The 144179-nt window shown below is 42.7% G+C and overlaps 1 protein-coding gene across 1 annotated transcript; it reads right to left on the reverse strand.

Moving 5' to 3' along the window:
* Window positions 1-18880: 18880 nt before the first annotated feature.
* On the reverse strand, window positions 18881-114894 carry LOC142217985 (protein shisa-9-like). The gene is made up of 4 exons (XM_075286352.1): window positions 113967-114894; window positions 51008-51129; window positions 47970-48119; window positions 18881-19671 (listed from the first exon to the last, which is right to left on the reverse strand). Exons 1-4 carry the CDS (start codon window positions 114473-114475, stop codon window positions 19316-19318), a joined length of 1137 nt encoding a protein of 378 aa, XP_075142453.1. The 5' UTR covers window positions 114476-114894; the 3' UTR covers window positions 18881-19315.
* Between the last annotated feature and the right edge of the window lie 29285 nt (window positions 114895-144179).

Here is a 144179-nt window from a genome sequence, read left to right on the forward strand (position 1 = left end):
TAAGACCCGAAATGCGTTGTGTATGAACCTAATAAATCTGCTTGAATTTTAACTTGAACAGGTGAAGTGCAGTCCTATGTTTTCGGTTCTTGGCTTTTATCTGTACACCACTGGTGATTGGGACTGCAGCTGGACATCCATGCAGGGAGGAACCCCCTAGTACACTGTTCCAAAACTATGTTGATAGTTGTGATCCTTCATAACTTAACAAGGTGAGAGCAATCAACACACTGAGATTGCCCTCTATTGCACTAATCTACTACACTATATACAGCGCGGTGCTGTCCTTTTTTCTTTTTTTGTTTTTTGTCTCTACATTTTTGTTAAATCTGCCACTTTTTTTTTTTTTTTTTTTAACGATCTAGTCTAAATATTGGACAGGATTAATAAATCTGACCCTTTGTGTTGGCTGCCATATTTGTATGTATGGCTTCCACAATGACAATTTAGGAGATCAACAATTTCATAGATTTCTCTAGCAAAGTGACTGTGTGTGGCAGGAGAGAAGGAATGAGAGGTGGGGAAGTTAATTCTGAACTAGCAAGTCAAACAAGTTTTCTAAGAAGGCTGATGGATATGTCAGTATAGAGGTAAGACCTCTTTCACATCTGTGTTGGTAATCCGTTCAGGGGAGTTGGCATGGGGACTTTTTTTTTTTAACTAAAGATCAGCATGCGATTTTTAAGTGTAGTAATGAGTAGCACATTCCTACATATTCCTAGTGTATCCAGAAAAGAAAATCTTAGAAAAGGTAAAACAAGAGGTTGGAACATAAAACAACAATAATAAGTCTGAGGACAAAACAATATGTAGCGGAGTTAACAACTGGGGTTTCTTGGAAGGTAAGTTCTGTGCTGCCTTAAATCCAAAATGCAGCATTACTTCTGTGATGAAAAAGAATATGTGGAGTAGTAGGAATAATGAAGGCTAGCGGGATAAAGAAAAATAAAATACAGAAAAAAATAAGGGGTAAGGTCTCTGCATGCAGAGGAACTAGACTTGTCTTAGCCAGGGATCCTATATTCTCAATAGCTGAAGTGATGTAGCGTTGTGAAGAGATACTTCTCTCCTGTAAAGAGGCGCTAAAGGGCAAAACCAGAAGTTCATCCGAGAAGCCGAGCTCTGCTAATTCTCAACTATCCTGCTTTGTCAGTGCCTGGCCCAACTTGAGGCTTCCAATGTGGCCGCAGCTGATTCTTACTCTGCTAAGGTGATGCCAGACACGACTCTGGTATTCTCCCCTGCCTGTACTGACTTATTTTCTGATCACCTAGTCTCAAGTCTGATCCTGGAAGACCCTGTCTGGCTTGGGAATTGGGCATATGTTCCTTCACTGTGTGACAGTATAAAGGTGGCTGCAATCGCACATATGTAGACCTCATGAAGGATTGAAAGAGTTTTTCCACAAGGGGTTTCTTCGATACCAGAATCTGTGGGATGAAGAAATTGCTGTATCAATATCTTGAGGAGGTGTATCTCTTACTAGAATAGATGTGCTCCTGTTTCTGGTTGCTTTCTTGCACCGTCTTTAACTTGGTTGTCACTCCAATTAGTGAATCTGTTACTTGACAAGAAACCCATCTTTCCAGGCTCTTGTCTTCCTGAGCTTTTAAGGACTGGAATTTAGACCTTCCTGAAATGAGTTCTCCCCTCCTGCTCTCTCAAAAAGTTGAACCAAAGTCCTGTCTTTAAGGTTACTCTCTCTCTCTCCAATGGCTGCTACTTGATTGTGATCTTTGGAATCCTGTGTGCCTTACTTTCACCCCAACTAGGGAACTCTCTGTCTTGAGATCTGACACCCATATAATGCACATACTTAGAGTTTATCCTCTTGCTGCCTCTGGCAGCCCCCTTATGTCACAATCTCTGACTTTTTTCCTTTTTCGCCATTGTCTTCCTGAGTTTCGTCTTTCACTTACTTCAAGCTCTTGTTTGTTTTTTCTTTTCCTCAGTGTTGTGATCTGTACCAAAACTTTTAAATCTTGTAGTGTCCATTGATCTGCTAATAATCACCTACTATTTAAGATTTACTATTCACCCTTTAACTCCCATGAGGGGATCTCTTTTTCAATGCAGGGAGTCCACCAGGACACTTCCTCCAGAGGGTGGTCTTAGTTTGGTAGCAGCTGAGCAGGCAGAAAGAATTGTGGTATGGAACACCACAGAAACAGGATAAAAACGCATAATATAAACTAAAGTGAAAGCCAAAACCAGCTAAAAAGGTAAAATCGCACAAGTAAGGCCTGGTAAGAAAAGCAGAACTCCAATGAAAACAAGTAGCATGCGTGGTACCACTCAGAATGGAGCGGTAATTGCACATGCCCGAGATTTCAACAGCTGGAGCGAGAATGGAGAAGACAGGGCGGTACAGGATGTCTGGAGGAGGAGGGCATATGGAAAACAAGCTGTGGAAGGGCGTTTTCAGAGGTATGACGCAAGGGATGCTCGGAAGCCCTGGGTAACGCCTAAGGTGCTCCTTTGGGCAGATTTACATATACAACTTTTTCGTTTTTAAAAGAAACCGTGGGGTTGCAGTAGTAGAGGCAGCACCTGAATAGCCTTTTTAAAGGCTATTCAGGCAAATGTTTAGCTTAAAATGCATTTTAGGAATGATAGAATCCTTTTAAATATATATAAGGAAAAGAACTTGCTGTGCTCACTAGGCTACTCTCATAAAAACTCAGAGAGAAGAGTTTTTATGAGAGTAGCCTAGTGAGCACAGCAAGTTCTTTTCCTTATATATATTTAAAAGGATTCTATCATTCCTAAAATGCATTTTAAGCTAAACATTTGCCTGAATAGCCTTTAAAAAGGCTATTCAGGTGCTGCCTCTACTACTGCAACCCCACGGTTTCTTTTAAAAATGAAAAAGTTGTATATGTAAATCTGCCCAAAGGAGCACCTTAGGCGTTACCCAGGGCTTCCGAGCATCCCTTGCGTCATACCTCTGAAAACGCCCTTCCACAGCTTGTTTTCCGTATGCCCTCCTCCAGACATCCTGTACCGCCCTGTCTTCTCCATCCTCGCTCCAGCTATTGAAATCTCGGGCATGCGCAGTACCGCTACATTCTGAGTGGTACCACGCATGTCCAAGCACCATTTTAGTGTAGTTCTCTGTAGAACTGAGCATACTGAGCAGTCATCAACAATGAGGGCAACGCAGTACAGTCAGGCAGGCTGAGTTGGTAACAGGAGCGGTGGAACAGTACATAATCGGGAAGCAGAGGTCTAAACGCAAGCTGGGGTTCATAAACCGCAGGCACAGTACACAAACCAGCAGGCAAAGGCAGGGTCAGAGGTCAAGGCAAGAGCGTTAGAATACAGGCAGACAGGAGGAACGCTTACTACCAGGACACTAGGTACAACTGAATAGCCAGTGGTGAGCCAGAGCCATCCTTAAGTAGGCTACAGCCTGCTGATAGTCTGAAAACCGGAAGTCCCCCTTCCGACTCAGGAGGAGACCGGCAACCCCCGCACAATGCGGAGGTTCCAGCCTGCCTTCGGAGACCTGGAAGTAGTGGATTCGGGAGCGCAGGAAGGAGAGGGCTGGCAGCCTACGCCCAGCGCTGTGGAGCCTCTGGCCCTGCTCTTTATTTTCTTGTGTTGGTGACACTGTGTACATAGTGTGTGTGTGTATTCTATTATTTTATATTATTTATGTTCTCCTGTTCAGTTTCTTCCACTGTGTTCCTTCCACAGCCCTGGCCAATCACAAGCCACTGGGTTGAGGATAGAGACTAAGTATCTAGAGGACTGTGAGTTGAGTGTCTGCTACCAGGCTAGTGAGATGTGTGGAGAGTTCTCTGCTGCCCCTGAGGGAGGAAGTAATCGACAGCACTACTGCAGCCTCATACAGCCCTAGGACAGGGAAGAAACTGCTGTCAGCCCCTTAGGGTGCATGCACACTACGTAACGCCGGGCGTGTATGAGAGCCGTACACGCCGGCGTTACAGCAGGGCTGCCGAACACTTCCCATTCACTTCAATGGGAGCGCTCGTAAACGCCGCTGTTACGAGCGCTCTCATTGAAGTGAATGGGAAGTGTTCGGCAGTCTGCCGTAATGCCGGCGTGTACGGCTCTCATACACGCCCGGCGTTACATAGTGTGCATGCACCCTAAGGGTGCATTCACACTGAGTAAACGCTAGCTTATTCTGAACCTAAAACACGTTCAGAATAAGCGGCGTCTAAAGCAGCTCCATTCATCTCTATGGGAGCCGGCATACGAGCGCTCCCCATAGAAATGAATGGGATGCTGCTTTCACTCCGAGCAGTCCCATTGAAGTGAATGGGGAGTGCCGGCGTATACGGCAAGCTCTGCTCATGCCGGAGCGTACACGCCGGCACTCCCCATTCACTTCAATGGGACTGCTCGGAGTGAAAGCAGCATCCCATTCATTTCTATGGGGAGCGCTCGTATCCCCGCTCCCATAGAGATGAATGGAGCTGCTTTAGACGCCGCTTATTCTGAACGTGTTTTACTTTCAGAATAAGCTAGCGTTTACTCAGTGTGAATTCACCCTTAGAAGCAAAAGTGTGCAAGTAGTTTAGAAGTTGTGGATCACAGACCCCATCAGCCAAGACCCATTTAAATCCAGGTAGCTGGGTCCCATAGCCCTAGTGGGAGAGGCAAATACTTTATAGGATATTTTGAAGTGTAGAAAAGGCACCATTTATCACCATCTTATGCTAGGCATCTCTCATTCCAAGTCTGTGAATAGCCATTTTAGTGGAAACTACAACTCCCATTGGGAAGCTGCATGATTTCTATGCTTATAAATTAGAAGATAATCCATACAAGCTTCTACATCCTCTTGTTGTAGTTGTTGCAGTGTTATCAATAAAGTGATAACCAATATCCCTGCAATTACTACAACAAGAAAGTGGAGGAAGTGCAGATACATAAATTTTTTTTGCATTTTTTTTTATAATTTTTTTTTCTATTGATGTGGAAGCTTGCATTGATTATCTTCTATTGAAAAACCTTTGTTCTTCTGCACGGACAAGGGAATGTATACCAGTACAGTAACACCTCAAGTAAATGTGTACAGAACCTACTAGTTATTGTGTCTTTTACACAACACCATAAAATACTATTCCACCCACAAGAACCAACCAAATTTGCTTTCTGAATATATTTAAGGTTCACACAAGGGAGCGCCTATTAGTCACTTCTTCTTTTCTCTTTTATTATTCTCATAGTAAAGTTTCATTTTGGCTCAACTGCACCACTGCCTCCGGAGTCATTCCTGAGCTTACCATCAGGGTCGTTCTGAACATCACCACACAGCTCAGGGCAAGAGAGGACCTCTCTCCAACTGGAAGTGCCCTAGGGGAACAACTTCCCCCACCATCAGTAGGCTAAACTATATATAATCTCCTAGGTAACTCCTTCTAAGCTTTCTGCATAACTATAATTTTTTTAGGACCTTCCACCTACCTCTAAGGGTATGTTCACCCAGTGGAAAATGTATTCCGCGTGTGAACATACCGCGCGGCTAGCCACGACGGAATACTGATGCAGTGCACTGGAATCCTGTTGCGGCATTTTGCTCCAGATTAGGCCTGAATGAATGGGCCTAATTGAGAGGGAGTCTCGCGCTGCGACTAAGTGAGCCGCCGAATCTGCGGCAAGATAGGGCATGTCATTTCTTTTTTCTGATAATAGTGGGGAAAAAAACAAAGCGGCTCCCATTAAAGTTAACAGGAGCCATTTTTGGCAGTGGATTTTGAAGCAGATTTCGTGTCAAAATCCGTTGCCAAAAAACTTACTGTGAACATACCCTAACTTTGTCATTAGTGCCAATGTGCACCATAACTGCTGGTTTTTCGCAAAATCTGCGATTATACCAAAACGGCGCCCCTGGAAGACAACAAAACTGTTCAGTATTTTCAGACTTTGTGACAGATTACCCTATCTGTACCCCTAATAATTGAATCCCTCACTCCTAACATCTGTCAGGCTTTTTCTATGCTCCTATTGCCCTGGATGCTAAAGGAAGCATCCTGCTGTAGTTGTGCAACCCCTGAGCTGACATCCACTTCATCTGTCAAATTGGCAAACTTATTGGGGTGTTCCAGGTCTCTTCCAATTGCACTTAAAGGGGACCTTTCATCAGATTGGGCACAGGCAGTTCAATATACTGCTGGAAAGCTGACAATGCGCTGAATTCAGCACACTATCGGCTTTCCCGATCTGTGCCCTGGGTAAAGCGCTTTCGGTCCCGGTACCGTAGCACTTTACAGTCAGGTCGTTTCTGACAGTCTGTCAGGTACGTCCTTCTCCACAGCAGCGCCTATCGCGCTGTGCTGTGTGAGCAGAGAGGAACGCCCCCTCTCTCTGCTCACAGTTCTTATCCATAGACAGTTATTATCAGGAGAGGAGGAGGCGTCCTTCCCTGCTCACACGGTGCAGCGCGATAGTCGCTGCTGGGAAGAAGGACGTTCCTGACAGACTGTCAGAAACGCCCTTCTAACTGTAAAGCGCTACGGTACCGGGTTTCCAGCAGTATATGGAACTGCCTATGCCCAATCTGATGAAAGGTCCTCTTTAAAGCTACTGAGTTCTTTTTTTTTTTTTTTCCCCCCCTATCAGTATGTCTTTGGATTGTTGGAGGAAACCCACGCAAACATGGGGATAACATACAAACTCCTTGCAGATGTTGGCAGGATTTGAACCCAGGACTCCAGCGCTAACCACTGAGCCACTGTGCTGCCTCCACTTTATTTTTAGTCACACTTCTTAGCCACTGAATTCTGACTGTATGCTCTCACATTCACTGATCTGCTTATTTTATGTTTAATCAAATTTTATTAAGGATTTTTCAAATACAAGGTAAGGGGGAAACAGGAATAAAAATAAATAAATTAAAAAACAAAAACAGCTGAGACTCGCAGGCCTCACAGTAACAGGAGCCAATCGGGAGACCCCGATCAGTCATGCGTATCATAATACAAAAATATCTGCATCAGGCAAGGCAAATGTAAAGTAAGAACTCAGGAACAACCGAGAACAACAATGGACAGACGGGACACAGGGGAAAAGACATCCATGGGGGGACGTAATGATGAGACAAGACAGACACAAAGACAGGCGCCATGAGAGAGAGAAGAGGAAGGGAGGAGAAAGACCAGATGGGTGAAATCATGAGAAAGAGAAGGAAAATGCGGAGGAGTCCTGAAACATAACCCAGGGCCGCCAGAAACTGTCAAACCTGGAGGAAGCTGGAGAGTCCTCCGCAACCAGAGCCTCCATTCTCCTAATAAGGAGAAGCTCCTGCAGAAATTCAAGCATAGAAGGCAGGGCAGTACTACGCCAATGCGTAGGAATGACAGCCCTGGCGGCCGTAAGAAAATGTCGCAAGAGGTCCTTCTTGATCTCAGAAATCTTGCCAGGGAGGACTAAAAGAAGGGCCACCTGAGGCGACGGAGCGCCAGGACTGTCACATACCTTAGAATACAGAGAGAAAACCACATCCCAAAAGGGTCGGAGGTCATCACACTCCCACCATATATGGATCATGGTGCCCCTCTCGGTGCCACAGCGCCAACATCTATCAGAAATGGTCGGGAAGATCCTGTGAAGGAGTGACCTGCTTATTTTAAATGGGCTTACGCCAAATATGCTGCTCCTGCACTGTTTGTTTGTGCTTTGGCTGCGAGACTAAACATATTTCACTCCTTTAACCCTTTCCCACTGTTGCCATTTTTTTTATTTTTGTTTTTGACTGCCCGCCTTCCAAATCCCATAACTTTTTTTATTTTTTTTTTATTCACATAGTCATATAAGAGCTAAATGTTTGCGTTACAAATTATTATTCATATTGATACCATTTATTGTTGTGTACAATGTACTGGGAAGCAGGAAAAAAAAATTAGAATGGGGTAATTGGAGAAAAAGTGCATTTTTGCAACTTTTTTACGGGATTCGCGTTTACGACTTTCACTGTGCAGCTAAAATGACATGTCACATGCATTCTATGTTTTGGTATAATTCTGGGGATACCAAATTTATATAGTTATATTTACATTTTAACACCTTAACAAAATCCAATTTTTTTTATTTTTTTTTATATATTTCTGTGTACTGGGATGCATAGGGTGTCTTTTTTTGTGGGGCTATGTGTACTTTTTAGTTATACCATTTTGAGGAATGTCTGTTGCTTTGATAATTTTTTGTGAAAAGATGGCAGATCAGCACTTTTTTTTTTTCAAGTTATGGCATTCACCGTATAAGAAAAAATATCTTTATAAGTTTGTAGACCAGGCATTTTGGACACAGAGATGCATAACTTGTTTCACAGTGATTATTTATTTCTTTATGTTTTCTTAGTTATATATGTGTTTATATATATTTTTTTTAATTATTATACCCTCTTGGGGTCTTAAACCCCAGGGGGTCAGATCACTAATGCAAAGCCTTATAAAGTGGTAATATTACATCCTTAGAATCAGCTGATTGAAATTGCATGCTGTTATTTAATCTAGAATCCACAAATACACCCGGGTCTTTCTCCACCAAGGACTCTCCCAGCTTTTCTCCCCGTAGGACAAATGTTGCATGCAGATTATTTTTTCCCACATACATAACATAACATAACATAACATTACATTTATCCCCTTTGAACCTCTTCTGCCAAGTGTCATTTGGCAGTCCCTTGGCATTTTACCAGTCACTAGACAATCCCTAAAAATTAAGAATAGGGGTACAGCAATTGCTGTGTTAAGTTTTTTTTAAATAAGAACTTTCATCACTTCCATCAATTCAAGTTCTTATAATATGTTAACCCCTTCCCGACATGCGCCGTAATAGTACGGCGCGTGTCGGGTCTGTAACGATGGCGACCGCCCGGGAGCCGGGCGGCTGTCATAGCCGCCGGGTGTCTACTGCTTTAAGCAGTAGACAACCGGCTCTAATGCCTCCGATCGGTCCCCGGACCGATCGGAGGCATTAACCCCTCCGGCGCTGCTGTCAAAGGCGCCGGAGGCGCCATTTTCCCGGCGGCGCATGGGCGCTGCCATTTTGGCAGGGATCGCCGGCTCCTGGAGCATGCTCCAGGGCCGACGTCATGTTGCCATGACAGCCGGGAGCCTTGTTAAAGGCTCCCAGCCGGTCTGCAAATTCTCTCTTTTGCAGGCTGGTGTATGCAGCCTGCAAAAGAGATGATGATTTTTTGCAATGCATTGCAATGCATTAGCATTGTAATGCATTGCATTAGTGATCAGACCCCTGGGGTTCAACACCCCTAGGGGGTCTAATAAATGCAAAAAAAAAAAAAAGTAAAAAAAATATAAAAAAATATAAAAAGTATTAAAAGTTCAAATCACCCCCCTTTCCCTAGAACAAATATAAAAGTAGTTAAAAACTGTGAAACATATACATGTTAGGTATCCCCACGTCCGAAATCGCCCGCTCTACAAATCTATAAAAATATTTTTCCTGTTCGGTAAACGCCGTAGCAGGAAAAATAGTCAAAAGTGCCAAACCGCCGTTTTTTCACTGTTTTGATTCTGATAAAAATTTGAATAAAAAGTGATCAAAGCAATAACATTTCCCGAAAATGGTAGAACTAAAAAGTACACCCGGCCCCGCAAAAAAAGACGCCCTATGCATCCCCGTACACCTATGTATAAAAAAGTTACGGCCGTCGGAATATGGCGACTTTTAGAAAAGAAATTGAATTTTTTTTTAGGGGTCAAAATGTAAATAAAACCATATAAATTTGGTATCCCTGGAACCGTACCGAAACACAGAATATAGGGGACATGTCATTTTGGCTGCACAGTGAACGCCGTAAAACCAAAGCCTGTAAGAAAGTCGCAGAAATGCATTTTTTCTTCAAATCCACCCCATTCTGAATTTTTTTCCTGCTTCCCAGTACATTATATAGAATAATTAATGGTGGCATCATGAAGAAAAATTTGTCCCGCAAAAATTAAGACCTCATATGGCTCTGGGAGCGGAGAAATAAAAAAGTTATGGGGTTTAGAAGGAGGGGAGTCAAAAACGAAAAACGAAAATCAAAAAATGCCATCGGCGGGAAGGGGTTAATAGTTGCCTCTCCACTGATTTCAGCACAGTTGGAACTTTTTCTCTAGCCTCCACCATTCTCCAGGAACAAGTGCAGTTAGTTTTGATATCTGATGTGCTATTTAAGTTTTTTTTTTGTCAGGTGGGCGGCCAGTGTCAAAGCTCAGAATCACACCCATTATCTGCTCCTACCTGACACCACCCTCCTGACGGAACAGAAACTAATAGAATATCAGGATCCAAGACAAACTGCATTGATTACTAAGCAATGGTGGGGGCTAGAGAGAATATTCCAACTGTGCCAGAATCAGTGGAGTAACACTCACAAACTGATTTAAAGAACTGGGTGGATGTGGTGAAAGGTTCTCTTTAAATCCTCGTACATGTAAGGGCTCGTTTACATCTGTGCCCGGTCTCCGTTCATGCAGGTTTCCGTTTCCTGCACAAAACTGAGCAGGAGACAGAAACCTGCGGGACTCTTTCAAAATAATTTGAATGGGTTTGAAAGATGTCCGGCCGTGAGCTCCGGTGAGCGTTTTATGCTCTCCGCCGCAAAACCATTTTTTTTTAAATCGGACACAGAGTCGGACATGCAGTACTCTGTGTCCGGTTTTAAAAAAACAGTTTCGCAGCGGAGAGCATAAAACGCTCACCAGCGCACACGGCCGGACCCGGTCTGACAGCTTTCCGTCTTCTGCATGCAGAAGACGGAAAGCTCAGAACGGACTCCAGGTGCTAGTGTAAACCTAGCGTAATGCATCTGGACCCAGAGCTGTGCTTTGTTTATTTTGTTTAACTTTGCTTGGACCATATCTATGTTTATTACATTTAGTTTATTGGTTGATGATTTAGTATCTCTTCTAATCATTACAATTATCTAGGGGGCTTTCCTGGTCTGAGCTTGATTTTTTTTATTTATAAATTGAAAGAAGTTGTAGTGGTTAGTTTTGCTTTTTCTTAGGGTAAGTTCACACAGGGTTTTTTGGATCGGAAACTGAGGCGGAGGCTGCCTCAGGTTCCTATCCAAAAACCGGGTAGCCACGACTGTAAGCTGGTACACTGCACCGGCATGCAGCCGTGCACTCTGCTCTGGATTAGGCCCAATGAATGGGCCTAGTCCGGAGGAGGGAGTGTCTTCAGGCCTGAAGAATGAGCATCTCGCTTCTTTTTTCCGGGAGCCAGGAGAAACGGCTCCAGATAAAAAGACCTGAGCAGCTCCCATTGATTTCAATGGGAGCTGTCTTTTTGGCCAGGGTTGGGAGGCAAATACGGCCTCAAAACCCTGACCTAAAAACTGTATGTGAACTTACCCTTAGCCACCTGACTTTCATTATGTATTTTAGCTGATTTTATTTTCCTTTTACAGAATTTGCAATTCTCAAAGCCACCAGCAGTTCCTTCAGATTTATATTTTTCAAATTCCAATATTTTTAATGGTTACTTCAAATCCTTACTTGATAAAAAAAAAAAAAAACCCGGACGTCATGCATATTCAACACAATACCCCATGCCACTGCTAAACCTAGAAGACATGAAACATGGAGTATCTCAATTAAAATTTCTCCTCATTGAATAAGTTCTACCACCCAGATTAAGAGGTTAAAGGAGTTGTCCACTTTCAGCCCAATATTGAGAAACAAATGTTATTGTTTGTAGAATAAAAGGGTATACAATTTTCCAATATACTTTCTGTATCAATTCCTCACAGTTTTCTAGATCTCTGCTTGTTGTCATTCATTCTGTTACTTCTAGTGGATAAAAGTCTGACCATGGTCATGTGATTTAGGGTCCATGGTCATGTGATGAGGACACAGGTGCACAGCTGATTACCAGGCAGATGTCTGATTACTGTGCTGTGACTATAACGAGCGGCACCTGTGTGCTCATCACATGACCATAGACTGTAAATCACATGACCATGGTCAGAATTTCATCCACTAGAGGTGAGCAGAATGAATGACAGCAAGCAGAGATCTAGAAAACCGTGAGGAATTGATACAGAAAGTATATTGGAAAATTTTACAATTTTTTATTATACAAACCATAACATTTGTGTCTCAATATTGGTCTGAAATTGGACAACCCCTTTAAGAGAGTGAAAGAAAGAGAATATTTCTGGATCTTATGTAGCAGACTCCAAGGGGATTAATCTGTTAAAATGATATCTTGATTGTATGTATGACAAGATAACCTGCTTATTCTGATTATTTTTTATGTATTTTTCGCTCGCTACTAATTCTTGACTCTTCCCTCTATACAGCATTTGCTTTTATTCTTTTCCCCACATCCGGTGGCATAGCTGCTCTACGTCCCGGATGCCCAGATCTATTTAATCTGACCACGCTTTTCTCATGGTTACGGTTTTACTCTTATGATATATGCACTTACCTCACTGTTCTTTCTGTAAGTCCAGCCATTGCTTGGGTATGATCCTGTATGTTAGATCCCATTTTTTTCCCCAGATTTACAATATGTAATTGTCTTTGTTTTATTATGCTTTCTTATTATATTTTACCAGAGTTTCCATAGAGCATTTCAATGCACTACTTTTTTCGGGGTCAGTACCCCATTATTCTCATTGCAGATATTATATTATAAATCTATAATTGTTGATATGTAGTTCAACACAATGCATATATTGCCAAGTTGCTATTAATCCTGAGCTTCCCAGTTCACTCTACAATATTTTTTGGATCCTACGCATTCTCAATATAAGTCGGATAAGTTGACACTAGAAATGGGCAAACCTGTGAAGATTTGTTTCAGTTCTGCTTAGGGTTTGGTCCAAAGATTTGTTTTGGGTCGAATTAGTCCAATACGAAAAAGAGCTTAAATTTAAAACATAGTGTATAACCCTGTCAGGGTGCCTAGGACCCTATCTATCCAATGTCAAAGTGAAGTGACATATAAGTCTATGGAAAACGAATGATAAGCAGTGTATACAAACTCCTAGTTAACTATACTCTGAGCTGCCACACATTTTAACATTTCCAACGCTCCAAACATAGACCTATTATGGATATATTGCAAAAAGCAATGGTTTTAGATAAAATTACCCCGTAAGTGTTACAGGCGTTTGCATTTTGGAGAAGTATTTGTGACTGTGTGCCTGGTTGAAAAGTGGTGAAGACGGGACTTTTCAAAAAAACAAAATGCCTCCAAAGTTGTACCTTTATGGAAGCAGAAAGCTGCACCAACAATGTGTTGCTGTTGGAAGACACAATGGTAGTGTTGTATGTTGTTATCATACCAATAGTGTAGTAGTGGCAGGTGGCATTGGCAAATACAGTTTTTGAAGAAAAATTTGTGAAACCTTTCAGCGTGTCTGCCACTTGAAAAGTGATAGAGAAATGACTGACCCCTCCATTCTGAAGTTACGGCTCATAAAGCTTCAGTTATATGACTTTGATTAAAATATGGCTTGACCAAAAAAAACCTGTTACATCTTTTGTCTCTTTATCTCCTCCTAGATTGTAAGCTCTCTCGAGCAGGACTCTCACTCCTATTGTTTGATATGTTTATTTTCATGTCACAATGTCATGTCTACTATTGTCGGCTCATGTACTCCCTGGTTTGTAACGTGATTCAGAATATGTTGGTGCCATGTAAATAAAAAATTTTATTAGAAAAACATATACCAAAAATTATGTCTTTATGGGAGCAGATGCAGTAGAGACAACTACAAGTTTACAAGAAACATGTGCCTAGCCTGCCAGCTGAAAAAGATGAAAATGAAATGAAAAAGATTCTGTGACTGTGAGAGTAGCCCTTGGTATCTAGAAAATAAATTGGATTATTGTGCTGGTTATCCCTGTATGGGAGCAGACACCACATCATCATCCTCTTCTTGACAGAGTGATGATGTGGTGTCTGCTCCCCATCTCCAGAGGGGCCCTTGGGATTCAGAGCATCAGGCTTTTTGCCTGATGGCTTGAATCCCAGGAGCTCCACAGGTATACAGCACGCCGATACAGTTTAATCCTATGACAGAGCAGAGAGCTGAAAAGACCCTGCACTGCCATAGAAGACCTACATAAACGTACAGGACATCGCGGTGCAGGTGGCATGATGACGTCACTGCTTTGCGCCACCTGCGCCTGTACAGAGAGAGTCTTTGTCTGCTCCGGTCATTGCGGGAGAGCGGTAAAATGAGTAAAGATTTACTGTTTTCAATAAGGGATCTGATAAAGGGGCAAATTATTCTTTATAGTGAGGGAACTATTAATTATAAGGGGGGCTACTGTAAGAGTGAAGTATTATTTATAAGGTGTAACTGTTATGCAGTATATTATTATTATTATTATATCCATATTTTCTGGAAAAAGGTGATGATTAGAGATGAGCGTACAGTGAAATATTCGAGGGCTCGTCTGTGAGGACCACAGTGTAAAATCGGACCACAGTGGAGACTCCTCACAGACGAGCCTCCGGCAGAACCAGCGTTGATTGGCCGAATGCTGTACACTGGCCAATCAACGCTGGCCAATTCATTCCTATGAGAAAAAGTAAGCTCGCTCGTAACAGCAAGCTGCCAGCTCTCCTGACTAACAAGGACGAGACTGCTGCAGAACCAGCGTTGATTTGCCGAATGCTATACACTGTATAGCATTCGGCTAATCAACGCTGGCTCTGAATCGAATATTTACTGCGCATAGCTAGTAGTATTCGATCGAGTATGAATATTTCGAAGTACCGTAGTATTCAATCGAGTACCTACTCGATCGAATACTACTCGCTCATCTCTAGTGATCATCCTTCCAAATGGAAGGAAATCATTGTGCCCAATGACTCTGCCTGCTGTACATAAAAGGAGGTTTTCCTCTACCTTTCATTTCCCTTCCAGAATTCTATTCTGACTATAGTAGTCAGCCTGAGGCTGGAGTCTGGATATTACCCAAATATCATAACCTTTTTTTTTACATCTGTAGAAGAGGAACCTGTGTGAGCTGAGCACAATACCTGTGTGAAGAATGAGGCTGACTGCTCTGTGCTGCCGTTGAACTACTTCTCTCACTCCAGTAGAAGGTTGCTGACTGCTCTGTTGTTAGAGACACCCCTGGGCTTAGGGGTCCAGGGGCTACCAATCCTCTTGCTCTTCCCCACTATTCCTCTGCTCAGCAAGCATTGTGCTTAAAGGGGTTGTCCAGGATAAACTGAGAATTAACCCGTAAACTAAACCCCATTCCCCCACCTAACTTCTAATTTACTTCAATTAAAAATAATCCATAATTACCCATATTCCTGATGTGGTCACGTGACCACCCCAAGGACACTTTCTGATAATCCAGTGACATTTCGTTTCACTGCTTCCGAAAAGGAACGTCACCATTACTCTTCCCTCTTCCCCTACTCCCCTTCATCCCCATCAATACTTACTAAGCTTTCCTGTGTCCGGAAGCTGCTCCTCCCCTCTTCCTCTCTGCTAGTAGTGGATGGAACAGGTTAGCTAGAGAGACGGGGGAGGGTGGAAGGGGGTGGAAGGGTCTAAAATGGGCAGGATTGCTAGGCTAGGGAGATGGGGGAAGGTGGGAGGAGCTAGTAATGAGCAGGATCGCTAGGCTAGTGAGACAGAGAGAGAGGGAGTGTAACGGAGTTAGAGGGGACCTGAGTGAGAGGAAATTAGTGTAGAAGCTACACAGGAATCTGCACAGCCAGAAGTTACACCTGTAAACAAATGCAGAGGATGCCAGCAGATGCCTGAAACATCCAGATATTACTCCAAACACTGCTAAAGGTACATGGGTGTACTTCTTAAGCCATTACTAACACAAACAGACCTTTAAAAAAAAACATTCTGCCCGGAAAACCCCTTTAAATTCTCTGACATGCATTGCACTATACAGAAAAGGACCTATCAGAACAACTTCTACAGAAGTATCATATGGATAAAAGGATCCGCGCTTACCAACCGTAGTTCTTGTTGCATTCGTTTATTAAAGCCTCACACACAGTGTGTGAGGCTTTAATAAACGAATGCAACAAGAACTACGGTTGGTAAGCGCAGATCCTTTTATCCATTTGATACTTCTGTAGAAGTTGGATGGATAGGTGCTTTTCTGTATAGTACCATGCATACGTGCTTTCACGGTTAAGATCTGCCAGCTACTAGCCATTTTGTCTATGAAGCGATATTTGAGTGCTGTGATCATTTCACAGCGCTTAAAGGTGATTATATGTTGAATAATACTTTGTGGAATCACTTTAAAAGGGTAATGCACAAGGTGCCATGCGGTGCTCTCTCTTGTGTTTCCTGACATGCATTGGTCACAGTTCAGAAGGAGTGAGGATAAAATTAGTTGTCTTTATTGTGTTAATGGAGTGATGCTTAAAGGGGTATTCCCATAACTCTTGTTCTGCAGCCTGAAGGCTCTGTGCTCTCTTCACTTCTTGGATTTCTTGGCACATTGGTGGGCGGGGTTTCACTTGCTCTGCTATCTGCTATGCATTACCACAGTATGAAGCTGATGTGGAAACTGATGTAGCAGAGCTGGATTTGAGTTAGCTTGCATTACATACAGAGGTAACGGACTACTTATTTCAGTCCTTATCAGCCAAATTCAATTAAACCGGCTGATACGACGTGGAAAAGCTGAAGATAGACAGCACAGTAATCCCGGAGCTCTCACCTCCCCCCTCCCCTATCTGAGGAGTTCAGTTTGCTTGTCAGCCCCTCCCTCCCCCCCTGAGAGCAGGCAGCTAGTCAATTGGGAAATGAGCAGATAAGCCCAGTGGCCATAGAAACAAGGTGTCAACAATGAAGTGAATAAATTAAGATAGCTGATTACCTTTTGGAGATGTGATGCAGCCTCTTTCTGAAAACCATCTCTTAGCTGCAGTGTGACCAAGAGATAGTTTCCAGAAAGAGGCTGTATCACATGTCCAAGAGGTAATCAGCCAATCAGAGTAATCAGCCAATCACAGTGTAGCTAAGAGATAGTTTCCTAAAAGAGGCTGCATCATGTGTCCAAGAGGTAATCAGCCAATCACAGATGGGGAGATGTTCCTGCTGCTCAGTTACTCTGGCAACCAAATACACTATCATGAAGCGCTGTGTCCCTTTGCTAGGAGACAGTTTCTTAGAACTGAGGCTATCCCGCCACCATGCTCCATGGACCGGCAAAGAACCCCCAACAGTCCGGTCTTGATCCTCGGACCGGTGGTTGAGGACCCCTGGTTTAAGGAGTTATTTCTACAGTCATCCCCATTGGCACATTCCATCTCCCTGTTGTACTGCCTACTACTTAGTGACTTATGTACCTCAGAGCCGAAGTTTACAGAGTCCTGGATATGGGACCTAGGGGTGCAAGGCATACCTGTTCTCCCATAAATTACCCATAACCTGCTCAACTCAGGAGAAGAGTTACATACTCCTGACTAGATGGTATAGGTATCCTTCCCAGCTACATGCGATTTTCCCCTCAGTGCCAGACACTTGTTGGAGATATGAAAAAGAAATGGTCGCTATGTTGCATATCTGGTGGGAATGTTGGGGAGTGCTTTGGGGAGTTCTCTGGTGATCTATCTATTAATACATGTGCCCAAAACAGCTGTTCTGGGCATATGTATTCATAGGTAGATCACCAGAGAAGTAACAGAGGTCTCTAAAGTAGCACTGCTTTCTATTCTCCTGGGTCCTACTGCCTGCCAGCACAGTCGGTCATCCCATGCCACTGGCATAACCAACACTGTTCCGCACTAGCGGAATGCTACTGAGAGTTCCAGTTATATTCTCTTCTCCTTCCCTTCTCCCATACTATCTCTTTTTCTCCCCTTTTATTTTCTGTTCTCTTTCTGTCTCCATTTGCTTCGCTTCTTTTTCCCTCTCTTGCAGTCTCTCAAACACCTGTATCCCTTCCTACTTCTCCATTACCAGTCAAAACTGCTAGGTCTCCAAGTTGCTTAGTATAGAGGATTGGCCTCCTCTTGGGTCTGCTGATGGGGCCCGACCTCCCCCTGCCTCTGACATTATACTATTATATGGGTTGCCACATATATGGACATCGGACTGATGCCTTCTGGGTTTTCTTTAACCTTTGAGTCCTGAGAGGCTCCTTTACCCTCTGCGTTTTGCTACTGTTTATACTTTCATTTGGGAGAGAACTCATTTTAAAGCTTTTTCCTATGGTAGCTGTATCTCTTCAATGCATATAAGGCACCTCATCGCACAAGCCAGTACTCTATTCTATACTGATGAGGAACAAAACTACAATGGGTTCCTCTTCCTTCCTTCATTTTACAGGGCTTGGGCAAGGCCTCTTATACCCAGTGGAGTGGAATGATAAAAGGTTATCAAGGATGTTAATATGTGTAACATATTTTTAGGATAGGTCAACAATATCAGATCAGAGGGGCCCAACACTTGGAAACTCCACCAAAGAGCTTCTGCACTGAATACCAAGCACAGTACTGTACATTACATAGGGGCTGTGCTTGGCATTAGGGCTAACCTGCAGACAGACAGTTATAAATTAACATGGTGCCACAGGACTGTAAAGCTGAAGAAGCACTCACCCAAGAGCTGAGCTATGGGGGTCCTAGGTGTTAGACCACATCTGACCTGATATTGAAAGTTCAGTTGGGGTCCAACACCTAGGATAGGTCATCAATATTCAACTTCTGAAAACCACTTTAACGCTACCTCATACAGAGACATTTTAGACAAATTCCCATAAACACATTTCAAAATCTAGATTGATACTAATAAAGAGATTAAGTTTTTTTTTTTAGAAACATTATTTTATAAAATACATTGAAGATATTGAGCCATGGTGGTAGGCCACAGTAGGTTGGGTTGTGCTATGTAACAATCATTATTTGTAATGTTTATTTTATAAGGACCCTGGGTAACAAAGTTTAATCTAACAGGATCAAACACGCTTAAAATTACATTGTTTCCAGCAACCAATCTACTCACGCCAGCAATAGATATAAAAATTATATATATCTAACTACACATATGGCAAAAAAAGTATTGTCATTACACAGGTTAGCAGTTGGAAGGGTGAACAATCTTTTTACAACCTGCTTGTAGTTTTTGTATAGATAAGTCTGTGTTCTTAAGTTATTTTTTTTTAATTTCCTTTCTTCCCAAACAACAGTTCATGGGCTTGAATAAATATGCCCAGCATTGACATTTCACATTGTTTGTCTTTTTCGCTGCCTCACTTTATATTATAATCTTTTTAGTGTTCTCACAAAAATGAAATGGAGAAACATTGAGATATCATAGTGCTTGTTATTCACATATTTCTGGTCTTAGTAAAGACATGTAGATACATAGCAGTTTTCAGACAGTCACCTCTGTCTTGCTGTTGCTGTGCCGTTGAGGGATATTGGAAAAGTGACTCTGATGGCTAAACAATTCAGGAAGCTTTTCAATACTGAATTGCCTTTTGTTGGCATAAACTTGTCTTCGCATGTCATAATGATTTGGGTCCCATCCTTGAAATGTTGCCCCTGCTAAAGGGTGAGTGTTGGTCTTGGAGACCTTAATCTTGTGATTTGACTTGGATGGTATCTGAGGACAGTTGTCTGCTAATGGAGCACTATCCTGAGTAATCAACACAGCAGGCTGATAGCATGGTGTACCTTCAGCAACATCCACAACTGGAAATCTCTTGTAAAAATCATCTGATGGATTTTCTGTGAAGAAAAAAAATTAATACAGTTTAATGTGTTTATGATATACATACATAATAACAATATGCAGTAATAACAGTGTTTGTAAGGCTCAAAACAAACATATGTCCAACCAGTTCAGTCTATTGTCCTGCAATGTTAATCCAGACAAAAGTAACAACCCCATGAGGTAGAGACAAGTTTGCAAAATGTTCTTCACAACTCCAAATCTGGCAATCAGAATAAAAATCTGGATCAATGACCCAACAACAAAAATCTAATTATGACTTGTAATTTTGTAACACTCAAGTAAGACATCTAGGCCCTTCCTGAATTATTTTATTGTATTCTCCTTATCAACTTCCTCTGTTCAGTTTTACACTAAAGAACTATGTCAGTGTAAAATCTTTTTTTTTTCTAAATGCAGAAGGTCAGAGCCGATTCAAGCACTTTTGCTGCCTGAGGCGAAAATTGAAGTTGTGCTCCTCCTAGTACTTGGGATACTCAAGCTCCAAGACCTTTTATTCTCTAATACATTGTTCCAAAACCATGTGTTGTGACTCCATGGAAGTTTGTGTGTAGACTGCCAGGGGGTCGCAAACCATCGGTGGTAGATTGTGCACTGCTTTGCTACACTCCCGATATGGGCCCCACTGGGTGCGGGATGTCACAAGAGGCCTAACGAAGATACAGGGTGACTTCAGGATGCTGCCGAAAGATGCCCAAAAGAGATGTGGAAAGATAAGTATAAATGTTTGTTATTTTTCTTCACCCATTTATGCAAGCTAACTCATTGGAAAACATCACAAATTTTTCATTGAAACAAATTTTGTGAGGTTTGCCCATTTTTACTAATGAAGCTGCCAAAGCTTCTGGCCACTGAAGTATTGCAAACTAAGGGGACTGGGGAGCATTTTATACAGAATATGGCCACTGTTTCACATTATACTGTGTAAGGCCACTGTTACGCATTACTCTGTGGGGTTTCTATGGAGCATTATACAGTGAGGGGATTTTCGGAGCATTTTATACTGTGTAAACCCACCATAGACCGTTATACTGTGTGGAGGCATTGTGGAGCATTATATGGCATGTAGGCACTGTGGAGCATTATACTCTGTGGAGGTACCATGGAGCATTATGCTGTGTGGAAGCACTGTGAAGCAGTATATGGTGTGAAGACACTGTGGAGAATTATATGCTGTGGAGGTACTGTCAAACATTATACTGTTTAAAGGCACTGTTGAGAATTATACTGAGAGTCTCAAAAATAGTAGAGAAGTTTAGGAAGGAGGGTCATCTTGACCACCGCAATCCGTCCCAGGATGGAAATATGGAGGGGACGCCATTTATCCAGAAGTGAGCATAACTCACTTAATAGACATGGGCAATTAGCCGCATATAGAGTGGAGTAAGTGGAGGAGAGCTGAACCCCCAAGTACCTGAGAGAAGAGTCTTTGCATTGAAAAGTATAATTAGCTTCGAGCAGCTGTGAATTCTTAACAGCTACTCTTAATGGTACAGTGGAGGCCTTCCTAAAAATTACAGTTAAAAAAAAAAGAAAGATAACCATATGTACAGTAGCTGCTGCTGCCAGTAGAAGTGGAAACAAGTCTGCCACTACCACCAGTGCCTCCAACCCCACCCTGAGAGGTAGGCTTTTTGGATGTTAGTACTGATTCCAGCCATTTGTCAGGCCTATCTCCACTGCCACTACCCTCTTCATCTGATGTCATCTTGTCACGCTGACCTGGTTGCCGGGTCCTATCTGAAAGAGAATGATCATCAGTAATGTCATAATCCTCATCATATTCCCCACTTTTTCTAACACATCATCATGTCTATACACGATCCCAGAATTTTCACCTCCAGATATTCCCTGAGCTCCCCTACCAGAACAACTACCAGTTGTAGTAGTACCATACCCTCTGCCATTACTACTTCCAACTCTGCCAACAGTCATCATGTCTTCCTCCTCTGCTTGGACACAATACTGACTTTTCTCATCCAGCACTTCAGAAAGAGGAAAACTACTCGGACTAGGAGAAATGTATTGCTCAGCAAGTTTTAAATCACTCCTAAGAATTTGTGTCAGTGAAGAATGTTAGGCTGCGTTCACACGGAGTAACGCGCCGCTCATTCTGCCACGTAAACACGTGTAAGAGTGAGCACAGTAAAAAAGAATCCCATTGACTTCAATGGGTTCGGTCTTACGTGCGCTACCCATTGAACTCAATGGGAGGCTTTTTTACCTATTGCTTTCAATGTGATACGCGCGTCAATGAGATTCTGTTTTACTGTGCTCACTCTGACACGTGTTTACGTGTCAGAATGAGCGGCACGTTACTCCGTGTGAACACAGCCTTAAGGAGACATGGATGACAGTCCAGAAAGGTCCTGCGGTAAGCTGTGTTATGTAGGAGAAGGAGGAGAAACACACAAAAGCATGACTTAAGATTACATTACTCTCGGATACATATTACTCCCATGACTCACATGAACCAGCTAAATAATCAAAAACTTCACAACATTATCGGAAAGTACAACAATCCTGTAGCTACTGGTGGTGCCACAAGAACCAGAAGCAATGATGCTCTTGCCACCCATATTCTTATTTTTAGTAGTACTTGCATATGTGTTTCTTCCTCCCAGTCCATTTGACTGTCACTTGCCTTGTTTTTCCACTCATTTATTTAATGCACACAGACAGTGCTTAATTATTAACCAAAATACCCAATTAAAATAAGATATCCTTTTTTTTTTACATTACCAAAGAATTCACTTGTAGTACCATTACTACTACTGTACTACTGTGTGTGATGTATAGCTAGAATTACAGTATACATGTGCACTTGTATCTACAGCGAAACACTTAAAATTATTTTCTTTAGATTAAAGGGATTCTACCACTAAAAATCTTTTTTTTCTAGTGTCAGGATCTGGGGTTGCTAGGTGGGATGGAATAGACACACAAGTCCAGATTCTTTAGTCCAAAAACAAAGGTAGAGTTTATTTTCACTCAAAAATGTAGTGCAGCAACAAAAGGAAACAATACAAAAAATAAATACCTGCCCGGCTAGGCTCTAACTAAACATAGAATAACAGAAATCCAAAAGCCAGTAGAATCATTCAGGACACAGCTCCAAAAATATGACCTCTCTGTCAGCTCTCCAGCCAAGCTCTGCCCAAAGTGTTGTGGCTGGGGCAACTTCTTAAGCCTCCTTGACGAGGAAACTCGCTGCAGCTGAGTCGCTCCCGGAACATCGCCAAAGTGTGGACTGGAGGGAGGTGGAATGACAGGTCCCACTACCAACCTACCTGTCATTCCTAAAAATCTAGCCCAATATACATTTAATATATATATATATATATATATATATATATATATATATATATATATATATATATATATATATTATCTATTCAAAGCAAAAATAAACAAGAACAAACATCAAAAAAGTATACATCCCCACATCCAAAAGCACCCGGTCTACAAACACGGTCTATAACAATATTTTTCCCATACTGTGAACGCCGTAGTGGGAAAAAAAAAATCTAAAGAGCCAAGCTGCTGTTTCACCTCCCATACAAATTTGAATAAAAACGCAATAAAAAAATCTGACATTCCCCAAATTTGTATAACTAAAAAGTACATCTGGCCCTACAAAAAAAATACCTGTTTTGCATCCCTGTACACGAAATATAATATTTTTTTTTTACTGGTGTCAGAATATGGTAACTCCAATAAATTAGTTTTTTAAGTTTTATTTTTATAAAGAGGTTGAAACATAAAAAAAACTATTCTCTGTCGTCATACCAGCAGCACAATATGGGGTTATTTCTGCCCCTGTGTGCTGGTAGGACAGGCAGAATTTTTAATTAGCATTTAATTATACATGCTTGACTAGGCCCTATAAGAGGGCACAGAGACCTCCCACCCGCGTGTTTTTTTCTGTCCATGTTGTTGTGGCCGGGTTAGCTACTGGGCGGGCGCACACCTGGGTAGTGCTTAGCCCCACCACTTCCGGCTGAGCCATGTTGTTGTGGCCGGCCTTGTTTTTCTGGGCGGATGATTCAGACAGGGGTGCGCTCTGGGAAGCGCTTAGCCCCGCCCCTATTGGCCATGTTGTTTTGGCTGGGTTAGCTACTGGGTGGGTGCGCTCCGGGGTAGCGCTTAGCCCCACCCCTTTCGGACATGTTTTTGTGGCCGGGTTGGCTACTGGGCGGGTGCGCTCCGGGGTAGCGCTTAGCCTCGCTCCTTCCGGCCGCACCATGTTTGGATGGCCTGCCGGTCTTTTCTCTGAGCAGGTCAAGAGGAGACATTTATCTTGCACAGATTGCGAGATACCTCTTCCTGATGGTAAGATGTCTATTCATTTCTCTGCAGAGTGAAAGTATATGAAAGCAAGGAAACAAAGAAATCATGTTTTTTTTCTTTATGTCTCAGACTACCAGTGGTCCCGCTGCCACGGCTGCAGAGGTCCTCCTCCTGAGGAATTGTCCTCCCGAGATGTTATGCTCTGGGTGAAGGACTTTGTGGTGAGTCACCTGAGGTTTTTTATTCATTCCTCAAAAAAAAAACAAACAAGAAAACGGATAATGGTATCCTTCCTTTCTTTCCTAGGAGGATTCCCTAAAGGGCTTTAACCCCTTCCCGACATGCGCCGTAATAGTACGGCGCATGTCGGGTCTGTAACTATGGCAACCGCCCGGGAGCCGGGCGGCCGCCATAGCCGCCGGGTGTCTACTGCCTCCCCGGACCGATCGGAGGCATTAACCCCTTAACGCCATTTTCCCGGCGGCGCATGGGCGCCGCCATTTTGCCCGGGATCGCCGGCTCCTGGAGCATGCTTCAGGGCTGACGTCCCGTTGCCATGACAGCCGGGAGCCTTGTACAGGCTCCCAGGCTTGTCTGCAAATCCTCTCTTTTGCAGGCTGGTCTATGCAGCCTGCAAAAGAAAGGATGATTTTTTGCAATGCATTGCAATGCATTAGCATTGTAATGCATTGCATTAGTGATCAGACCCCCTGAGGTTCAACACCCCTAGGGGGTCTAATAAATGCAAAAAAAAAAATAAAAAAAAAAAGTAAAAAAAAATATAAAAAAATATAAGTATTAAAAGTTCAAATCACCCCCCTTTCCCTAGAACACATATAAAAGTAGTTAAAAACTGTGAAACATATACATGTTAGGTATCCCCGCGTCCGAAATCGCCCGCTCTACAAATCTATAAAAATATTTTTCCTGTTTGGTAAACGCCGTATCGGGAAAAATAGTCGAAAGTGCCAAACCGCCTTTTTTTCACTGTTTTGATTCTGATAAAAATTTGAATAAAAAGTGATCAAAGCAATAACATTTCCCGAAAATGGTAGAACTAAAAAGTACACCCGGCCCCGCAAAAAAAGACGCCCTATGCATCCCCGTAAACTTACGTATAAAAAAGTTACGGCCATCGGAATATGGCGACTTTTAGAAAAAATTTTTTTTAACACAGTTTTGGAATTTTTTTTAGGGGTCAAAATGTAAATAAAACCATATAAATTTGGTATCCCTGGAACCGTACCGAAACACAGAATACAGGGGACATGTCATTTTGGCTGCACAGTGAACGCCGTAAAACCAAAGCCCGTAAGAAAGTCGCAGAAATGCATTTTTTCTTCAAATCCACCCCATTCTGAATTTTTTTCCTGCTTCCCAGTACACTCTACAGAATAATTAATGGTAGCATCATGAAGAAAAATTTGTCCCGCAAAAATTAAGACCTCATATGGCTCTATGCGCACTGCGGTTTGGGCCTGGAAGACTGTTTGGGCGTGGATTGGATGAATTGATGGAGGGTCTTGCAGATACCCAAGGGAAGTCCTTACCCCAGGCTTCCAGAAGTAGGTGTAAGTCTTCTGGAAGTGGGTGTGGTTCCACTCGCTTGAGGACCCAATCCCAGAGGTGCACAAGAACCCGTCAGCGAGGCCAAGGTCGTGGACACTCCAGAGAGTACCCTAAAAAGAAGTCTAACTTTTGACGGGAGCCCACTCCCTGTGGCCGATGGTCCTGTGGGAAGTCGTCTCTCCCAGTTCCTGCCTGTGTGGTGCACTCACATTCAAGACCAGTGGGTGTTGCAAGATGTAGAGCAAGGGTATGCAATCGAGTTTGCCATCTTCCTCCCGATCACTTCATTTCTTCTCGCCCCTTTCCTACGGTCCGTCAGTCCGTCTTAGAAACATCTATCCTCGAGTACATCAAGAAAGGAGCCTTGGAAAAGGTCCCTCCTTCGGAGGAAGGAGTAGGGGTCTATTCTCCAGTTTTCCTGGTGCCAAAAGCTTCAGGAGGCTGGAGGATGATCATAGATCTAAGGTACTTGAACCACTTCATAAGGAAAAAGTGCTTCAGGATGGAGTCTATCAACTCGGTAACCTCCTTTTTCCAGCGAGGCGAGGTCATGGCTACTCTAGACCTCAAAGATGCTTCCTTGCAAATACCCATCATCCGTCCACACAGGAAGTATCTTCGGATTGCCATCCAGATTTACGGTCAGAGGGAGCATTATCAATTTGCCGCCCTACCTTTCAGCATATCTTCCGCTCCTCACACCTTCACATAGGTGGTGGCTCCCATCACTGCCGCCCTCAGACTCCAAGGTCTGTTCATCGTTCCCTATCTAGATGACTGGCTCTTAAAATCTCAGTCTCCTCAAGTCCTCCTGCAGCATTTGCAGTTAGCCATCTCCTTCCTCCAGAGGTTAGGCTGGCTAATCAATTGGCAGAAGTCCAAGGTAATTCCCTCCACCCAGTGGAATTTTCTAGGGTTCCTGTTGGACTCAGAGACCCTGCAGATCTCTCTATCCGCCCCCCCAGAGGCTGAGGATAGAGGCGGCCGCCCAATTTCTTTACAGAACCCGGCGCATGTCCATCAGAACCGCCATGAGAGTTCTAGGCCTAATGTCATCTTCTGCCAGGGCGGTCCCCTGGGCTTTTTTGGCATTCCCGTCCTCTACAGATGGAAGTATTGGCGACCTGGAACAGGTCTATGGAAGGATTCCACAAAAAGATCTGCCTTTCTCCCAGTACCTGTCTTTCCCTCAGGTTGGTAGATACACCTGAAAGACGGAAGATCCTTGGTCCAACCAGTTTGGACACTGTTGACAACAGATGCATCCCAGACTGGATGGGGAGCTCACATAGACGAGAGGACTGTGTGAGGTCATCGGAGCAGCCCGGAAGCAGAATCTTCCAACCAGAGGGAACTCAAGGCGGTATACCTGGCATTGCTTCACTTCGCTCCCTACTTGAGGAGCAAAGCTGTCAGAGTCCGTACGGCCAACATGACATCAGTGTTATACCTGAACAAGCAGGGAGGAACCAGGTCCAGACCTCTCCTGAAGATCACAAATCTGATCTTTTCCTGGGCAGAGAAGAACCTGTCCCAGTTATCCGCAGTGCACATCAAGGGCTCCCTGAACATAGTAGCGGATCAGTTGAGTCGGGGTATTACCGTATCAGGAGAATGGTCCCTCAATCCAGAGGTGTTCCAGCAGATTGTCCAGAGATGGGGTCTCCCAGAGGTCGAACTCATGGCAACCCGACTCAATGCCAAGGTGAAAAATTCTGTTCGCTGTATCAGGAGGACAATCCCTTGGCAGTGGATGTCCTGTCCATATCTTGGAGGTTCAGGCTGGTATACATATTCCCTCCAATTCCCATCATACCCAAGGTATTGTTGAAAATAATACAGGACCAAGTCCAAAAGGACTTGGTTCGCTCAGCTCATAGGCATGAGTCATGGCGAGTACTGGAGGCTTCCCCCTCTCCCAGACCTGGTCACTCAAGGAGGCCTGAGATGCCAGGATCTGGTGAGATTCAAACTGACAGCCTGGAGGTTGACCGGTCCCTATTCCTAAATAGTGGATTGTCAGAGACCGTTCTGAACACTCTTGCCTGTGCCAGGACAGAGTCCACAAACAAGAACTACCAAAGGATCTGGACGATCTTCAAAACGTGGTGTAGTGGACGGCATTTATCTTTTTCTAACCCTCCGGTGGAGGTCATCTTGGAGTTTTTGCAGAACGGCTTAGACAAAGGGCTATCTCCTTCCACTCTGAAGGTGCATGTGGCCGCTTTGTCCGCCTATCTGAGGAGGCATCTATCTCAACACCCTTTGGTATCTGCATTCCTAAAAGGAGCCATGAGAATCAAACCCTCGGTGCCAGCTCCTGTTCAACAATGGGATCTTGGAACTGTCCTTTCAGCCCTCTGCGACTCTCCATTCAAGCAGTTAAGAGATGTTGATTTTAAATTTCTGGCTTACAAAACAACCTTTCTACTGGCAATTACCTCGGCCAAACGGGTTGGTGAGCTCTAGGCCCTGTCATCAGAGGAACCTTACACCTCTTTCTTTGAGGACAGGGTACAATTGCGGTTTTTGCCAGAATTTAGACCCAAGGTGCCTTCTGTCTCAAACTTAAGTCAACTAATTTCATTGCCGTCTTTTTTCCTTCTTCCTTCCTCTCCTGAGGAGGAGAGACTCCATGTGCTGGATCTGGTCTGATGTCTGTGGATCTATTTGGAGCGCACAGAGTCATTTAGAAGGTCAGAGAACCTTCTGGTGAACTTTGCTGGGAGGTTCAGAGTCTTGAAAGCCTGTAAACCCTCTATCTCCCGGTGGGTTAAGGAGGCCATAAAAATGGCATTCTCCTCTTAAAGTCTTCCTTCTCCAGCATGCCTTAGGGCACACTCTACGAGGGCGGTGCTCTTGGAACATATCTGTGCGGCAACCTCCTGGTCCTCCTATTCCACATTTGTGAAGCACTATAGACTGAACTCACGTGCTTCGGACGCTACTGCCTTCGGGTGGTCAGTCTTGGGCTCTGTAAGTCGAGGAAACCCTCCCTAAGGGGATTACTTGTCATCTCTCCATATTGTGCTGCTGGTATGACGACAGGGAATCGTGGATTGTAGATAAACTGTTTTCCCTTATGTATAAGAAAAAATGTCTTTGTACCGTGTTAGCCAGTGGATATGAAATAAAAGAAATTTTTTGAGAGAACTTCTCTCAAAAAATTTCTTTGTTTTCCCTTAGTCATAACAGCAGCACAAGGCTTCCCTCCCTAATTTTGATTATTACTGTACTTTTGTATTAACAAGTGGGGGGGGAGGTCTCTGTGCCCTCTTATATGTCCTAGTCAAGCATGTATAATTAATTGCTAATTAAAAATTCTGCCTGTCCTACCAGCACACAGGGGCAGATATACCCCTATATTGTGCTGCTGTTATGACTAAAGGAAAACAGATTATCTACATAATCCACTATTTAAATGTGGTATCCCCAGAATTGTGCCAACCTATAGAATGCAGGTGATCATTTTGGCATCATAGTGAACACCATAAAAAATAAAACCTATGAAAAATTTGCACAAATGCTATTTTTCTCCAATTCTACAGCATTCAGAATTTTTTCCAGATTCTAGGTACATGTCACAAAATATTAAGTTGTACCACTACAAAGTATAATTCATCTTACAAACATTAAGTGCCTATATGGCTCTGTGATCTGAAAAATAAAAAAAAGTTATGGAATTTGAAAAAAACAAACAAAAAATAAATAAATCGAAAAATACCTGCATCAGGAAGGGTGAATAACATTGCGTGAACAACAATAAGAAACTGCTTGTCTATAAATTAAATACATTTTTCAGATTTGCAAAGGCAAAATCAGCAGCTCTATGCTGTTAAAACTGCATTATGTATTTAAGGGAAAAATGTTAACTCTTGCCCAGTAAAGTCCTTAAGGGTACATTTCCGCACGAAAAAAAGCCTCCCCATTCTGCGCCATTTTGCTCTCTGTGAATGCACCCTAACAAAACATTTTTGTTCACTAATAGGATAGTCTTCAGTAAAAAAAAAAGTATGTTTAAAAAATGTGTATAGAGATATAGAAACTTCTGTATTGCATGTACTGTCAGACAATATAGATTAAAACATTAGCTGTTTGTGTCAGCCCAACAGCACAGATTCCAGGCAGCAGTCACTCACTGAACCTGTGATATCTAGGTCTATCATAAGTCCGGTCATAACTATTGCTGGACTTTTGGAATTTTCTGTATTGTGCTGTTTGTAACCTAGGTATGATGTAGTGAGACAGAACACAGATCCATACCTCCCAACCGTCCCGATTTCCGCGGGACAGTCACGATTTGGGTGACATGTCCCGCGGTCCCGGTTGGAGGGAGGTATGTCCCGATTTCAACTCAGATCTGCGTCCAGAGGATGCAGATCTGAGTTGAACACATATGCGGCTGAAGCAAGGAGCTGACACAGGTCAGCTCCTCGCTTCGCCGCTGTGCGCCTCTCTCTGACACATGCGGCTGAAGGAAGGAGCTGACACAGGTCAGCTCCTCGCTTCGCCGCTGCGTGTCTCTCTCGCTGACACATATGCGGCTGAAGTGAGGTTTTGCATAAATACCTTTATCTTCCATTTGAAAAGTAAATACACAAGATTAAAGCAAGTTACTGTCATGTTTTTAACAGGAAAGTGAATGGTGAAAGATTCAGCAGGGTCTGGTCCAACTTTACCCATCATTCTATTGTTTTCCTTTGATGTAATAGAATATTGGAGTAAAGAAAGCTAGTGTGAACATAGCCTAATCTGCACACAGAGTTATTACTGTGTTATCTGTGGTGCTACATAGGACTATAGGTAACATCTATATTATCTGTACTCATAGTTATCAGTTTGAGCAATATGTGGTGTCACAAAGGACTGCTAACACGTGCATTTCCATGACAAATAAAGGAACAAATATGTATTATATTAGATGCAGGTTTAATGCATTTACCATATTCCAAAGATGTAGTCATTTATTTCCTTCAGTTTTGCCACTTTATAAGCTGAATTCATTACCAAATTTCCTATACCGCATTGGTGCAATTATCTCCTGTGGTTTTGACACTTCCTAAGCCACATTCATGAATGAATTTACCATAACCTAGCAATGCAATTATTTATTTCCTGCAGTTAAATCACTGTTAAACTGCATTCATTTCCGAATTTACCATACCCATGCATTTAATTATTGCCTATGGTATTGCCACTTCTTGACCTTCATTACCGAGTTTATAATACCATATTGTTGCAGTCAATTATCTCCTGTGATATTGCCACCTCTAATTTGCATTCATTACTAAATGTATCATACCCCAGTAGCGCAGTTCATTATTTCTTGTGGTGTTGCACTTCTAAACCACATTTACCGTATATGGGAAAAAAATAAAATCAGTAAAGTCTATGGAAAAACATAGGGCAAAGAACAAGGACGGGGTATAGGAGGAGGAGGAAACACCTGTGCAACTGCAAGTAACAATAAGAATGTGGGTGGCAACAGCAACACTACCTTTGGTCTTGGCAGTGCCTCCAGTGGCCGCAGGATTGTAATTCCTGATCCTGAGAATGAAGAAGAAATTTTAGATTACTTGACTCGCTCATCTCAGTCACAGCAGGATATTACATCTGACAGTGACAGCATGACTTTGAGCCAGGTTTCAATGTGTTCCTCCTCCTCCTCTGCCATTGTAACACATAATTTCCCTAGGGGCTTTTCTGCTACATCAACCCTATTTTCACCTTTACAGACACTGATCCTTAGTGGGTAATCTTCCTTGCCCTGAAGAGACAAAACTTGAATGAGTTGGATGAGAACAGTCAACATTTTGAAGTGGAAATTATGACTGTTGTAGGAGAGGGAGGTAATGGTAAAGGGAGGGGTACTGATACCCATTTTGGTAGGGGCGCTCTGGGGAAGAGGGTGATGGCAGCAGAAATAATAACTAGCTGAGTTGACTCACAGCCACAACTTGCATCAGCTTATAGGATTATGACAGCGTTTTTTTAAAACACATTTTTGTATTTCCTGCCTGTACACTTTTTCTATCTATGGATTATTTTAACAAATGGATTAAAAGCTAAATTTTAGAATTAACAGTCAAGAGTTGCGGATCTTCTCTCTTTGAACATGGATATATTTCGATACAGCTTCTTTCAGTCTGGAAGCATGGACTGTGCACCTTGAACTGCTATCGTCTGAATGATGAGCTATTTATCAATATACTTATTTTTGGTGAAAAAATTTTGATATACCTCTAGCCCAGATGTAGAGAAGCTACATAACTTACAGTATCAGCTGGAGACCAGCCTGAAGCTCCCTCTAAAACGACCCTGTACATTTCTAAATTATTCTTATCTGGGTTTAATTGAGTAATACTAATCTAAATAACAGGTAGAGGCAATCTACTGAATGTAGTATAGCTAGTAGCATAGTTCTCAGACAAACTAGCAGTGTGTCTACATTAATGTCAGCATCACACTGTACTGATCCTAACAAGGGCTATAAAGGAGAACTCCACCCAAGTACCGCCCATACAAAGGCCATCAGCCAATCAACAAGACGTCACGAGGTGAGCTATGATGATGCCCATTCACTAATGCTCAGAGGTGACTACTCTGGACAAATCAGGAATAGCAATAGGAGGCTTGTCTATTTCATAGGTAAGTAAGGAAGCTACAGCAGAAGTGTCCTAGTTGCTGTTGCCATGTTATTGTTGTCAGCGATCTGAGCAAAGGTAACAGGAAGCAAGCGATCATAAGTATAATTAAGAAAGATGAGGGCCTGGCTTACTGACAGTATATAAGGGCAGGCACAGAACCTCATACTATAACTCATGTGTATAAAACACTGCATGAATGATAGTAAATCCACTTCAAATAAAGATGTATAAACTATATATTAAAATAGTGTGTGTATATATATATATATATATATATATATATATATATATATGTGTGTGTGTGTGTGTGTGCTACATAAACATGCCCACATATTTCTAGAATAAATAAATAAATAAATAACATATGATCTACCCCCTCTTGAAGCCTGGTGAGACATGCAGTTTTGTCATTTTATTTTGTCACTTCTGACCCCAATAAAATTTTGGTTTGAACCTATGTTTTTAGAGCGCCTCTGGCTGGGTGACGGTCTTCTGTGCCATTCTCTTTCAGTGATGTACAAGATTCTGATAGACCCTCCTAACTGGTTTATTTTCCCCTTTATGCTGAATTTGGAAGCAGATCTGTCCCTCTCTCTCACCCAGAAACAAAGAGAATGTATATTCTGCCTCAGGCACGAGACCTCTGTCATCTTCTGCTATCAGGAAGCCAGTTTTAAGATCCTGTTCCGACAGTATAGAGTCACCACAAAATTACATGTGCTCTTCCCACCAGTATCCCCAATGTGCTGGAGGTGTGGGGTGGAGGAGGGTGGCATACTCCATGTCTTCTGCTCCTGCTCTGCCCTCTCCCCATTTTGGGATGATGTTAAATGGATCATTTTGCAAATTTTGCATGTTGTCATGCTGACTGTTGCCATCTTGGAGTTTCCCCTTTGTTGGCTTCTAGTCCGCAGTGCTTGTATTTTTGTATTCATGGTCTGTTTTTTTATGTTGTTTTATTATGAAAATCAATAAAACATTTGAATTGAAAATAAAAAATAGATAACATGTTTATCCCACACAAAGAACAATCACATAGAGGAATGTCCCAGTGAGGAGATACACTGACTACATTGGCACCACAATTTTTAAAAAATGAATTTTCGGAATCCAATCCCATCCACTAGAATCCCATCCACTTTGAAGTGACTGAAAAACGCAGTTTTTTTCCCTTAGACCTTAAGTGAAGGCCCCATGTTTTGGAAACCCCACTTTTTTCTTTGCATATTTTACTGTAGCTTTTTGAGTGCCGTATATACTCGAGTATAAGCCAAATTTTTCAGCACAGTTTTTGTGCTGAAAATGCCCCCCCTTAGCTTATACTCGAGGCAAGCAAAAAAAAAAAAAAAATTTTTTTTTTTTTTTTTTTTTTTTGGAAGGGGGTGTCTATGACCAACCGCAATAGTAAAGTATAGAATCTCCCATAAAATAGTGAAAAAAGTAGCTTTTAAAAAAATACAATAAAAAAATAAAGTAAATAAAAGTTCTAAATCACTCAATCCTAAATATCCTATATTCAGCCAGGCTGAATTTCAAGTGGGGAAAAAAAAAAACAGTCCTCAAGCTCTGCAAAGACCCCCGAGTATAATGATAGTGTTTGTGGGGCTTGCGGTGTCACTTGCCGATCCTGGCCAAGCCAGGATCAGCAAGTGAATAGGGCCCGTAACAGCCTATTAAAAAAAAATGCAAAAAACGCAGCGGTAGCAGCTATCACCGGGCCCCTAATAGCCCAGGCCCTGTGGCAGCTGCCTCTATGGTAGTTACGCCACTGGTCTGTGTGGGCCTATCATGTATCATATAATACTGTATGTGGGGGGAGGCCTATTTTGGAGCATATAAGACTGTGTGTGGGCCTACTGTGGAGCATATAATACTATGAGAGGGGGTCTACTGTGGAGTATATAATACTGTGTGGGAGGCCTACTGTGGAGAATATAATACTGTGTGGGGCCTACTGTGGAGCATATAATACTGTGTGGGAGGGCCTACTGTGGGGCGTATAATACTGCGTGGGGGCCCACTGTGAAGCATATAATACTGTGTCAGGGCCACTGGGCATATTATACTGTGTGGAGGCCACTGTGAAGCATATAATACTGTGTGGGTGCCACTGTGAAGCATATTATATTGTTTGGGGGTCACAGTGGAGCATATTATATTGTGTGGGGGTCACTGTGGAAAATATAATACTATCTGTAGGTCACTGTGGGGCAGATTGTACTGTGTGGGGGCCCCTTCACTATTTATATCGCACAGTATCTGTTTTCTAGCAGACATAATATTAGTACTGGCTGTAATAATATTGCACGGTCACTATAAAACAGATCCTGTGCGATGTAAATAGTGAACATTAATTGTTCAAAAGTACCAAATGCAGAGACCTTTACCTTTCAATACAAAGTTGTTTCTATTATTGAAAACTCTGTAAAGCCCCATTTACATAATTGTAATGGTCCACAATTGTGGATCCGCAAAGTATTAAGGTTAAATTGCTGTGTTGGCACTTTGTGATAATTTAGAGGGTTTTTGGGTTGCAGTTTGGGCACTCGGTCTCTAAAAGTTCGTCATCACTGCCCTAGGGTATAATAAGTGGAGGCCCAAGGAAGGTGAAAAAAACCAAAACATTTATACCTCCTTTCAACTCTTTTGGGCCTCCATGTGGAGTCTTGTGCTCTCCTGATGACCTCACGCTCCTCGGGTCACTGCTGAGGCTTGTGATTGGGCCACAGAAGTCATATGGGCATGTCAAGCCTCATGATGTCATGACCAAAGAGACAGAGAAAGCACACCACAAAGAAGCCCAAAAGAGCTGGAGGAAGTTGAGTATAAATGTATTTTATTTTTATATACCTCTCCTGAACCTCCACCTTTTTTCCAACCACAGAGTATAATAATTTCATTTCTTGTTCTATCTGAACAAGTTTGGATTGAAACAAACACAAGACAAAATGAATCTTCAGAGGTTTTTCCATCTCTAAGATTTCCCTTCCTTGACTGGGTCTAGAAAATAAACAAAAAGTGTTTAATCAACTTTCATGAGGTGGCACTTCTGAAAGGTTGGATTTTATGTGAGTTCCGGTGGCAACACAAGGCCTATTGGGGTATCCTACCAAATAGGTGGTGGACAAGGCTCTCCTCTCTCCCATGTGTGGTCCAGCACAGACTCCCTCTCGCACCCACTAGACAAAGCCTCTCCTCACTCCCAGCTCAGTGTCACAGCATTTATAAAGACACTGCATCCTCTTCTGCTCCACGTCTCTGCTCCAGATTGGCAGTGCTCAATGCTGTGTTGGCAGTCTGTCCTGTCCTCTTCATTCATGGCCAGGACATTTCTTGTTATGTTGGCTATATAGCCACAAGCCCAAGCAGGTGTACTAGTGCAGTCTCTTTTTCCCCTACAAGTGCTGCTCAGTTTTACACAGTTTTGTGGCCATACTTTTTTCAGCCACCAGGTGGCGCAAAAAGACCTTTTTTTTTTTTTTTTTTTTTTAGCCTCAAAGGTGTGGGCCACTATCCTAGTTCTTCTTGAAAGCAGATTTCCTGATTATTCCCTGGTTACCTTTCCATTATCATGTCTAGTCTTACGTAGCGCTATATATGACACAAGTGTTGTCTTCACCTGGTCTAGTCCCTGAGTCTCTTACTTTGCAGGCAATGGCTCAGGCTCTCTCTGCTATCCCATACCTCCCAACTTTCGGAGAACAGAAAGAGGGACAAAATGTGCCGCGTGGCAAATTTAGCTTCATCCACTTTTACGTAGACTCTGCCCATTCTCATCCAATTTTCATGTGCCCCCATACAGTATAATGCTCCTACAGTCACCCATACATTATATGCCCCGACATTATAATGTTCCCTTCGAATTGCCCTACAACTCTCCTGGTGCCCCAGTTTACACTGGGGGAAACTAGAGGGAGACATGAAACTGGGGTAGATGGAGGGGGACATTAAACAGTGGGGGTAGTTGAAGGGGGACAATAAATTAATGGCAGCTGAAGTGGGATATTAAACTGGGGGCAGCTAGAGGCAGACAGGTCCCCCTCCAGCTACTCCCATGGTTTAAAGTCCCCCTCCAGTTGTCCTAAGTTTTATGTCCCCCTTAATATCCCCCCAGTTTAAGCGCCCCCCTTCATCTACCACAAGTTTCATGTCCCCCCTCCATCTCTGCCCCCAGTTTCATCTCCCCCCTCCTTCTGTCCCTCAGACACAACCCACAAACTGGGAATGTTCCGCAGAAGCTGGGATGGTTGGGAGGTAGGCTATCCTACTGGCTGCTGTTGATCTCAGATTGTTGACAATTCAGTCTACCTTGGGAAGCCTTTCCTTAGAAGTCACAGACCATGGGAAACACTTCTTGAATATGAAACAACAAATATCTGACTTGGACGTGTCTTGTACTAGTGACCCAATTAGACAAGGTCACAGCCACTAGTAAAGCTGAGACAAAATAAAAGAAAAGACTAGATTTCCATTTGAGATACCAACACAAACTCTGATTCCTTATGAATGGCACACAGTAATTGTTTTGAAGATCCGGATGCTGCCTCATGGTTTCTTGATCTTGCGAGTTCCACGTCTTCAGATAGCTCTTCTACACCCTTATCATCTATTAGACCCACCTAAGAGTTACCGGATAAGTTTATGAATGTGTAGCTCTGTTTCCTGAGATGTTCTGTTTAATACCTTATGTTATTTGTTGAACCTTTAGTGTTATTCTGAGGAATGGGAAAAGAGAGGACTGGGACAGATGTGGACCCCTTCATTCTGTGAATCATTCCACAGGTCAGGAATGCTTATAGCATCATCCAGTTAAGAGAAAAAAGTTGTTAATTATTTATCATGTTTAGACCCTCAAGTAGTCTTCATTCAGGAGACGCATTGGTTGAAGGCTAAACATCCTATATTAAAGGGGTTTTCCCATTTCCCTCTCTCAGCAGCTTTGTGCCTGTTACTTTTTATTCTCAATTCCTGTATTCTTCAGCAAGCTGGTGGGAAGGCTTTGACTGTTTGATGAACATGACACTCTAAAAGTATCATAGATATAGACTTTTCATTTACCATGAGAAATTATTATTATTATTATGACTAAAAATCTAATATAAATGTAGATCAAATAATATGTACAGTAAATGTATATTACATTACACATGTTTGTATAGAACACTTATACAGACAACGGACTCATCACTCCCTCCTGTCTTATCAGTTACAGGTCGACAGCCAAGGAAATGCTGTGTAAACAATGGGTGGAATCAGGGGTGTAACTAGCAAAGACTAGGCCCCATAGCAAACTTTTAACTTGGGCAACCCCAGCCCCAAACGGCATAGCTCCCTTTTCCTGTCTCCACACTATGGTTGCTACGGTGGGAGTTACGCCACTGGGAGGAATAATCTAACATAGCAGGCACACGAAGCAGCATTGCTAAAGCAATGTATTTAGCTAAACTCTTGAATTTACATAAGCTGGAAGTACAGATAGGATCCTTGAGATGGGAATACTTCTTTAAGAAAGACATTTTCCTGCCTGTTATGAGGCATTTACAAGTAAAAAAAAAAAAAAAGAAGAAGCGTAGCTATTCTTTTCCACTCTTCCTTGGATTATGCAATTGAAGACTTTTTTGCTGACCCAGAAGGCAGGTTCATAATTCTTAATGCTTCTATAGAGGGACACAGATATTGTCTGGTAAATGTATATGTTCAGAATTCTCCTAACATATCCTTTTTCTGCAGGTTGTTGATAGCCCCATCAGGATGGCATGGTTCCTCACTAATATTTGGTGGAGATTTGAGGTTTCTCCATGAACTAGCCCCAGATCATCAGGGTAGACCACTGCAATCATCCTGTGAACCCCATCCAATTTTTAATACATCATCTGGACATGATTTACTCCTGGCACTCCTGTCATCCAACACATAAGGAATTCTCTGGCTTATATCCTTCTTTCTCATACATTTTGTTCGAGCCACTGAGAGATTCCCTTTTGCTATATCAAACCATGCCCCAATTCTTTTGACCTCCCCCTGCAAGCATCTGTATTCAGAACAAACTGATGGGCTTTCCCAACTTACTACTACTCTTCCAAGGATATTAAGAACTTTTAATTGAGACAATGGGAGACATTGCTAGATGAGAATATTTCCAGTGCTGATATTATTCAGCTTTTCTGGGCAATGTCTAAGGCGGCTTTTTGGTGATATTTAATTGCTTATATTAGTAGAAGACAAAGACTCATGGGAGAAAACCAGATATCTCACTCTGTGGCCTATCGCCAATATCTCTTAGATGATTCTCCTACTAACAGACAACATTATTTATAGGTTAGGTTTATAGGTTAGATCTGTATTTGACATATTTTCTTATGAAAGAGGATCTCTCCGGAATGACTTGCCTAAGTGCACAGACCTCCTGAGCTCCTGGACCCTGAGCCTTTCTAAGTTGACATAATCTGGCCACACCGCTCTCATACCAGCCTGAGGTATCATAGTGAGATATTAAGGGTGGAGGGGCACATCCTCCCTAGTCTTGGAACAACAGATCTCAAGATTCATGCTCTATTCTTCTCCTGCTTCAATGCTGGACACCAACTCCAAGATAGTGCCGACGTAAACCTGGTGTCTCTCACTGCACCACCAGCCTCCACGGAACTCTTCCCTGCCGCATAGTCTACAATCCTGGCAGCCAAATCATGTCCCCCCAGTGGCCTCTAAGGAATAGCCCATATGGATTACCTCCATCTGCTCCAATATGGAAGATTCTTACAACAAAAAAGGAAAATATTTTTCAGCTCACCCCAGTTGATGTTTCCTTTTTCATGTCGGTGTGCACGGAAGCCAGGTGGACTTGGACCCGCTACAAACCTCCAAAAACCAAGAAAAAAATCCAGCACCGTCCCGGCGTCTTGTTAAAAAGTATAACCTTTATTCAAGAATCCATTAAAACAATTTATATGGTAACCATGATAGGTTGTAATACTTATGTGACGGCTACGCGTTTCAGGACATGTCTGGTCCCTTCCTCATGGCAACCTCAGCAGAATCTTGAGGTAGCTCATGCTGCCACTTCCCCACTCAGGAGCCCCCAAATGTCTGCTGCCAGCCACCCTCAATGACTCTCTGGTACAGCTTCACCAGCCCCCAAATCCAGCCTGTTGGAATGGACACTTCCTTGTATCCTGCCCAGACTTCCACCATGCTGCCTTAGGAGGACCCTCACATTGTCTTGCCTCCACTGCCTAGGGCTCTGTCTGCCATTATACCTGCAGTAGACCACAATGGAGGTACTTCCAACTCCACCCAGGTGTTTTGTCTTTAAGGACCATCTCAATGCCTTCACCCCAACCCCAGCTGCTGTCCTGGTTGACGCCAGAATGCTCTTCCATGACTTCTCTACTCCAGCCACCCTCCAAATACCTCCTTTATCTGACCCCTCCTTACAGGACTCTGCCTCACAGGGCGCAGGAGAAATGCATGGACATCTGTAATGACATCTCTTCAGCTCTCTTTCATGAAAGTGGACTTTCTAAGTAGTTGCTAGATGAGCCAAATTAAAATTCAGTGCAAGATTCCAGGGTAGAGCGCTGCTTAGATGAACCTGTTAATTTCCTGGTTGGAAGTAGTTTTCCAAGATGAGCTGGAGTGAAATTCCAGAGTGAGTGGATTCACCAGGTGGCCAGCTCTTGTTGATATTTCAGTTAGGGCGGGTTCACACCAGCGCCCGGTCTCCAGGTTTCCATCTTCTGCCCCAAGAAACTGGATAGGGGACGGAAACCTGGCAGTCAGTTTTCAAACCCATTCACTTGAATGGGTTTGCAAAGTGATTGCCCGTGAGTGTTTTGTATCTCTCCGCAGAAAAACCGTTTTTTTTAACCGGACACAAAGTCCTGCATGTCCGACTTTGTTTCCGGTTAAAAAATCCGGTTTTGCTGCAGAGAGGCAGAAGACACCCACAGGCAGTCACTTTGCAAACCCATTCAAGTGAATGGGTTTGAAAACTGACTGCCGGGTTTCCGTCCCCTGTCCAGTTTCTGGGGCAGTAATCTGGCAAACCCGCCAGATTGCCTAAAGCAGAGACCGGGCACAGGTGTGAACCCGCCCTGAGTAGGGTAATAACCCTGGTAGCCATACCACACTATAATGATTGTGCAGTGTTATCAAAATACTGTGCCACAACATGTGTTTATTTGTTATGTTGTATCATGTATTATGATATATCTTACCTGTATTGTGTTACATATGCGGTCAGTGTTGTAGTATTTTCTGGAAGCTATAACATGGTAGTACCTGTCAGTTGCACCACGGAAGGAGATGTCTGTTACTTTTTTTGGTCTCACGTACCGAGACATTGCATTGCACAGGTTATCCAGAGAGGGAATGGTTCCCTATTTAAAGTTCCCCTTCCTACACTCTAGGTGAGCTGGCTTGGAGGACAGCTTGGAAAGGAAACAGCAGGTTTTGTGAATTGACATCCAATTAACATACACTTGGTAGACAGAAGTATCGGGTCTAAGGTGGCGGACAGCACATCCCCTTTGACAGCAGATGTGTGCTATTTCCTGCCATGTCCTAGAAACCTGAGCATTACACCTTTACATATCCAGTGTGTGTAATCTCTGATAAAGACCTGCTGTATTGAGAACATCTGCTGCAGAATAAAAGAAACTACATTGAGGAGCCAGAAGTCACATGTATCTTTTCTCAGACAGTGGGAGACTTCAGGTTACTTGCAGAGGCATTGTTTAGATAGCATCCCGGGAAGATACTGTAATAGCAGTTTTCAGTTCATCCAAAAGGCGTAACACACAAAGGTTCATCAACTGGGCAGATTATAGAGCATAAAACTTCAGCGTCTTCACGCTGCTTCATTGCTCTGTTTCTGTCAGACTGCTGAGATGCCAGCTGGTGATACAAATGTACAGTGCCATATTCTCCTTTCCTGGGTCCTAAACACAGTTAAATGCACATCTAACATCTCAAGCACCTCCTTAGATACTTAGTCTAAAAATCTACATAGGGGTATAAGCACATGAAATATTCCCACAGAAGATGATACTTCCAACCCATTTTGCATTTATAGTGTCCTTAGGGGATATATTTTCCAGCTTGTCAGTTCCTTATATTCTAGTCCCCCCCCCCCCTTGTAGAATCCCACTCTATTTCATACAAAGTCACAAATTTAGAGATGGGTGAACCTCTTTGTAACAAGTTGGATTCAGCCTGAAATTTAAAAGTAAAGTAGTTAAAAGTTTTTCGGTTTCTGCAACCTAGTTTTATGTGAAAGAAGAGGATCTGCCACTGGACGTTTGAAAAGCAGATTTTGCTGGAATAATTTTAAGCTGCCATTTGCAGAGCTCTTAGAGTACCAAAACAATGGAAACCCAATACAAATGACCCCATTTTGGAAACTACACCCCTCACAGAATTCATCAACATGTATAGTGAGCATTTTAACCCCACATCCTTTTCACAGATTTTAATAACATTGGGAAGTGTATATGAAAAATTACTAAAACGTCACTTTATCCCCAAAGTTTCATTTTCACAAGGTTTTAAAGGAGAACCCCCCCCCCCCCCCAGTTTGTTAAACAATTTCTCCTGAACACGGCAATACCCCATATGTGGTCATAATCTGCTGTATGGTCACATGGTCGGGCTCAGAATGGAAAGAGCGCTATTTGGCTTTTGGGTGGCAGATTTTACTGGAATAGTTTTCAAGTCCCATGTCACATTTGCAGAGCCCCAGAGTAACAATACAAAGGAAACCCCCCAATAGTGACACCATTTTGGAACCTACACCCCTCACAGAACATATCAAGGCATATAGTGAGCATTTTGACCCTACAGCTGTTTCACAGATTTTATTAACATTGGGACATGAAAATGAAAAATTACTTTTTTTCCAATAATCAGTCAATTTAGCCCCACATTTTTCATTTTCACAAGAGAATAAAGGAGAAAAACCTCCGAAAAGTTCATTACAAAATTTCTCTTGAACACAGAAAAGCCCCATATGTAGTTGTAATCTGCTTTATGGGTACATGCTGGGGCTCAGAATGGAAAGAGCTCTATTTAGCTTTTGGAGGGCAGATTTTGCTGGAATAGTTTTCGGGTGCCATGTTGCATTTGCAGAACCCCTAACGTACCAATATAATATATAGTACAATATAAACTCCCAATAAAGTGACCCCATTTTTGGAAATTACACCCCTAATAGAATGTATCTAGGGGTACAGTGAGTATTTTGACCTCACAGCTGTTTCACAGATATTATTAACCTTGGGATGTAAAAATGAAAAATTACCTTTTTTTCCAATAAAGCGTCCATTTAGCGCCATATTTTAAATTTTTGCAAGTGGTTAAAGAAGAAAAATACATAACAGTTTGTTATACAATTTCTCCTGGACATAGAAATGCTCCATATCTGGTTGTAAACTGCTGTATTGGAACATGCAAGGGCTCAGAATGGAAAGAGTACTATTTGGCTTTTGGAGGGAAGATGTGGGTGCAATAGTTTTCATGTTGCATTTGCAGAGCCCCTAAAGTACCAATACAATGGAAACCCCTCAAAAGTAACCTCATTTTAGAAACTTCACCCCTCAAGGAATGTATCAAGGGTAGAGATGAGCGAACAGTGTTCTATCGAACACATGTTCGATCGGATATCAGGGTGTTCGCCATGTTCGAATCGAATCGAACACCACGTGGTAAAGTGCGCCAAAATTCGATTCCCCTCCCACCTTCCCTGGCGCCTTTTTTGCACCAATAACAGCGCAGGGGAGGTGGGACAGGAACTACGACACCGGGGGCATTGAAAAAAATTGGAAAAAGTCATTGGCTGCCGAAATCAGGTGACCTCCATTTTAGACGAATAGTGGATTTCAAATCCGGGTCATATGAGAATGTGAACTTTGTGACTATGAGACAGGGATAGCTGTACAGGCAGGGATAGCTAGGGATAACCTTTATTTAGGGGGGAATGTTATTAAAAATAACTTTTTGGGGCTCTATCGGGTGTGTAATTGTGATTTTTGTGAGATAAACTTTTTCCCATAGGGATGCATTGGCCAGCGCTGATTGGCCGAATTCCGTACTCTGGCCAATCAGTGCTGGCCAATGCATTCTATTAGCTTGATGAAGCAGAGTGTGCACAAGGGTTCAAGCGCACCCTCGGCTCTGATGTAGCAGAGCCGAGGCTGCACAAGGGTTCAAGCGCACCCTCGGCTCTAATGTAGGAGAGCCGAGGGTGCACTTGAACCCTTGTGCACCCTCAGCTCTGCTACATCAGAGCCGAGGGTGCGCTTGAACCCTTGTGCACACTCTGCTTCATCAAGCTAATAGAATGCATTGGCCAGCGCTGATTGGCCAATGTATTCTATTAGTCTGATGAAGTAGAGCTGAATGTGTGTGCTAAGCACACACATTCAGCTCTACTTCATCGGGCTAATAGAATGCATTGGCCAGCGCTGATTGGCCAGAGTACGGAACTCGACCAATCAGCGCTGGCTCTGCTGGAGGAGGCGGAGTCTAAGATCGCTCCACACCAGTCTCCATTCAGGTCCGACCTTAGACTCCGCCTCCTCCGGCAGAGCCAGCGCTGAGTGGCCGAAGGCTGGCCAATGCATTCCTATGCGAATGCAGACTTAGCAGTGCTGAGTCAGTTTTGCTCAACTACACATCTGATGCACACTCGGCACTGCTACATCAGATGTAGCAATCTGATGTAGCAGAGCCGAGGGTGCACTAGAACCCCTGTGCAAACTCAGTTCACGCTAATAGAATGCATTGGCCAGCGCTGATTGGCCAATGCATTCTATTAGCCCGATGAAGTAGAGCTGAATGTGTGTGCTAAGCACACACATTCAGCACTGCTTCATCACGCCAATACAATGCATTAGCCAGTGCTGATTGGCCAGAGTACGGAATTCGGCCAATCAGCGCTGGCTCTGCTGGAGGAGGCGGAGTCTAAGGTCGGACCTGAATGGAGACTGGTGTGGAGCGATCTTAGACTCCGCCTCCTCCAGCAGAGCCAGCGCTGATTGGTCGAGTTCCGTACTCTGGCCAATCAGCGCTGGCCAATGCATTCTATTAGCCCGATGAAGTAGAGCTGAATGTGTGTGCTTAGCACACACATTCAGCTCTACTTCATCAGGCTAATAGAATACATTGGCCAATCAGCGCTGGCCAATGCATTCTATTAGCTTGATGAAGCAGAGTGTGCACAAGGGTTCAAGCGCACCCTCGGCTCTCCTACATCAGAGCCGAGGGTGCGCTTGAACCCTTGTGCAGCCTCAGCTCTGCTACATCAGAGCCGAGGGTGCGCTTGAACCCTTGTGCACACTCTGCTTCATCAAGCTAATAGAATGCATTGGCCAGCGCTGATTGGCCAGAGTACGGAATTCGGCCAATCAGCGCTGGCTCTGCTGGAGGAGGCGGAGTCTAAGATCGCTCCACACCAGTCTCCATTCAGGTCCGACCTTAGACTCCGCCTCCTCCAGCAGAGCCAGCGCTGATTGGCCGAATTCCGTACTCTGGCCAATCAGCACTGGCTAATGCATTGTATTGGCGTGATGAAGCAGTGCTGAATGTGTGTGCTTAGCACACACATTCAGCTCTACTTCATCGGGCTAATAGAATGCATTGGCCAATCAGCGCTGGCCAATGCATTCTATTAGCGTGAACTGAGTTTGCACAGGGGTTCTAGTGCACCCTCGGCTCTGCTACATCAGATTGCTACATCTGATGTAGCAGTGCCGAGTGTGCATCAGATGTGTAGTTGAGCAAAACTGACTCAGCACTGCTAAGTCTGCATTCGCATAGGAATGCATTGGCCAGCCTTCGGCCAATCAGCGCTGGCTCTGCCGGAGGAGGCGGAGTCTAAGGTCGGACCTGAATGGAGACTGGTGTGGAGCGATCTTAGACTCCGCCTCCTCCAGCAGAGCCAGCGCTGATTGGCCGAATTCCGTACTCTGGCCAATCAGCACTGGCTAATGCATTGTATTGGCGTGATGAAGCAGTGCTGAATGTGTGTGCTTAGCACACACATTCAGCTCTACTTCATCGGGCTAATAGAATGCATTGGCCAGCGCTGATTGGCCAGAGTACGGAATTCGGCCAATCAGCGCTGGCTCTGCTGGAGGAGGCGGAGTCTAAGATCGCTCCACACCAGTCTCCATTCAGGTCCGACCTTAAACTCCGCCTCCTCCAGCAGAGCCAGCGCTGATTGGCCGAATTCCGTACTCTGGCCAATCAGCACTGGCTAATGCATTGTATTGGCGTGATGAAGCAGTGCTGAATGTGTGTGCTTAGCACACACATTCAGCTCTACTTCATCGGGCTAATAGAATGCATTGGCCAGCGCTGATTGGCCGAATTCCGTACTCTGGCCAATCAGCACTGGCTAATGCATTGTATTGGCGTGATGAAGCAGTGCTGAATGAGTGTGCTTAGCACACACATTCAGCTCTACTTCATCGGGCTAATAGAATGCATTGGCCAATCAGCGCTGGCCAATGCATTCTATTAGCGTGAACTGAGTTTGCACAGGGGTTCTAGTGCACCCTCGGCTCTGCTACATCAGATTGCTACATCTGATGTAGCAGTGCCGAGTGTGCATCAGATGTGTAGTTGAGCAAAACTGACTCAGCACTGCTAAGTCTGCATTCGCATAGGAATGCATTGGCCAGCCTTCGGCCAATCAGCGCTGGCTCTGCCGGAGGAGGCGGAGTCTAAGGTCGGACCTGAATGGAGACTGGTGTGGAGCTATCTTAGACTCCGCCTCCTCCAGCAGAGCCAGCGCTGATTGGTCGAGTTCCGTACTCTGGCCAATCAGCACTGGCCAATGCATTTCTATGGGGAAAAGTTAGCTTGCGAAAATCGCAAACTGACAGGGATTTCCATGAAATAAAGTGACTTTTATGCCCCCAGACATGCTTCCCCTGCTGTCCCAGTGTCATTCCAGGGTGTTGGTATCATTTCCTGGGGTGTCATAGTGGACTTGGTGACCCTCCAGACACGAATTTGGGTTTCCCCCTTAACGAGTTTATGTTCCCCATAGACTATAATGGGGTTCGAAACCCATTCGAACACTCGAACAGTGAGCGGCTGTTCGAATCGAATTTCGAACCTCGAACATTTTAGTGTTCGCTCATCTCTAATCAAGGGATATTATCATTTTGAGCCTAAAAATGCTTCCCAAAAATTAATGTGCAAAGTGAAATTTTTTAAAGAAATATGCAATTTCAGTGATTAATATGTTGCGGCCACTTTGTGGCATCAGAGACATGCACTCCTAAAACTATTAAGTGGGTTCAAAAAATTATATGTGTGGGTGTAAACTGCTGCTTGGGCATTGCATTAGTGATCAGACCCATGGGGTTCAAGACTCCTAGGGGGCTAACAAATAAAATATTAATAAAAAAAAAAAAATAATAATAATAATAATAATTTCACATTACATCCCACCAATCTATTTTATCATCATCACTGGGCTTTAAGGAATGCCCCCCCCCCCTGACTGTACTCTAACATAGCATTGTACTGTCATTGTACTGGCATTCATTACAGCCCATCGATGATGCTAGGCTATGAGCAACTCCCTTCTGATATTGGGGAGCTATCGGTGCTGTTATGTCCTGGGGAAGATAACGGGAAAGCTGACAGTGCTCTGAATTCAGCACACAGTCGGCTTTCTAACGTTACATAAAACCATATATGCATGAGGACATGAAAGGTCCTCTATAAACAGAGTCAGACTCCATCATTTACATGATAGAGTATTGGACTGCACTATTTTATGCAATAGTGTCTAGTATAAAAAAAAAAAAGAAAAGAAAAAAAAATTGATACAGCATTTTTTGTGTGTCTGTGTAAAGTATGCACCAGGAGCTTGTCTAGTGAACACATTAAACAGACAGGCAGGACATAATGTAATATGTAATGATTGTAAATGGAGTGGGAGCTCCAAAGAGGAATTCTGCACAGTGCACCTTGTAGCCTAGGGTTGGCCCTGAAAAACAGTCAGAAAACTGATGTAGATTACAGCAAATCTGATGGAGTTGATGGCCCTGCCCTCACCCTTGGATGAAAGTGGTTGTAGTGCACAAAACTTAAAAAGTCGCAATGTTACAAAAAATTCTGACTTGTGATAAAAACATTTTCTGGCATGTGAGCTATGATAAATTAGTTAATATGTGTTTTACCTACAGTATGTACAGTATGATTCACCAAGTGCACAGCTAATTAGACAAACCGGCAGCCATTTAAATGAATAAGTGGTGGATTTCAACATGGAATATGCACTATAAATCAGCTTGAAATTGTATGCCAAGATCCTACCTATCAGTGCTGTTATCAGCCATACACTTGTGCATACAGCAGATTCCTAACCTCTGAAAGGCTCTGGTCACACCTGCGTTGGGTGACTATTTGGGGATTCCGTCTCCCCATTCCACTTGAAAAATGCTGACAGCAGAAACCTGTTGCAAAAACTAGCGGACTAGCGGGTCTGCAGATTTCTCAGGTAACTGATTTTTAAGTGAATTGGGTTTCCATTTTTTGGGTACCCAATTGGACACAAAGAACTGAAACCCCAACACTAGTGTGAACCTATCATGAGTAAACAAAAGTTCTCAAAAGCAGAGATCCTAAAACCATTAGAAAGTACGGTGACAGCTTTTATTACAGAATTAATAAGATTTAGTTACTGAAACAGTAATACTCGCTTGAACAATTACCGTACGAGACAAACTTTTTTGGTTCTTATTAAAACTTACCTATTTCAACTTAACACTTACCAGTAATTTTTATTGAGGCATATTTAGAGAGATCTTGATCTTGCAAAGGAATCCCAGAAGTCAACTGTACTTTGTTGTTATGAGCTAGGGACACACCAATTTGGGGAACCAATGGGGAGGTCAAACCCATGTTGTTGAAAATTGAGTGATCTATTGGAATTAGACATTCATTAAAAGAGATAACATGAACTTTTTTTATTTTCATAGTATAAAATTTATTTACCTAAAAAGCCGGGGCCAACGTTGCAAAAACACCATGATTTGGCTGCAGCTGAAATGCAGTGGATGGGATTCTAACTAATCCCATCCATACATTGTAGAAAAATATCTACATTGGAAATTCTAAGATTTCAAAAACTGTAGCATTTTAGTATATCGCAATTTGTCAATTATACAGAAATGCTGGCATTTCTGTAGGTGTATGTATCATAGTGGGGGAAAGTCCTCAGAGGCAAACTCTGAGAACTTTCTGTGAAAAATGCTGCTGAAAAAAGAGATTCTGTCACGTATTTTGGATGCAGCTCGCTATGTGGAGCCTTAGACTACAAAGATCATCCAGTTTCAGATTGATATTAAGAGACAAATGTTATTGTTTGTACAATGAAAAGTTCTATAATTCACCAATATACTTTCTGCATCAATTTCTCACAGTTTTCTAGGTCTTTGCTTAATGTCATTCATTCTACTTACTACCATGTATGAAAATCAGTCCATGTTCATGTGACTAACCCCTCATTCACATCTGCATTTGGTAATCCATTCGGGGAGTCCACATGGGGACCCCCCAAATGGACTACTGAACGTGTTTTCAAGCACTGTGCAGTAAAAGCACACGGACCCCATACACTATAATGGGGTCCGTGTGCTTGCCGCAAGATCTCCGCATGAGCCATGCAGAAAGGAAAGTAGATTGTGAAGTAAATTTCCTCTCCACATGTTCCCTGCAGAGATCTGGTGACAAGCACACAGACCCATTATAGTCTATGAGGAACGTGTGCTGTCACTGCTCACCGCTTGCAAATGCATTTGATATTCCGTTCGGGGTGTGTGTGTGTGTGTGTGTGTGTGTGTGTGTGTGTCTCCATGCAGACTCCGCCGAACAGAATACCAACGCAGATGTGAACGAGGGGTAACACACAGGTGCACAGTTTGTTACACCTACAGCACAGTGCACCTCTGTGTGCTTAGTGATCAGACCCCCTGGGGATTTTAGACTCCTAGTGAATCTAAAAATTACAGTATCCAAAAAAAAAAAAAAAAAGTACTTAAAATTCCAATCGCCCTCCCCTTCCCTAGAACACATAAAAGTACCTAATCACTGTGAACCACACACACACACATTAGGTATCCCTGTGTCTGGAAATGCCCAGTCTACAAACTTATAAAAACATCTTTCTTGTATGGTGAACGCCATTAAGGGAAAAAAATCAAAAGTGCCAAACTGACGTTTTTTTGCTGTTTCACTTCTGATAAATAAAAGACATAGACTCCCAAACTAAAAAATACAACTGGCCCAACAAAAAATATACACCCTATGTATCCCCATACACAGAAATATATAAAAGTTACAGGTGACAGAATATGGCAACCATAAGAAAACTAATGCAATAATGTTTTTGCACCCAAATGGAGTAATGGCTATTTTAGAGGGCAAAATGTGCTACAATACCATTTAAGGCATAAAATTGGACCTTATTTGTTAGGACATTAGTCATATGTCCCTATGTTTGAGCACATTAGGGAGTAGTTATTACACTAAAATTTAATTTTTCAGGAGCAGAATACAAAATGAGAGCTGTGCTGTGATTGGTTGCTTTGGCCAACTTTTAGACACTTTCAATAAATCTGCCCCATTGCCTATATGGCATTATTTTAGGGGGCAGCATGGGTAGCACATTTTTTGGCTTTCACTATGTGTGACACTATTTTAGGAATAATGCAGAATATTTTTGGACACCGCCGGCAGTAGAATGACACTTATTAAGGGCATCAGAAGGGACGATACTGGGGCAGCAGGATGGAAGTACTAGAGAAAGTGGAGATACACTGCAAAAGTGAATACTGCACTGGCTTGTCTCTTCTGCCCCAGGTATTTATAGGAGAAGTGTATGAAATATAAAAAACTTGAGAGTCTTCAGCAGTTGATACCTTTTTTAATGGCTAACTAATAATGATGACAGATTACAAGCTTTCAAGGCTCTTGTCTTCTTCCTCAGGTAAATTAGGTAATTGTTTTTAAATTTACCTGAGCAAGAAGCCAAGAGCTTCAAAATCTTGTAATCTGTCATCATTATTAGTTAGCCATTAAAAAAGGTATCAACTACTGAAGACTCTCAAGTTTTTTTGTTTTTTATATTTCATACCCACTGGCTAACACGGTACAAAAACAAACGTTTTCCTTATAGGAGAAGTGTACACACTTTACTTAAAAAAATGAGTCTGAAAATAATCAACCAGTATAATTTAATATATTACATGCATTAATGTAAAGTAAGTTTGACTATGCTATATGGACAAAAGTATTGAGACACATCTCACTGAATTCAAGTGTTTAACCAAGACATTCATGGTCTAATAAGTCCCTCTACTGTATCTCCCCTTCTTACCCATGTCGAGACCTCTCCCACAGCCAGCCAGTACCCTACTGATGAGAGGCAAAAATCTTGAAATAGCCGTTTCCTTTGGGAGGAGTAATACTGTCTTGGCTATTAATCCCAGAATATGCTCTTAGGTTTCTTTGACAACCAGTTATTAATCTATAGGGCATTACCTTCCAAAAAATTGATAATAGCAATTTTTTTTGCCAATGAGAATTTATTTGCATAGTCCTATTGATACAGATGTATAAGATCAGGCATATCGCCATACAGCTTGACTTTACAAACATTTGTGAAACAATTGGTCATTTTAAATTGGGATCTCACAGTAACAGTTAAAGATGTAATATGTGGGTGTTCCAATACTTTTGTCCATATACAGTAGATTAATGAAAACTGAATGCATTATGAATGCATAATGTTACATAATTTACATCTTACCTAGGCTGTTCCGTGGTGATATTCTTGGTATAACCTCTGTTATCTGAACCTGTACACTACCTCTATGCCCATCATTTAAGAAGTCAACCTGGGGTGGTTGCTTGAGTAGGTCTGCCAGAGTCCTAAAAACAGAATAATGCAACATTAATAAATACTACTTTAAAGATAATAACATAAATAAGTAAAAAGTAGCATATTTCATATGTGAACAAAAAGCTTAGATCATAAAGAAGCCCTCTAATAGTTATCCAGTTTCAACCATGAGATGGGAAAGGCCATGAAAATCTACGCATCTCCATAAGCATCAATGCTATTTCTCTTTAAAAAGGCATCTAATCCTTATTTGAAGCTGTCAGCTGTTGCTACTGTGACCAGCTCCTAGGATAGACTACTGCACAGATTTAGTCTTCAAAATGAAGAAACTTGTTGGCTCTTGAGATTAAACCTGTTTTTTCTTCAGATGGAGGGAGTAACCCCCTTTTACAGGGAATATCTTTTCCTCATATTTCCTATATTGGATATTTATATATGTATATAGCTTTATCATATCTTACCTTAAAGGAGAATTCCCATCTCAAGGATCCTATTCTTATGGACATTCACAAGTTTTCCTAAATACACTGCTTTAGCAAAATGCTATTTTGTTTTCCTGCTATGTGCGATTATTCCTCATATTGTTTACACAGGATTTCTATGGAACATGGCCTGTATCTGATAGGTAGGATGGATGGAGTGACTAACTGCTCTATAGGGGGTTGAGTGCTCTAACTGTTATGTACATCTCTTCCGCCACAACAATCAATTCAGCTTGTAGCAGTTTGCTGATAAAGGTTCCATCTGTTACTTCCCTATGTAAACACAAAGATAACACTGAGTGTTCTATACAAACTTGTGTAATGTAATATACATTTACTGTGCATATTATTTGATCTGCATTTATATTAGATTTCTAGTAATCACATTAAAAAATCTCTCAAGGTAAATGCAAAGTCTAGATCTATTGTGATACTTCATAGTGTCCTGTTCATCAAACTGTCAAAGCCCACCTACCAGCTTGCTATAGAATGCAGGAAGAGAGAAGAAGACACAGTAGGCAAAGCTGTTGAGACAGGCCCACCCGGGCCCAGTGACACTTGCGGCCCACCGCTGTAACATAAGTTACAAATTAACTGTATCAGCGTCTGCATGACACCGATGCAGTTAAAGTGCATAGTATAGGAGAAAGCATCTGTTGCTTTCTCTTCTCTAATAGCAAGTAGCTCGTAAGACTGAGTACCACCTAAAATTAAAGGAGTTGCCCGGGATAACCACTTTTTTAATATGAGTCTGGGGAAGGTGAACAAAAACACTCACCTGTCCCCGGTGCTCTGGTGTCTCCCAGCATGGCCCAATCCTGTTGCACTGTCTAGCGCCATCACTGGGTGGTAAGGAACTCCCCCTTGTACAAGTCTATACTGTCAGGAACACCCTTCTGAAAGTGGGAGAGATTGTTGCCGAAACTAACGGCACTGATATCTCGAGCCCTGGGGTACATAGCAGGAAAGCCAACTGTTGGCTTTGTAGCAGTATATAAAACCGCATGTGCAAGAGGACATGAAAGGTCCTTTTTCAAGGACAAATTGCAGCGGAGGCTGGGAATGGTGAAAAAAGCAAACAAAAATATATCCTCAACTGTCCCCGGCACTCCATTGTCCACTGTTTGTATCAGGCATGTGCCGCACATTCCCCACTGTAAATCCTGTTTGTAACCTCAGCAGTGGCTGGAATGGACTTGGTGATGTCACACATATACATCACTGGGTTCTTTCCTGCCCCCACTGAGGCTATTGATTGGTCTCAGCAGTCACATATGGCACAGGACTTACAGCTGGAAAGGCATGGTACATGCTCAAACTGACAGTGGTGTCAGACACTAGAGTACAGGGGACAGGTGAGTAAGATATATAATATATGTTTTATGTTTCACCTACCCCAGTCTCCTCTGTGGTTTGTCCAATTCCTAGACAATCACGTTAATACAAAGAAGTTATTAATAGGCATTCCTAATACAAGGGGGGCATTATTTATGGGAGTAATTTAGGATAGTAATAATTATGTAGAGGAAATCCGGGGCATAAGTTATACAAGGAGATTTAAGAGGATATAACTAATAATAGGAGAATTAGTCAAAATAAATGGGTTGTCCGCGATAACATTTTTTTTAATATGAGGCCTGGGAAGGTGAAAAGAAAAACCCATACTCACCTGTCCCCGGTGCTCCAGTGTCACCCAGTATATTCCGGTCCTTCTGCTCCAGTGTTTCTTTTGGCTGGAAGTCCGCGCTGCACTGTGATGTCCCTTTCCTTAAGCCACTGAGGTCATGTCCGGCAGGTACTTCTGCCAGAAGAAAACACCAGAGCAACATGATCTGACCACACTGGGAGACACCAGAGCATCGGGGACAGGTGAGTGTTTTTTGTTCACCTTCCCCAGACTCATATTAAAAAAGTAGTTATCCCGGACAACCCCTTTAATTTTAGGTGGTACTCAGTCATTAATGATTTAAGGGGTGTGTACAGGACATTATTAATTAGGATCATTATTCATTTAGATGCACTATTATTAAAGGGGGCACACAAGGGTTTTATTCATTTCCAGGGGGATTTTAGTTTACATATTTTATAGTTGGGGGTAGCAGCAAGAATGCTACTTTGTGTGAGGACAATATGGATCAGGTGCCTAGGAAATTGAGGAGCCAAAGATGTCTGTGCTGCAAACTTTACAGAGACAAGTCACAGCTGGAAGCAGTGGTCATGGCAGTCCAGATGGGTGAAATGAGAAATGTGAATGAACAGTCAGCGACATCACTTGTAAGTCATAACATTGTTCTTGTCCTGTATTTGCAGAACTGTGTAGAGCCGGCATATACCACTATACAGTAATCATTGTCAGGATCTGGGGTTTCTGGGTGTCTGGCATTGACACAAACTCCAAGGTAACAGTCCAAATGTTGAGCTTTATTCAGTCTCACAAACAGTGGAATATGCAGTACCAAAAGAAAATACAAAAGACCTGCCCGTCCAGGCTTTAACTAACCATAAATTGGCTGCCTCAATTAATAATAGAAATCAATTCATATTGTCAAGTTCATCTCCAGCAGTAGCAACCTCTGTTGTGGCTTTCCAGACAAGTTCTGACCCAGTCTGCTAGGAGAGCAGACTTCTTATGCCTCGTGAACAAGGAAAACTCTGTACAACTGAGTTGCTGCATGAGTGTCCACAAGGTGTGGACTGGAGGGGATGGGAATGGTAAGTCCCACTACCAGCCTACCTACCATTCCCTAAAAATCCAGCCCTTGTGCAGAGCACTTAAACAATGCTCAGCAAATCCTTGCTGTTTTGCTGAGAAATAACTTTTTTGGACTTTTACCATCTCACCCATCTGAGCAATCTGGGTGAGATGTACAACCCTCCAGCACCTTACCAACCATCGGCTTACACATATGATACTAATATCAGTATACCCACTTTTGATCACTTTTTGTTAACTCTTTATTTGCTTTCCCTTTTCAGCATTCAGTGAAAGGAATAAATATTTTTCTATTTTAATATTGTGAGCAATTTCAGATGTGGGGATAACCAATCTTTTTTAATCACTATTACATGTGATCTAGGAAAAGGGGGATGATTAGAGTTTTTATATTTTTATATATTTGAAAAAAAAATATTTTTTAAATATAAATTTTACTCATTTGTTTACTTTTTTTTTAGCACCTCTAGGGGACTTGAACTAGCAGTTGCAGTATTGCAGTCTATGGTAAAATCATTGTGTTACTATTGAGCCCTGCCACAGGCAGGTCCAAGAAATTAGCATTGGCAGGCCTGGATGGCATCAGAAGGCTCCTGATTGCCACTGCATTTGAAAAGCTCCAAAGATCTTCCTGCGGGAGAGCTCTTCTATAACCAAACAGGAGTAAAAGAGAAAGTAACATCTCAGATGTCATGGACACAATTGACGACAGCATTTAAGAGGTTAATTGTCCATGATTAGGGCTGTCCAATTAAGCACTCTGTTGATAGATGTCTACCATAGCTATAGAGTTCTGGTATAAAATGTCACGCAGAGATTTAAAGCGTCTTAGCGAGGGACGTATATAAACATATTGTGGTCCTTACGGAGTTTAATAGATGGAGTAATAAAAGTATATCACAAAAATGTCCACTCCCCCCAAGCAAAATAAATAAATAAATAAAATGGGAGTTACCCTTTAAATGTCTCCTACTTAACCTCTATATCACTATTTGACAATAGTTGTTTCGAGTCTATGTATAGAAATGAAGCCCTTAACCTGGGAAAGTTGGCTTTTTTTTAAATTGAGGGATTTTTCCCTCCCTACCTTTGAGGTTTTTTTTTTTTTTTTTTTATAAAACTAAGTGGAATCTGATAAGATTATGGTCACTATTACCAAGGTTTTAACAAGTCCTATATTATTACAAATTATCAGATCCGGCAGAAAATCCACACTACTTGGATCTTCTACAAGTTGGTCCATAAAATTGTCTTGCAATAAATTAATGAATTTCCTCCCCTTTGCAGATGATGCAGGACCATGACCCCAGTCAATATCTGGGTAGTGTGGGGAAGTTAGCACACAAAATATGCAGCAAATAAATAGAATAAATTAGAATAAAACAAGAAAATAAATAAACCTTGACTTCAGACACAAAATGAGCAAAACAAAATACAGCCTTAACTTCAGGCAAAAACAAAATAAAAACCTGCTCGTCTGAGCAACTAACTAAACAGAACTGATAACCTAACTATACGTATACGTGTGGCCTACTTCCAGCCACATGAACAAAACAATCACAATATTGTCTGACCAGATTCAGGGTTACAGGACAGAACCACACACCTCTTTTCACTCCATGGAACTGCACTGCAATACAGGATCTGCAGCTTTTTTCTGGCCCAGTAATAAGCCAAGATCTACTCCAGATCCCCCTGGACCACACATATGTCAGAAACCTGGGACTGATATATCTGGACTCCAGCACTCTGCCTGTCACCTTCTCACAGTAGTTACAATCTCCCATCAAGATCACCGTACCTGCCTGTGTTGTACATTGTGTATGACATATATACTCTTCACCTCCCTTCCCTATAACCCTATCTTTGAGAAAGAGTGTAAAACCCTAAATATTAATAGACCTCTCATGTGAGGAATCTAGCCTTGGTCTCAGTCACATGAACTATGTCAATGTTTTCTTCTCAAACAAGGGCCTTAAACTCCCCCAGTATGTGTGCTAGGCTTCTGGCATTTGTGAACATACACTTTAACTTGACATCCAGGTTCACACATTTATTTCGAGAAATGTGCATTCTTGAAGTTTTATGCCCAAATTAATTTATACTGTTTGGTTGTACAAATTGATCTCCCTATCACCTGTTCTAATATCCCCCAGCTCACTTCTTCACCCTCCACTACAGCCTGTCCTCTATCTACACCTATATCTGTCTGTCCCTCCCCTCCGAGTTTAAAATGTTCCACCGCCCCCGCTAGAATTCTCTTCCTCAGCCCTGCAGAACCACTTCTATTCAGGTGCACGTTATCAGCACCCTTAAAATGTCAGATGTTAGTAAATGTGCAGCTATTTCAAGAAGAAGAAGATGATGATGATGATGATGGGGACCAGGTCAATAACATCAACCACGGCAGGCCCCTGGGTTTGCATATACACTGGCAAGCATGGCAGGCTGTATGCTTCGATGCTTACACAGTGAAAAGTGTATTATTTGCATCACACAAAGGGATAAGTACTGGATGGCGGTGCTCTTAGACCCTCGCTGTAAAAACAAAATGGGTGAATTCTTCCCTACTTCTTGGAGCGAACTGCAACTATCAGTCATAACCAGGTAGCCTCTGCCACTGTCCATCTCACTGAGCCAATGCCTCCTCCACCGGTGTCACAAATGTCGGGAGGAATAAAAGCTGCAGTAGCAGCCAGGCCCAGTACAGTGTCTGGAAGATCATGACGCACATATTGTTCATCTTACAGTGCCAGCCCGAGCCACAACAGGAAACTGACACCCACTGGCTGCACCAGCAGGTACAGTCATACCTAGAGTCTACCTATAGAACAGTAGATAACTCTGACCCCATGGAATTCTAGGGAGCAGTGGAAGGAGCTGGCCCACTTTGCCATGGCAGTTTTGTGGCCAAGAAGGTATTCAGTGCTGTCAATGGCATTGAAACGCCTAAACTGTCCACAGGTAGCGTGGAATAAAATATCTTTATCAAAATGAATCAGGCATGGATCTTTGAGGATTTTCAAGCACCTCCTGCTGATGTCTCTGAATGGGAGTGTCACCGTCTCCCTTTATTATCATCTTCCATTTACTGTACTGCTGATGCTACTCCTAAATAGCTACCAGTACCATCACTTCCACCACTCAGGCAGTCATGTCCTGTGGCATGGTCCATCATATTATGCCCTGCCACTCATGTTGTCACAGCTACCACCACTCAGGCAGACATGTCCTGCGGCCACTATAGCATACTGCTTGTGCCACTACCACAGTGTTGGTATAGAAAGAAAAAAAATAATTTGATTTCACACCTGATACCATCACAGATAATTTCTTACTTTTCATCACATTTCAACTTTGTTCACAGCCACAAATTTGTCTCACAAATAACAATAAGCCCTTCTAACACTTACAAGCCATTAAAATGGGCTAACTTTTCTACAAACCCATTGCTTTATGCAGTAAAACCGCAATGTATGTTTTAAGAATCTGATGCAACAAACAGCTCTGTAAGGTCCTGGGCAACTAGAGTCCCCAATCACTGAGGCAAAAACAGTCCTGGGTGTGCTACGCTCTCCCAACCAGAGCAAAACCAGGTCCTGGAGTTCTTTGCTAGAGCTCCTGATGGTGGAGTTGGACTTGGTAAAAGTCCGGGGCCCAGATCTGCAACTGCCCAGAAAGCGAAACAAATCCAGCGAACCCCAAGTAAGAGGACTCAGAAATACCCAGACACTAACCTTGGAGTGAAGTCCAGAAGAGCAGGATGGTTCAGGAAGGCAGGAGTGGAGGAAGGTAATCCAGGGAAGGTACGCGGAAACCAAAAGGAGCAAATTTGTAGTTTAGCAAGCCGAGTCGTTAACTGGAGGTCACATGGTTGCAGAGGGAAGAGGCAGAAGCAAAGTCAGGAGAGCTGGGTCCTACACAGGAGGTCAGTAGAGTAGCCAAATCAGGATCCAAAAAGGGCGGTCAGGAGAAAGCCAAAGATCATACACGGGAGGTCAGGAAGGTGCCAAATGAGTATCACTGAGAGAAGGTCTGTAAAGCAAGCCAGGTCAAACAATCCAGGGAATCCAAGTACAGGGACAGGAGGCAGGAGACAGGTGACAGGGAGCAAGGAGGAAAATAGGAGAGGCTCATCGCTAGGGAGCTGATACTGTGGGAGTAAACGAATAACCAGAGCCAGAATGAGGCCTAAATAGCTTTGGCCCGCTTCTGACCCCCCGACTGCGTAAGTGTTGGTCTCAGCATTAGAGGAAAACTGGAATCTCCGCAGACTCAAGTGGAGGCTTCAGCCTACCCCCTGCTGAGACCAGCCGCACCATTCCAGCACTGGACACAGAGCAGGCCAGGGGCCTCCATGCAGCACAGTGGAGACCCCGGCCCATCCTAACAGTGTGTTTAAGAAATCATGGGCACGCACATTTGCCTAATAAATTGGTCTTTTTTTTTTTCAACTGTAATTTTTATTGAAATTTTCAAAAATATTTAACAATACAAGTAAAAAGCAAGGCAAAGAAGTACCAAGAGTAGGAGGGAAAGGCGATACTGCCAGATCCCAAAGCCAAAACAGGTGTAAAACAGCAACAGAACAACAAAAGGGGGTAACAACAGACATACAGAGACAGGGGGAAGGGGGGGGGGAGGAAGATCCAAGATTAAAAGCCAGGCAGCGCACAGTGAGCGTCCCAGGGTGACCAAACGGAGTGGAAGGCGTGCAGTGTATTATTGAGGCTAGCAGTGATAAATTCAAGGATCTGCACATCCTTAATACAAGCCAGAAGTTCAATGCCTGAGGAGGAGTTGACACTCCTCCAGTGTTTTGCAATAAGGGTTTTTGCAGCTGTACAAAGATGGAGAAAAAGTCTGGAAGTCTTGCTACCCAGGTGTCTACGAGGGAGGTTCAATAAATATAGGAGGGGATCTAAAGGGACCCCCTGTATGAAGAGTGCGTCCGTCAGAGCTTTCACCTTCCCCAGAAACCCAGGAGAAGAGGACAAGACCAAACAATTTGAAATAATGAAGCTACCGCAGTGTTGCAGTGTCAACACCTTGAAGGGAGTGCAGGGTTAAGAGCATGAAGAAGAGCCGAGGTGTGATACCAGTGCATCAAGAGTTTATATTGCGTTTCCCTAAAGGTTATACACTGGGACGATTTCTAAGCACGAGACCAGACAGAGAATCTGGTCCAAATACAAATGCAAAATAAAGACCACAAAAACAAAGAACAAGCTTTAAAGCAGAGAATACCATAATACAATATATCATGGGCGAGGCTAAGTCACTAGCCAGCGGACTAGAGGAGTCAGTAAACAGGGTCAAAGACAGAGAGATACAATATCCCCTCAAAGGGGAGAAGTGACCTGAAAGACCAAAGTGAGGGTCAAGAAACTCCAAGACAAAATGAGGAGCCACTGACACCCCACCCTGTCCTGCACTATGAAGAACAAAAGAAAAAATATGCGGGATCCACGGGACCAACAGACCTACAAGAGAAAAAAGCAAAAAAACAAGCAAACAAATGCAAGCACAATATAAAAGTCAAGCAGAGAAAGGTAAAGCGGCACCAAGAGCACCACTTCAATGGACAGTCTCCAGGCTAGGCCTCTGAGATTTGGACATTCCAGGAGATGATCAACGGCGCTTGGGCGTTGCCATACTGGGGGCAAAGGAGGAGGTGGAGTTCCCAGTTCCCAGTCAATCAGCTCTGGCATGGGGATACCCAAGAGATTGCAGAAGGTGGACAAGTCACTGTGGGAATGAAGCATAGCAGAGCAGCTGTCTCTGCGGGCAATCAATGCGAAGGGAAAGCCCCATCGATAAGGGATCTGTTGCTCACAAAGGGTCTGCAAAAGAGGATGGAGATGGCGTTGCTTCTGGAGCATGATGAGGGAGAGATCCTAATAAAGTTGCAATTTGGCCCCATCAAAGTCAAAGTCCTTAAATTTCCATGCCCTGCTCATTATGGCCTCCTTGAGGGAGAAATCATATACACAGCAGATGACTTCACGTGGTGAAGAGGAGGAATCCCTGGGGCAGAGGGCCCTGTGAGCCCTATCAAGCTTATTCTTGTGGGTCAGTGGTTCCTGAAGGATAGAGTTAAATACTGCTTCTAAGGTGACATGTAAGTCCTCAGCCTGAGTAGCCTCAGGAAGTCCTTTAACACGCATATTGTTTCGTCAACCCCTGTTATCAAGGTCCTCCAAATGGCGTTGCATATCACGAATTGCCGAGGCCTGATCAGTGGAAGTATCATGCAGAGATGCGACATATGCCTTGGTGGTGTCATGGTTATCTTCTAGCGTTTCCACCCAAGTAGCAATAGAGTGTAAATAGCTGCGCAGCGTGGCAAACTCAGATCAGAAGGACGCTGTAATTTCTCTGACCATAGTTTATTTCTGTGACCATAGTTTTAAGATGTTGTTTAGTAGACAACTGAGGTAGAAAGTCCAACCAAGATGGAGGCAGAGAGGGACTGGCAGGGCAAGCCTGAGGAGACAAGGCAGTCGGTGAGGAGGAGGAAGGAGTGCGACCCGCCAGGGTCTGGGGGTGCTGTGCCAGTGAATCCCCCATGTCAGAGTCCTCAGAATGTTTGACACCCCCTATATCTAAATGGGGGACGCAGATGCAGGGGTCGGCAGTGGAAGGGCCTCAGAGGCCTGTCCCAAGACCACAGTGGGAGCCCCAGAGGCAGTTTGAGGAGGGGTCCGGGCAACCAAACTAACCTCTGGCACAGATGGAGAGCTGGATCCCCTGGAGGCTGGATGGTGCTGGAGGCCTGAAGGCAGGGAGGAGGCTGGATGAGGCTGAGAGGGCATCACAGGAGGAGGAAGCTGGGGTAAATGTCGTGCAGGAGAGGACTTCAGCTGCCCAGAGGTTGATGGAGAGTGCTGGGGCAAAGGGTTAAGCCGCAGGCAGGCTAGATGCAGCAGAGGAGAGGCCGCGCTGTGCACCACGAGGTGGAGACGAAGGCGCCGGCAGCAGTGGCGTAACTACAAATGGCGGGGCCCCGTGGCGAACTTTTGACATGGGCACCCCCGCGACCGACGCTGAAGACCTCGACCAACTGACCCCTAACGCCGCACCCCCCCCCCCCCCCGCACTTCTGTGCACACTATAATATCCTATATTGGTCCCTGCAGACAGTATTATGTCCCCATATTGGCCCCAGTACACAGTATTATTCCCCAGAGTGGCCCCTGCACACAGTATTATGTCCCCATACTGGCCCCAGTACACAGTATTATGTCCCATTGTGGACACCCATGAACAATTATTATACTCTGGGGTGTATACGTGCCAGAATGCGAGCGCATTAACCCAGTGTGAATTGGCCCTAATAGTGTTCTACACTGTGTTTTAAGCTAGTTTAAAATGTGGTTCATACCAGACTTGCTCGTCCTGAACTGGGAACCTGAGCCATCAAACCGGGACACTAAACTAATCTTGAGAGGTTTGCCCATCTCTATACAGCACCATCAGTTAGACAGAGATAAGGGCAGGTTGATGAGACTGGATGGAGGTCAGCTCAATAGCTCAATGATATACTGGCGCTGATATCTCTATTTTGGGCCTGCAGGACAGAATTAAACAAGCATTTTGCTGGGTGTGGGTCACAGTCCTGTCAAGGGCTCCTCTGTGGTGGTTTTTCTGGGTTATTTTGTGATCGGCGAAGGGGGCTTGGAAGGTGGGTTTGCCTGCAAGATGCCAGCTTCTGGCAAACCGTTCAACTGTCTATGTTATATACCAAATGTGCTGTAAATGTGTTTATGTTTATTGTTGAATAATAAAACTGTTAATAAATAGCTGTGACCAAACCCCATCCAGGAAAAAAAGCTTTTATTCTTGTTTACTGATTTCACTTATGGGTTGTTTGACAGGAAGCTGCCCAGGTTATGGGAAATAGGTTAATATAGCATACTTACAGTCTGAAGCACACCTGCATAGGGAGAATATGAATTGACTGGAGAGAGCAAGGCTTTTACTGGTGTGACCCCCTTTAAGCATCAGGATGTATGGGACCTCTCGTGATATTTATGTAGGGCAAGCACAGAAAGACTCCCTCTTCTCCCTTATCCTGAAAGTTAGGTTGCCTGCCCTTCCTCTATTGGTACCAGTTTGGGTATTATTGGGTATTATAGACCTTATCTCTAATGTTTGTCTGTTCCATTTCTAGTGTACCTTGCTTATGTGCCAAATCAAGGCTGGTGGTATACTTATTTTTGATGATCGAAAAATGGGAATCGGAAGATGGACTTGCCCGCTGCTACCCTGCTTATTGATGTTATACACCTAACATACCTTATTTATCTTGCTGCATTTAAAGAGGACCTTTCACCATTTTTCACACAGGCAGTTCTATATACTGCCGGAAAGCTGACAGTGCGCTGAGTTCAGCGCACTGTCGGCTTTCCCGATCTGTGCCCGGTGTGAAGAGCTTACGGCCCGGTACCGTAGCTCTTCTATAGTCAGAAGGGCGTTTCTGACTGTTAGCCAGAGACGTCCTTCTGCCTCGCGGTGCCAATCGCGCTGTGCTGTGGAGCGGGGAGGAACGCCCCCTCCCTCTGCTCACACAGCTCGTCCATAGACGAGCATTATCAGGGAGGGAGGGGGGAGTTCCTCCCCGCTCACACTGCACAGCGCGATTGGTGCCGCGAGGCAGAAGGACGTCTCTGGCTAACTGTCAGAAACGCCCTTCTGACCATAGAAGAGCTACAGTACTGGACCGTAAGCTCTTCACACCGGGCACAGATCGGGAAAGCCGACAGTGTGCTGAACTCAGCGCACTGTCAGCTTTCCGGCAGTATATAGAACTGCCTGTGTGAAAAATGGTGAAAGGTCCTCTTTAATCCACACCTTTTTTTTCTAAGAAGCTACACTCACATGTCTAGTAAGTTGAAAATTTTAGCTCAAACTAGATGCACCACTTTCTAGTCGTAATTGCAGTAGTAAATTTTGGACCATTTTTTAATATCTGGCTTCTATTAACTTGAATAAAAGGAGACTCTCCAGCCACTCTCAAGCCACAAAAATGTAGATGTGAAAATATTAATGATTCCCCAACGAAGCCCATGATGACCTAAGGGTCTCCTGGAAAAACTTCATACCTATCACTTGAATTTCAACCACTTGTCTTCTGTGTAAGACCTATCTTCCATGATGACCATTTCTCTGCCTACATCATGGAAGCATCCAAAAAGACATGAGACACATGAATTTCTCCTCTTCTAAGGAGCCATATGGGATTATGTAAGAAGTGTTACCATGTTCTATGCCTTTGTTTCTTAGTGCTCAATCCTTTCTTGAAGTACCACTGCTTTAAGAGAAAGCACTTGAAGTCTGCTGTCTGTATCAAATGGTCTCTATGGGTTATCTGGGCTTAAACTCAGCTATTACGATGTGGTTGTATAGGATGTGCAATGCCCTTTGTCCCTTATTCTCTGCTGCAGCTTGGTCAAGTTCTCCTTATGATTAGTCTTATGTCCACTTATATTTGTCAATAGAATCCCTCTAGCAAATACATTGAGAGCATCTCATACAACAGTGATGCCGATCATACAGCGGTGATGCCTGATCCCCTATTATACTGCGGTAATGATTCGGTCTCCATGATGAGATTATGTACAGACAGCAGTATCTGAAGCCAAGCTTGTTAAGACATCATAATCCACCACCCACCAGGGTCCTGGTGTCTATAGCTATGGTCGTCTACTATCTGTCTATCTGTCTTTCTATCTGTCCCTATTTCTGTCCCAGTGGCGTAACTACCGGAGTAGCAGGTGTAATGGCTGCCACAGGGCTCGGGACATTATGGGCCCGCCGACAGCAGCTACTGCTGCGTTTTTTTTCTTTTCTTAATAGGCCGTTACTGGCTGGAGTTACTCCAGCCGGTAACGGGCCCTATTTACTTACCGATCCTGGCAGTGGCCAGGATTGATAAGTGACACCATGGGCTCCACAAATATAATAATCAGAGGTCCAGGGGAGGTAAGGAACATAAAAAAAACCATGTTACTTACCTCTCTGGCCAGGTTCGGGTCATGTGACGTCATTGAGGATGGCCGACACCACCGAAGACTGCAGCAGAGCCAGGGATAGGTAAGTAACTGTTTTTTTATGTTGGTATCCCCCTTCGGTCTCCGATTATTATACTCTGAGGTCTGAAAAGACCCCAGAGTATAATAATTGTTCATGGGTATCCACAGTGGGGCATAATATTGTGTGTAGGGGCCACTATGAGGCATAATAATGTGTGCAGGGGCCACTATGGGGCATAATACAGAAGGCAGGAATGCGGGGGGGGGGGATTCGGTCAGGTTCTTTGGTGCGCGTCGGTCGGGGGGGGGGCCATGTCAAATGTTCACCACGGGGCCCAGCCGTTCCTAGTTACGCCACTGTTCTGTCCATCCATCTTACTGACATTATGCAGCACAATATACCAGCCTTCACAAAGGAATGAACAGGACAGTCAGTTCACCACTACACCAGTGCCACCCAGAAGTTAGGTAAAAAAAGTACACCAACATGTGCAGATCATTGTTCATGGTTTCCCTATGCATTTTACTTTGGGGTAGTTGTTAGCTACAACAGGGCTTCAAAGTAGTTCACATAAGATACACAGCAGCCAAGTGTTCAATGTAAAAAAACAGAGACAAAAAGACCTAGCTGAACATTTAGAGCATACTCCCTCCCAAGTTACATTTGGACATAATGCAAGTTAGGGATAAGATCTCATCTTCTATATAAATATGAATAACCTCAGAAAGCTACGATGAAACTTTTAAAGTTTGAATAACAAAGCTAATGGCTTTATGGAAAAAAAGCGTTATAGCAGCAAGAATTAAAACAAAAATACCAATTATTTCACCCAGAAATAACCAAGATAAAATACTCAATCCTCAATATGCTGCTGGTGCTTTCAGCGATCACCATGCAGAACCATATCATTTATGTGATGATCTAAGTACCCTAAAGCCAACATAAACAAATATAACTTCCTTCCTGAAAAATTAATATTAGTTCATGCAAAAGTGATTTTGTGCAGATTATTAGATATTATTCCACACATAGTCAATGTAAGGACTTCAATCCTCTGAAGGCACTCGATGGTTTATAGGTTGGACAACGGCTACTTGAATGTCTTCTCTGTTCTCTCTGAATGTAGAGAAGGCCTTAGATAGAGATCACTGGAGGTATGTGTTTATTGAAATATGGATTCTCAGGCCGTATTCTTAAATCTATTAAGGCCCTCTATTCAACCCCATCTGCACAAGCTTTGGCTAATGGAATGCTGTCTAAGCCATTTGACATAACACTTGCCCCATGTTGCTCCTAGTATTTGTATTTATATTATAACCCTAAGCACTATACATCAGAACATATCCAGATATAAGAAGTATTAAAGTCAGTGATACAACAATTATCATCAGTCTATTCACAGATCACATTATTTTGGCTCTTTGACATTCTTAAAAAGTTTGGTTCCATCTAATACTATAAAGTTACTGAGATGAAATCTCAAATCCTAGCTTTAAATATACATCCAGACAATAAAACTTCTATAATCACAAAGTTTCCTTTAGTTTAGCAAGTCAGAAACTGGATATTACCTTGGAATTGAGCTTGTATCTTTTGAACCTAATGGTAGATTAGAATTTTAAGTCATTAACCCCTTAGAGACACAGCCCAAAAGTGACTTAAGGACCAGGCCTCTTTTTTCAAATCTGACATGTGTCACTTTAAATGGCGATAACTTTGAGACGCTTTAACTTACACAAGTGATTCTGAGTTTGTTTTTTCGTAACACATTGTACTTCATGTCAGTAGTAAATTTTCATCGATATGTTTTGTCTTTAATTATGAAAAAATAGGAAATTTGGTGAAAATTTTGAAAAAAATGCAGTTTTCAAACTTTGAAATTGCAAGCCTTTCAAATAGAAAGTCATACTACCCGAATTTTTTCATAAATATAATTAACCATGTCTCTGATTTATGTAGCAATCAAATTTTAAGCACCCTTTCATTTTTTTCAGATATTATAAGGCTTACAAGTCAAGCAGTAATTTTCCAAATTTTCAAGAAAATTTCCAAAACACATTTTTCAAGGGACCAGTTCAGTTCTGAAGGGAACTTGAAAGGCCTCTCTAATAAAACCCCCCAAAAGTCACCCCATTCTAAAAACTGCACTCCTGAAAGAATCTAAAACAGCAGTTAGAAAGTTTCTTAACCCTTTCAGCATTTCACAACAATTAAAACAAAATGGAAGTCAAATTTACATTTTTCAATTTCTGTCACTAATATATTCATTTAGCCCTAGAATTTACACATTTACTAAGGTTTAAAGGAGAAACTGCACCCCACATTTTGTTACACAATTTCTCCCGAACACGACAATACCCCATATGTGCTGGTACCCAAATGTACGGGCACACGGTCGCTCTCAGAACAGATGGAGCACTAATTGGATTTTGTAGGCCAGATTTTGCTAGAATATTTTTCAGGCGCCATGTCCCTTTTGCAGAGCCCCCAATGTGTCAAAACAGTGGAAACCCCCAAAATGTCACCCCATTTTGGAAACTATACCCCTCAAGGAATTTACCAAGGGGTTTAGTGAGCCCTTTGACCCTACAGGAGTGTAACAGAATTGGCCCAACAAAAGGAAAAGTGACATTTTTTGCTATAAAATGTAGCTTTAACCCCAAATTATGCATTTCCACAATGGGTTAAAAAAGAAAATGCACCACACAAATTGTCAAGCACTTTGCCCCAACTACAGAAATGCCCCACATGTGGATGTAAAGTGATGTATGGGCACACTGTAAAGTCCAGAGCTGAAGGATCGCTATTGGGATTTTGGAGGGCAAATTTAGCTGAAATCTGTTTCAGGCACCATGTTGCATTTGGAGAGCCCCTGAAGTGCTAGAACAGTGGAAACCCCCCCCCCCAAAAAAAAACGACCCCATTTTGAAAACTAGACCCCTCAAGGAATTTATCAAGGGGTTTAGTGAGCACTTGGACCCTACAGGTGTTTCACAGATTTTTTTACCATTGAGATGTGAAAATGAAAAATTACTTTTTTTCCAATAAATCGTCCATTTAGCGCCATATTTTTAATTTTTGCAAGTACTTAGAGAATTAAGAGCCCCCCACAATTTCCCCTGAACACGGCAATACCCCATATGGGATCATAATCTGCTGTATGGGTACATGTTGGGGCTCAGAATGGAAAGAGCGCTATTTGGATTTTGGAGGGCATATATTGCTGGAATAGTTTTGAGGTGCCATGTCGCATTTGCTGAGCCCCTAAAGTATCAATACAATAGAAACCCCTCAAAAGTGACCCCATTTTAGAAACTACACCCATCAAGGAATGTATCAAGTGGTATTATGATTTTGAGACTAAAAATGCTTCCCAAAATTTGAAATTTTTAAAGAAATATGCCATTTTGGTATCCAATGCATTGCACCCACTTTGTATTGTCAGAGACCTGCACTCCTAAAACTATTAAGTGGGCGATCCCGAGGGGCAAAAAAATTATATATGTGGGTATAAACTGCTGCTTGGGCGCACAGCAGGGCTCAGAAGGGAAGGAGCACTGCGCTTTATAGCTTTTGGGGTACAGATTTAGAGGGACTTTCTGGGTGCCATGTTGTTTTTGCAGAGCCCTGGAGGTGCCAGTAAACTGGAATTCCCCAAGAAGTGACCCCATTTTGTAGGGGAAATTTTAGAGTCTCTGCAAAAGTGCCATGGCATCCAAAAACCAAACCGTCTAAGTCTGTGCTCCAAAAACCAAATAACCTTCTTCCCTTCTGTTTCTGGCTGGGCCCTAATATCAGTTTATACCCACATATGACATTACGTACGTTATCCGGGGTACACCAGTGTCATACATGTGCCCTAATATCAGTTTATACTCACATATGACATTACCCCGGTTACACCAGTGTCATACATGTGTCATACATGTGGCATAAACTGCAGTTTGGGCACACAGCAGGGGGCAGAAGGGAAGGAGCGCGATGCGGCTTTTGGAGTACAGATTCAGATGTTTGGTATCTAGACGTCATGTCATGTTTGTAGAGCCTGTAAGGTACCAGAAAAGTGGATTCCCCAAAGGAGTGAGCGCAGTTTGAAAACTGCACCCCTAAAAGAATTTATCAGGGGGTGTAGTGAGTATTAGTATCCCGGACGTGACTGCACAGCGGATGGCGAAGAGGGAATGTATAAGTGGTGCGGAGGACATTGCAGACACTAAATTCCCTACTGTACCCCCAGTAGCTCCTATGATTGGGGAAGTCACACTGGGGTCACTTCTGGTATATTTTCCCTCGTAAGCTCTAAATCCGGGGTGTCCCCTGATATTCGCTTGCACAGCTTATACATTCCCTGCCTGCCGCACCCAGTTGTGTTCTAATGATTTGGCGATTTTGCGTGATTTTGTCTTCACATTGGTAGAGGCTATATTTTCTTTATTTTTCTGCTGATGTGGCCATATAAGGGCTTGTTGTTTGCGGGATACGATGTATTTTGTAATGACACCATCTTGGGGTGCCTAAAACTTACTGATTACATTTTATTAACTCTTTTTTTGCTGGATTTAAAAGAGAAAAAATCAATTCTGGTATTGAGTTTTACCTTTTACATTTTTCGCCATGCAGCGTACAGTATAAGTAACATGTGACCTTTATTCTGCGGGTCGGTACGGTTACGGCGATACCTCATTTATGTTAATTTTTTATGCGATACTAAGTCTGCAGAACAAAAACAGATTTGGGGACATAAATCAGTGATTTTTGCATCGCCATCTTCTGAGAGGCGTAACATTTTTATTTTTCGCTTGACAGTGTTGGTTGAGGGCTAATTTTTTGCGGGACAACCTGTGCATTTTATTGGTACTAATTTGGGGTGCATATGACTTTTTGATCACTTTTTATAGCACATTTTGTAAGGTGAGATGGCGAAAAATCACTACTTCCGGCGGGTTTTTTCCGTTATTTTTTACCGCCGTTCACTGTGTACATTAAATATTGTTTCAGTTTTGTTGTACAGGTTGTTACGGACGCGACAATACCAAATATGTATTGTTTTTATTAATTTTTTGTGTTTTTTTTACATAATTCATTTTTTATAGAAAAAAGGGATTTTTGGGACTTTATAACTTTATTAATTGTTTTCAAATACTTTATTTTTTTTTTTTACACTTTTTTTTTACTTGTTCTTGTGTCCCTATGGGACACATGGATCAGTGATTGCATGTATGCATGCAATCACTGATTCTCTACTGTAGACTGAGACACAGGCTGCAGTGACAGCCTGCACGTGTCTCACTCGAGAAACAGGAAGTGAGCTGTGCGGACGGCACAGACTCACTTCCAGAAGACGCCGGGAGCATCACCAGGTAAGTGAGTGCTCAGGGCTGTCTGGGGTCACTAACCAGACCCCAGACTATGTATTACAGATACCGGCACCCCCCGATCTCGCCGCGGGGGGTGCCGGCGGGGGGGGAGAGATCGCGGCACCCTTTGTTTGCTGTGGTCATGTTTGACCATCGCAATCAAAGGGTTAAAACCTCCGATCGGTAAAAGTACCGACCGGAGGTTATGGAAAAGGGTGATAGCTGTCAGTAACAGCCATCACCCAGTTCCGATTCCGCCCGCTCAGCTAGTGAGCGGGCGGAATCACCATGACGTACAATTACTTCATGGTGCGCGAAGTACCTCGCGCCCATGACGTAATAGTACGTCAAAGGTCGCTAAGGGGTTAATATCCAACCTTCAAAAAAAATCTAGATACAATAAAACTGGCTGAATCTTCTTGTTGTAGGAAAATAGTTATATACAAGATGATTACCGTATACTTCCTAAGATATTGTATAATTTACATACTATTTCTATTTCTATTCCCAAATATATTTTTCAACAGCTACAAATGAAAAACTTTGTTTGATAATAAACCAATATTATGATGTGGTTAAAAAGTGTAGGAGGCCTCGATGTGCCCAATCATTACCATAAAACTGCAGTTCTCGATCAAGGAAAAGTATGGTGGAATAATTCCCTGGATAAAACCTGGCTTGAATATAGAAATTGCTGTAATAAAACTTAAAACCCAAAATCATTACTGTTGGCCAACTTCTTTAACCTACAACACAAACCTTGTATGGAATGAATTTGCATATACTTTTGCTTTCCCATTTAGAAATCTCATCATGGCTAGTTCAGGGACTATGTTTTTCACATGACCTGTTGAATCTGAATGACCTACGTTGCTTTGTAAATTTATCTACCTGGTTCAACATTCAAAATGGTTAATAAAAAAAATAAAATAAAAAAAGAACACAATTGTTATCACCACATCTGCAACAACCAATCTACATGATAAATGCCATAAACCTTCAAATTCAAATGACATTGAATTGATGTTTTCCGATCATCTCACTTCTCAAAAAGTAATAAAAACTGATCAAAAAGTACCCACAAAATAAAAGATCTTGTAAAGCTACATTGAAATAATATGCAAAAGGTTCTGAACATGGGAATGCAGAAAAGGATGAAATATTACTGGTTTAACCCTTAAGTACTATCATGGTGTTTATCTGACACCACTACCATAGACATATCATTATGTTTGAAACCATGCTTAAGGGTTAAGGCTAAAACGTTAGATCACTAAGGGGTTACAATAAACAGCTCAGCAATTGGACTCAATTGGCAATTGAGAAACTTCCTTGGAAAAGAGGATCCACAAAAATTTCCTAGTGGTCTGCAGGAACCCGATGCACCCCTTGTATGTCGCAATCAGGAAACAACGGAACTCTATCAGCCAGAAGCTAATCCAGTTTTACCACGGAAAGATAGGCTTAGGCTGAGGCCCCACATAGCATAAAACAGTACCTGCAAAGCGGATGAAATTCTGGCTAATCCTATTTACACATTGCAGAAAATAATCTACCACAGAAATGCTGCAATTTCAAAAATGCTTGCATTTCAACTATTCCTAAGGAAGTGCTGGTGTTTTTCGTATAGGTATAATAGGAGCAAAAGTCAGCAGAATAAAACTTTGGGCACTTTCTGTGAAAAACCACAACGCATTTCTGCCTCTGTTTTTCCCGCAGCGCTTTTTGGCTGTGGCTCGCTACGTGGGGCTTTAACCTTAGGAGGTCTTTCCTCCCTTCTGTGGTTGCAATATTTACCTGTGCGCTCACCACTTCACAATTTAGGCACAAAAAAGTGACAATTTATGGAGGGTTTTTGCAATTTTAATGTGACTGTTAGAGGGTTAAACTTGCCAAACTGTATCCAAGAAATTCACCAAACTGCTTGAGAAATCAGACTCAAGTTTACACTTTAGTCCATATTTTGGGCGTGTCTGCTATTACTCCCGTTCTGAACTTCCCTTTCCGAGATACTATATGAAGTTACAAAAATACATTTTATCCTAATTCCACAATTATATCTATTGAAAATAGAAATACACTACTTTCCTTTTTTATGTAGGATAGTGGTTTGTCATATATTGTTTCTACTCTTTCTATAGTTGCCTAAAATTGGAGATCCACAGATCTCACTTGCCAACATCATTAGAGAGGTTAAGAATCCCTATTGTAATGAACATGTTCACAATCAATCGAAATAAAGGGAAAAAATTACTTCAAAATTGGGAATGTTGAAGATCCTCAAAATATGCCACCCATGTTCATATGTAATTCTGTACAGATTAATGAATATCTATATACATAAACATCCATGGCTGATTCTGTGTCCGATTTTCAATCCCCGCTCTTTTTCTGCCCCACCCCCACAGTTTCTCACCTGCAACTTTTTGGAATTTCCATCTTTCCTTAGTCTAAGTTTGTTTTTGTTTTACATTTTAAAATAATATAATCTATTGGATATATTATTTGGATGTACAACTGCGCTGCTAATACTACATTAATAAAACCTATTGAAACAGAAGATACACAGCAGCTTAGCAGCAGTTTTACAGAATGCAGGTAGTGGTTTCTACAGACAGTATTGAAGTTGCAGGTTCATAGAGACACCTAGCAGCATTTCTGCTTGCAAAGGGATTGCGCTTAGCCGATATGGACCGCGCTTCTCCTTGACTCACTCCTCTAGCTTTTAGGAAAAGCGCAAATAGGTAATGGACACATCGCACTGACAGGTATCCTCTCTGACCACAACAAAGTTCTTGACCTGACTGACCAAACTGCTAAGAGGCACAGGAAAACTCATATTATAGCATCAGTAAAGCATCAGACCACAGTTTGCCTAGGCTGTACCTTGGCCAGCACAAAAAGGCACTGCCTGCTGCACAACCAATAGAAGGAAATGGAGTTTCATACATTTAGGAAATCCTCTCCAGACCAGAAAGAACCAGAAGTGGTGCATTGTTACGGTTCTGTGTGTATATATAAAAATAATAATGCACACAACCAGAATTGCTAAGCTGCAGAGCACTGCAGCGAGGTCCACAAGCCCAGATGGGCAGCCGTATGTCTGAATATGAACCACCAGTTAAACTGCACTGGCAGTGATGTTATGCGGCATAAATGTGAACAGGCTGCAACAGACTCTCTCCAGTTAACTTCACTGGGAGAGCGTGCCTATGGATAGCAGTTGAGTGAAGTAAAATGAAGCTTTGCCAGAAGCACCTGCTAATTACAGCAGGAGAACCAAGCCTTAGCATATGCTTCACTCTGCTGCAAACACAAGACTGCCAGGGGTTAACTTCACTCCTGGTCAGTCATACAACAGACTCCTAAAACTGCAAGGAGCTACACAGCAGTTAGACTAGGAATAGGTTGACTGATTCCAAACAGCAGAGCCAAGGAATTCTAACTGGATCCCTACTCAGCTCCTGCAATTGACTGGAACCTGGCCCTAACCTCCTGTCTCAACATATTACTAGGCAAAGTGTGAGTACTGGGTGGGCGTCGGCTCACACTATTTAAAGGCTAGTCCCTCGCCCAACAGGGGCGGTGGCATGACGTCACCGATCATGCTCAGTATGGCCAAAATGGGACTTAGCCTCAGAATGGACCCAAAATGTCTGAGCATGCTCAGTAGGGAGAGAATGGCAGCCTCTGAGCGGCTCCAAAACGTCTGAGCATGCTCAGTGGGCCGAAAGCTGGACTTAGACTCCAGACACCTCACTGCACAACGCCGAGGGCGAGATTTGGATTGGCCCGCAGGTGGCGCTATGTGCTGGACGGGAAGCCTGCGGGACCCAATCCTAACATGCATTCACTCAACAATACAGCTACAATGACAGTGGCATACAAAATAGACATAAAGTATGATCAAGTATCATCAGCATTGACAATAATACAAAGCACAGAACTGCAAGGAAAAACAAATAAATGCACACAACTGTACAAACAACCATTATGAGTGGGAAAAAGAAAGTCCTCATAGATGTGCGGTATTATATACTGCTAGACAGCGGACTGTCGTCTATCCCAGTATGTGGTATGGCACCGTTATCTCCCCACTGCCAGAAGCATGGACTTTACATCTCAGCATCATCACTGGTCTGTGAGGAGCACCTTCTGCCCCTTCCCCCCCAACACTACAAGATTATGGAAGAATACTGTAGGTGTTCCTCACAGCTCAATGTCGATGCTAGGCTATAAGGCCTGCCCTTCTGACAGTGGGGAGATATCGCTGCCTGAAACTAACTAATAGATAGATAGATAGATAGATAGATAGATAGATAGATAGATAACTCACACCACAGGATGCATTTCAAAGGATGAATGCTGCAGAAGAACACACAGTACAATGGACACTGTGGTTTCTTTCTAGTGTGTGTCCTGTACTTTGCAGGATGGCTGCTGTCACTTTCACAGCAGCTAACTAGCAGCGAGTATGCAAACATGTGTTCCTAACCTTTAGAACCTTAGTAGCAATATTCCTTTAAGTGCACTGCAGAGAAGTGTGATGCCTGAAGATGACTGTGAAGGTCACAGTATGATAGATAAAACAAAGGAATAAATAACTATGTAAGAGAGATCTGGCTGAAACAGTGTAATTATTGCCATCTGCATGACACGACATAATTAAGGGGCAGGGGAGGACAGACGCCGGAGGGGGCTCCTACCAACAAAATGAAGACTTGTAATTTAGCTGAAGATTGTACATTTAATGTGTACTTATCTCACTTAGAATAAAGTTCTGCTACAAGAAATAAAGATACATATGTGAAAAGATGAAATTAGAGGAAATAAATAATACATTAAACTCCACAAGCTTTCTCTTGACAGAATCATTGGTCTTCCTATGTTTCATTGACCACAGCTTGTAGACATGGCACGATTATTGTGGATATTGGAATAAGTTTACTAATACTGTCTAAAAGTCAAACAATAAATGTAGCTAAGCCATGTTAGGCAGGGGTCTGACATAAATTACTCCAGAACTCTGATGCATTTTAGTAAATCTTGTCCATAGTTGTTTTCCCCCTTTATTTGATATATTAGTTACATAGTATAATTGAAAAATACATATATCCATCTAGTTCAATGAGGAGATCGGAAAGTGTGTGACATTCTATACATTTGCATGAGCATCAATGCTACTTTTCTCTACTGAATTTCCCCATGGTGGGACTATTAAAGAATTATCTTATCTCATCTTAAAAAGGCATCTAAGCCTTTTTTGAAGCTGTCAGCTAACTGCTATGACCAGCTCCTGGGGTAGGCTATTCCACAGATTCATAGTCCTTACAGTGAAGAAGCCTTGTCAACTATTGAGATTAAACCTTGTTTTCTCCAGTTGGAGGGAGTACCTTCTGGTATTTTGAGGGGACTTTACATAGAACAGCTTTTCCTCATAGTTCTTGTATGACCCATTTATATATTTCTGCAGGTTTATCAAATATCCCCTTACACGCCCCTTCTCTGGACTAAACAGATTTAACTCTTGTAACCTTTCTTCATAACTGAGGTCCTTCATGCACCTTATCAGTTTTGTGGTCCTCTGTTGAACCTTTTGCAACTCTAGGATATTCTTTCTATGTACTGGTGCCCAGAACTGAGCTGCATAATCCAGATGGGGCCTCACCAATCAATAGTAAAGTGTTAATATTACATGCCTGTCCTGCAAGTCCATACCCCATTTAAAACATGACAGTATCCTGCACGCCTTAGAAGCAGGATATATGTCCCCTAGGACATATATTTCATGTGGATTATTTTTATCATAACCAGAATCATAACTTTACATGTATTCACACTGAACCTCATTTGCCATGTAGATGCCCAAACAATCAGTCTAAGTCTGCATGTAACCTACGTACATCCTCCATAGACTGTACTGTGCTTCATAGCTTGTCATGTGCAGAAATAATTCACTAAAGTATTTCATAGGTCAAAATAAACTGGTTTACAACCTAACTTTTATTGAAAGTTGATAAAAAAAATAAAAAAACAAAACAAGTGTATTTTACCCCAAATAAAGTATGAAAAAGAAAATAAGCATGATAAAACACACTAATGAGTGCTGGTTCGTATATTGTTTGAACCAGGACCCCTAAATTATATAGCAGGCAACCAATTAGAATCAGCCCAGTGTATAGCAATCCAGACACAGCTGCCCCGAAGAGGCCCCCCAGGCATGTACCCCAGGTATGAGGTCTCCTGCTAAACAAGCTATCTGATACAGACTGGAGGCTAGGCTATTGCCCTGAACTACCATGACCTTAAGGCCCGGTTCACATCTGTGCTTGGGGTCCTGTTCTTGGGAGTCTGCTTGGGGACACCCCCCCCCCCCCCCCCGAAGAGAAACCTATGCGTATTAAAAAGTGTGCGGTATCCGCTTGGTTTCCACACAAAACATGCAGAGAGAATAGTGCTGCTTGCATTACTGCGAGCCGGGTCTTATCTCAAAGGTTCATCAGATGTCAGATATTGCAAATAAGATTAAAAAAAAAAAAAAGTGTAAGACACATTAACAGCGTGTCTGCATGTATAGCAGCGACACACTATACTAAGCAAAGCTTCAGGCTCATAGGGATGAGACTTCTCCCCCTTAGAAACACCCACCAGGTTACCACAGGTTGGACGTATGCCATACAAGATTTTGTAAAGTGCAAAATAGCAGGCGTGGTGACAAATCCAGGAATATGTCCTGGATATTGACCATGAGATGGACACTCCAGTTACTAAGCATGTACATGAATATAATCAAGAGAAAGTTGTTTCTATACATTTTCAAGCCATTGAGTAGATTCACCCTCCTAACAGAGTGAGACTGGAATAACTTACTCTGGAAAGAAGCTCAATGGATATATAGGTTGGATTGTGTGTCAGTGAAAGGCCTTAATAATGGTATACGTGCTTCATCTAGGGTTACCATTTCTGTGTTCCCCTTGTTTTCATGACCTATCCTTTTCCTATATAGTTTTTCCCCATCTGCTTGCATGCCCAGCTTTATTCTTGAAATTCCTCTATTTGTTAAAATCATTTTTGGACCTGTTCTAGGACTTTGTTTGGATACATGAACAACTAACAGTGATGAGTCTATATTTTATTCTCTTATATAGTGTATATCTGTGCATTTGGGGCCATGTGGCATTAGTACCTAGTAGTACATTCATCACCAATAAAAAGTATACGATGAACTATTAGTGATGAGCCTATATTCTATTCTCTGATATAATGTATACCTGTGTTATGAGACCATGAAGCATCAGCACCCAGGAGTACATACATCACTTAAAATAAGCATCATGCATCATGCACTATGCAAGATACATGTATCAATAATAAATATACCATGCACCAGGGAAGTGTATCATGCAGCAATGCATACATCATCCTATCCTATTAAAATAATAATAATAATAATAATAATTATTATTATTATACTGTATATGATATTATACATGTGAAAGTCTGTGTGTTTGGATGTTTGTGTTTGTTCCTCAATCACACAAAAACACCTTTAATCCAAATTGGCAGTTTGCCAATTTTCAACGTGCCTAGAAAAAGAAAATCTAATTTGTTGTAAACAATGAGAGCTATGAAGATAGCCAGAAGTCACAGAGTTCTCCTCAAGCGGAGCGGACGGGGATCATTGGCGCCAACAACACACTGGTGTCCCAGCAAGCTGCTGAGATACCAGAACAATTATGGGCACAGCTCGAGGAATGAGTTCAGTGGCAGGACAGCTTGACAGCTGTTGAAACCCCAGAGCAGGCGGATCATCAACACCAACAACATGCTCATTATATGGCGTCCCAGCGAGTTTCTGAGATGCCGGAACAACAACAGGCACTGTGTGAGGAACAAGTTCAGCAGCAGGACAGCTTGAGAGCTGCTGAAATGCCGGAGCAGGCAAACCATCGACAGCAGCAATTTGCTGAATATAGGCGGATCTTCGACGCAAACAACCAGCAGACGAAGTCGCGGGCAGAGGCTAGTTAATAATAAACGCACCATGCATCTTGCAAGTGCATCATATAGTGATATGTACATCACTAGTAATAAGCACACCATACAGTATGCACTATGCAAGTGCACCATGCAAGAATACATGTATCACTAATAATAAATATACCATGTATCAGGCAAGTGTATCTTTCATCAATACATGTATTACTAATAATAAATAATTCTAATTGGTTGCCCGCTCTATAATTTAGGGGTCCTGGTTAAAGGAAAAACAATATATGAACCAACATTCATCAATGTGTTTTTATCACACTTATTTTCTTTTTGACACGTTACTTTGGGCAGAAACAACAGTTTTGTTTTTGTTATTTTTTATGGGCTTTCAATAAAAGTTAGGTTTTAAACCAGTTTATTTAGACTTATAAAAAACTTCAGTGAATTGTTTTGACGATTAGGTTGACCCATCCTTGCTCAGTGACATCTGCAAAAATGGAAACAGTGCTATTAATACCATCTTTTACATCACTAATAAATAAGTTAAACAACAGTGGACACAAGACTGAACTCTGGGGTTCACTTATAACGGAGGACCAGTCTGAGCTGCAGTCATTGACCACAACACTCTGGATATGATCCTTTAGCCAGTTTTCAATCCAATTGCAAACTATATTTTCCAAGACAATGGACCTGATTTTACCCATTACATGTCTATGAGGGACACTGTCAAATACCTTGGCATAGTCCAGGAACACTATATCCACAGCCTCCCCTCTGTCCAGACTTCTACTCACCTCTTTATAAAAGCAAATCAGGGTAGTCTGACAACTTCTGTCTTTAGTAAGACCATACTGACTGTCCCTTATAATATTATGTACAGTCAGGGGTACACTGCTAAGGAGGCGAGGTGAGACGGCCGCCTCAGGCACCCTCTCAGGGGGGTGGCAATTTCACCATTTTATTTTTTTACTTTTTTTTGTCTCTGTCCTGGGCTGGCTTAGACCTCTGTGTCTCAGTGCAGGCAGCGATGATAAGATTACTAGTAATATACCGTCACACGGTCAATGCAGATGGTGCCCGGAAAAGGCTTCTCACCGCCATAACCAATAACGAAAGATATTTCTGGCACTCAGATTAGAAGCTTCCAATGTGTGATATTTATTACATCCGATAACTATATATAAACATTTCAGTCATTAATTGACCTTCCTCAGGGTATCTTAAAATAAAAAATAAAGTACAGAATAAGTATACATGGTGCAAAACAAATATTATAAGTCCAAATGTTGTATCAAAAGGGAGATACAGTATGGGTACAATATATAGTCACAAATGATACAAAAACATATCGTATAATTAGTGCAAAAAACTCCTGGGTGTAACATGGGGAGTATCCACAAATTATACCCTGAAGGTATCTAACCCATATAAATAAATACATGTACATAGGATATAGGTAATGAATGTACGAAAAGGCATAGAGATATACATACAAAATGGTGCAAAGTACAATTAGCAAAATATGACAAGAGGATGGGTGCCCAGCTTCTTAATACAAAGGTAATGGCCTAACCAAAGACAAAATCCTGAACAGGAGGGTGGAAGGTTATTGGTACATAAAATTAAACAATTCATCAGTTCCCAAGGTCCTTATCAGTTCAAAGAGTAGTCTTGTATGGCTACTTCAGATCAGTGATTCCTGTAAGATGCCATAAACCCATGTGACAGATTCAACCCTTCCTGGAGTGTGTGAAACAGGGTCATGAACTTGTACTCCTAAATCCTTCTGTCTTTCTTTGATTTGAAATGTCCTCTTAAAAACAAAATTTTCATGTCATTGGTGATATTATGATCTTCATTTCAGAAATGTTTTGACACGGGAAGGTCCATTCTTTGTTCTCTAATTGTATGGCGGTGTGAGTTCATACGCATTCTAAGTTTCTGCCCAGTCTCTCCAACATACAGATTTTCAGTGGAACACTTGGTGAGTTGGATCTGTCACATGGGTTTATGGCATCTTACAGGAATCACTGATCTGAAGCAGCCATAAAAGGGCACTCTTTGAATTGATAAGGACCTTGGGAATTGATGAATTGTTTAATTTCATGTACCAATAACCTTCCCCCCTCCCACCTAAAATTCTATTCCTATGTGTCCCTCTGTACATAAATATGCATCCTTCAGAAATTGTTTTTAAATATACCTGAGGAAGAAGCCGAGAGCTTCAAAAGTTTGTAATCTGACATCATTATTAGTTAGCCATTAAAAAAAGTATGAACTACTGAAGACTTCCAAGTGTTTTTTTTTTTTTTTTTTTTTTTTTTATAGTTCATACCCACTGGCTAACACAGTACAAAAACAAACGTTTTCCTTATACAGAAGTTTGAGTGATATATGTTACAAAAAATAAGGTTGGGATCATTGGGAGGGGAGGAGGCATCTGGATGAAGGGAAAGAGATCTGGAGGCCTGGGGGTGGGGTGGATCTAGGTGTGGATGCGAGGCCTGGAGATAGAAGGAAAGAACTCAGTTTAGAAAATTAATATATATTAATGTTGAATTATTGAATGAATAATTGATATTGTTTCTATGTGGTGTTGTAAAGTTATTGCCAGGGTTCCTTGTGGCATTTATTCTTATTGCTGAGTATAAGGGTGCAGTATAATAACTTATAAGTCAATACAAAGCTGGTGATTTGTATTGTGTCTGGGGCCCAACCTGATAGCTGGTAGTGGACAGGATGCAGCACTACTACTATTCAAGTAATAGGACTGGCACAGCAGCACCATCCTCTGTATAGTGGTGGTTCTGGGTAATTGCAGCGCTGTTCCTATTACTTGAATAGTAGTGGTGCTGCATCCTGTTCACAAGCAGCATCTGGTACCTGGAAGCTGCTAGTACATCTGGCAGTGTGGGGTTCGGTCGTTGAACCCTGACAGATTATATACTGATATACTGATGAGTTGTCTTGTGGATAGGTTATCAGTATAAAAAAAATCAATTTGGGGCCAGAAAAGCCTTTAATTGATGTGATTTTATTGGGATAGAAGTCTGTGTAGTGCTCAACGTCTTAGATTCACTATGCAATATAATGGAGTTAGTCACATTGTGGAGGTCGTGTACTATCTGGGCCTTGTATAGAGGTGTTGTTGGTCTATACATGATGTGTATGGTCTCTTAATTGTCTATATAGCGGTAATAATTCCTTCCAGTATAACGGGACACAGCAGTTTCACAACTATATATATCTTTACAATTTTTTTGTATTCCTGATCTTTGGAGACTATATCAATGCCACTGGAAGTGCAGCCCTGACTTCTGAAATGACTGAATATGATGGTGCTGGTATGGCAGGTTATGGGGGCCCCGCTTTTAATTTTGCCCAGGTCCCCACTTTGTCTAAAACTGGCCCTGGCTGTCACCTGGTCACATGTGACAATGGCATTAAAGGGGAGATGGAGTAGAAGAACAGCTCAGTTCCCCTGCCAGTGCCACTGTCAGTGTCAAGTGTATTTTTCCAAATCAGAAAGTGATGACTTCTCTTCTGGTTACGTTCTTACATTTGTTTCTGCATGGCCACAGCTAAGTTTCTAATTGCAGATCTTACACATGTCCATGGATTTATCATTTGGCATTTTACAAAACAATTCCCGTATGGTAGATGACCACATGTAGTTGCTGCCACAAGCAGCAGCAGAAACTTGTCTACCACTACCAGTGCCACCACTCCCAATCCACAAGCTTCCCATACGTCTGTTCCAGGCAGGCTTTTTTGAATATTGGGCCTGTACAATAGCTGGAATCATTACAATTAGTGTTGAGCATGTAGTATTTGATCGAATACCTCGCCGGCATAGGAATGCATTTAATCGGCTGAACACCAAGGGGTTAAACATATCAAATACTAGCTGGTACCCGCGACTTCGTCTGCGGTGATTGTAGCAGTGGGTATATACAGGAGCGGGTAAGGTTTTCGTACTGTGTATAAGGTATGGGATATGAAATGTAACTTTGTATCTTGTTTTTGCTGTAATTCATAGAATACATGAGACTTTTGTGTTGCAGTTACTTTGTATTTGAGCTGCTATATATACGGTGTTGTGAGAAACTTTACATAGTGACTTTGGGACAGAAGTATTTGAAGTTAACCCTTTACCGCCGATGGCATTTTTTGATTGTCGTTTTTGACTCCCCTCCTTCTAAACCCCATAACTTTTTTATTTCTCCGCTCCCAGAGCCATATGAGGTGTTAATTTTTCCTGGGACAAATTTTTCTTCATGATGCCGCCATTATTTATTCTGTATAATGTACTGGGAAGCAGGGAAAAAATTCAGAATGGGGTGGATTTGAAGAAAAAATGCATTTCTGCAACTTTCTTACGGGCTTTGGTTTTACGGTGTTCACTGTGCAACCAAAATGACATGTCCCCTGTATTCTGTGTTTCGTTACGATTCCGGGGATACCAAATTTATATGGTTTTATTTACATTTTGACCCCTTAAAAAAAAAAACAACTGTGTTAAAATATTATTTTTTGAAAAGTCGCCATATTCCAACAGCCGTAACTTTTGTATACGTGTGTGTACGGGGATGTATAGGGCGTCTTTTTCTGCGGGACCGGGTGTACTTTGTAGTTCTACCATTTTCGGGAAATGTTATTGCTTTGATCACTTTTTATTCAAATTTTTATCAGAATCAAAACAGTGAAAAAATGGCGGTTTGGCACTTTTGACCATTTTTCCCGCTACGGCGTTTACTGAACAGGAAAAATATTTGTATAGCTTTGTAGAGCGGGCGATTTTGGACGTGGGGATACCTAACGTGTGTGTTTCACAGTTTTTAACTACTTTTATATGTGTTCTAGGGAAAGGGGGGTGATTTGAATTTTTAATCCTTTTTATTTTTTTTTAATATTTTTTTTACTTTTTTGAAACTTTTTTTTTTGCATTTATTAGACCGCCTAGGGGTATTGACATGGGTGGGCGGTGTCGCGGATTGTCAGAGCGGTGGGGGTTGGCAAACATGGCTGCTCCGAAGCGTTAAAGAGCGCCTCCTGGAGTATCATTAAGGTGAGGGGAAAAGTGGTAAAGTATATGTATATGAGATTGTGTGGGGTTAGGGGCGCGGCTGTAGAGGGCAATATGAATTTTGTGGCTTGCTATGGTCCAAAGTGTGTGAGATTGCAGAGATGGTGGTGTGAGTTTGGGTTTTGTGGGGGTCCTGGCACAAACGTATGTGCGCTATTGTGACGAAAAGTAGCCTATTGTTTAATCGAGTGTAATGACTATGTTTGTGGAAAATTTCAGCCAAATCGGTGGAGCGGTTTATCCGTGATTGAGGAACAAACATCCGAACATGCAAACATCCAAACACACAAACCCACAAACCCACAAACTCACAAACTTTCACATTTATAATATTAATAGGATTCAAGGTACCCCTTGGTGTTCGGCCGATTACATGCAATCCTATGCCGGCGAGGTATTCGATCGAATACTACTCGCTCAACACTAATTACTATATCTAATGCCACACCCTTTTAATCTAACTTTGGTCACTTTGTCACCCTGATCTGGTTGCCAGGTCCAAGAATCATCATCTTCCCAACAGTTTTCTGACATATCATGGCAATGCGCACACTCATAAATTCCACCTCCAGATATCCTCCTAGCTACCCTACCAGAACGACTACCAGTAGTAGTTCCTCAACCCTTCCACTACTACCTCCACCGCCAACAGTCATGTATTCCTCGTCTGCTTGTACACAATGCTGACTACTCTCATCCAGCTCATCAAAAAGAAGATGTAGACTGCTCTGACTAGGAAGATTAGATTGCTCAGTGCTACATCACTACCATTGATCTATATCAGCGAAGGATTCCAAGGAAATTGGGCTGACAGTCCAGGAGGCCGTGCAATATATTACATGTTATGCAGGAGGAGGAAGAACTGTACTTTGGGTGAACACACCAAAAAACTGCTTAAATAATGGAGATTCTTTTTTTAGATAAGCGGATACTGTACTACTTTGCGCAGTTATGCTACAAAAAAATGCTTAATCAATTAATAATACAACAAACAAAAACAACCCATGAAATTAGAAGATTTTTTTTCAGATTAGCGTAGGCTAAACAACAAAACAACAAAACATGACTTGTATTTTTTTTTTTTTTGTTCAGATTTACAAAAGCAGAATCAGCACTTTACTGTTAGAAGAGCAGCATGGATTTAATGGAAAAAAAAAAAGTAAACTCTTAGTGAAAAAACTCCTTAACATAACATTTTCACTAACTGTACTGAAAAAAGTACATACATAGTATGCGGATATAAGTGAAATTGCTCTATTGCAAACAATTTTAGGTCATTGGCAATGAAAGCGTTAACTGCCTTGTCTATCCTATTGATTTCTGGCAACTAATCTGCCTGCCTGTGTAATTGCTTGATTCTCTGACTATGTTCTCTTAGTCCTCTATTGCATGAATTCTTATTGCTTTTTCTGTGCTACAATATAGTGAAGTGGATCATAGATATATTAGCTGATTATGAGGGCACAACTTTTTATCGTCAATAAGACATCAGCACTGTAAGGTCAACCTGAGAGACAGTCAGGTGATGCTATGTCACAGTGTCTGGGCCATACACACGTGTCTTGCAGATCTTGCACTCTGTCATTGATTTGTCATTTGATAATGTACAAAATAATTCCCATAAGGGAGATCACTAAGTTTCTGCTGCCAATACCGGCAGCAGTAGAAATGTGTCTGCCAGTGCCACTACCACCTGAGCTTGCCTTAGATCTACCCCACTCACAAATACAAAAAAAAGAGGAGAGACCGAGCAGCCCAAGATAGTGCAGATCCGTCACAACTTGTATGGATAGAAAAAATATAGAGAGAGAAAGTGACCAAGCAGCTTCTCTGATGTGCGACTGCATACTCATTTGGAGACTATTCTTGTAAACTACTACTACACTGACACTTTCTTTTCTCCTTTGGTTCTTCTTGCATGGCAATCCGGATATCTATTGTGCGCTTGATAAAGGGGAATACATTCCCCGAAATGCGTTGTGATCATGTTTTACCAATAAAGAGGCGTCTTTAACCATTCAAGTGACTTGGGAATCCATCATTTCCAAAGTGCACGTATTGTCTTCTTTTTTTTTTTTTTTTTTTTTTTTGGGGGGGGGGGGGGAGTCATTGCCTGTTTAGATCTAACCCAGGCAGGTTTTTTGCTGTTGGAGTTGTACTTTGGATGAATTGTTACTATTGCAGCTGCTACCACCCTCTTCCTCTGATGTGACCTTGTTGCTTTGATGCAGATGGCAGGTCTTGTCTGCAATAGAATTATTTATTAATTCATTTCATAATTTTCTTCACTTTGTTTTTTACTCATCATGGCAATGGGATTCCTTTATACCAGGGGTCCTCAAACTTTTTAAACAGTGGGCCGGAGGCAGAGCAGGTCGCACAGACATCAGGAGCAGTGCCTTCCAATGGGTAAAGTGAAGTGCCCTCCATGGCCTGGCCCGAGCTCCCCAGGAGCTTCATTATAAATGCAAGCCTGCCGGCGTTGTCGGTGGGGCCAGACAGAAATGCTTGGCGGGCCGCATGTGGCCCGCGGGCCGCAGTTTGAGGACCCTTGCTTTATACCCTTACAATTCCTATCTTCAGAGCCCCCCCTACTGTCCCTACCAGCATGGCTGTATCACACCCCCTGCCACTAATACTTCCACCTACAACAGTCATGTCTTTAACCTCCTCCTGTACTCTATATCCAAAAAACACTTTTCTCATCCAACTCATCAAGAAGAGGAAGACTTGGGTTACATGGAATATCTCTCTCAACAAATGCAACATGACCACTAGGGAATAAGATCTGTGCCGATGAAGATGAAGAAAGACATACTTGACAGTGCAGAAAGTCAGCATGGTAAATTAGGTGTTAAAGCAACAGAGGAAGAGGAACATACAGAACCATAACTCAACTTTTGTGTATCACTGCTTTCAAAAACTTCAGAAAGCATCAGAAAGTACAACACTGATGTTACTGATGGGTCTGCCAAGACCAGCAGTATTCTTGTAGTTGCCATCCACATATTTGTCACTAGTATTAGTAATTACACTGTAAACTGGCATGACAGTAGCACAAGTGTCTCCACCTCCTATTTCAGCCTTTCCCTTGCCCTGTTTATTCCAGTTATTTTACTTCACTGCTTATATAACAGTAATTTATAAAAATTCTGAGACTGTGTATCTATTTTGTTTTTGGGGTTTTTTTTCACAAAAAAACCCTCTTGTTGAAGAAAATTAGGAAATAAAATTAATATTAGACTTTAATACCCTTCCTGAGGTAGGAGAAGAATAGCCTTTCTTAAGGATATTCCGACGTGTTATGGACAAAAAAATTACTTCTGAATAATAGGATCACTTTAATAAAATTAAATTTTGCACTATAGACTCTACAACACACTATGGCGTGAGTCAGCTTGGAAGGGGGAGGATGCCGTTCCTATGGCATTTCTTCTGTATTGGTTAAAAGATAAAACACTATTGCCAAAGAAAAATCCTTAACAAAAGAAAATTTTGCACTGTAGGTTGGTTCAATCAATCTTTATTCAAGTTTTTCCAAGATAACAAATATATTAAGGAAATAGCGTAAAAACTAGAGGTATGTGGAACCAAAGAAATATATAGAAACTGCAGTGCCAAATGGCTGAGATAAACCCACACCAGGGAACACATCAGCACTCAGTATAATAACATATTGTAGGACAACAGTAATGAGTTCACCAAGTCGTACGTAGGAGTCCACTGTGGAGCCCAGATGGCAAAGACCAATGAAAATAACAGGAGAACAAAGACTAACAGTGTCGGCATTTGCCTCTCCAAGGAAGATACTATAAAGATATAATTTGTGTGGGGGTGTAAAGAAAACTTTCTAGTGTGGTAAGACTGGAGGACAGAAGGGAGGGCAGGGAGGATCCCTGGAAGAAGCCAAGGAGCTGATTAAGATAGAGGAGTTGGAGGCACATAACTGATCAGAGGAAGGAAAGGGCACCGTCCCAGCAATTCTACCTAACCACACATTGTCTTGGTCAACCCAGCACAGTAACAGATGGAATGAGTAGCTGGGTCAGAACATAGGGTTCTGAAACAGTGGACTTGAAGGTCCTGGTATCCTGCTCTGACATACAAACCGACAAAAAGTGTCACGGCTAGCTGCAGGAGGTATTTTTTGGACTGGATTCTGAGGCAGATTCCCGCGCAAAGTCAGGTACAAAAAAACCCGTGTGAACCCAGCCTTACCATGCTTGGGAGGTGTTCGTGTCCCCTTCACCCCCCCCCCCTACAATGGCAATTGCTGCTATTGGTCTATCATTGGTGAATAGCAGCTTTTGGGAAGCAGATCCAATGATCATTGCCCACAGGTTAGGCAGCCTCCGACAATGATTGGTAGTTGGAATTAGTTAGAATTACTACAGTATATTTAGAGATAGAAGTCTTTATCTATAGAAAACTTTTAGGCAGCCTTTAGGAAAAAAAAAATTTTATTGTACATTTTTATATTACAGTTATGTTTTTATTTTAGCAAAGAAGCCAACTTTTTGATCGTTGGTTAGTGACATACATTACTGACTGGCATCTGTTCAATTTTTTTGTTGCTGGTTTTTTTTTTGTAATAATTTAAATTTAGCCAGAATTAGTTAGAATTTCTATATACAAAGATATAAGTTTCTATCTATATTTATAGAAAAATCTTAGATACCTTATAGGTCTTCTTTAACTATAGTACATATTTATACCACTGCTAATTTTTTAAGAACACAAGCCATCTCATTGCATGCATCCTGTTGTACTGAGCCGTGATCAGTGACATATTACCAATTGACATTTCTCTAATAATAAATTGTAGTCAGAATTGCTATATATAGTGTGGAGAAGGTAGCTTGGAAGAAGCAGTGGTGCAAACCCAACCAATCAGAGAGAGGGACACAAATGGTGCTGCAAACTGGTTTATTTAAAAAGAACAGCAAAATAAATAAACCTTTACATTAGTCACAGAAAATGAACAAAACAAAATACAGCCTTAACTCCGGCAAAACAGAAAGCAACAAAATCCTGCTCGTCTGAGCTACTAACTAAACAGTAGTAGTAGTAAGAAAACTATACATGTGGCTTACTAACAGCCACATGAACAAACAAAAAAGCATAGTCTCACCAGACTCAGAGTATCAGAACAGACCAAGAGGCCTCCTCTCACTCCATGTATATGCCCTAAAATTCAGGCTCTTCAGCCTTTTATGGGCCAGTAATGAGCCTATGACCCACACCTGCGCTGAGGCTTACTCCAGACCTGCCCTGGATTACACATATATCACAAACCTGGGGCTGATATAGTGGGACTCCAGAACTGTAGGGGTGGACACTTTGAGCCATCATACAATGGGTCCTGGATATGGCATCAGCAGTCCTCAGCAGCTCGCCTGCCCTGTGTTCCACAATAAATGTAAAATTTTGCAGAGTCAGGCACCACCTTGTGACTCTGGCGGCACATCCACATAAGAGGGAAGTGATCCATGACCAATTTAAAGAGTCGGCCTAGGAGGTAGTACCTTAGAGATCTAGGGCTCACTTAATGGCTAAGCATTCCCTCTCCACAATGCTGTAATTTTTCTCAGATAGTGTAAGCTTCTTACTCAGGTTGGTGACTGTGTGTTCTTCTCCACCCACTATTTGGGACAGCATTGTGCCTAACCATACATCAGAGGCATCAGTCTATACCATAAATTCTTTTTTAAAGTCAGGTGGGACCAAAACCAGCTGTTAACAGAGGATTGACTTCAAGACCTGGAATGCCCCCTCAGCCTCTTCACTCCACTTCACCATTACAGAACATGTTCGCCTAGTCAGGTCTGTCATTGGAGCTGCAATAGTTGCAGAATTTGGGATCAACCTGTGATAATAGCCAACAATTCCCAGAAAAGCACTCACTTGCTTTTTACTTAAGGGTTGGGGCCAATTTTGAATGGCCTCCACTTTGTTAACCTGAGGTTTTATTACCCCTCTTCCTATTATATACCCCAAGTATCGGGACTCTTCAAGACCCAAAGTGCACTTTATTGGGTTGGCTGTGGAACCGGCTGCCCGGAAGGAATTTTGTATGACTTGAACTTTTGGTAAGTGACTTTCACAGTCTGTACTAAAGATGACAATGTAATCTAGGTAAGCTGAAGCATACCCTTCATGGGGCTTAAGGACTCTGTCCATCAATCTCTGGAAGCTTGTTGGAGCCCCATGTAAACCAAACAGCATAGACACATACTGAAACAAACCATCTGAGGTGACAAATTAAGTTTTTTTTCCCGGGCCTTTTTAGAAAGTGGCATCTGCCAGTACCCTTTTGTTAAGTCAAGAGTGGAAAATATCTGGCATGTTCCAACCTCTCAATTAACTTATTGACTCTGAGCATCAAACTTTCAAACTTCATTCAGCTTACGGAAATCATTGCAAAACCTTATGGTATCAACTGGTTTAGGAATCAAAACAATGGGATTGGACCAGTCACTCTTATTAGACTCCTCAATTACCCAAAGAGCCAACATATCTTTGACCTCCTTAGATATGGCTTGTCTACGAGCTTCAGGTATCCAGTACGGTTTTAGATTAACCAGTACCTGTGGCTCGGTGACAATGTCATGCTTTATCATATGGCTGCATCCAGGCAATTCAGAAAACACATCATTATTTTTCTGTACCAACTCTTTTGACTCCTGTTTCTGTGCCTTAGACAGGATTTCTGCTATTAGCATCTCGGGTGAAGCCTTACCAGGAGTATTTACCCCTTCAGTAGTAACCTTGCTAGAGGTACATACTGATGTCAATGTTTTCCTGTCCTTCCAGGGCTTCAGTAAATGTATATGGTATACTTGTTCGAGCCTCCTCTTGCCCAGCTGGTACACCTTAAAGGTTACTTCGCCCACTCTTTCTATAATTTCATATGGTCCTTGCCATTTGGACAGAAATTTACTTTCTACCTTGGGAACAAATATTAACACCCGATCACCTGGATTGAAGGTCCTAAGTCTAGCTGTTCTGTTATAGACACGGCTCTGGGCCATTTGGGCCTGCTCCATATGTTCCTTTACAATAGGCATTACCGCTGCAATTATGTCCTGCATCAGGGTATTGTGTTCAATTACACTCCTGTAAGGATTTTTTTCTTGTTCCCAGGTTTCTATGTCTAGGAGACCACATGGGTATCTATCATACACCAACTTAAATGGTGAAAAACCTGTGGAGGACTGGGGCAGCTCCCGGATTGCAAACATTAAATAGGGCAGTAAGCAATTCCAATCTTTGCTGTCCTTGCTAACCACCCTCTTTAACATGCCCTTAAGGGTTTTATTGAACCTCTCCACTGGCCATTTGTCTGGGGGTGATATACAGAGGTTTACAAGTATTTAATTTTCAGGAGCTTGCACATTTCTTTCATTACCTCTTTGGGTATACCTGTCCGAGTGACCATATATTGACCATATATAAGAGCTCCTTGGCAATTAGTTTAGTCGAAGTATATCTCAAGGGTACGGCCTCAGGGTATCATGTAGCATAATCTAACACCACTAGTATATACTGATGCTCCCCAGGAGACTTTATAACAGGACCTACCAGGTCCATTACCACTCTTTCAAAGGGTACCTCTATGATGTGTAACGATACCAAAGGACTCCTAAAGTGTGACACACGAACAGTTAGTTGACACTCTGGCCAGGAGCTACAATACTCTTGAATATGCTCATCAATTCCTGGGCAATAGAAACGCTGCAGAATGCACTTTTTGGTGTTTTCGTACCCCAGATGTTCTAATAACACATGCTTATGTGCCAAATCTAAAACCACTCTTTGATAGGGCCGGGGCACCACCAATTGTTCAACAATTTCTCCCCGTACTGTTTTGCAGACTTTCTTGTCCATCATCTTTAGAAGAGTCTTCCTTCTGGAATGACGGCCATGCAGATCAATTTGATGCAGCAATGCTGGCAGCACTAATATGTGTATTTAGCAAAGACAACCTCTGAGCACAGACACTCAACTTCTTTAATCATTGCAAGGCCTGTTCAGATTGAAACCTGGCTTGTTAAACCACTGTAAGGTCTTGGCCACCTTGCTGCAGCTCAGTTTCAGGGTGTTGGCAATCTTCTAAGCCATCTTTATATAAAGTAGGGGTCGGCAACCCCCAACACTCTTGCCAAGAGTGGCACGCGAGGCTTATTTCCCTGACTTGGCAGCCCAGCAGTTGTGATCGGTCCAAACACGGCTTAAACAAAACTGTTATTATTATACTGTCTTCAGACCCCAGAGTATAATAAGCGGTGCATACTGAATGGAAAATGGCTCTTAGTTATAACACCTGGCCTATCCAAAGCAGAGAAGCATAGATGTAGAAAAATAGGCCAGAAAAAACCTCAACTACACAACCATATTATAAAAATTATACAGATTTATTAATAATCCAGATAAAATTAATATAAATAATATTGCAGCAGGCCTAAAATATAAATAATCCAAAGAACAACAAGATACTAAAGGTGCAACAGAAACTCACAGGTCTCTATATGGTATCAATACATACAGTCCTATGAAAAAGTTTGGGCACCCCTATTAATCTTAATCATTTTTTGTTCTAAATATTTTGGTGTTTGCAACAGCCATTTCAGTTTGATATATCTAATAACTGATGGACACAGTAATATTTCAGGATTGAAATGAGGTTTATTGTACTAACAGAAAATGTGCAATATGCATTAAACCAAAATTTGACCGGTGCAAAAGTATGGGCACCCTTATCATTTTATTGATTTGAATTCCCCTAACTACTTTTTACTGACTTACTGAAGCACAAAATTGGTTTTGTAACCTCAGTGAGCTTTGAACTTCATAGCCAGATGTATCCAATCATAAGAAAAGGTATTTAAGGTGGCCAATTGCAAGTTGATCTCCTATTTGAATCTCCTCTGAAGAGTGGCATCATGGGCTACTCAAAACAAATCTCAAATGATCTGAAAACAAAGATTGTTCAACATAGTTGTTCAGGGGAAGGATACAAAAAGTTGTCTCAGAGATTTAACCTGTCAGTTTCCACTGTGAGGAACATAGTAAGGAAATGGAAGACCACAGGGACAGTTCTTGTTAAGCCCAGAAGTGGCAGGCCAAGAAAAATATCAGAAAGGCAGAGAAGAAGAATGGTGAGAACAGTCAAGGACAATCCACAGACCACCTCCAAAGAGCTGCAGCATCATCTTGCTGCAGATGGTGTCACTGTGCATCGGTCAACTATACAGCGCACTTTGCACAAATAGAAGCTGTATGGGAGAGTGATGAGAAAGAAGCCGTTTCTGCACGTACGCCACAAATAGAGTTGCCTGAGGTATGAAAAAGCACATTTGGACAAGGCAGCTTCATTTTGGAAACAAAAATTGAGTTGTTTGGTTATAAAAAAAGGCGTTATGCATGGCGTCCAAAAAGAAACAGCATTCCAAGAAAAACACATGCCACCCACTGTAAAATTTGGTGGAGGTTCCATCATGCTTTGGGGCTGTGTGGCCAATGCCGGCATCGGGAATCTTGTTATAGTTGAGAGTCGCATGGATTCCACTCAGTATCAGCAGATTCTTGAGAATAATGTTCAAGAATCAGTGACGAAGTTGAAGTTACGCCGGGGATGGATATTTCAGCAAGACAATGATCCAAAACACCGCTCCAAATCCTCAGGCATTCATGCAGAGGAACAATTACAATGTTCTGGAATGGCCATCCCAGTCCCCAGACCTGAATATCATTGAACATCTGTGGGATGATTTGAAGCGGGCTGTCCATGCTCGGCGACCATCTAACTTAACTGAACTTGAATTGTTTGTCCAAAATACCTTTATCCAGGATCCAGGAACTGATTAAAAGCTACAGGAAGCGACTAGAGGCTGTTATCTTTGCAAAAGGAGGATCTACTAAATATTAATGTCACTTTTCTGTTGAGGTGCCCATACTTTTGCACCGGTCAAATTTTGGTTTAATGCATATTGCACATTTTCTGTTAGTACAATAAACCTCATTTCAATCCTGAAATATTACTGTGTCCATCAGTTATTAGATATATCAAACTGAAATGGCTGTTGCAAATACCAAAATATTTAGAACTAAAAATGATTAAGATTAATAGGGGTGCCCAAACTTTTTCATAGGACTGTAATAGTAAGAGATAGTAATATAAGCAGGACAGGTATACCAATGTAACTGAGGCTGGTCAAAGACATGTAAGTAGACCATCAGACACACACAAGGTGAAAATACCTCAATCTGCCCTAAATATAAGTACAGAGTTCCAAATATGCAGTGCGTAGTCTGATGGTAATATCAAATGAATCCCACAGTCAGTGTTAAAAGTATACACAATAATAAAGGTTACCTGTAGCCATGCTTGAAATAGTAAATAGACCCAGAGACATGACGAAGACATATAAGCGACGCCAACCCTACGTGTTTCGCCACAAAGAACTTCGTCAGGAGATTTTATCTGGATTATTAATACATTTGTATAATTTTTATAATATGGTTGTGTAGTTGAGGTTTTTTCTGGCCTATTTTTCTACATCTATGCTTATAATAAGCGGTGTGCCAGGAGAGGTGATGAAATATAACAATGTTACACACTTCTCCTGTACTCCATTGTTTTTTTGTGTTTGATCACCTGCCCTCCACTTAATATACTCTGGGGTCTGAAGAGAACCCACAGTATAATAATGGCGAAAATTGGTTGAAATATTATACTGTGTGCAGGGGCCATGATGGGACATAATACCATGTGCAGGTGCCACTATGGAACATAATGCCGCGAGCAGTTGGCATTATGTCCCAGAGAATTGACTTCAAGACCTAGAATGCCCTCTCAGCCTCTTCACTCCACTTCACCATTACAGAACATGTTCGCTTAGTCAGATCTGTCATTGGAGCTGCAATAGTTGCAGAATTTGGGATGAACCTGTGATAATAGCCAACAATTCCCAGAAAAGCACTCACTTGCCTTTTATTTAAGGGTTGGGGCCAATTTTGAATGGCCTCCACTTTGTTAACCTGAGGTTTTATTACCCCTCTTCCTATTATATACCCCAAGTAACGGGCCTCTTCAAGACCCAAAGTGCACTTTATTGGGTTGGCTGTGGAAAATGTATATTTCATACGGCAAAACTGCAAAATACAGTGGAAAGCAATGAAAAAAGTGAGTCTCTTTTGGATTGCTTTTTCTATTAGGTTTTCGCTGCATTTTTTTCTGCAGCATTTTTATCCACAACATTTTTTGGCTGTGTTTCACTTTTCACTTTGTACTGTGGCCTCAGGCTAAATGAAGCACAGGGTTCATTGATCACTGGGATTACAATCACAGAAGCTCTATAGATTGCAACCTTCTTTTGCCCTATACATAATAAAGATTTAACCTTTTTGAGGATACAGCCAAGTTCCCTTTTTTTTTTTTTTTTTTTTTTTTTAACTCCATGCCTTCCAAGAGTACTTTTCATTTTCACCTCGACATAACCTTTGCTCTATGTAGTTGTGTAAGGGGAGAACTGTATTGGCACTAACTGTACATTTGGTGTACATATGGTTTTGTGACCATTTATTATTTCATTTTGAAGAAGGGTAAGGCGCCATGACAAGACAATTTGATCATTCGGATTTTTTTTATGTTAGAGTGCCCGCATAGGGTAAATACCTTTATTTTATCAATTCAAGCATTTTGGGATCGGGTGATGTGCATTTTATTGTTCAGTCACTTTTATATGTAAAATTGATAGCATTTTTATATTGGGGGAGTACTATTTAATTTTTTTTTCACATTTATGTTACTTCCCTAAGAGGGATTGAATTTTAACATGCAATTGTTTATTTGCTTATACAACACACTGCAATGCATAGGTGTGTAAATGCATAAAAATGTGTGAGTAATCATATGAGTATGTGATTTGTAATAAGCTAAATTTACATTTTCTGTATAAAATATGTGAACTTCACATATGACAGAGGCTGTAAACCCAGCAAATAAAATAGGGGGTTCTACATATATGTTAAACCTAAAGTTGTAAATCTACAAGTCAAACATCAGCATCTTAAAATGTGCATATACCTAAAATAAATCAATGAAAAAATAACAGTTCATTATACAAAATTAAAATGAAAATGCCACTATTGGATTACCAAAACAGTGTAAATACACTGTAGTGTCCACCCATGATACAGTGTAATAAGTCCAGGCCAAGTATAATAGATGATAATGAAAAAAATATTTCCTGCAAATAAAGGTTCAATTCATTGCTGAAAAATGATTTTGTGGCATTCCAATGGACACTGCTATAATGTTTTGGTTTTATTGCGTTATATGCCACTGTATATACTGTATGCGTTTTACAGCTTCCCTTGGCTCAGCCTGGCCAATTATTGGCTGGGAAGGGAGAAAATGGAAAGCTGCAGAAAGGGTCAGTTAGTTGATTTTATTCCTTGGAGCAGACTAGACCACTAAGCGTCAGTTCATACAGATGAATTTGCCACGGATTTGGGGGGTGGATTCCTTCCGAATCCGCCTCCCATTGTTTTCAATGGGAGGCAGAGATTGCAGCAGGACGTGGAAAAAAGAAGAGTCCTGTTCGATCTTGCTGCATATTCCGCCCCAGGCGTCCAAGGCTCAAGATTTCCTCCTGATTAGGCCCATTCATCCGGGCCTAACCGGGAGCAGGATGCCGCAATGTAATACTGATGCATTGCATCGGCATCCCGTCACATTGGCTAGCCCACGCAAAAATGTTGTCTGAGCTATTCAGCAGAATTCCAGAAGAGACCCGTTCAGCAGAAGGACCAAAACACACCAGGGGGACAGGTGGGTATGATTTCTTTAAAAAAAAATTCAGTACTCCCAATTTAAAAGTTAAAGGGGTTAAAGGGGTTTTCCATGTTTGCCTGTTCAATCCCTTTATTGGTCAGCTACTTTATTAGCTGACCAAGGCAAAAGATCTACTAGGGCGGGGCCGGGGCGAGCCTGTGGGTGGGGCCGGGCGGGATTGTGGGCAGTACGGGTGTGTCTGTAGCCGGGGCCGGGCGGATCGTGAATGCAGGAGACAGCAGCGTTCTGTGGCTGCCCAGGGATCCCTGCTGTCTGTCTGTTCACAGCACAGGCTGGGGCTGCGGCAGCCCCACCTGTGTCCGGAGTGTCCGGAGATGACTCTCAGCCTGCACTGTGAACAAGCAGACACCGGGGATCCCTGCATCCGGCAATCAACCCATACGTCCTTTGCGATCTACCAGTAGATCGCGATCGACGTATTGGGCACCCCTGCTCTACATCCTACTGGGAGAAGAGGAGTTCGCTGTGGAGATCACCACCCAATACGTGTCCACCTGCCACCAAATGAGGAGAAGATGAGACCCCTACCTCATTTCAACAGTGGCGGTTCCAGGCTTTGCGGGGCCCTGGGCAATTGACTGTGGCGGGGCCCTACTTACAAAAACCTGACGTAGGTTTTTTCTGTCCACTTGAAAAGTCGGACATCTTTAGGACAGGCACGGAGTGTAAAACAATGCACCCGATGTCCATATAAAGGGGCTCTATCAGCAAAATTATGCTAATAGAGCCCCACATATGCGTGAATAGCCTTTAAAAAGGCTATTCAGGCACCGTAAATGTTATATTAACCCCCAGTCCTGTTTTTAAATAAATGCATAAAAACATATATGCAAATCTTACTGAACATGCACTGGGGGCGGTGATGCACGATGCCGCGTCATCTTCGGGCACGCCTGCCTCTTCTTTCTTCTTGGAACGACGCCCTCTAGTCACGACTCTTCCGCCGGCTTCCTATTGGTCTTTTTCCGGCTTGAGGTCTTCAAATCTCGCGCCTGCGTAGTAGCACTTCCCTCCGGATCGCTACTGCGCAGGCTCACTCACCATTTTACTTAATGGCAGTTCGCAAGCGTGCAGTACGCTCGTGTAGTTCTACGGGGACTGGCAAGTGAGCCTGCACAGTAGTCCTCCGGAGGGAAGCGCTACTACGCAGGCGCAGGATTTAAAGACGGAAGAGGACACGGAACCAGAGGGCATCACTACAAGAAGACAGAAGAGGCAGGCGTGCCCGAAGATGACGTAGCATTGTGCATCCCCGCCCATGGTGCACGTTCAGGTACGATTAGCATATATGTTTTAATGCTTTTATTTAAAAATGGAATCGGGGGTTAATATAACATTTACGGGGCCTTTTTAAAGGCTATTCACGCATATGTGGGGCTCTATTAGCATAATTTTGCTGATAGAGCCCCTTTAAATGAATGCAGAATGTCACGGACACAGCTAGTGTCCGCTGCTAATGTCCGCGCAAGATTTTGAACGACATTAGCAGCGGACACTGGCAATCAGCCAGTTGGCACTGCCTGCAACTGTCAGGGAATTGAGAACTTTTCCTCGTGCGTTATTGCAGGGAATGGATTCCATCTGCCTCTGCATTGATGCAGCCCTTGTTTGATGTGTTGAAGGATTGCAATAAGGGTCAGCCTTATGGTCTAACTGATGAGGCAAAAGAAGGGTTTCATCACTTGAAGTTAGCGATCGTTGCTGCCCCGGCCCTAGGGATACCCAACTATGATCTGCCATTCAATCTGTTTTGTCATGAGAACGTAGGACATGCTAAGGGTGTCTTGACTCAGCTTCATGGGGGTAAGCATCGACCGCTCGGCTGCTACTCAACACAACTGGATGCAGTGATTCGAGGTGCCCCATCCTGCATCCGGGCGGTGGCTGCATGTGTCCTATTGAAGGACAAGGTAGCTGACATTGTACTGGACCATGACTTAATCATCTTTGTCCCACATGCTGTTCAGGAATTGTTGGCACAAGCAAGGATCAGACATTTGTCCATGGCACGTCTGACCAAGTATGAAGTTGCTCTTTTAACCCCTCCCAACGTTACCATCAAGAGATGCAGCATCCTCAACCCAGCAACTTTACTTCCCAACAGCATTGACAATGACACTGACACTCCTGACTCAATAGATCATGACTGTCTGGAATTGATGAAAACAGAAACTCAAGAATTAGGACATGTTACTGAATTGCCAATAACTAATGCTGATTTAGAATTTTTCATAGTCGGATCCAGATACTACAAAGATGGCAAACCATACACAGGTTATGCGGTGACCACCCTTGAAGAAGTAGTGAAGAGTGAGTCCTTACCGCCTGGGTGTTCAGCTCAGGAGGCGGAGCTTAAGGCACCTATTGAGGCGTGCACACTGGCGGAGGGACGTACGACCCTGATTCATTGGAAGGTACACACACTCTTCAACCCGGGGACTGGGTCACCATAAAGAGGCACGTCCGAAAGGCTTTGGACCCCCGATTTGACGGCCCATTCCAGGTCCAGCTGACCACCCCAACCTCAGTGAAAGTGGATGGTAAACCAGCCTGGATACACGCTTCCCACTGCAAGAAGCTATTCCAACAATGATTTCGGGGAAGTATTTGATCCTAACTTCTTGTCTTATTATCATAAGAGCGTATAATGACATTGATGGGAGTTGGGGCAATAAATTCTTGAAATATCATCATATTATTGCCACTTTAAAGAATCTTTCCAGTTGCTGGATCTGCAGTCATTCCCCTATATCTGCACATTCCATGCCTTATGCTGCCGAACCCTTATCTATAGATGAACTCATAAGGGCCCCTTGCTGGAATTTAGACCCCTTAAATCTGGAAAGAGGAGGGGATACCTCCATGGCATTAAAAGTAACTGGGTGGATTTCTCCACCCTAGTGGCAGGTGAATCTCACTATGAAAGAGGGGGCCTGGTATGTGTACGGTACTTATGGTGCAAAATTTAGAGATAATGGTTGGGCAAGTAAACTTGTCACCCATCTAGATGTTGGAAAAGTTCCCACAACTGGATTAAAAATCAGTTTCTCATCCCTCCATGCTGATTCATTGTTATACAAGTATAAGATCACAAGGACCATACATGATACCAATTGGACCCAGTCTAGTAGATTTCCATCTGGAAATGTTACCCATTGTAAAGAAATTGGTGCATATTATAGAAACAGAGAAGCTGGGGAAGGCAGATTGAGCGAACAAGAAGTGGAGAGTGCAGCTAGGGATGGAGCAGATCAGATGAGCATCAAGCTTGATAGAAATGAATATAAAAGTGAATGCACTCCTTTCTCCTATTATAGATTCATAACGTTTGAACAAGATTCTCCAGAATCTTGGTGTTTGTACTATGACACCACTTCATTAGTTTCCATTGTTTACCTTTTAATTAACAGAGGACAGTTTAAACTGCCAAAAGATGTGTACATCGTACTGTATGTGGTGATAAAGCTTATAAGTGGTTGCCAGAAGGCATAGGGGGAACATGCACCCTGGCCAGATTGGAACCAGCTACTTGGACATGGAAGTCAGAGGATATCCCATATCACCATATGCCCGAGCACACTCTTACAAAAAGAGAGGTTGATGAAACTGATGAGAAGGGAGACTTGGAGGTCCCCACAGTTGCACCAGAGATTCCAGAGATGCCACCACTGCCAGAACACTATCATAAGTTGTTATATACCACCTGGCAGGACACTGCAACTACTTTCATACCGGTGATAGGTTACTATTTTGGAATATTGAGAAACGCTCACAGAATAGAAAACCTTGGAGAATTATTTGACAATATAACCACTTATTTGTTTGATGCTGTAGAAGTGAATACTGTATATTTGAAGCAGTTAGTTTTAGTCACTAACCAACATGCCATGGTATTAGACTACTTAACAGCCACGCAGGGAGGTTTGTGTCAGATTGTTGGTCCCACATGTTGTCATTACATAGATGAGAAGGGTGTGTTGAGAATTGCTTATGATCTACATGAAGCAAGGAAATTTAAGGAAGAATTCAGGAATGCACAACTGGAGAGGGAGAGCTCCTGGCCGGATTGGCTGTCCTGGTTGAATCCTCTTAACTGGTTCAAGGGACTATCCGGTTGGATATCTGGTATACTCCATTTTGTGCTCCAAGGGTGTCTCCTGTTGCTGATATTGTATATCATGCTAAAACTTGCTTTTATGTTTCGTAACAATGTACTAAAAAGATGTTGTCTTGCAGGAAAACCAAAGATTAAACTGACCACAGTAGAAGGTTCCAACACTCAAGCTATGGTGATGCTGACAACTCGAAGGTATACCTGCACCTGTTGTGGAAAGGAAGCCTTGGAGGACATCACCAACTGCATATATTGTGGAACTCACTTTGGAACCTCTCTGTGAATGGACTTTGTTGAACCTTACTACAGACTGATTATAGCTTCTATCAATATATAATCTTGATATGAACAGATACATTTCTGAACCATATATACATGCAACGCTCTGATGCAAGTAAAAGTGCCTACTCCCCTTTTGTTCTTTTTGTACAGGTTTCAAGGATGATACTTAGGGACTAAGCTAGTAGGATAGAGGTGTTGGGACCATCCGGATGGATGCTGGCATCCCTCAATCTGTGGAATTAGTATTCACACACTTTGAGTAGGTAGGATGGTTCTTCTTTGCTATCCAATGGAAAGGGAGTTAGGAATTTGAGTTGTGGACCCTGTATAAAAATGATAAAAGAGGGGAGTTGTTAGAGTAATCTTATAGTTGGCTTGCTTCAGCTCAGCAGTAGTGACTCCATTTTGGATCATATGTTACCTTTATATGAACTTTTGTACTCTCAGTAGATGAGCAAAACAAGTTGCTGTTCCATAACCTAATACACATATTTTATTCTTAGACATTTATCACTTTTATACAGAGTTAGAGGATGTGTGTTAGTGGGCCTGGGAAGAGGGAGTATAGCCTGTGGTCAAAGACAATTGTGGAATCGGTCAGTCTCGGAAATACCCTCATTCCGCATCCCTTTTTCTCAGAATTTGTATGAAATCATATCCATAAGTATATTATAAGCCAGGATTATGCCATTACTATGATAAATTGGTTTATTGTATTTTCACACTATAAAATAAACTACTCATGGGCGGGCTCTTCGCAGAGCTCTTACCCTTGTGTACTATACACTTGGATTTGTGTGTCTTTTTCATTTTCTGAACCATTCCATCTGATGACATCAGTCTATGCCTCGGTCTGCTTGGTAAGAACCCATTAGACTCTAACAGTAGTGTGAACGCCCCCTAAGATACTCCATGTGCCTCATATTAATAGCAGTTAACCCTATCATGTCCCTCACATTAACCCCCTGTGTGCCTCACATAAGAGTTACTGATATGTGAGAGACATGGAGGTAATAATGAAGTATCTTCATGATTATTACCCCTATATATCTCACACATCAGTAACCCTTATGGTGAAGTACACAGGGGGTTAATGTGAGGGACATGATGGGGTTAGTTGCTATTAATATGAGGCACATGGAGTTACCAAAACTAAATGAATAACTCCAAATGCCTGACAGTAATAGGCAGAGTAACCCCCCTCCAGCCTGTACCTGGTGTTCTGTCTTTACTTTCACTTTGCTGAACTTCTCCCTCTCATGTGTAAGATGCAGGACGGCAGGGATCTTCTGTAGAGCGATAAGCTCCGCCTCCTCTGCTCTCCTCACCCTCTCATTGGTTGACAGAGGGCAGCCAGAGAAGGGGGGTGAGGTGGGAGCGTCCTCTATCCATAGCTGCAGCTCCCTGGCTGGCTGCTGTCTATCAGCCGATGCTGCAGGTACACAGTGTGCTTCCGACATATACTTCCTAATAGGGAAAGTATATGTGTGAAGCACACTGTGTGCAGGGAGCTGCAGCTATTGATAGAGGACCGACAGGGGGGCCCTGCAAGTGCTGGGGCCCTCGGCAATTGCCCTGCCGACCGACCCAAGTTATGTTAGGTACGGGCCCTGCCGCGGGGGCCCCTGCTCGCCCGGCCCTGGATCCGCCCCTGCATTTCAAGGTAGGAAGCGGTACTTTTCTGTAATTTTTTACTTTGAAGAGAACGGTGAATAAGCCCCTTATTTCTTTTTCCCAATAATGAACACCTTTAAAAAAAATAGTGTGATAAAGGCAGAGATTTCAGGATTTTTTGGCAGTACTGTACTGCAAAATGGCCTGTAAATTTAGATTTGGAACAGAACTGCATATATGCCTCTTGTCTGTTTCCTTATTAATAAACACTTTTAAATAAGCGTTAGAATAGCCGCTAACTACAGAGGTTAGTGGCTAAGAATTATTGATTTTTGCCACAACTGTATTGAGAAATGGCCTGTAATTGTATACTTGGAACAAAATGGCTAATGAGCCCCTAATTTCTTTCCCCGCTATTCAAGGGTTTTAAAAAGGCATCAGAACAGGTGAGTGTAGGTATGCGTGGATGATAATTCACAGTTTTTTGCTATAAAAGGCTTGTTATGTTCCACTTGGAACACACAGGTATGAGTAATGAGCAGCAGTATAGTGGCAGTGAGCGCTGCAATGTGTGTTAAATTTCTTTCTATTAATGACGCTGCAATTACCCCAAATTCTTCTTTGATTTCCTCCTTATACTTTCCCTTCACTTGCAATCCTCTTTCCCTGCTGATGTCTGTCCCTGCAGTAAGAGTGATGCAAAATGATTGTACTTACAATGGCTGCTGGTTTTTATAGGGCTGTGACATCACCGGGGCAGCTGGCTGCTGATTAGATGCAAGCTTGGCAGCCACCATAGTTGCCCGGTGTCTGCTGTCGTATACAGCAGACACCATGTGTTAATGCCCACAGTTGGTGCCCACATTGATCGTGGACATTAACCCCTCAGGTGCCTTGGTCAATGCTGACTGAGGTGCCATTTTACCAGCAGCGCCTGGGTGCCACTATTTTACCAGTGATCGCAGGCACCCGAAGCAAGCTCCAGGGTACTCTATGTAGCCTGCAGTAGAAATGACATTATTTTGCAATACATTGCAAATTACGAGCTTTGGACGGGGGGAGGGGGGGGGGGGTGAGTGAAAAACGGAAAACAAAAATTGAAAAATCCCGCGGTGGGAAGGGGTTAAAGTATGTGGCCATTTCTTGAGCACTAAAATCCGTCACAGGTACCTGTACCTTCGGTATACGGAGGGAGTGGTAAAATATGCTTGTTTGGTAAAGTAAAGGACAGAGTTATAAGCTTTGAGTATAAATTTGAAGTGAAGGAAATCTGCAGATGCATTTGATCTTCTCCACAGATATTCAGGACATCTTTAGTGCTGCTGGAGAAAACATGTTTGAGGCATGTGTCTAAATTACTGGCATCTTTATTGGGAGGGTAGGAGAACTGAAGATGCTACTTTTCTCCAGTGTATTTTTGAATGTCTCATAGTGCTTGTGGAAAACAGGACAGAAAAAGACATGGGGACAGTGATGATTGTAGGCTGTCTGAGAAATGGTGATGGTTAATAGCATGTAGATTCACGTGTGGAAAGTCAGTGCGTTTTGAGAAGGACAAAAACCTTTGATGGCAAAGGAAAGAAGGTTGTGGTCCAAAATTGGTAGGGGAAAGTAAGACCTGATCAAAGATAATTTCTGTATTTATATATAGGAGAGGTAGTAATATGGTAGGATTTGAGAGGGAAATCGATAGAGGCAGAGGTGTAACTAGCGGGGGGCAGAGGGGGCAGCAGCTCCGGGCCCAATGACACTAGGGTACCCACCTCGGGGCAACCACAACACATATTACATATTAACTGCATCAGCATCTGCATGATACCGATGCAGTTGAAGTACATAATAGAGGAGGAAGCCTCTTGCTTTCTTCTCTGCTAGTAAGTAGCTCGTAAGCCACAAGCCAGGACACATACTGCCGCAACCCAGTGCAGGAGACTGGAGTATGGGAGTAGTAGTGACATTGGCTGTGCCACCTTCTAGGCCAGGGACACTCCTCACACACTCCAATCCTGCTCCAGGGCCGGACACAGTCAAGGGGTTCTTGCAGCACTACCTGATGGTGGTGGTAGCGGTATTATTTCCCCCTGGGCACTCCTAATTGGAGAGGGGACCTCTGTACTCTGAGTCGCTGTGGTGGTGTTCAGGAGGGCCCTGAAGGTGATGCAGGCACAACTCAGGAGTCCAGAGTTGCAGTGGACACAAAGTAACTGTTTATTAACTAGAACCGTCTGGAACAACCAGCAGCTTTGCAGATGGGGTAACAGTTGCAGTTCAGTCCCACTGCCTTGTTCATAAGGAGGCTGTCTCGGAATGTTACAGGCTCTAACATGATAGTCCTCCACTACTCCTCTTCTCGTACCACTCCCAATTTAGTAGGATAGAAATATAGTAGGGCGAGTAGTCACTGACAGGGATTTGGTTACCTGGAGACTAGGCTCAAATACGTTTCTCCTGTCAGTTCCTCCGTTGCTACTCCTGGCACGGCTGGCATATGTCTCAGAGATGCATACATGAATTCCCTGACTTAGGGCTGCCTCTGGTTGAGCCTGGGGCGATGAATAACTCTCCTAGAGGCTGTGCAGGTGACCATTAGAGCCCAGTCTTGGTTATCCCTCTACACAGCTCCACATCAACTGTGCAGGGTGGCTCTATAGGGGAAGCAGGAAGGGAGTACATGTAGATCAGGGGTGCTCACACTTTTCCAGCATGCGAGCTACTTATAAAATGACCGAGTCAAAAGATCTACTACCCATTTCTTGGGGGCGGGGCCTGGGCCGCAGCATTGTCAGATTGACATCGGATCCCGGAGAGGTAAGTAACATTGTTTATTATGTTCTCTCACCTCCCCTGGGGCTCCGATTATTATACTCGGGGGTCTGAAAAGACCCCCAAATATAATAATAGCGGTAGTGGTATCGTGGCCTGGCCCTATTCACTACCGCCTGTCATGGCCTATAGTACAAGGGGAAGCAGGGGCGGCAGTGAACATGTCTGGAGAGGTTGGTAAATAGGCCGCTATCTGCTGGGAATACTCCAGCAGGTAGCGGCTTATTATAAAACAAACATAAAGTTCTCACACTTACTGACCTCGATGCTGCTGCTGCTCCTCCCGCTGCCGCATCCTTTTCTCCTGGCAGACGTCTACGTATCAGCGTAGGCGGCGTGATGACGCCGCCTACACTGAAACGTAGACGTCTATACCAGCACAAGGAGAGCAGCAGCTCTCCTGCGCTGGTTCAAACAAAAAAAGTAAAATAAATAAATAAAAAATGTCACGCGATCGACCCATACTTCCTTTGCGATCGACCGGTAGATCGTGATCGACGTATTGGGCACCACTGATGTAGATGGAAAACAGACAACAGTAAGGTGTTTTGTGGGACTGCATGATGGAAGGCGAGTGATAGGATTGTTTTACATAGGACTGCATATTGGAGGAGACTGAGGGGAGAGAGTGATGTATTTACAAGGGACTGTATGTTGAAGAATTGAAGAAAGAGTGATGTTTTACATGGGACTGTATCCTGGAGGGTCTGGGGGATTGGATGTTTAGGGTCGGATAGGAGGCCTTGAGGTGCCGATGGCATTGAGGGATACAGGGTCATTTGGGTACTGCTGACATCTAGAGGAGGGAAGGGATCCTTGGGGTGCTGCTGGTATCTAAAGGGGAGGGCAGGTGTCTTTGGAGTGCTGCTGATATCTAAGGGTGGGCATTAAAAAGAGAACTGAATAAGTGACTTATCACTAGCTTAAAAAATATTATTATACTGAAATTCTACATTAGGTGCTGCTGGCATCTAAAAGGGGGCAAGGGTCCTTGGGGTGCTTCTGCCATGTAAAAGGAGGTAGGGGTCCTTGGGATTCTGTTGGCATTTAAGGGAGGTACTGCTGGCATGGATAGGGGGCAGGGATCCTTGCGTTGCTGCTGGTCTTTCTTGTGTTTCTAGCATCCAAGGGGCACAGGGGTGCCATTGGCATATTAATATGGGGGCCAGAAACTTCAGGGTGCTTCTGGTATCTAAAGGGGTCCTTGCGGTGCTTCTGGCATTTTAAGAAAGGCATGGGACCTCTGGGTGCTGTTGGCATCAAAGGGGGATGCTGCTGGCATGGATAGGGGGTAGGGGTCCCAGGTGCACATCTGGTAACTAAAAGGGGTGGAAACAAGAGTCCCCGGGGTGCCATTGGCATGTAAATGTGGGGGAATGTCTCCTTGGTGTGCGTCTGGCATTTAAACGAGGGGCAGGGGTCATTGGGATGCTGCTGGAATGTAATGGGGGAACAGGGTCTTGGGAGGTTCGGGTCCTTGGGGGACTGCTGCGTGTGTCCCTGGGGTATTGATTTTGTGTAGGGGGTTTCTGGGGTATTGCTTGTGTAAGAGGGGGTTCTGGAGGTGGTCCCTTGAGGACTTCCACCTGTGTGCATGTGGCAGAGGGTCTGAAGGGTGCTGCCGAATGGTGTGCTGGTCCCCGGGGTACTACCTTCATGTAAGTGGAGGGGTTCCTGTGGTGTTGCCTGTGTGTGTGTGTGTGTGGGTGGGGGAGTTGGTGGTGGTCTCTGGGGTGCTGCCAGTGTATTGGAGGGGTCTGGCCCCTAGGGTCTTGCCACCTATGTCTTGGAAGGAGGTGGGCTGCCCCCGTTGTGCCTTGCGGGTGGGAGGGGGCCTTCAGTCCCTGTGGTGCTGCCACCGGTGTGCTGGAGCAATACCAATCCATGGGGGCTGTGTCCTGTATGCTGTTGTGATCTGGACCTTGGTGGGATGCTGCCTATGTGCTGTGCGGGGCTTATTGTTAGACATAGACCCTATGCTGAGTTTCACAGAAAGTAGATTCAAGACCATGAACTTACCTGCAGCAACTCCATTCGAGTCAGGTCAGTAGTGAGAGAGATGGAGTGGGCATTAAACGGACAGCAAGTATCCATTATTTTTTTTAACATTAAAGTCTATGGGCAATGGACTACTAACAGATAGTAACTGATAGCCATCAATTACTGTCCGTTTGTATTGGTTATGATAGGTGTCCATTTAAAAAAAAAATTTTAAACGGACACCTTCTGAGCAGAATCCAACGGTAGTGTGAACCCTGCCATTTAAGACAAATGTTTTTATATCTTAATAGTTTGAGTATTTCCAGACTCAGGGATGCCTAATGTGTTTATGTGTACTTTATTAATTTATATTTATATGTGATCTACATTTAAAAAAAACACACAAAAAAAAACCCAGCAGCTAGTGCGGCCGCTCTGAAGTGGAGCAGCTGCCATAGTTAATCACATGCACCAGGGTGTACATGTAAAGTCCCAGGATGGATCCATACTATTACGACAGATTTCAGGTTAATGTAGTAAGAATCAAATTACATGATTTTGTTATAAAACAGAATCATGAGATACCTTAAGTCAGTAAGGCTAGGGCTACACAGCAACTCTGGACACAACTGTCGAGCAATTAAAGATTGTCATGTTGCTGACTTCATTAATATTCCGTATTTTTTGGACTATAAGATGCACTGGACCATAGGTTCACACACATGAACCTAGGTTTTAGAGGAGGAAAATAGGGGGAAAAAATTTGAAGCAAAAAAATTGTAAATTATTTAATATATAGAAGTTGTAGTTTTGCAACAGCTGCAAGGTCACATTGACAAATGGCCGTATGGAAATGCATATGGCACTTTTTTTGTGGGGCCAGATGTTCTTTTTAGTTGTACCATTTTGGGGAAAGTGTATTGCTTTGATAATTTATTATTCAAATCAGAGACGAAACAGTGAAAACCTAATGTGAGTGTGTTTCACAGTAATTTTCTACTTTTATATGTATTCTGGGGAAAGGGGGTGAGTTTGAACTTTTGATTGCAAGTCACATAGACTTCAATACAACTGTATTGCTGTCTGTAGAAGTTTCTGTACATTAGTATTGAGGCTGGTAATAGACCAGTCACAGTAGTAATATTACAATGACAGACCTGGTAGCATTTATTAGGCTCCCGGCTGTCATGGCAACAGGTTGGCTCCTGCAATCTCGTTGTACAGGAGCTGGCCTGCAACTTGAAAGGTACGGGGCCGGTCCAGGACTATTTTTACTCTTTAGGCGGGGCTCTGAAATAGTAATGCTCATGATCAGAGTGGACTCTGATCACAGGAATTATCTACAGGTCGCATAGATTTTAAGATGGGCTACATATACTTTCATATACTGTGTTCAAAAATGTCTAGTATACAAATTTAAAAAATATTTTTCTCATACCACCACAAGTAAGGCAGCTGTCCAGTCAGAGCAATGGGATTATAGTTTCTCATGTCCTTGCACATATACATATGCTCATATTGAACAACTGCAAAAGTACAGTAATAGTAGTGGCCCCTCCTCACAGTGTAATGTGCCGTAGTGACACAAACCTGAGGATCACGGAATCACTTCTTGATATTTAAAAAATGTAGGGTTTGGCTGCTGTGTTTACCCCGCTAATATTTGTGAGACAAATACTCACCTCCAGTACACTCCCGTGTCCCACAACAATAATCAACTGTATTGTCAAAAGCTTGCCTTGGGCCCTCTTACAGCCTCGGGCCTCAGGCACCCAAACATCTTGTCCTTATTATAATCTGCAAGCCCTATTCACAACAGATTTAAAGGCAACTGTTTCTGCAAAATGCTATACATCTACATCAGTGTGATTACAACTAGAAAAAAACACAAAACAGAAAGCACCGCGCGGCACCTGGTGTATTACCCTTTGCAGGATTCCAAATAAACACTCAAATACACCAATAATCACCTTATGTTGCTGTGATATGGTCACAGCACCTATATAGACATATAGTAGAATGTGGATTGGATTGGTCCTTTTTTGGCGATTTTCTACATCAGTGTGATGTCACAGGAGCTGTGCCCATAAGATCAATGCAAAAAGCCCAGCAGTGACAGTCAGTCAGGCTCCTGCAGTAATGATTTGGATTGGTAATAACTGCTATCACATAGTAACATAGTACCATTTAAAAAACAAAAAGTATTACCATCAAGTTCAACCAGGGAATGGGAAAGAATAAAACATTCTACAACATTCTTTTACATAAGCATCAATGCTATTTTTCTCTAAAAAGTAATCTAAGTTGTTTTTTTTTAAGCTGCCGACTGTCGCTGCTGTGACCAGTTCCTGGGGAAAGCTATTCCACAGAAGCCTTGTGGCTTCTCTAGAATAATCCTATTTTCTCTAGATGAAGGGAATGCTATCTTGTTTTTTGAAGGGATTTTACTTGAAACTGTTTTTCCCCATACTTCTTGTATATATCCCCTTAAATGCTTCCTCCCTAGACTAAACAAATGTAAACCCTCATAACTGAGGTCCTTCATGCCCCTTATCAGTTTTGTGGCCCTCTGTTCAACTTGTTCCAACATCCTTTCTATAAACTGGTGCCAAGAACTGAAATGCATATTCCACAACAATGATTTATATAGTGGTAATATTACATCCCTGTCCTGCAAGTCCATACCTCTTTTAATACACAACAATATCCTGCTGGCCTTAGAAGCAGCTGACTGACATTACATGCTGTTACTTAATCTATCATCTACAAGTACACCCAGGTCCGTCTCCACCTGGGTCTCTCCCAGCTTTTATTCCCCCTAGGACATATGTCATGTGAGTTATTTTTACACAGATGCATAACTGTACACTTATCCACATTAAACTTCATTTACCAAGTGAATACCCAAACACTCAGTTTATCCAAGTCTGCTTGTCCCTATATACAACCTCCATAGACTGCACTGTACTACATACATTGGTGTCATGTGCTGTTATTAATAAATAAGTTTAAGGGATTCTACAATTAAAAAACTTTTTTTTTCTAGGTAGCACGTCGGAATAGCCTTTAGAAAGGCTATTCGTCTCCTACCTTTGGAAGTGATCTCCGCCGCGCCGTTCGTTCAAAATACCGGTTTGTACCGGTATGCTAATTAGTTCTCTCGCAGCGATGGGGGCGGACCTCAGCGCAGGAGATGCGATGGGGGCGTCCCCATTGCTGTTCGAAAACCGACTCCAGCCCCGCCTCTGTCTTCTTCTGCATCCGCCCCTTCCTTCTTTAGCTTGACGTCGGACGCCTGCGCAGTACGCTCTGTTCAATTAACTTCGCTGAACGTACTGCGCATGCGTGAACTTGCAGTGTCGGCACTATGACTGCGCAGGTGTCCAACGTCAAGCCGAAGAAGGAAGGGGCGGATGCAGAAGAAGACAGAGGCGGCGCTGGAGTCAGTTTTCGAGCAGCAATGGGGATCTCCTGCGCTGGGGGACGCCCCCATCGCTGCGAGAGAACTAATTAGCATACCGGTACAAACCGGTATTTTGAACGAGCGGCACGGCGGAGATCACTTCCAAAGGTAGGAGAAGAATAGCCTTTCTAAAGGATATTCCGACGTGTTACCTAGAAAAAAAAAAGTTTTTTAATGGTAGAATCCCTTTAAATAACAGCAGACCCAGCATTAAACCCTGGGGTACGCCACTTACAACAGCCGCAAAACCTAGAGCCTTTTTGAAAATTGGCACCACATTTGCCTTCCACCAGTCCCTTGGCCCTGTACCAGTTACTAGAGAATCTCTAAAAATTAAGACTTAGGGTGCATTCACACTACGTTTCCTGAAGCTTATTCTGAATGTAAAACACGTTCAGAATAAGCGGCGTATAAAGCAGCTCCATTCATTTCTATGGGAGCCGGCATACGAGCACTCCCCATAGAAGTGAATGGGCTGCTTCTTTCACTGCGAGCAGTCCCATTGAAGTGAATGGGAAGTGCCGGCGTATACTGCAAGCTCTGCTCATGCCGAGTCGTACACGCCGGCACTTCCCAATCACTTCAATGGGACTGCTCGCAGTGAAAGAAGCAGCCCATTTATTTCTATGGGGAGCGCTCGTATGCCGGCTCCCATAGAAATGAATGGGCTGCTTCTTTCACTCCGTGCAGTCCCATTGAAGTGAATGGGAAGTGCCGGCGTATACTGCAAGCTCTGCTCATGCCGAGTCGTACACGCCAGCACTTCCCATTCACTTCAATGGGACTGCTCGCAGTGAAAGAAGCAGCCCATTTATTTCTATGGGGAGCGCTCGTATGCCGGCTCCCATAGAAATGAATGGAGCTGCTTTATACACCGCTTATTCTGAACGTGTTTTACGTTCAGAATAAGCTTCAGGAAACGTAGTGTGAATGCACCCTTATCCTGGGGATCAACTATTGCGTTACACTATGTTACTGGGATTCATTCCATTGCACTGTGAATATGTGGCCTTAATTACACTAATTACATTTGCCAAAAAAAAAAAATGCAGTGTCTGAACCTGACCATAAGGTTACTTGTTAATAGAAAAAAAATGAAAATGATATAATAACGTTATTATAATTTAACAATTTTCTCACATGTAGAGAAAGACACATAATAATAAAATACAATCCTGTGGACTGTATTTAAAAAAAAAAAAAAAAAAATCCACGTTAAAAATGATCTACTCTACCATAAGTGTTTTTTTCCAAAGATTTAAGTGTACATGCATTTGTTCTCTATGGGAAAAAATGCTTTGTTCATATTGCCATTCAGTTATGCCCCAGGCTTCCAGCTAATATTGATTTCTATTAAAAATCACATAACAAGAGAAATTAGTTATAACCTCTGACCCTCAAACATACTAATGTCAATATTAGACTATACTTCCTGGCATTCATTGTTTTCAACGTGATACCAGTACGTGTCTGCATGCAAGCTACCATTGATTACCAAGCTGCACCTGTACCTATAAGATAGGCTATGGTCACATCTGTGCTGGAGATTCCATTGGAGTCTCCGTCAGAGTATCTACCTGAAAATACACAGAGGTAAAAATCCAGCACAGAAGACTTTTTCCTCCATCGGTTTCAGTTTTAAACAACAGACCCCATTATAGTTAATTGGGTCAGTCATACTCCGTATTACCTCTATTTTAGCTGTCCATCTCTCTGTTATTCTGGTCTTCTGAAGGTAACACTAATGTGAACCTGGCCATAAGGACCTTTCAGATGCATTATTTACTCTGGTAAATTTTGATACCTTTCAAACTGTGCAGAAATCCATGAATAACTCTGTGCTTATGGATTGTCGAACAAGACCTGATCGAAACCAAACGTTCATTTGTCTTACAGGGATGTTACTAGACAACATTTGCAACCACAGAATCAATCAAGCATGTCTGCACAGTGTCACAAATGTCATAAGTGTCACAGGGTAAAGATTAAGATAAAAAAAAAAACACTTCAATTTTTTAAATGAGAATAACCCTAATGCTTGGTTCACACATCAGTATGCCATCCGTCTGTTTGAATTCAGTTTGAGATTAAAAACGGACTGATGCACATACCGAGTGCAAACTGACACCTTTTTATGCTGATAGCAAACGCTGTCTGCCCCCTAGAGGACAGATAAGGGGATTAAAAGTAGAAAATTGTAAACAGAGTAGAGATAAGAGCATATAATAAATGTCCTTATCTCTACTCTGTTTACAATTGCTACTTTTAATCCCCTTATCTGTCCTCTAGGGGACAGACAGCGTTTGCTATCAGCATAAAAAGCTGTCAGTATGCAATCAGTATGTGCATCAGTCCGTTTTAAATCTCAAACTGAATTCAAATGGACGGATGGCATACTGATGTGTGAACCAAGCCTAAGGCCTGAGCATGAAGATACTTTTGATTGGCAATTATGGAACCACAATTGCTGAGTAAAGTACGGACACATGCATTGCAATGGGCCCAGACACACAGCTGTAGTTTTAGTGGCTGAACTTCCAGGTCGAACTGAAGAGCCACAAATAGAAGAGTCTATATCTGTCCATAATGGCGGCTCTTTCAATTCATTTGAATGCATGGATCAGTGAAAACCACTGAAAACACCTGGATTCCAATTCCAATGCTGAGGCCATACATATGTTGTAGTAAAGCTGCTTTTTTGCAGCAGAGTTTACTGGGTTTTTGGTTTTTTTTTTTTCGTTTTTTAAAAACCAAAGCCAAGACTGTATTTCACAGAAAGGAGACATGAAAGGGCTTAAATTTCCCATTCCGTTTCCAGCCAGTTTTGACTTTGACTCAAAAAAACGCAGCAAATTCTGCAAAGTGGCGTGTTTTCCATCCAGGATATTCAATGAATTTATGCACTGTGTATGGTACTTCAACACAAATGAGTGGATCTATGATGGAGCTTCTACACAACTCCATGTTAGCAACTGTGTCATGTGTGAGAAAATTAAAATACAAAGGTGTGCTTTACATAGAGCTGTGGCCATTTTGTTCTAGAGACTTGTAAGGACTTGGTAGGACCCGTGCTGAACATTGACGGCAATATTGATTATGCCCTGTTCCATTACCATGCATGCTAGGAAATGCTGACAATGGAATGGATGTCTATACAGTAGAATACATCACAGGCCTCAATCAGAGGTATACGTCCAATGGATACTTCATATGGAGACTATTATACTTTGTGTGTACTTTATTGTACTGAAACTAGTGTTTGTTACATTAGTGCATAGAGCTCATTGCAAGACAAAATAACAACAGAAGTGATGGATTCACACATTAATTTTGTAATGCACAACCATTTTTGATCATATTGGTCCATCTGACCATTGTCATGAACTGGAAATATGTTCCTTGGCTTGGCAATCAGTGATTGCAAATAAATTGGTTGTACATGCAAGACAATTTGTTAAGAAACATATTAATAAAAAAGCTGCTACATGAATATACTTGGAAAACTACCATTTATACTATGTATTTTCACGACTGAAAAACTGCATCGAACACAGCAACTTTTAAAATTGTAGCATGTAAAGCCAGTCTCATCTCCCATCCTCTAGAAGTACATTATAGCTGAGTGTGAGTGTAGCAGTTTGCAGCTGCTGTCAATGCTTAAGGCTATTCTCTTGCATATTGTAAAACAAATTAATTGTCTCTACAGCTAAGACAGTACAGGACAGTATGTTGCTGGGAAGGTAGGGTTTCTCAGCAGTATAGATTACTATGATGCTAGGAGTCGCCATTCCTGCCATGAAGTTAAGGCTGGTAAAACTGGAGAACACACAGATGAAACTCAGGTGAGTGAATCTAGTTTTAGTTAGTATCACAGTTATCCTTCTACAAAAAGTCCTTTTATTGCTCATGTCCAATGACATGGGATGGAAAAAAATTGAACACAATTGCACAATATTGCATGCATGCTGCCAGTCACACACCAAATAAATGTGCAACCTCAGCAACTCAAGTAAACAAGTACTGACACAGAGAAGCTCAAATGTTCCATTAATAATTTCCTTACCTAGATACATTCATGTCAGTTTGGGGCCGTTGAGTCTTCTCCACTGCCAATTTAGTGAAGATCCCTATGAGCACCATTAGGGCTGCAACACCACAAATGATGTAGACGATCATATTTGTCTTGTCTTTACTGGGGTCATCACCCGAGTCATCCCCTCGAGCAGGTGGTTTCCCAGTGTTTGCCCAGTTTGGAGTGTCATAGTTGGAACACATACTTTGGTCCAATCTTCCATGCTTGAATTGACAGCAGAAGCGATAGCCACAGGTTCCACAGCAGTACAAATAACTGCTCGCATTGCAGTTAAATGGTGGGTCCCATTGACCCATCACATCATAGTAGCCTCTGCACCTATCCGCCTCTGTGAGGGACTCTGTAGGCAGAGGGGGTTTAGGGGTTCCTAGCACTGACTCCTCAGCCAGACCTGCTTTTGTGTTTGGGGACCTTCCTCGCACCCAGCAGGGATGTAGGAACATAAACCAGCATATCCCAAGCCACACGATACACTCCATCGAAAGAGGTTTTCCCTTTTGCTATGCAAAGACACAGATTTGTCTGCACCTCTGCTTGCAACAGAGTTTTTTGTTTGCAGAATCAGGTTAGCAATGCAAGGGGAAATCCCAAAGAAGCATAAACTAAGAGTTACAAAGACAACACTTCAATTTCAGTTCCACAGAGACCAATAACTACAAATTCATCCCAAGATGTTTGCAGCATTTTTATGTCCACCTCAATGAGGCTTCGATCTTCTTCTGTCACCAGGTTGTCATTTTCTTCTTTTGGTTACCTTGTACTTTTATCGAGGAGCCTCCAATCTTCCTAAGGTTCTGGGGTGAGTTCTCTGCTGTGAGTGTGGTAAATGTTCATAGATTGCGAGCTTTAATCACCCATCCATACGCAGATGAATCTTCCCTGTACACTGTTCCCTGGGTCACGGCTGCTCCCTTGCTCTGCTGTGAAATGCTGGCTTCCAGCCAGTAGCTGGGTTGGTAGGTGGTGACAGCAAGGACAAAGAAGACAAGGCTGAAAGTTTAAGTGCAGCTCTGAGTAAACAGCAAAACAATTTATTAGATAAAATATCAGTACGGTTATTTGAAACACATTTTTATGAATTTAGAAATTGTTTCTTATTTCATATAGACATTGTGTGTGTATCACATAAATAAGATAAGATAAGATAATCCTTTAATAGTCCCATAGTGGGGAAATTTCAGCATGTTACAGCAGCATAGTAATACAGATACAGGATAATACACAGTAATATATTACAGACGTAGACACACATATGCTGAGAAGAGAAGATACACTAGGAGTCCATAGCAGCTAAGGAACAGAAGAAGAAAGAAGGAAGACTTTATAGTCATCGTCATAATCATTAGTTCTCTGTGCGGAGTGATCTTCACTTGGTTTGATGTAGATTATACAGCCTGGTTGCGGTTGGAAGGAAGGACTTGCGATAGCGCTCCATCTCACACTTGGGATGCAGCAGACGGTCACTTACAGTGCTACCAAGTCCCATCAAGATCCTATACATGGAGTGGCATTTGTTCTCCCGCACGGAGGTCACCACAGACAGTATCCTTCTGTCACCCACCACCTGTACTGGGTCCAAGGGGCTCCCCAGGACAGAGCTGGCCCTCCTGATCAGCCTGTCAAGTCTATTTCTGTCTCTGGTTGATATACTGCTCCCCCAGCAGGCCACACGGAAAAAGATGGCTGAAGCAACCACAGAGTTGAAGAAGGCCCTAAGTAGTGGCCCCTGTACTCCAAAGCCCTCAGCCTCCTGAGCAGGTAGAGTCTGCTGTGGCCCTTTCTGTGCAGCGCCTCCAGGTGATCAGCCCAGTCCAGTTTATTATTGAGGTGCACGCCCAGATACTTATAGGTCCTGACTATCTCAATACATGTTCCTTGGATCTCCACTGGGGTCGGAGCACCTCTCCGTTTACTAAAGTCCACCACCATCTCCTTGTTCTTCCCAACATTAATCCTGAGCTGGTTCCACTGGCACCATTCAACAAAATACCAGTTTAAGTCTCTGTATTCCCTATCGTCGCCATCAGTGATAAGGCCTACTATAGCAGAGTCATCGGAGTACTTTTGTAAGTAACAGCTGGATGAGTTGTGCCTAAAGTCAGCAGTGTACAGTGTGAAGAGAAATGGGGCAAGAACTGTACCTTGTGGTGCCCCCGTACTACAGATCACAGTGTCAGACACACAGTCCTGGGCTTTTACGGGACTGTGTGTCTGACACTGTGATCTGTAGTACGGGGGCACCACAAGGTACAATTCTTGCCCCATTTCTCTTCACACTAAAAAACTAGTAGGAGGAACAAAGCACAGACAAATGCACTCTTCTTGGGGACAATATATATAAGTGCAGTGCAGTATACCAGCCAGAGCCTCCAATCTGAGCTGGAAAACTTAACTGCTCCCAAAGTCCAGGGATATCCACATCATAATGTATTGATACAGTGGTCTGAGTGAGGGTCGCAAACAGTCTGGCTGACTGACTGGTAACCAAGGCCGTGTGGAGTCGGTGTCAAGACTGGTGCAAACACTGATAATAGAGATGAGCGAGTAATATTCTATCGAATAGCAATATTCTATCGAATAGTAGTATTCAATCGAATACCTCCCTTTGCATAATTATTGGTGTACTCGGTCGATTACCACGCGGTAAACATTCAATTCCCCTCCCACCTTCCCTGGCGCTTTTTTTTTTTTTTACACCAAAAACTATGCAGGGGAGGGATTCGATCGCATATACTCGCTCATCTCTAACTGAACAAAAAGCCTGGTGATGCACTCCTCAAGGCACAAACACGGATGTCGAACAGTAGAAGCTTTATTCGGTAGGATAACGCATTTCAGGGTTTCGCGAGACAAAGCACACAACCCTTCATCAGATCTTAGACTGCTGGGAGGTGATGACAACCGGAACATTCACATTCTTCACAAATGAATGACATCTGCAGAGCCAACTAATAATATACTGGGACTAAGCAAGGAAGATCCACTCTTCCCTCCTCACCGCTCCGTTCCCACCTGTGCCAGGTCACACTCGTGTTGTTAGCTAACGTGGCTAAGATATGCACCTTTACCCCTTAAATAGCAAACAGAGTTGCTTCTTGATGATGTCACAGTGACACGTGATGGGATTTCAGTATGGCCAGTACCCTACCCTGATCTATAGGGGATTATTATTACATTCTGGGCCCACCATGATTTGTAATTCCTTGAATGTAAATTTTTCCTTTCCCCTGTGATGTCCCACCATTCTTTTGTTCTCTGTGTTGTATTTCCTTTGATTTTAATTGTGCCATGTTTGATTATTTGAATATTCCAGTTCCCCCCTAATTTCCAACAGTTTTCCATTATCAACTTTGCATTATGAGATACTACTCTGTTTTCAGGTGTTTGTAACCTTTTAAAAACTTGAATGAACATTACAATGGAGAGTTGGTCACCAGGGATCAAGAAAAAGCAGAACTGCTAAATGGGTTCTTTAGCTCTGTGTATACAGAAGAACTGGCAGTAGTTGACATAGGTCAACCAATATGGTAAACTGGATAAACACAGAAATGGTCCAGGCCAAGCTAAACAAATTAAATGTGAATAAGGCTCCAAGTCCAGATGAATTACACCTTCAAATACTTAAAGTCCATTGAGTATACTGTACTGTCAGTATACTGAGTCCATTGTACCCCTTATCTTATTTTTTAGGGATTCTGTATGGACTAGTGCTAGGCAAATGTAGTGCCTATCTTCAAAAAGGGCACAAATATAAACAGTAATGAAGCCTCCATTAATCCATTTAAGTTTTTGTTGTGTGTGTGTTGACACATACAACAAAAATTGACATTCTAACCTTCGTTTATCTGAGAAAAAAAATTGTGTTATTTAAAGGGGCTTTCACATCTCTTACTATTTGCAGTTCGCCTTCTCTCTTCTTCTCACTTACTGTATTCAACAAGCTGGTGGCAGGCTTTGACTATTTGATGAACAGGACACTGAACTACCTCAGTAGATATAGACATTGCCTTTACCATGAGAGATTATTTATTGTGATTACCAGACAAAATAATATACCGTATATACTCGAGTATAAGCTGACCCGAATATAAGCCGAGGCCCCTAATTTTACCACAAAAAACTGGAAAACTTATTGACTCGAATATAAGCCTAGGGGGGAAATGTAGCAGCTATTGGAAAATTTCATAAATTAAAATGGTCAGAGTTTTTGGGTGCAGTAGTTGCTGGGGAAGGGGAGGGGGTGTTTTGGTTGTCTGTCTGCCCCTTCCCTGAGTTTGAGGACTGACTTTTTTTCCCCCACTTGGAACTCAGCCTGGCTGAATATAGGGTATCTGCAGTGCTCCTATTAACCCCTTCCTGACGGAACAGAAGCACTGCAGATCCCCTATATTCAGTAGACCGGGCACTTTCAGACACAGGGATACCTAATGTGTATGTGTTTCACAGTCATTTTCTACTTTTATATGTATTCTAGGGAAAGGAGGGATTTAGAACTTTTATTTACTTTATTTTTTTATTATAATTTTTTAAAAGCCTCTTTTTATTCATTATTTTATGGGAGATTCTATACATTACTATTGCAGCTGGTCATAGACCCCCCCAAATAAAAAAAAAATTATATATATATATATTTTTGCTTGACTCGAGTATAAGCCGAGGGGGGCTTTTTCAGCACAAAAACTGTGCTGAAAAATTTGGCTTATACTCGATTATATATATACGGTAATATATAATCATAATAATAATAATAATAATAATAATAATAATAATAATAATAATAATATACAATATACAATATAATATACAATAATATATAATAATAATATACATATAATAATGAAGATCAAATATGCACAGTAAATGTAAATTACATTGCATATGGTTGAAGAGCACTTATATGTTCCAAGCTGACAACTCAATGTTATCTTTGTGTTTACATAGAGAGATAACTGACATGGTCTGAGCCTTTATCAGCACACTGCAATTAGCTGACCTGATTGCCTGGACGCCTGGACAGAAGAGCAGCACACAACAGAGCCATATCATCAGATCTAAGATAACAGGCTGGGTGTCTGACTGCAATGTATAAACAATCTGAGGGATAATTTCACATAGCAAGCAGGCATAGCTTTGCTAAAAACAATGTATTTAGGAAAACTCTTGAATTTCCATATGCTAGCTATATAGATATGATCCTTGAGAAGGGAATACCCCTTTAATATAAGCTGGGGGGGAAAAGCAGTCGACAGACAAAAGGAGGGGAAGGAGGAAACACTTGTGCAAGTATTTCTATTAACAATAAGAATATGGATGGCAACAGCAGCACTACCTCTTGTCTTGACAGCACTTCCAGTAACCATAATGTTGTCATACTTCCTGAGAATAAAGACGTTTTTGAAAGCAGTGAGCTATAAATATTGAGTGAGTGTTCAGTATGTACGTCCTCAACATATAATTTACCATACTGTCTTTCGGTACCTTAAACCAGTGGTACCCAACCTTTTTTCCACCAGGGACCAGTTTCAGCAAGACAATTTTTATATGGCACGGTAGGGGTGGGAAGGGGTGTGGATGGGGTGGGGAAGGGGTGTGGTTTGGGGCAGGTTAAGCATGGGGGTGTAGATTAGAATCATGTACATATGAAAACACAACAGAAAGTGCAAACTGACGAACACTGCAGGTTATAAAGATGGCTACTGATGACAGACACTGTTATGAAGATGGATACTGATGACGGATATCACTCCTAATGCTGCTATTAACTTCATTACAGCCTCACTACAGCCACATTACACATCACAGGGACAGGTGAGGTGTAATGTAGTTGCCCAAAGGTTGGTATGTGAGCGCGGGGTGGAGCCAAGACCTGCTGCATGTCCTGCATAGTGCTAGAATCCCGGACATACAGCGGGTCCCGGCTCAACCCCGCACTTTGCTCACCTTATCCCGATGAACAACAATCAAGCGTCAGTGTTGTGGAACCGGCTGGTGGGTCCTGGATCAACCCCGGACTCCTCGCCAACGGTACGTGGACTGGTGCAACATGCCCTGCGGCCCAGTACTGGTCTGCGAACCGGCGGTTGAGGACCCCTTCTATAAAGGACGAGGACAGACGTGACTACCACACATGGCGCCTTCTTTGTAGAGTCCGTCATATTTCATGGCAACAATAACTAGATGTAATGGACAACATTATATGTCAATAGACCAGGCAGCCCTAGAGTCCACTGAACAATGGATCTAGCTTTCCAATGTGAACAGAGCCTTACTTCTAGGACAACATCGCTATATATAACATAGTACGTAACATATAAACATGAATATATACAACAACTACAAAGTAGCAGAGCTCAGAGACAACAAACAGGATATACACAGAGGACATATACAGGTGCGGCTCTATGAACCTGCACTCATGCACATGCTGAGACTTGTAGTTCTAGCTGACAGCCACTGGACATGTCTCTGCACTAGGATACATGGAGCTAGACCCCCTGACCTGCACAACTATCAGACCATCAGTCTCCTACTGCCAGTAATTCACACGCTGCTTCTAGTAACTGATACCTCTCACGTGCGGTAGAGGAGGATACAGCCACCCGTAGACCACAGCCCGAATACTGTCCGACTCCTGCGCATACAGTGTAAATAGAGCCCTGCTCTCAGCCAGGAAAGTTCTGGACTCGCCGGGCACCTACTACAGTTGTCAGCGAGGTAGTGATAGCATAGAGTGGCACCTGGCTGCAGAACAGCGACCCCACTGGGTGTGGAGGAAGAAGTGTATCGGTGTCTACAGACACTGGCTGTCCTGGCGGGTCCTGGCTCAACCCTGGGCACTTGCCGGCTCCACAGCAGCTGCTGACTCCTCGCTGCCGTTACGGTGCAACATGCCCTGCAGCCTGGTGCTGGTCCATGGACCAGCAGTTGGGCACTCCTGCTGTAAACCATGTCTTCTTTATCTTCACTGACACAAATCCCATTCTCTAGTAGTCATGTAGCACTTGTTGAGAGAGATACACTATGTGATCAAAAGTATCCGGACACCTGGCTGAAAATGACTTACAAGTTCGTCGCGCCCTCCATCTGTAATGCTGGAATTCAGTATGGTGTTGACCCACCCTTAGCCTTGATGACAGCTTCCACTCTTGCAGGCATATGTTCAATCAGGTGCTGGAAGGTTTCTTGGGGAATAGCAGCCCATTCTTCACGGAGTGCTGCACTGAGGAGAGGTATCGATGTAGGTCGGTCAGGCCTGGCACGAAGTCGGCGTTCCAAAACATCCCAGAGGTGTTCTATAGGATTCAAGTCAGGACTCTGTGCAGGCCAGTCCATTACAGAGATGTAATTGTTGTGTAACCACTCCGCCACAGGCCGTGCAGTATGAACAAGTGCTCGATCGTGTTGAAAGATGCAATCGCCATCCCCGAATTGCTCTTCAACAGTGGGAAGCAAGAAGGTGTTTAAAACATCAATGTAGGCCTGTGCTGTGATAGTGCCATGCAAAACAACAAGGGGTGCAAGTCCCCTCCATGAAAAACACGACCACACCATAACACCTCCGAATTTTACTGTTGGCACTACACACGCTGGAAGATGACGTTCACCGGGCATTCGCCATACCCACACCCTGCCATTGGATCGCCACATTGTGTACCATGATTCGTCATTCCACATGTTTTTTCCACTGTTCAATCATCCAATGTTTACACTCCCTACACCAAGCGAGGCGTTGTTTAGCATTGACCTGTGTGATGTGTGGCACCCAATCACCTGATCGCATTCGAAGTCCGTGAGTTCCGTGGAGCGCCCCATTCTGCTCTCTCACGATGTCTACTGAGGTCGCTGATATGGAGTACCTGGCAGTAGGTGGCAGCACAATGCACCTAATATGAAAAACGTATGTTTTTGGGGGTGTCTGGATACCTTTGATCAAATAGTGTATTCCTCGTAGCCCAAGACTTCCTCTTCTTCCTGCTCTTCTTGAGGAGTTGGATGAAAACTGCCATTTTTTTTTTTTTTTATGTAAAGGAGATATGGGTGGTAGACATGAGTATTTTTTCAGATTACTAGGCTTTGTCATACTGTTTACTGGATGAGAAAAAAAATACCTTAACTAACAGAAATTTTTATAGATTAGCACAGGCAGAATCAACATTTTGAGATCAACCCCTTCCTGCAGAAGGCAGTTTTTGACTTCCTTATAGAGCTCGATTTCTCAAATCTGACATGTATCACTTTGGAACACTTTAACTCACCAAAGTGATTTTGATACTGTTTTATCGTGACACATTGCACTTAGTCTTAGTGGTAAATTTTGGTCTATATGTTTTGTGTTTAATTATGAAAAAATAGAAAATTTGGTGGAAATTCAGTAAAATATACATTTCAAAAAGTTTGAAATCGTGTGCTGGAGGTATCTGACTAGCCCAGGTACCCTATTCCACATTTTTGGGGATTGCTCTGCTGGCTGGAAGTAAAAGTTATTACTGACGCTCTTTTTATCCAAGGTGTCCTACTAGACCCTCTTGTCTATTTGCTAAACTATTACTAAATTACTTCAAATTTTGAAAAAAGACATAACAAGTATGACTCATTTGGAAGGTTTTCTACGAGAAAGTCTCTTCTTTCTTGAAAAAACATGGCAGCACAGTTTAAGCTTGCATAGGTGCATTTGAACAAACTACAAGACTACTGGAACAATGAACTTTGGACAAATGACACCAGAGTGGAGATGTTTGACCAACACCACATGTGCACACAAATGCTCAGCACCACATTTGTTGAAAACCAAGCAAAGCACAAACACTTCATACTAATGGCCAAGCATAGCAGCAGATGTATGATCATTTGGGTTTGATCTGTTCTGCAGTCACACAAACTAGACACTTTGCAGCCATTGAGTCATGAACTCTGCATGCTAAAATATTCTAGTGTCAAATGTAAGGCCATCCAGCAGTCAAAACTTGTTCATACAACCCCTGGCAAAAATTATGGAATCACCAGTCCCTGAGGATGTTCCTTTAGTTGTTTAATTTCGTAGAAAAAAGCAGATCGCAGCCATGAAAAAAACTAAAGGCATTTCATATGGCAACTTTCTGGCTTTAGGAAACACTAAAAGAAATCAAGAAAAATAATTGTGGTAGCCAGTAACCGTTAGATTTTTAGAACAAGCACAGGAAACAAATTATATTATCACTCAATTCTGAGGAAAAATAATGGGATTGTGAAAAACAAACAAATTAACACTCCAACACATCACTGGTACTTTTTTGCACCACCTCTGACTTTTGTAACTGCTTGCAGTCTCTGAGGCTACAAAGAGTAGACTATAGAGATTGGCAAACCAATTTGTCGTGAAAAGGGTTTGACCGAAATATTTCAATTTGTTCAGTTCAATTGTAACTCGCATGCGGCGGTGCAGGAGGCGTGCGCAGTTTGGTTCTTGGCTTAAAGTTTTTGGTTGCACTGTGTGAACACGGCTCTAGTTCTGTGATTGAATTTCAACCACACCCGTCTTCTGCCCTTGTTTGCCTCTGTTCATGAAGTGGTTAATTCCTGTGGTTGACAGCCTGTCTACCTATTAACTTCAGGGCGGGTTCTTCCTCCCTATTTAAGCTTGGCTTACATTCACACTGTGCTTGCTATTGCCTTGCACGTACTTGCTTTTTGCTGTCACTATACTTGCTTGCATTCTAATCCTTGACCTCTGGCTTTCCCTACTGACTATTCTTTGGACTCCGATTTGGTACTGCATCGCTTGACTGTTTACTGACCCTTGGCTAGCTGACCTCCCTTTGTTGTTGTCCGTCTTGTCTGCATTTTGTGTATCACATATACAGGAAGGGACCGTCTTCGTGGTTGCCGCCGATTACGTAGGATAGGGCCTGGCAATAGGAAGGGACAGTTGGGGGCTTCAGCTTAGGGCTCACTGTCTCTTGTGTCCCGCCCCAGGGTTTTCAACAGCTACTGAGGAATTGCTGTCCTAGTAATTCCCTAACATAATTTTTTTTTAAGTTAAATACATGCAAACTGCTGTTCTAAAAAATTTGTTAATTTTTTTTTTCAGTTCACCCAATATATAGTCCAACAGCCTGCACTAATCTGGGGAAAAAACCCTTGCTATTTTATTTTTTTGCTCTATTCATCCAATACATCTGTGACCCACTTACACGCCACTGGTGCGCAGAGAACTGGTTGTTACCCGTACAGTGAAAATTTGGTCAGAGAAAAGTGTCGAGACTCCGAGGGACTGTTTTAATATAACATTATGGGAAGTGTTTCAAGACTCATGGGCTGAATGGGCTGCTTCTTTCACTGCGAGCAGTCCCATTGAAGTGAATGGGAAGTGCCGGCGTATACTGCAAGCTCTGCTCATGCCGAGTCGTACACGCCAGCACTTCCCATTCACTTCAATGGGACTGCTCGCAGTGAAAGAAGCAGCCCATTTATTTCTATGGGGAGCGCTCGTATGCCGGCTCCCATAGAAATGAATGGAGCTGCTTTATACACCGCTTATTCTGAACGTGTTTTACGTTCAGAATAAGCTTCAGGAAACGTAGTGTGAATGCACCCTTATCCTGGGGATCAACTATTGCGTTACACTATGTTACTGGGATTCATTCCATTGCACTGTGAATATGTGGCCTTAATTACACTAATTACATTTGCCAAAAAAAATATGCAGTGTCTGAACCTGACCATAAGGTTACTTGTTAATAGAAAAAAAATGAAAATGATATAATAACGTTATTATAATTTAACAATTTTCTCACATGTAGAGAAAGACACATAATAATAAAATACAATCCTGTGGACTGTATTTAAAAAAAAAAAAAAAAAATCCACGTTAAAAATGATCTACTCTACCATAAGTGTTTTTTTCCAAAGATTTAAGTGTACATGCATTTGTTCTCTATGGGAAAAAATGCTTTGTTCATATTGCCATTCAGTTATGCCCCAGGCTTCCAGCTAATATTGATTTCTATTAAAAATCACATAACAAGAGAAATTAGTTATAACCTCTGACCCTCAAACATACTAATGTCAATATTAGACTATACTTCCTGGCATTCATTGTTTTCAACGTGATACCAGTACGTGTCTGCATGCAAGCTACCATTGATTACCAAGCTGCACCTGTACCTATAAGATAGGCTATGGTCACATCTGTGCTGGAGATTCCATTGGAGTCTCCGTCAGAGTATCTACCTGAAAATACACAGAGGTAAAAATCCAGCACAGAAGACTTTTTCCTCCATCGGTTTCAGTTTTAAACAACAGACCCCATTATAGTTAATTGGGTCAGTCATACTCCGTATTACCTCTATTTTAGCTGTCCATCTCTCTGTTATTCTGGTCTTCTGAAGGTAACACTAATGTGAACCTGGCCATAAGGACCTTTCAGATGCATTATTTACTCTGGTAAATTTTGATACCTTTCAAACTGTGCAGAAATCCATGAATAACTCTGTGCTTATGGATTGTCGAACAAGACCTGATCGAAACCAAACGTTCATTTGTCTTACAGGGATGTTACTAGACAACATTTGCAACCACAGAATCAATCAAGCATGTCTGCACAGTGTCACAAATGTCATAAGTGTCACAGGGTAAAGATTAAGATAAAAAAAAAAACACTTCAATTTTTTAAATGAGAATAACCCTAATGCTTGGTTCACACATCAGTATGCCATCCGTCTGTTTGAATTCAGTTTGAGATTAAAAACGGACTGATGCACATACCGAGTGCAAACTGACACCTTTTTATGCTGATAGCAAACGCTGTCTGCCCCCTAGAGGACAGATAAGGGGATTAAAAGTAGAAAATTGTAAACAGAGTAGAGATAAGAGCATATAATAAATGTCCTTATCTCTACTCTGTTTACAATTGCTACTTTTAATCCCCTTATCTGTCCTCTAGGGGACAGACAGCGTTTGCTATCAGCATAAAAAGCTGTCAGTATGCAATCAGTATGTGCATCAGTCCGTTTTAAATCTCAAACTGAATTCAAATGGACGGATGGCATACTGATGTGTGAACCAAGCCTAAGGCCTGAGCATGAAGATACTTTTGATTGGCAATTATGGAACCACAATTGCTGAGTAAAGTACGGACACATGCATTGCAATGGGCCCAGACACACAGCTGTAGTTTTAGTGGCTGAACTTCCAGGTCGAACTGAAGAGCCACAAATAGAAGAGTCTATATCTGTCCATAATGGCGGCTCTTTCAATTCATTTGAATGCATGGATCAGTGAAAACCACTGATAACACCTGGATTCCAATTCCAATGCTGAGGCCATACATATGTTGTAGTAAAGCTGCTTTTTTGCAGCAGAGTTTACTGGGTTTTTGGGTTTTTTTTTTTTCGTTTTTTAAAAACCAAAGCCAAGACTGTATTTCACAGAAAGGAGACATGAAAGGGCTTAAATTTCCCATTCCGTTTCCAGCCAGTTTTGACTTTGACTCAAAAAAACGCAGCAAATTCTGCAAAGTGGCGTGTTTTCCATCCAGGATATTCAATGAATTTATGCACTGTGTATGGTACTTCAACACAAATGAGTGGATCTATGATGGAGCTTCTACACAACTCCATGTTAGCAACTGTGTCATGTGTGAGAAAATTAAAATACAAAGGTGTGCTTTACATAGAGCTGTGGCCATTTTGTTCTAGAGACTTGTAAGGACTTGGTAGGACCCGTGCTGAACATTGACGGCAATATTGATTATGCCCTGTTCCATTACCATGCATGCTAGGAAATGCTGACAATGGAATGGATGTCTATACAGTAGAATACATCACAGGCCTCAATCAGAGGTATACGTCCAATGGATACTTCATATGGAGACTATTATACTTTGTGTGTACTTTATTGTACTGAAACTAGTGTTTGTTACATTAGTGCATAGAGCTCATTGCAAGACAAAATAACAACAGAAGTGATGGATTCACACATTAATTTTGTAATGCACAACCATTTTTGATCATATTGGTCCATCTGACCATTGTCATGAACTGGAAATATGTTCCTTGGCTTGGCAATCAGTGATTGCAAATAAATTGGTTGTACATGCAAGACAATTTGTTAAGAAACATATTAATAAAAAAGCTGCTACATGAATATACTTGGAAAACTACCATTTATACTATGTATTTTCACGACTGAAAAACTGCATCGAACACAGCAACTTTTAAAATTGTAGCATGTAAAGCCAGTCTCATCTCCCATCCTCTAGAAGTACATTATAGCTGAGTGTGAGTGTAGCAGTTTGCAGCTGCTGTCAATGCTTAAGGCTATTCTCTTGCATATTGTAAAACAAATTAATTGTCTCTACAGCTAAGACAGTACAGGACAGTATGTTGCTGGGAAGGTAGGGTTTCTCAGCAGTATAGATTACTATGATGCTAGGAGTCGCCATTCCTGCCATGAAGTTAAGGCTGGTAAAACTGGAGAACACACAGATGAAACTCAGGTGAGTGAATCTAGTTTTAGTTAGTATCACAGTTATCCTTCTACAAAAAGTCCTTTTATTGCTCATGTCCAATGACATGGGATGGAAAAAAAATTGAACACAATTGCACAATATTGCATGCATGCTGCCAGTCACACACCAAATAAATGTGCAACCTCAGCAACTCAAGTAAACAAGTACTGACACAGAGAAGCTCAAATGTTCCATTAATAATTTCCTTACCTAGATACATTCATGTCAGTTTGGGGCCGTTGAGTCTTCTCCACTGCCAATTTAGTGAAGATCCCTATGAGCACCATTAGGGCTGCAACACCACAAATGATGTAGACGATCATATTTGTCTTGTCTTTACTGGGGTCATCACCCGAGTCATCCCCTCGAGCAGGTGGTTTCCCAGTGTTTGCCCAGTTTGGAGTGTCATAGTTGGAACACATACTTTGGTCCAATCTTCCATGCTTGAATTGACAGCAGAAGCGATAGCCACAGGTTCCACAGCAGTACAAATAACTGCTCGCATTGCAGTTAAATGGTGGGTCCCATTGACCCATCACATCATAGTAGCCTCTGCACCTATCCGCCTCTGTGAGGGACTCTGTAGGCAGAGGGGGTTTAGGGGTTCCTAGCACTGACTCCTCAGCCAGACCTGCTTTTGTGTTTGGGGACCTTCCTCGCACCCAGCAGGGATGTAGGAACATAAACCAGCATATCCCAAGCCACACGATACACTCCATCGAAAGAGGTTTTCCCTTTTGCTATGCAAAGACACAGATTTGTCTGCACCTCTGCTTGCAACAGAGTTTTTTGTTTGCAGAATCAGGTTAGCAATGCAAGGGGAAATCCCAAAGAAGCATAAACTAAGAGTTACAAAGACAACACTTCAATTTCAGTTCCACAGAGACCAATAACTACAAATTCATCCCAAGATGTTTGCAGCATTTTTATGTCCACCTCAATGAGGCTTCGATCTTCTTCTGTCACCAGGTTGTCATTTTCTTCTTTTGGTTACCTTGTACTTTTATCGAGGAGCCTCCAATCTTCCTAAGGTTCTGGGGTGAGTTCTCTGCTGTGAGTGTGGTAAATGTTCATAGATTGCGAGCTTTAATCACCCATCCATACGCAGATGAATCTTCCCTGTACACTGTTCCCTGGGTCACGGCTGCTCCCTTGCTCTGCTGTGAAATGCTGGCTTCCAGCCAGTAGCTGGGTTGGTAGGTGGTGACAGCAAGGACAAAGAAGACAAGGCTGAAAGTTTAAGTGCAGCTCTGAGTAAACAGCAAAACAATTTATTAGATAAAATATCAGTACGGTTATTTGAAACACATTTTTATGAATTTAGAAATTGTTTCTTATTTCATATAGACATTGTGTGTGTATCACATAAATAAGATAAGATAAGATAATCCTTTAATAGTCCCACAGTGGGGAAATTTCAGCATGTTACAGCAGCATAGTAATACAGATACAGGATAATACACAGTAATATATTACAGACGTAGACACACATATGCTGAGAAGAGAAGATACACTAGGAGTCCATAGCAGCTAAGGAACAGAAGAAGAAAGAAGGAAGACTTTATAGTCATCGTCATAATCATTAGTTCTCTGTGCGGAGTGATCTTCACTTGGTTTGATGTAGATTATACAGCCTGGTTGCGGTTGGAAGGAAGGACTTGCGATAGCGCTCCATCTCACACTTGGGATGCAGCAGACGGTCACTTACATTGCTACCAAGTCCCATCAAGATCCTATACATGGAGTGGCATTTGTTCTCCCGCACGGAGGTCACCACAGACAGTATCCTTCTGTCACCCACCACCTGTACTGGGTCCAAGGGGCTCCCCAGGACAGAGCTGGCCCTCCTGATCAGCCTGTCAAGTCTATTTCTGTCTCTGGTTGATATACTGCTCCCCCAGCAGGCCACACGGAAAAAGATGGCTGAAGCAACCACAGAGTTGAAGAAGGCCCTAAGTAGTGGCCCCTGTACTCCAAAGCCCTCAGCCTCCTGAGCAGGTAGAGTCTGCTGTGGCCCTTTCTGTGCAGCGCCTCCAGGTGATCAGCCCAGTCCAGTTTATTATTGAGGTGCACGCCCAGATACTTATAGGTCCTGACTATCTCAATACATGTTCCTTGGATCTCCACTGGGGTCGGAGCACCTCTCCGTTTACTAAAGTCCACCACCATCTCCTTGTTCTTCCCAACATTAATCCTGAGCTGGTTCCACTGGCACCATTCAACAAAATACCAGTTTAAGTCTCTGTATTCCCTATCGTCGCCATCAGTGATAAGGCCTACTATAGCAGAGTCATCGGAGTACTTTTGTAAGTAACAGCTGGATGAGTTGTGCCTAAAGTCAGCAGTGTACAGTGTGAAGAGAAATGGGGCAAGAACTGTACCTTGTGGTGCCCCCGTACTACAGATCACAGTGTCAGACACACAGTCCTGGGCTTTTACGGGACTGTGTGTCTGACACTGTGATCTGTAGTACGGGGGCACCACAAGGTACAATTCTTGCCCCATTTCTCTTCACACTAAAAAACTAGTAGGAGGAACAAAGCACAGACAAATGCACTCTTCTTGGGGACAATATATATAAGTGCAGTGCAGTATACCAGCCAGAGCCTCCAATCTGAGCTGGAAAACTTAACTGCTCCCAAAGTCCAGGGATATCCACATCATAATGTATTGATACAGTGGTCTGAGTGAGGGTCGCAAACAGTCTGGCTGACTGACTGGTAACCAAGGCCGTGTGGAGTCGGTGTCAAGACTGGTGCAAACACTGATAATAGAGATGAGCGAGTAATATTCTATCGAATAGCAATATTCTATCGAATAGTAGTATTCAATCGAATACCTCCCTTTGCATAATTATTGGTGTACTCGGTCGATTACCACGCGGTAAACATTCAATTCCCCTCCCACCTTCCCTGGCGCTTTTTTTTTTTTTTACACCAAAAACTATGCAGGGGAGGGATTCGATCGCATATACTCGCTCATCTCTAACTGAACAAAAAGCCTGGTGATGCACTCCTCAAGGCACAAACACGGATGTCGAACAGTAGAAGCTTTATTCGGTAGGATAACGCATTTCAGGGTTTCGCGAGACAAAGCACACAACCCTTCATCAGATCTTAGACTGCTGGGAGGTGATGACAACCGGAACATTCACATTCTTCACAAATGAATGACATCTGCAGAGCCAACTAATAATATACTGGGACTAAGCAAGGAAGATCCACTCTTCCCTCCTCACCGCTCCGTTCCCACCTGTGCCAGGTCACACTCGTGTTGTTAGCTAACGTGGCTAAGATATGCACCTTTACCCCTTAAATAGCAAACAGAGTTGCTTCTTGATGATGTCACAGTGACACGTGATGGGATTTCAGTATGGCCAGTACCCTACCCTGATCTATAGGGGATTATTATTACATTCTGGGCCCACCATGATTTGTAATTCCTTGAATGTAAATTTTTCCTTTCCCCTGTGATGTCCCACCATTCTTTTGTTCTCTGTGTTGTATTTCCTTTGATTTTAATTGTGCCATGTTTGATTATTTGAATATTCCAGTTCCCCCCTAATTTCCAACAGTTTTCCATTATCAACTTTGCATTATGAGATACTACTCTGTTTTCAGGTGTTTGTAACCTTTTAAAAACTTGAATGAACATTACAATGGAGAGTTGGTCACCAGGGATCAAGAAAAAGCAGAACTGCTAAATGGGTTCTTTAGCTCTGTGTATACAGAAGAACTGGCAGTAGTTGACATAGGTCAACCAATATGGTAAACTGGATAAACACAGAAATGGTCCAGGCCAAGCTAAACAAATTAAATGTGAATAAGGCTCCAAGTCCAGATGAATTACACCTTCAAATACTTAAAGTCCATTGAGTATACTGTACTGTCAGTATACTGAGTCCATTGTACCCCTTATCTTATTTTTTAGGGATTCTGTATGGACTAGTGCTAGGCAAATGTAGTGCCTATCTTCAAAAAGGGCACAAATATAAACAGTAATGAAGCCTCCATTAATCCATTTAAGTTTTTGTTGTGTGTGTGTTGACACATACAACAAAAATTGACATTCTAACCTTCGTTTATCTGAGAAAAAAAATTGTGTTATTTAAAGGGGCTTTCACATCTCTTACTATTTGCAGTTCGCCTTCTCTCTTCTTCTCACTTACTGTATTCAACAAGCTGGTGGCAGGCTTTGACTATTTGATGAACAGGACACTGAACTACCTCAGTAGATATAGACATTGCCTTTACCATGAGAGATTATTTATTGTGATTACCAGACAAAATAATATACCGTATATACTCGAGTATAAGCTGACCCGAATATAAGCCGAGGCCCCTAATTTTACCACAAAAAACTGGAAAACTTATTGACTCGAATATAAGCCTAGGGGGGAAATGTAGCAGCTATTGGAAAATTTCATAAATTAAAATGGTCAGAGTTTTTGGGTGCAGTAGTTGCTGGGGAAGGGGAGGGGGTGTTTTGGTTGTCTGTCTGCCCCTTCCCTGAGTTTGAGGACTGACTTTTTTTCCCCCACTTGGAACTCAGCCTGGCTGAATATAGGGTATCTGCAGTGCTCCTATTAACCCCTTCCTGACGGAACAGAAGCACTGCAGATCCCCTATATTCAGTAGACCGGGCACTTTCAGACACAGGGATACCTAATGTGTATGTGTTTCACAGTCATTTTCTACTTTTATATGTATTCTAGGGAAAGGAGGGATTTAGAACTTTTATTTACTTTATTTTTTTATTATAATTTTTTAAAAGCCTCTTTTTATTCATTATTTTATGGGAGATTCTATACATTACTATTGCAGCTGGTCATAGACCCCCCCAAATAAAAAAAAAAATTATATATATATATATTTTTGCTTGACTCGAGTATAAGCCGAGGGGGGCTTTTTCAGCACAAAAACTGTGCTGAAAAATTTGGCTTATACTCGATTATATATATACGGTAATATATAATCATAATAATAATAATAATAATAATAATAATAATATACAATATACAATATAATATACAATAATATATAATAATAATATACATATAATAATGAAGATCAAATATGCACAGTAAATGTAAATTACATTGCATATGGTTGAAGAGCACTTATATGTTCCAAGCTGACAACTCAATGTTATCTTTGTGTTTACATAGAGAGATAACTGACATGGTCTGAGCCTTTATCAGCACACTGCAATTAGCTGACCTGATTGCCTGGACGCCTGGACAGAAGAGCAGCACACAACAGAGCCATATCATCAGATCTAAGATAACAGGCTGGGTGTCTGACTGCAATGTATAAACAATCTGAGGGATAATTTCACATAGCAAGCAGGCATAGCTTTGCTAAAAACAATGTATTTAGGAAAACTCTTGAATTTCCATATGCTAGCTATATAGATATGATCCTTGAGAAGGGAATACCCCTTTAATATAAGCTGGGGGGGAAAAGCAGTCGACAGACAAAAGGAGGGGAAGGAGGAAACACTTGTGCAAGTATTTCTATTAACAATAAGAATATGGATGGCAACAGCAGCACTACCTCTTGTCTTGACAGCACTTCCAGTAACCATAATGTTGTCATACTTCCTGAGAATAAAGACGTTTTTGAAAGCAGTGAGCTATAAATATTGAGTGAGTGTTCAGTATGTACGTCCTCAACATATAATTTACCATACTGTCTTTCGGTACCTTAAACCAGTGGTACCCAACCTTTTTTCCACCAGGGACCAGTTTCAGCAAGACAATTTTTATATGGCACGGTAGGGGTGGGAAGGGGTGTGGATGGGGTGGGGAAGGGGTGTGGTTTGGGGCAGGTTAAGCATGGGGGTGTAGATTAGAATCATGTACATATGAAAACACAACAGAAAGTGCAAACTGACGAACACTGCAGGTTATAAAGATGGCTACTGATGACAGACACTGTTATGAAGATGGATACTGATGACGGATATCACTCCTAATGCTGCTATTAACTTCATTACAGCCTCACTACAGCCACATTACACATCACAGGGACAGGTGAGGTGTAATGTAGTTGCCCAAAGGTTGGTATGTGAGCGCGGGGTGGAGCCAAGACCTGCTGCATGTCCTGCATAGTGCTAGAATCCCGGACATACAGCGGGTCCCGGCTCAACCCCGCACTTTGCTCACCTTATCCCGATGAACAACAATCAAGCGTCAGTGTTGTGGAACCGGCTGGTGGGTCCTGGATCAACCCCGGACTCCTCGCCAACGGTACGTGGACTGGTGCAACATGCCCTGCGGCCCAGTACTGGTCTGCGAACCGGCGGTTGAGGACCCCTTCTATAAAGGACGAGGACAGACGTGACTACCACACATGGCGCCTTCTTTGTAGAGTCCGTCATATTTCATGGCAACAATAACTAGATGTAATGGACAACATTATATGTCAATAGACCAGGCAGCCCTAGAGTCCACTGAACAATGGATCTAGCTTTCCAATGTGAACAGAGCCTTACTTCTAGGACAACATCGCTATATATAACATAGTACGTAACATATAAACATGAATATATACAACAACTACAAAGTAGCAGAGCTCAGAGACAACAAACAGGATATACACAGAGGACATATACAGGTGCGGCTCTATGAACCTGCACTCATGCACATGCTGAGACTTGTAGTTCTAGCTGACAGCCACTGGACATGTCTCTGCACTAGGATACATGGAGCTAGACCCCCTGACCTGCACAACTATCAGACCATCAGTCTCCTACTGCCAGTAATTCACACGCTGCTTCTAGTAACTGATACCTCTCACGTGCGGTAGAGGAGGATACAGCCACCCGTAGACCACAGCCCGAATACTGTCCGACTCCTGCGCATACAGTGTAAATAGAGCCCTGCTCTCAGCCAGGAAAGTTCTGGACTCGCCGGGCACCTACTACAGTTGTCAGCGAGGTAGTGATAGCATAGAGTGGCACCTGGCTGCAGAACAGCGACCCCACTGGGTGTGGAGGAAGAAGTGTATCGGTGTCTACAGACACTGGCTGTCCTGGCGGGTCCTGGCTCAACCCTGGGCACTTGCCGGCTCCACAGCAGCTGCTGACTCCTCGCTGCCGTTATGGTGCAACATGCCCTGCAGCCTGGTGCTTGTCCATGGACCAGCAGTTGGGCACTCCTGCTGTAAACCATGTCTTCTTTATCTTCACTGACACAAATCCCATTCTCTAGTAGTCATGTAGCACTTGTTGAGAGAGATACACTATGTGATCAAAAGTATCCGGACACCTGGCTGAAAATGACTTACAAGTTCGTCGCGCCCTCCATCTGTAATGCTGGAATTCAGTATGGTGTTGACCCACCCTTAGCCTTGATGACAGCTTCCACTCTTGCAGGCATATGTTCAATCAGGTGCTGGAAGGTTTCTTGGGGAATAGCAGCCCATTCTTCACGGAGTGCTGCACTGAGGAGAGGTATCGATGTAGGTCGGTCAGGCCTGGCACGAAGTCGGCGTTCCAAAACATCCCAGAGGTGTTCTATAGGATTCAAGTCAGGACTCTGTGCAGGCCAGTCCATTACAGAGATGTAATTGTTGTGTAACCACTCCGCCACAGGCCGTGCAGTATGAACAAGTGCTCGATCGTGTTGAAAGATGCAATCGCCATCCCCGAATTGCTCTTCAACAGTGGGAAGCAAGAAGGTGTTTAAAACATCAATGTAGGCCTGTGCTGTGATAGTGCCATGCAAAACAACAAGGGGTGCAAGTCCCCTCCATGAAAAACACGACCACACCATAACACCTCCGAATTTTACTGTTGGCACTACACACGCTGGAAGATGACGTTCACCGGGCATTCGCCATACCCACACCCTGCCATTGGATCGCCACATTGTGTACCATGATTCGTCATTCCACATGTTTTTTCCACTGTTCAATCATCCAATGTTTACACTCCCTACACCAAGCGAGGCGTTGTTTAGCATTGACCTGTGTGATGTGTGGCACCCAATCACCTGATCGCATTCGAAGTCCGTGAGTTCCGTGGAGCGCCCCATTCTGCTCTCTCACGATGTCTACTGAGGTCGCTGATATGGAGTACCTGGCAGTAGGTGGCAGCACAATGCACCTAATATGAAAAACGTATGTTTTTGGGGGTGTCTGGATACCTTTGATCAAATAGTGTATTCCTCGTAGCCCAAGACTTCCTCTTCTTCCTGCTCTTCTTGAGGAGTTGGATGAAAACTGCCATTTTTTTTTTTTTTTATGTAAAGGAGATATGGGTGGTAGACATGAGTATTTTTTCAGATTACTAGGCTTTGTCATACTGTTTACTGGATGAGAAAAAAAATACCTTAACTAACAGAAATTTTTATAGATTAGCACAGGCAGAATCAACATTTTGAGATCAACCCCTTCCTGCAGAAGGCAGTTTTTGACTTCCTTATAGAGCTCGATTTCTCAAATCTGACATGTATCACTTTGGAACACTTTAACTCACCAAAGTGATTTTGATACTGTTTTATCGTGACACATTGCACTTAGTCTTAGTGGTAAATTTTGGTCTATATGTTTTGTGTTTAATTATGAAAAAATAGAAAATTTGGTGGAAATTCAGTAAAATATACATTTCAAAAAGTTTGAAATCGTGTGCTGGAGGTATCTGACTAGCCCAGGTACCCTATTCCACATTTTTGGGGATTGCTCTGCTGGCTGGAAGTAAAAGTTATTACTGACGCTCTTTTTATCCAAGGTGTCCTACTAGACCCTCTTGTCTATTTGCTAAACTATTACTAAATTACTTCAAATTTTGAAAAAAGACATAACAAGTATGACTCATTTGGAAGGTTTTCTACGAGAAAGTCTCTTCTTTCTTGAAAAAACATGGCAGCACAGTTTAAGCTTGCATAGGTGCATTTGAACAAACTACAAGACTACTGGAACAATGAACTTTGGACAAATGACACCAGAGTGGAGATGTTTGACCAACACCACATGTGCACACAAATGCTCAGCACCACATTTGTTGAAAACCAAGCAAAGCACAAACACTTCATACTAATGGCCAAGCATAGCAGCAGATGTATGATCATTTGGGTTTGATCTGTTCTGCAGTCACACAAACTAGACACTTTGCAGCCATTGAGTCATGAACTCTGCATGCTAAAATATTCTAGTGTCAAATGTAAGGCCATCCAGCAGTCAAAACTTGTTCATACAACCCCTGGCAAAAATTATGGAATCACCAGTCCCTGAGGATGTTCCTTTAGTTGTTTAATTTCGTAGAAAAAAGCAGATCGCAGCCATGAAAAAAACTAAAGGCATTTCATATGGCAACTTTCTGGCTTTAGGAAACACTAAAAGAAATCAAGAAAAATAATTGTGGTAGCCAGTAACCGTTAGATTTTTAGAACAAGCACAGGAAACAAATTATATTATCACTCAATTCTGAGGAAAAATAATGGGATTGTGAAAAACAAACAAATTAACACTCCAACACATCACTGGTACTTTTTTGCACCACCTCTGACTTTTGTAACTGCTTGCAGTCTCTGAGGCTACAAAGAGTAGACTATAGAGATTGGCAAACCAATTTGTCGTGAAAAGGGTTTGACCGAAATATTTCAATTTGTTCAGTTCAATTGTAACTCGCATGCGGCGGTGCAGGAGGCGTGCGCAGTTTGGTTCTTGGCTTAAAGTTTTTGGTTGCACTGTGTGAACACGGCTCTAGTTCTGTGATTGAATTTCAACCACACCCGTCTTCTGCCCTTGTTTGCCTCTGTTCATGAAGTGGTTAATTCCTGTGGTTGACAGCCTGTCTACCTATTAACTTCAGGGCGGGTTCTTCCTCCCTATTTAAGCTTGGCTTACATTCACACTGTGCTTGCTATTGCCTTGCACGTACTTGCTTTTTGCTGTCACTATACTTGCTTGCATTCTAATCCTTGACCTCTGGCTTTCCCTACTGACTATTCTTTGGACTCCGATTTGGTACTGCATCGCTTGACTGTTTACTGACCCTTGGCTAGCTGACCTCCCTTTGTTGTTGTCCGTCTTGTCTGCATTTTGTGTATCACATATACAGGAAGGGACCGTCTTCGTGGTTGCCGCCGATTACGTAGGATAGGGCCTGGCAATAGGAAGGGACAGTTGGGGGCTTCAGCTTAGGGCTCACTGTCTCTTGTGTCCCGCCCCAGGGTTTTCAACAGCTACTGAGGAATTGCTGTCCTAGTAATTCCCTAACATAATTTTTTTTTAAGTTAAATACATGCAAACTGCTGTTCTAAAAAATTTGTTAATTTTTTTTTTCAGTTCACCCAATATATAGTCCAACAGCCTGCACTAATCTGGGGAAAAAACCCTTGCTATTTTATTTTTTTGCTCTATTCATCCAATACATCTGTGACCCACTTACACGCCACTGGTGCGCAGAGAACTGGTTGTTACCCGTACAGTGAAAATTTGGTCAGAGAAAAGTGTCGAGACTCCGAGGGACTGTTTTAATATAACATTATGGGAAGTGTTTCAAGACTCATTTCCAGGTGACATTGAGGGACTTACACACTGCATAAAGGACTACATTAATTTCTGTGTGGACAGCACGGTATCAACTAGAAAGGTGAGGTGTTTCTCCAATAACAGACCATGGATCAACTCTGAGATTAAAGCCTTTCTCAAGCAGAAAAAGAGAATCTTTAAGTCTGACAAAAATGGCCTGGGGGAGGTGCAAAAACAGTTGAGTGTGGAATAGCCTTAAGGCAATATCTGGACACAAGCAGAAGGCAGGTCCCCAGATAAGAGATGACAGGAAGTTGCTTAACGAGATTAATCTATTCTTCAATAGATTCAACTCCAAGCCAACTCTCCCTTCACCAGCATATCAGTCAACCCCCCTCCCCTCACACACCAAGACCCAACCCCAAAATGTGCGGACACCAGCTGTGTGGTGTTATTATGCACATGTACAATATGAGTCTAAAGCTGGGAGTGGTACCTCAACTGTGGAAAACATCTTGTGTGGTACCAGTCCCAAAGAAATCCAACCCAATGGGCTACAATGACTACCGACCTGTAGTACTGACATCCCACCTGATGATGGTCCTAGAGAGACTGGTCCTGCCACACCTACGCCCTCTAGTGTGTTCCACTCTGGACCCCCTCCAGTTTGCCTATCGGGTGGGCATTGGGGTAGATGACACCATCATCCACCTTCTTCACAGAGCTCTCTCTCACCTGGAGAAACCCGGGAACACTGTGGGAATAATGTTCTTTGATTTCTCAAGTGCGTTCAATACCATTCAGCCAGGACTACTGAGGGAGAAGCTGAACCTTGGTGGTGTGGACCACCACCTATCCAACTGGATACTAGACTACCTCACAAACCGACCTCAGTATGTGAGAGCCTGGGACTGAGTGTCTGACATCGTGACCTGTAGTACGGGGGCACAACAAGGTACAGTTCTTGCTCTATTTCTCTTCACACTCTACACTGCTGACTTTAGGCACAACTCATCCAGCTGTTACTTACAGAAGTACTCCGATGACTCTGCAATAGTAGGCCTTATCATTGATGGTGACGATAGGGAATTCAGAGACTTAAACCGGGATTTTGTTGAATGGTGCCAACGGAACCACCTCAAGATTAATGCTGGGAAGACCAAGGAGATGGTGGTGGACTTTAGCAAACTGAGAAGTGCTCCGATCCAGGTGGATATCCAAGGGATGTGCATTGAGATAGTCAAGACCTATAAGTACCTGGGTTTGCTCCTCAATAATAAACTAGACTGGGCTGATCACCTGGAGGCGCCACACAGAAAGGGTCATGGTAGACTCTTCCTGCTCAGGGGGCTGAAGGCCTTTGGAGTGCAGGGGCCACTTCTTAGGGCCTTTTTCAACTCTGTGGTTGCTACAGCCATCTTTTTTGGTGTGGTCCGCTGGGGGAGCAGTATATCAACCAGGGGCAGAAATAGACTTGAGAGGCTGATCAGAAGGGCCAGCTCTGTCCTGGGGAGCGCCCTAGACCCAGTAGAGGTGGTAAATAACATAAGGATACTGTCTGTGTTGAGCTCCATACGGGAGAACAAATCCCACCCCATGTATGAGACCTTGATGGCACTTAGCAGCACTGTAAGTGACCATCTGCTTCACCCCAAGTGTGAGAAGGAGTGCTATCGCAAGTCCTTCCTTCCAACCGCGATCAGGCTAGGAAATACTTGTCAAGCACTAACATTGAGAATGTGGATATCAAAATGTTTTTGAAAGCAGTGGACCACAAATGTTGAGTCAGGGTTTGTTCCTCCTCAACAAGTAATTACCATGCTTTCTATCTGTACTGCCAACAACATTTTCTTTACAGGCACAAATCCCATTCTTTAGCAGTCATTAGTAGTCATGTGACATCAAGTGAGAGAGCAGCACAGTGGTTTAGTGGTTAGCCTTGCAGCGCTGGAGTCATGGGTTTGAATCCTGCCAAGGACAACACAAACAAGGAGTTTGCATGTTCTCTCCATGTTTGCGTGGGTTTCCGCCCACACTCCAAAGACATAATGATAGGGAATGTAGATTGTGAGCCCTATATGGGACAGTGATTGACAGTGTCTGTAAAGCGCGGTAGAATATGATGCTGGTATACAAGTAAGCATAATAAAAGTATGTTAATTAATAAATATTACTCATTGCCCAAGGCTTCCTTTTGCTCCTCTTTTGGATGAGAACTGCATTGTTTTTGGATGTAGAGGTCGAAGACATGAGTGTTGGTGGAGACAGTAGCACTGGGAAAGGTGAGGATGATTTTTTTTTTTTACTTTATTTTGCGTGGACAACCCCTTTAAGTAGATACCCTGTTTGTTTCTGTGCAGTCCTGAGATGTTTCGGGGTTGGTTCTCTGTTGTCCAATACGTAGTCTCAGGAGTGGTATCACTTGTCAGTCATCCCTTAATAGTACATTCCCCATACGTCCAACACAGCAGCACAACAGATGGGGTATTCCTGCCCCTGTGTGCAATCAGGACAGATGGAACTTTTGCTCAATCAAAGAACCTCCCCTATAAGAGGTCACCAGACCTCCCCCTCCTTGTGTTTTTTTCTGTCCTGTGTGTCCGGACAGGTGGTGAGGAGGCCTGTGGCCTCCTGAGGGGTTGGAGGAAGGTGTCTGTGAACCCCTTCTTCTTTCCCTTTCTCTTCTTTCCTTCTGAGAGAAAGATTTGGGTTTTGTCTTACCTGCTTTGCAGGGTGTCTGATGGTGCAGCTGTGCACAGCTCATTCACTGCCCAGTAAGGTAAGCTGAGTCCTAGCTTTCCTCTGTGTTTAGTGCAAACTAAAAGCACTGATACTTTTTGGCTATGGGCACTCTGTTATGTCTATTGCAATGGCCTGTCTGTGTTACAGTCAGGCATGGAATTTGTGTGGAGCCTTTGCTCCATTCATGCATAGTGCATAGTGTAGCACTTATGTCTATTGCAGTGGCCTGTATGTACCTGTCTGTGTTACAGTCAGGCATGGAATTTGTGTGGGAGCCTTTGCTTCCCTTCATGCTTAGTGCATAGTGTACTGTGGCCTATAGGTGCCTGGCTGTGTTACAGTTGCAGGCATGGAAATGGTGGGAGCTTCCAGCTTTTCCTTTATGCTTAGTGCAATAGTCTGAGCACTTATGTCTATTGCAATGGCCTGTATGTACCTGTCTGTGCTACAGTCACAGGCATGGAATTTGTGTGTCAGCTTCTGCTCCCTTTATGCTTAGTGCATAGTTTGTGCATGTCTATTGCGATGGCCTGTGAGATTGCTATGGCTTGTGCGCACCTATCTGGCCGGGCTTCCCGCTGCCCTAAAGCGCAGCTAATGGGAACTGCAGCCTATGAGATGGCAGTGAGTTGTCCAGCAATTCCCACAGCTCTGGTGAGGTAAGCTAAGGTGCACCAAGACTACTTTTGTGAGTGAACAAGTCCCTTTAAAAAAAAAAAAAGAAAAAAAGGGGGGAGTTTTTTTCGTGTTGCTGTCTGTAAGGAAACAGACTTTTATGTTAAGTGCACCGGGTCTAGAGTTCTATACTGTTCGTACTCTACCCGAAGGCTAGATCTGCCTTCTGCCATCTGTGCCATCTGCCTGTGGGCTGCCTAACACCTACTGTGTCGGCATGACTACAAAATTGATCATTGGGGCCCTCCCCCAAGAGTCGATATGGCTGTCTCTAAATTATCGAGGCGCACGTTAGTGCCATCAGAAGATGGCTCAAATCTCCAGGAGGCGATATACAGGCGTGCAGAGGGTTCCCTGCACCGAATTTATACTGCGGCATCTGCGCAGGCCTCTGTGGGAGTTCAACAGGAGAAGTCGTTCAGTTCCTGCAAGGTAATATATCTACTCTGCGTAGAGATATCGATGCAGGTGGTCCCTGTGATGATCTTCTGGCGTTCCTATCCTCCACCTCCGTAGCAGTGGATTATTTGGCAGAAGCAGGTTTGTATCAAGTGAAGATTGCGGTGAAGGCTATCTCATTAGCCACGGCCGCAAGACGCCCCTTGTGGCTGAAGCCCTGGAGGGCAGATAATACTTTCGAATACTACTTGTGCGCACTTCCGTTTGAGCCGGGCAGGCTCTTTGGGAAAGAGCTGGATACCATTATGGAGGAATAAATTGACACACCATCCGGGAGCCTGAGAAGGAGAAAACTACCTTCTGACGTCTACTCCCCCCTACCCCCTCCCCTTGTATCCACTCCACTTTTGCCAGTGGAAGGTCGGCTTTCCCACTTCTCGGCGGCGTGGAGCCGTCACATTCAGGACCCATGAGGCCTCCAGCTCGTGTATTGGAGCTACAAAATAAAGTTCACATCTCACCCACCCGACAAATTTGTGTAAACCCGCGTTTTGTGGTCAAAAGCATATCCTTCTGGAGAACGCTGTTCAGGGATACCTGGACAAAGGCGCTCTAGAGCCAGTGCCTCTGGCAGAGCAATCGACCGGAATATACTCTCCAGTGTTTTTGGGACCCAAAATATCTGGAGTCAGAGAATGGTGGTCGATTTAAGATTTCTCAACCAATACGTCCTCAAGACCCGTTTCCGGATGGAAACTATCAGGTCAGTGACACCTTTTCTGCACCAAGGAGACAGGTTTGTCACCCCAGATTTAAGGGATGCATATTTACACGTCCTGATATTTCCGCCACACAGAAGGTTCTTGAGGATTGGGGTTGTGCTGAACGGTACTCTGTCATCTGCAGTTCACAGCTCTTCCGTTCAGAATATCCTCGGCCCCCCCACACCTTTACAAAGGTCGTGGCCCCGGTCGTTGCAGCTCTTCGGCTCCAAGGTATATTCATCATACCGTACCTAGACGATTGGCCGTTAAAGGCCCACTCAACAGAGGTTCTCGCGGCCCACCTAAGGATCACTATCACCTTCTGTGACGTATCGCGCCGTTCTGCCCCGGCCTCCGGCCCCCAAGGCGTGAGGACTCCGGCCTCCACCTCAGCCACCACAGCCGCTGGCCCACCCGACCTTTGCCACGGGCGGAACCCGCGATCGCCTTCTTAACTATACCGTCCGCTCCCACAAACCCAGAGAGAGGACCGGGCCTTATAGGATAATACGAGAAGAGCCTTCTAAAGTTTTAACATTTTATTAACCCAAGATGGTCGATACTAGGTCAACCAGAAATATATATAAAGATATACCCTGGTGGTCACAAGCTTATACGGTTACAGAGAAGGTATGTTACAGTGCAGTGAGATAAAACAGATTAAAGAGATTAAAAGATTAGAAACAGTCCTTAGGCACCCGGCAATTCCGCAGCCAACGCATGGTACCCACAAGGCAGGAGATACAGTCCATTAAAGACTCTGGTGGGGGCACCCGCAGCCCCCCCCCCCCCCACATAGCATATAGCAATAAAGACAGTTTTTCCATACCGATGTAAAAAGTCCATAGTCCATAAATCCATGATCAGATTGGAGTTACATCATATTCCTCATAATTCCATAAGTCCATTAGCGTTAAAGGAGTACATGGCTCTCTTTCAAAGTCCCTCAGCCGCATGGCTTTCTTTGTCTCTCAGCACATGGCCTCTTTGCCCCGCCCTTCCCCCCAGCAAGGGGGGAGGGGCCCACACACAGAGCCAACCTGCTCACATGTGTCCAGATGAGAAGAACAAGAACAAGAAGAACAAGCTCCGCCCCAGGTCAATCTTATATTGACCCTGGGCTCCACCCTGAAATGACATCATCAGGGCTTTAGGACCACCCTCTATCTTAGCAATCAAATAACTATAAATGGTCATAATTCCTCATCACATGATCATACGGTCAAACAAGTGGCATGTCTTTGCTCACAGCAAGTTTCCCAGCACATTGACACCAAACATGATAACTCAATACCCTTTGAGTAACAAGGACTGGGCCTGGGCTCTTCCCAGGCCCGTAGACTTAAAGTTTTTGGGTTAAAAACGTGCGTTTCACTACTACGCACCGGAAGATGTAATTGTCATAATGGTAGCATCTTCCCTCGGAGAGATTATTATCAAAAACCTATAACTCTTTGAAGTTTTTACGGAGTCAAGCAGTCTACTACTAGGTGTTAGAACTTTCAGAGCCAAGATGGCCCCCTGCTAAGAATCAAGGAAGTTAGCACAGATATGTTAATGACATGCCTAGGGTGAGACAATGGCTTTTGATCTTGGCAACTGGCCACAGATAATTAGTTTTGGCCATCCCTCACACTGA

The sequence above is a fragment of the Leptodactylus fuscus genome, chromosome 9 (genome assembly GCF_031893055.1).
Source record: "Leptodactylus fuscus isolate aLepFus1 chromosome 9, aLepFus1.hap2, whole genome shotgun sequence".
Classification (NCBI taxonomy): domain Eukaryota; kingdom Metazoa; phylum Chordata; class Amphibia; order Anura; family Leptodactylidae; genus Leptodactylus; species Leptodactylus fuscus.

Bases quoted from the DNA above. Each gene is read 5' to 3' on its own strand.
- LOC142217985 (XM_075286352.1), bottom strand. From the start codon at position 114,475: ATGGAGTGTATCGTGTGGCTTGGGATATGCTGGTTTATGTTCCTACAT. The intron at 48,120-51,007 runs GTAAGATGTAAA...TAATTCCAATAG, and splicing joins ATCACCACGGAACAGCCTAG to ATCACTCAATTTTCAACAAC. The intron at 19,672-47,969 runs GTAAGTGTTAAG...TTTTCTTCACAG, and splicing joins TGCCTCAATAAAAATTACTG to AAAATCCATCAGATGATTTT.